This window comes from Daucus carota, chromosome 8 (genome assembly GCF_001625215.2).
Source record: "Daucus carota subsp. sativus chromosome 8, DH1 v3.0, whole genome shotgun sequence".
In the NCBI taxonomy this organism is placed as follows: domain Eukaryota; kingdom Viridiplantae; phylum Streptophyta; class Magnoliopsida; order Apiales; family Apiaceae; genus Daucus; species Daucus carota.
This window is the reverse complement of record NC_030388.2, coordinates 32,721,444-32,857,516: the sequence shown is the minus strand read 5'-3', so window position 1 is coordinate 32,857,516 and position 136,073 is coordinate 32,721,444. Positions and strand designations below refer to the sequence as shown.

At 36.1% G+C, this 136,073-nt stretch overlaps 21 protein-coding genes, 1 long non-coding RNA gene and 1 other non-coding gene across 56 annotated transcripts; 9 read left to right on the top strand and 14 right to left on the bottom strand.

Moving 5' to 3' along the window:
* Positions 1 to 6,923: 6,923 nt before the first annotated feature.
* On the top strand, positions 6,924 to 12,335 carry LOC108199811 (squamosa promoter-binding-like protein 3). 5 transcript variants are annotated; one of them, XM_017367794.2, is made up of 5 exons: positions 6,924 to 7,224; positions 8,329 to 9,022; positions 9,183 to 9,316; positions 9,513 to 9,761; positions 11,838 to 12,335. In XM_017367794.2, exons 2-5 carry the CDS (start codon positions 8,373 to 8,375, stop codon positions 12,152 to 12,154), a joined length of 1,350 nt encoding a protein of 449 aa, XP_017223283.1. In that variant the 5' UTR covers positions 6,924 to 7,224; positions 8,329 to 8,372; the 3' UTR covers positions 12,155 to 12,335. The 5 variants fall into 5 exon arrangements, with proteins under 5 accessions (XP_017223283.1, XP_017223286.1, XP_017223288.1 ...); XM_017367797.2 differs by lacking the exon at positions 6,924 to 7,224 and adding an exon at positions 7,298 to 7,776; XM_017367799.2 differs by lacking the exons at positions 6,924 to 7,224; positions 11,838 to 12,335 and adding exons at positions 7,802 to 8,101; positions 11,485 to 11,779.
* Positions 12,336 to 12,998: 663 nt separating this feature from the next.
* LOC108197242 (ranBP2-type zinc finger protein At1g67325) lies at positions 12,999 to 17,946 on the bottom strand. 2 transcript variants are annotated; one of them, XM_064083907.1, is made up of 10 exons: positions 17,804 to 17,946; positions 17,598 to 17,643; positions 16,224 to 16,339; positions 15,020 to 15,290; positions 14,474 to 14,544; positions 14,325 to 14,376; positions 14,123 to 14,232; positions 13,953 to 13,977; positions 13,669 to 13,820; positions 12,999 to 13,412 (listed from the first exon to the last, which is right to left on the bottom strand). In XM_064083907.1, exons 1-10 carry the CDS (start codon positions 17,810 to 17,812, stop codon positions 13,410 to 13,412), a joined length of 855 nt encoding a protein of 284 aa, XP_063939977.1. In that variant the 5' UTR covers positions 17,813 to 17,946; the 3' UTR covers positions 12,999 to 13,409. The 2 variants fall into 2 exon arrangements, with proteins under 2 accessions (XP_063939977.1, XP_017220292.1); XM_017364803.2 differs by having other exon boundaries at positions 15,020 to 15,293; positions 17,804 to 17,944.
* Positions 17,947 to 27,501: 9,555 nt separating this feature from the next.
* LOC108197118 (arabinogalactan O-methyltransferase 2) lies at positions 27,502 to 28,695 on the top strand. Its single transcript, XM_017364630.2, has one exon. The coding sequence runs from the start codon at positions 27,667 to 27,669 to the stop codon at positions 28,510 to 28,512; it is 846 nt and encodes a 281-aa protein (XP_017220119.1). The 5' UTR covers positions 27,502 to 27,666; the 3' UTR covers positions 28,513 to 28,695.
* A 2,119-nt stretch (positions 28,696 to 30,814) lies between these two features.
* LOC108199566 (uncharacterized) lies at positions 30,815 to 33,072 on the bottom strand. The gene is made up of 2 exons (XM_064082776.1): positions 32,275 to 33,072; positions 30,815 to 32,182 (listed from the first exon to the last, which is right to left on the bottom strand). Exon 2 carries the CDS (start codon positions 31,906 to 31,908, stop codon positions 31,060 to 31,062), a length of 849 nt encoding a protein of 282 aa, XP_063938846.1. The 5' UTR covers positions 31,909 to 32,182; positions 32,275 to 33,072; the 3' UTR covers positions 30,815 to 31,059.
* A 1,002-nt stretch (positions 33,073 to 34,074) lies between these two features.
* LOC108199568 (uncharacterized) lies at positions 34,075 to 38,910 on the bottom strand. The gene is made up of 5 exons (XM_017367443.2): positions 38,530 to 38,910; positions 37,872 to 37,975; positions 37,498 to 37,611; positions 34,559 to 34,642; positions 34,075 to 34,288 (listed from the first exon to the last, which is right to left on the bottom strand). Exons 1-5 carry the CDS (start codon positions 38,822 to 38,824, stop codon positions 34,232 to 34,234), a joined length of 654 nt encoding a protein of 217 aa, XP_017222932.1. The 5' UTR covers positions 38,825 to 38,910; the 3' UTR covers positions 34,075 to 34,231.
* A 326-nt stretch (positions 38,911 to 39,236) lies between these two features.
* LOC108199565 (4-hydroxybenzoate polyprenyltransferase, mitochondrial) lies at positions 39,237 to 45,506 on the top strand. Of its 3 annotated transcripts, none has more exons than XM_017367441.2 (9): positions 39,237 to 39,715; positions 42,351 to 42,486; positions 42,962 to 43,083; positions 43,605 to 43,674; positions 43,788 to 43,937; positions 44,170 to 44,305; positions 44,399 to 44,495; positions 44,761 to 44,838; positions 45,074 to 45,506. In XM_017367441.2, exons 1-8 carry the CDS (start codon positions 39,288 to 39,290, stop codon positions 44,828 to 44,830), a joined length of 1,209 nt encoding a protein of 402 aa, XP_017222930.1. In that variant the 5' UTR covers positions 39,237 to 39,287; the 3' UTR covers positions 44,831 to 44,838; positions 45,074 to 45,506. The 3 variants fall into 3 exon arrangements, with proteins under 3 accessions (XP_017222930.1, XP_063938845.1, XP_063938844.1); XM_064082775.1 differs by having other exon boundaries at positions 39,571 to 39,708; positions 42,346 to 42,486; XM_064082774.1 differs by having other exon boundaries at positions 39,575 to 39,715; positions 42,346 to 42,486.
* Positions 45,507 to 56,903: 11,397 nt separating this feature from the next.
* Positions 56,904 to 58,559, top strand: LOC108197399 (F-box protein At1g67340). Its single transcript, XM_017365006.2, has 3 exons — positions 56,904 to 57,260; positions 57,344 to 57,506; positions 57,598 to 58,559. Exons 1-3 carry the CDS (start codon positions 57,055 to 57,057, stop codon positions 58,327 to 58,329), a joined length of 1,101 nt encoding a protein of 366 aa, XP_017220495.1. The 5' UTR covers positions 56,904 to 57,054; the 3' UTR covers positions 58,330 to 58,559.
* Positions 58,560 to 60,694: 2,135 nt separating this feature from the next.
* Positions 60,695 to 66,964, bottom strand: LOC108197809 (meiosis-specific protein ASY1). Of its 2 annotated transcripts, none has more exons than XR_010286104.1 (22): positions 66,828 to 66,964; positions 66,650 to 66,706; positions 65,205 to 65,301; positions 65,038 to 65,106; positions 64,860 to 64,952; positions 64,525 to 64,651; positions 64,355 to 64,424; positions 64,224 to 64,265; positions 63,836 to 63,967; positions 63,641 to 63,751; positions 63,504 to 63,540; positions 63,383 to 63,424; positions 63,157 to 63,281; positions 63,023 to 63,035; positions 62,838 to 62,914; positions 62,634 to 62,741; positions 62,157 to 62,307; positions 61,995 to 62,071; positions 61,854 to 61,905; positions 61,578 to 61,776; positions 61,359 to 61,499; positions 60,695 to 61,001 (listed from the first exon to the last, which is right to left on the bottom strand). XR_010286104.1 is itself a non-coding variant. In XM_017365515.2 (22 exons), exons 1-22 carry the CDS (start codon positions 66,828 to 66,830, stop codon positions 60,948 to 60,950), a joined length of 1,842 nt encoding a protein of 613 aa, XP_017221004.2. In that variant the 5' UTR covers positions 66,831 to 66,961; the 3' UTR covers positions 60,695 to 60,947. The 2 variants fall into 2 exon arrangements, 1 of the variants encoding a protein (XP_017221004.2); XM_017365515.2 differs by having other exon boundaries at positions 61,613 to 61,776; positions 66,828 to 66,961.
* Positions 66,965 to 69,195: 2,231 nt separating this feature from the next.
* Positions 69,196 to 71,920, bottom strand: LOC108197340 (cytochrome P450 78A5). The gene is made up of 2 exons (XM_017364925.2): positions 70,904 to 71,920; positions 69,196 to 70,055 (listed from the first exon to the last, which is right to left on the bottom strand). The coding sequence occupies exons 1-2, from the start codon at positions 71,858 to 71,860 to the stop codon at positions 69,432 to 69,434; spliced, it is 1,581 nt and encodes a 526-aa protein (XP_017220414.1). The 5' UTR covers positions 71,861 to 71,920; the 3' UTR covers positions 69,196 to 69,431.
* Positions 71,921 to 75,624: 3,704 nt separating this feature from the next.
* Positions 75,625 to 77,029, bottom strand: LOC108199089 (uncharacterized). Its single transcript, XR_001802270.2, has 2 exons — positions 76,254 to 77,029; positions 75,625 to 75,935 (listed from the first exon to the last, which is right to left on the bottom strand). It is a non-coding gene; the product is annotated as an uncharacterized LOC108199089 (long non-coding RNA).
* Positions 77,030 to 78,903: 1,874 nt separating this feature from the next.
* LOC108198605 (alpha-glucosidase 2) lies at positions 78,904 to 87,870 on the bottom strand. The gene is made up of 22 exons (XM_064083858.1): positions 87,556 to 87,870; positions 87,384 to 87,457; positions 86,382 to 86,633; positions 85,797 to 85,956; positions 85,409 to 85,495; positions 85,168 to 85,236; positions 84,921 to 85,017; positions 84,039 to 84,121; positions 83,827 to 83,934; positions 83,111 to 83,232; positions 82,850 to 82,957; positions 82,654 to 82,727; positions 81,995 to 82,120; positions 81,747 to 81,814; positions 81,302 to 81,451; positions 81,161 to 81,211; positions 80,943 to 80,999; positions 80,213 to 80,362; positions 79,903 to 79,994; positions 79,716 to 79,825; positions 79,549 to 79,612; positions 78,904 to 79,406 (listed from the first exon to the last, which is right to left on the bottom strand). The coding sequence occupies exons 1-22, from the start codon at positions 87,814 to 87,816 to the stop codon at positions 79,262 to 79,264; spliced, it is 2,508 nt and encodes an 835-aa protein (XP_063939928.1). The 5' UTR covers positions 87,817 to 87,870; the 3' UTR covers positions 78,904 to 79,261.
* An 833-nt stretch (positions 87,871 to 88,703) lies between these two features.
* LOC108198612 (BRASSINOSTEROID INSENSITIVE 1-associated receptor kinase 1-like) lies at positions 88,704 to 93,054 on the bottom strand. 2 transcript variants are annotated; one of them, XM_017366366.2, is made up of 11 exons: positions 92,838 to 93,054; positions 92,211 to 92,343; positions 92,027 to 92,098; positions 91,711 to 91,854; positions 91,406 to 91,477; positions 91,216 to 91,287; positions 91,062 to 91,135; positions 90,351 to 90,476; positions 89,930 to 90,271; positions 89,336 to 89,730; positions 88,704 to 89,241 (listed from the first exon to the last, which is right to left on the bottom strand). In XM_017366366.2, exons 1-11 carry the CDS (start codon positions 92,929 to 92,931, stop codon positions 88,927 to 88,929), a joined length of 1,839 nt encoding a protein of 612 aa, XP_017221855.1. In that variant the 5' UTR covers positions 92,932 to 93,054; the 3' UTR covers positions 88,704 to 88,926. The 2 variants fall into 2 exon arrangements, with proteins under 2 accessions (XP_017221855.1, XP_063939930.1); XM_064083860.1 differs by lacking the exons at positions 92,211 to 92,343; positions 92,838 to 93,054 and having other exon boundaries at positions 91,711 to 91,909.
* A 160-nt stretch (positions 93,055 to 93,214) lies between these two features.
* LOC108198615 (pentatricopeptide repeat-containing protein At3g26630, chloroplastic) lies at positions 93,215 to 94,630 on the top strand. The gene has a single exon (XM_017366371.2). The coding sequence runs from the start codon at positions 93,395 to 93,397 to the stop codon at positions 94,628 to 94,630; it is 1,236 nt and encodes a 411-aa protein (XP_017221860.1). The 5' UTR covers positions 93,215 to 93,394.
* Positions 94,631 to 94,853: 223 nt separating this feature from the next.
* Positions 94,854 to 97,832, top strand: LOC108198616 (8-hydroxygeraniol dehydrogenase). Of its 9 annotated transcripts, XM_064083862.1 has the most exons (3): positions 95,029 to 96,116; positions 96,291 to 96,353; positions 96,490 to 97,832. In XM_064083862.1, exon 3 carries the CDS (start codon positions 96,496 to 96,498, stop codon positions 97,711 to 97,713), a length of 1,218 nt encoding a protein of 405 aa, XP_063939932.1. In that variant the 5' UTR covers positions 95,029 to 96,116; positions 96,291 to 96,353; positions 96,490 to 96,495; the 3' UTR covers positions 97,714 to 97,832. The 9 variants fall into 9 exon arrangements, with proteins under 9 accessions (XP_017221866.1, XP_017221865.1, XP_017221863.1 ...); XM_017366377.2 differs by lacking the exons at positions 95,029 to 96,116; positions 96,291 to 96,353 and adding an exon at positions 94,854 to 94,994 and having other exon boundaries at positions 96,493 to 97,832; XM_017366376.2 differs by lacking the exons at positions 95,029 to 96,116; positions 96,291 to 96,353 and adding an exon at positions 94,856 to 94,994.
* A 68-nt stretch (positions 97,833 to 97,900) lies between these two features.
* Positions 97,901 to 100,575, bottom strand: LOC108198610 (receptor protein kinase-like protein ZAR1). Its single transcript, XM_017366363.2, has 2 exons — positions 98,822 to 100,575; positions 97,901 to 98,735 (listed from the first exon to the last, which is right to left on the bottom strand). The coding sequence occupies exons 1-2, from the start codon at positions 100,347 to 100,349 to the stop codon at positions 98,101 to 98,103; spliced, it is 2,163 nt and encodes a 720-aa protein (XP_017221852.2). The 5' UTR covers positions 100,350 to 100,575; the 3' UTR covers positions 97,901 to 98,100.
* Positions 100,576 to 101,446: 871 nt separating this feature from the next.
* Positions 101,447 to 104,759, bottom strand: LOC108198617 (proteasome subunit beta type-5). Its single transcript, XM_017366378.2, has 8 exons — positions 104,603 to 104,759; positions 103,928 to 104,052; positions 103,717 to 103,846; positions 103,422 to 103,528; positions 102,509 to 102,643; positions 102,322 to 102,425; positions 101,840 to 101,940; positions 101,447 to 101,737 (listed from the first exon to the last, which is right to left on the bottom strand). Exons 2-8 carry the CDS (start codon positions 104,042 to 104,044, stop codon positions 101,610 to 101,612), a joined length of 822 nt encoding a protein of 273 aa, XP_017221867.1. The 5' UTR covers positions 104,045 to 104,052; positions 104,603 to 104,759; the 3' UTR covers positions 101,447 to 101,609.
* Positions 104,760 to 105,538: 779 nt separating this feature from the next.
* Positions 105,539 to 112,037, bottom strand: LOC108198614 (ALBINO3-like protein 2, chloroplastic). 3 transcript variants are annotated; one of them, XM_064083861.1, is made up of 4 exons: positions 110,126 to 112,025; positions 108,772 to 108,903; positions 105,925 to 107,774; positions 105,539 to 105,820 (listed from the first exon to the last, which is right to left on the bottom strand). In XM_064083861.1, exons 3-4 carry the CDS (start codon positions 106,018 to 106,020, stop codon positions 105,704 to 105,706), a joined length of 213 nt encoding a protein of 70 aa, XP_063939931.1. In that variant the 5' UTR covers positions 106,021 to 107,774; positions 108,772 to 108,903; positions 110,126 to 112,025; the 3' UTR covers positions 105,539 to 105,703. The 3 variants fall into 3 exon arrangements, with proteins under 3 accessions (XP_063939931.1, XP_017221856.1, XP_017221857.1); XM_017366367.2 differs by lacking the exon at positions 105,539 to 105,820 and having other exon boundaries at positions 106,827 to 107,774; positions 110,126 to 112,037; XM_017366368.2 differs by lacking the exons at positions 105,539 to 105,820; positions 108,772 to 108,903 and having other exon boundaries at positions 106,827 to 107,774; positions 110,126 to 112,037.
* A 646-nt stretch (positions 112,038 to 112,683) lies between these two features.
* Positions 112,684 to 117,728, top strand: LOC108198607 (U-box domain-containing protein 6). Of its 3 annotated transcripts, none has more exons than XM_017366355.2 (6): positions 112,684 to 112,882; positions 113,437 to 113,530; positions 113,845 to 114,030; positions 114,469 to 114,576; positions 114,690 to 115,879; positions 116,675 to 117,728. In XM_017366355.2, exons 2-6 carry the CDS (start codon positions 113,471 to 113,473, stop codon positions 117,459 to 117,461), a joined length of 2,331 nt encoding a protein of 776 aa, XP_017221844.1. In that variant the 5' UTR covers positions 112,684 to 112,882; positions 113,437 to 113,470; the 3' UTR covers positions 117,462 to 117,728. The 3 variants fall into 3 exon arrangements, with proteins under 3 accessions (XP_017221844.1, XP_017221846.1, XP_017221845.1); XM_017366357.2 differs by having other exon boundaries at positions 112,687 to 112,897; XM_017366356.2 differs by lacking the exon at positions 112,684 to 112,882 and adding an exon at positions 112,960 to 113,348.
* Positions 117,729 to 117,769: 41 nt separating this feature from the next.
* TRNAK-CUU (transfer RNA lysine (anticodon CUU)) lies at positions 117,770 to 117,842 on the top strand. Its single transcript has one exon. It is a non-coding gene; the product is annotated as a tRNA-Lys (tRNA).
* A 122-nt stretch (positions 117,843 to 117,964) lies between these two features.
* Positions 117,965 to 125,664, bottom strand: LOC108198611 (pentatricopeptide repeat-containing protein At1g62260, mitochondrial). 2 transcript variants are annotated; one of them, XM_017366364.2, is made up of 3 exons: positions 122,296 to 125,664; positions 120,394 to 120,473; positions 117,965 to 118,717 (listed from the first exon to the last, which is right to left on the bottom strand). In XM_017366364.2, the coding sequence occupies exon 1, from the start codon at positions 125,282 to 125,284 to the stop codon at positions 123,350 to 123,352; it is 1,935 nt and encodes a 644-aa protein (XP_017221853.1). In that variant the 5' UTR covers positions 125,285 to 125,664; the 3' UTR covers positions 117,965 to 118,717; positions 120,394 to 120,473; positions 122,296 to 123,349. The 2 variants fall into 2 exon arrangements, with proteins under 2 accessions (XP_017221853.1, XP_017221854.1); XM_017366365.2 differs by having other exon boundaries at positions 117,965 to 118,713.
* Positions 118,972 to 122,181, top strand: LOC108198620 (OVARIAN TUMOR DOMAIN-containing deubiquitinating enzyme 4). Of its 7 annotated transcripts, none has more exons than XM_017366386.2 (7): positions 118,978 to 119,394; positions 120,055 to 120,114; positions 120,388 to 120,509; positions 120,694 to 120,734; positions 120,934 to 121,032; positions 121,325 to 121,490; positions 121,762 to 122,181. In XM_017366386.2, the coding sequence occupies exons 2-6, from the start codon at positions 120,093 to 120,095 to the stop codon at positions 121,485 to 121,487; spliced, it is 447 nt and encodes a 148-aa protein (XP_017221875.1). In that variant the 5' UTR covers positions 118,978 to 119,394; positions 120,055 to 120,092; the 3' UTR covers positions 121,488 to 121,490; positions 121,762 to 122,181. The 7 variants fall into 7 exon arrangements, with proteins under 7 accessions (XP_017221877.1, XP_017221875.1, XP_017221874.1 ...); XM_017366385.2 differs by having other exon boundaries at positions 118,978 to 119,403; XM_017366382.2 differs by lacking the exon at positions 118,978 to 119,394 and adding an exon at positions 119,414 to 119,694.
* Positions 125,665 to 125,872: 208 nt separating the features above from the next.
* On the bottom strand, positions 125,873 to 129,755 carry LOC108198608 (cyclin-dependent kinase G-2). 5 transcript variants are annotated; one of them, XM_064083859.1, is made up of 7 exons: positions 129,614 to 129,748; positions 127,612 to 129,310; positions 127,109 to 127,244; positions 126,911 to 126,999; positions 126,605 to 126,716; positions 126,415 to 126,521; positions 125,873 to 126,315 (listed from the first exon to the last, which is right to left on the bottom strand). In XM_064083859.1, the coding sequence occupies exons 2-7, from the start codon at positions 129,204 to 129,206 to the stop codon at positions 126,216 to 126,218; spliced, it is 2,139 nt and encodes a 712-aa protein (XP_063939929.1). In that variant the 5' UTR covers positions 129,207 to 129,310; positions 129,614 to 129,748; the 3' UTR covers positions 125,873 to 126,215. The 5 variants fall into 5 exon arrangements, 3 of the variants coding, with proteins under 3 accessions (XP_063939929.1, XP_017221848.1, XP_017221849.1); XM_017366359.2 differs by having other exon boundaries at positions 127,612 to 129,755; XR_010286614.1 differs by lacking the exons at positions 125,873 to 126,315; positions 126,415 to 126,521 and adding an exon at positions 126,805 to 126,829 and having other exon boundaries at positions 127,083 to 127,244; positions 127,612 to 129,755.
* Positions 129,756 to 131,314: 1,559 nt separating this feature from the next.
* LOC108198609 (cyclin-dependent kinase G-2) lies at positions 131,315 to 135,308 on the bottom strand. 2 transcript variants are annotated; one of them, XM_017366361.2, is made up of 6 exons: positions 133,130 to 135,303; positions 132,609 to 132,744; positions 132,412 to 132,500; positions 132,106 to 132,217; positions 131,917 to 132,023; positions 131,315 to 131,817 (listed from the first exon to the last, which is right to left on the bottom strand). In XM_017366361.2, exons 1-6 carry the CDS (start codon positions 134,845 to 134,847, stop codon positions 131,718 to 131,720), a joined length of 2,262 nt encoding a protein of 753 aa, XP_017221850.1. In that variant the 5' UTR covers positions 134,848 to 135,303; the 3' UTR covers positions 131,315 to 131,717. The 2 variants fall into 2 exon arrangements, 1 of the variants encoding a protein (XP_017221850.1); XR_010286613.1 differs by lacking the exon at positions 131,315 to 131,817 and adding an exon at positions 132,306 to 132,330 and having other exon boundaries at positions 133,130 to 135,308.
* Between the last annotated feature and the right edge of the window lie 765 nt (positions 135,309 to 136,073).

Sequence of the window (136,073 nt, the reverse complement as noted above, 5' to 3'; positions counted from 1 at the left end):
GGCGGCGGCGGCGGCGTGCGCGTGGGCTCGTGAGAACACCACGCACCATAACACACCTTAGTAGTTATGCACTACCCATGTGTGTTATACTATATAAAGCCAACACCCCCCTTTATTTCTTTCAATGTGGGACAAACAACATTCTCTTTCAAGCTCTTTCAAGCCACTAACTTCAACTTCATTTCTCTTATGGATTTCCTTAAGAAAATTCTTAAACCCATACATGAAAGTTTAAGTTCTAATATCTAGAAACAACTTCCAATCATTAGATTATGGAATTAACAACAAGAACATAATAAAATTATGAACTTAAAACACCATTTTCTAACAATCCCCCACAAATCCATACAGAAATGCGTTTCAGGTTTCTTATCATGACTTGTTTTTCAGAGTCGGTACCCTTCCGGGTTTGAACCCTCCTAAGTTCTCTACTTCAATGGCTACCGGATTCAGATGGAATGTTTCACCTTGAATCTTAATCCGTTGGGTGTAACCACTTTCCATAGACAACGACAAATCAACGGCTATGGAGCCAATCTACGGCTTTGAGACATTAATGGTCATGTCTCGATCCTGTTCGTCGAATGCTTCAAGGAATAACCCTTTCCTCTAATTGCGACCACACAATTACATTCGCTTAGCTGGGCATCTCTAGAGATATACTGCTAATATCTCGTCTAACGACTTGATCCCATTCAGAGTTTGTAACACTCTTACTATCTTAGCAGTCACAGTACCTTCTAGGTTTACAGGGGATAGACTCAGATACATAAGTATCATCTATGTAGCAAAGGTACTACCAATTCACCCTTACAGCTTGTTATTACCACATTGAATACACTTCGAGGGATCTCCTCTCATGTGTATTGGGTTCCCACTGTTGATGAATTATGATGGGTTGACAGTCCCATCCCCAACCTTGACTTAAGGACTACTGCAGGTTCCAGTCCTTTAGTCAAAGGATCAGCTATATTATTCTGAGTTCCTATGAACTCTATAGCTATAATCCTGTCAGACACTAACCCCCTTATAGACTTAAGTCTAACTTGGATGTGTCTCTTTGTTTTAGCATTATGCTTTTTACTGCTAATCTTGTCAATAGTTGTTCGACTATCACAATGAATAGCAATCGCAGGAAGCGGTCTGCTTACTACTGGTAACGTGGACATAAGCCCATGTAGCCATTCAGCCTCCGTCCCAGTGGCATCAAGTGCACACAACTCAGCCTCAAACGTCGACCGAGTCACAATAGTCTGTCTAGTCGACTTCCAGGATACTGCTCCACCCGCAAGGGTAAACACATATCCAGTCACTCCATTGGAACCAGACTTCTTAGCTATCCAACTTGCATCACTGTACCCTTCAAGTACACCAGGAAACCTCCTGTAGTGTAAACTAAGGTACATTGTGCCTTTCAGATATCTAAGTACTCTATCAAGAGCATCCCAATGAGTTCTGTTTGGACAGCTTGTATATCTAGCCAACTTAGACACAGAATATGAGATATCTGGTCTAGTACAGTTAGCAAGATACTGCAAGCTCCCAATAATCTGAGAATATCTTAACTGAGACACAGGAACTCCAGAAGTATTCTTGACAAGGGCAACTTTAGGATCATAGGGTGTACTAGCGATTCTACACTGTGAATAACCATATTTCTCAAGTATAGATTTCTCTATATAATGAGATTGAGTCAAGGTTATTCCTTCAGTTGACTGAATCAGTTTGATTCCAAGAATCACACTAGCCTCCCCCATATCCTTCATTTCAAAGTGCCTTTTTAAGAATGCTTTTGTCTCGTTAATAATCTCAATATTGGTTCCAAACAATAAGATGTCATCCACATATAGGCATAAGATGACATACTCACTGCCTTTAACTTTGATGTAGACACACTTATCGCTTTCATTAACTTTAAAACTGAATGGCAATACAGTATCATCAAACTTTTTATGCCAATCCCTGGGAGCTTGTTTCAAGCCATAGATGGACTTGATTAACTTACATACTTTCCTTTCATTGCCAGATGCAACAAATCCCTCAGGCTGATCCATATAAATCTCCTCTTCAAGATCACCATGAAGAAAAGCCGTCTTTACATCCATCTGATGGATGATAAGACCATGGACCGAAGCCAATGCTATAAGCATACGGATTGTTACCATCCTAGCAACCGGAGAGTATGTGTCAAAGTAATCAATTCCTTCCTTTTGCTTAAACCCTTTTGCCACCAGTCTAGCTTTGTACTTATCTATTGAGCCGTCAGGGTTTAACTTCCTCTTGAAGACCCACTTGCACCCAATAGTAGAGCACCCAGGAGGGAGATCAACCAACTCCCATGTTCCATTAGAAACAATAGAGTCAATTTCACTCTTTACAGCACCCTTCCAATGTCTAGACTCCGAAGAGTCCATAGCCTGTCGGAAAGTTAAAGGTTCGTCCTCGACATTGTAAGTGATAAAATCACTTCCAAAATCCTTAACTACCTTTGCACGCTTACTTCTCCTTGGTTCCTCTACTTCATTAGGAGTAGAACTACTACCAGGTTCCGCCCCCACATTTGTCATCTTTTCCACATGATCGGGAATAGAACTTGATGTGTGAGTGGGATCCTTATCATAGGTCTCTTGAGGTATACCAGTCTTCATAGGGTAGACATCCTCAAAGAATGTAGCATCACGAAATTCAACTATCGTGTTAGCCACTATACCATCTATGTCAGATTTTATTACTAAAAATCTCATAGCTGTAGTGGTCTCAGGATAGCCCAGAAAGATACAATCAACAGTCTTTGGTCCTAGTTTCTTTCTCTTGTGTTCAGGGACAAGTACCTTAGCAAGGCACCCCCACACACGAAGATACTTAAGACTAGTCATCCTGCCTTTCCATAACTCTAAAGGTGTCTTATCCATGTGTTTCAGAGGAACTCTATTCAAAATATGGCAAGCCGTATTTAGAGCCTCTCCCCACATGTATTTAGGCAACCCAGAGTTAATTAGCATACTATTAATCATATCTTTAAATGTTCTGTTCTTTCGCTCAGCGACCCCATTAGACTCAGGTGTGTATGGTGGAGTAACTTCATGAACTATACCATTGTTTTCACAAAATTCATTAAAGGAGTTACTTGTATACTCACCACCTCTGTCAGATCTCAAACGTTTAAGTACCTTACTAGTTTGTTTTTCTACTTCAGTTTTATATATAATGAATTTACTAAGTGCTTCATCCTTATGTTTAAGTAAATAAACATAACAATATCTACTACTATCATCTATAAAGGTAATGAAGTATCTAAACTGGTCCTTAGTCAACACACCACCAAATTCACAAATATCAGTGTGTACTAAATCTAACAAGTCTGAATCCCTAACAATGTTATGAAAAGGTTTCCTTATTTGTTTAGCTGACACACATACTTGACATTTAGAATTCTTTTCTATGGTATGTTTTGGAATCAACTCTAAGTTCATCATATTCTTAAGAGCACCAAAGTTTAAGTGACCTAGTCTAGCATGCCATAAACTTGAGGATTCAACACAATTCACAGAAGGAAGAATAACATTATTTAATGTACCCAAAACGGGTTCAGCATTAATTACAAATAAACCATTTGACAAGTAACCCTTGCCAAAAAATGTACCAGTGTGAATAAGAACTACTTTATTACATTTAAAGGAAATTTCAAAGCCATTGGAAACTAAACAGCTTCCACTTATTATATTTCTACGCATGTCGGGAACATAATGCACTCTAGTTAGGGATAGAATACGTCCAGAAGGGAACTTCAGATCCACGTTTCCTATTCCATGTACTTGAGCAGCACTAGCATTCCCCATCGTCACTGTCAAGCTATGACTCTGTTGATAAGATACAAATAAACTAATATCAGCACAAATATGCACATTAGCTCCAGTATCTATCAACCATTCATTTGACAGATAGGTAGAAAATAATACAGGGTTGTAGGAAACATACCGGTCTGCGTTGGTTTCAGAAGCCGTGGCCTCACCAACAACCATGTTCACTACAGGCCCACTTGTAGTTGCAAGCACAGCATTCGCTTGTGCTACCACCTCAGCCTTCTTCGCCTTCTTTGTAGGGCAGTCCTTACTCCAGTGCCCAACCTGCCCACAAGACCAACACGGTTTGTTTGCCTTGGGTTTCTTGGCCTTGTCCTTGTCACTCTTAGGTTTATTAGCGCTAACTTTCTTAGCCACACCCTTCCTTTTCTGTCCTACAGTAGCTACATTTACCTTCGAGCTCCCGGCCTCAGTTGGCATCACATGTCCTTGTTTGGACTTGTGTTGTTCTTGAACCGAGATGTCCAGCATAAGGTTGGTCCAGGTGATCTCTCCTTTCTGTCTTTTCAGGGAGAGAGAGAACTCCTCCCAAGACTTCGGAAGCTTTTCAATCACACTCATAACCTTGAACTTTTCAGGGAGGTCCATTCCGGACTCCTTCAAAGCATGCACTATCATCTCGAATTCATGCACTTGCTCAGTCATGGACTTGTTGTCCACCAGCTTGAATTCAAGGAACTTAGCCACAGAATACTTCTCAAGACCCTGAGAGTCAGTATTATGTGTCTGGTCCAGCTTCTCCCATAAGAGTTTTGCAGAATAGGCATCAGAGGAATACACATCAAACAATGTGTTAGTGAGAGCAGCCAGAATGGCCGCCCTGGCCACACCATCCTTCTCAGCCCACTTCGCAAAGCCCTTTACAGTTTCAGCTTTCTCTTGATCCACCACTGGTTTCTCATACTCCACAACAGGCCACAGACCCTTTACAGTCAACCACAATTTCATTCTTTTCTGCCAGCGAGAAAAGCCTACACCACCATTGAACTTCTCTGGCAAGCCAGTTAATTCAACGGCTTGTGGAAAACTGTAAGTGGTCCAATCAATGGCCACCACAGATGCACCAGAACCACTACCACCACCAACAACGGGAACCTCAGTTTCACTCGACATTATGCTAAATAATATATAACAAATATTCTCTTCAAGAATGTTGGAAATTCTGATTATTATAACAACATAGAGGCAGTTATATATCATATTAAACAAGCCAAGGCCAAGCAAGTTTAAACAAAACGCGAAGGTAAAACACATGCATATCAGTGACTGTAAGACAAGAGGAAGGAGAGAAATTGTACCAGTAGCCATAGCCTGAGGCAACGACATGTACAACACGAAAATGACAAGAACAGCTGAGTCGTCAGGCCTTATACGAAGACCTGACTGCTCTTGAAGAGAATATTGCCCCCACCTGCTGCACTGGGGATGCTTGCAACACCTCCTCCAGGATAAAACAGCTCAGAGCTTTGAACTACAGCACCTTCGAAGCTCAACAACGACTAACTCCTCACTCGCCAGAAAACCAACTTCTGAACTGACTGTGTTTGGGAGAGAAAGTAGAGAGGAAGAAGAGAATGTAGGTGTGGTGTGTAAAACTCAGCAACTTAGTCCTCTATTTATACTAGAGGCTAAGTGTAACTGACCACCCAAATTTAATATAAGAATTTAAGCTGCACATTAAAAATAAATCGTAACAGCTGATTTATTATAATGTAACAGCTGATATATATTAATCCACACATTAAACCAGCCGTTTTATATATATATATTTTAATTTCTGAATATATCATCAGTTACAAGTCCAGGTTCATTGTATCTGACTTAGCCCACAATTGTATAATCCGACCCAGTCCAATTGAGCCCAACAGACACAACCCAGCCCAACTGATAAATAAATTCTAATTAAAATATTATATTAAACCAATACGAAATAAAATTCCCCGCCCAGGTCGCCTCGCGTACGCGAGACGCCGAGACATTCGCCCAAATCGCCCTTCGACCCGTCCCGTCCCGTGACGTGACGTGACGTGACGTGACGTGACGTGACGTGACGTGCCGAGCCGAGGCGTGGCGGGGCGGGGCGGCGGCGGCGGCGCGCGCGTGGGCTCGTGAGAACACCACGCACCATAACACACCTTAGTAGTTATGCACTACCCATGTGTGTTATACTATATAAAGCCAACACCCCCCTTTATTTCTTTCAATGTGGGACAAACAACATTCTCTTTCAAGCTCTTTCAAGCCACTAACTTCAACTTCATTTCTCTTATGGATTTCCTTAAGAAAATTCTTAAACCCATACATGAAAGTTTAAGTTCTAATATCTAGAAACAACTTCCAATCATTAGATTATGGAATTAACAACAAGAACATAATAAAATTATGAACTTAAAACACCATTTTCTAACAATTTTTAAGTGAAATGATGATTCTGATCTGCTACCTCTCATTTCTAATCACATGAAAATTCGATTTATTTAAAAAATGGTAATCCGGGAAGATGATTCCAAGTAAAGTTGCATGTGAGGCACACCAAACAAAAAGGAAAATGCAAAACAAATGAGATACGCCAATTTTGGTAGTTCCCAGAAGCAACTCACGTATCCTCCTGGTTATGTGTAAGTAGCATCCTGATTAGATCTCCCTCATTAATCTATTCTTCATGTGCCGACTTGTTTTAAGCTTCTCTGTTCTACTCTTTTTTATATAACCACTAGACCTAATACGAGCAATGCAAGGACATTAAACTATTCTTTTCTCAACATCCGCAAGTGCAGAGCGTGTGTATACGAGGAGCTCTTTTTGTTTTTTTGTTTTATTCATGACGCGATTTATTAATATTTTAAAATACATATTCAATCAAATTTTATCAATTCCTTAAAAATATTTCGAGATACTTGACATTTTCTAGAAATGTAAATTAAAAGATTAGAAGTAAAATGTTTGTTTGAGTATGCTTATGGCCCTAAACTCTTGCCTAATCAAAGCAGCCAAGAGCCACCTCCTCGAATCTGTAAACCCACTGCTCTGTTTTGTTTTGTCGTTTGAATCACAAACTCACCCGCACAACAACCCCATGAGCCTCCCCACACCCAATCCCACTCCCTCAACATATTTCCTCATTTTATTACTATGTACATATGTAATATAATAACATAATAATCCTGTCTGAATTTCTCATATGAAACTAATGTTCTTCACATCATACTGCTAGTATTTCCATCCTTTCCATATACACACACAGATATTGTGTGTATAGCTGCATCCAAATCTAGCTGATCATATTTTTTTGTTACCATTTTTACGCTTTCTTGGAAACTCAAGTGAGTAAAAATGGAAAGCTAGCTTATCCTATTTCCAGGTAACTAAACTGACCCTTTTGTTCTGCTGTCTTTACAAACATACCCTTTTGTTCTTAATGTGTTTAGCCTTAAGATTTCCACTTTGTGATGAACTAACAGCCTCTTTTTTCTGCATAAAACCCATATTTTATATATGTGTATGTATTTGTTTATTATTGTGACCTCCGGGACCAATTGCTTGTAGAGGAGATGGAGGAATAATAATAGTGTTAGCAGTTAAAATCTAGACTGGGGACCAGTACTTTTTTGCTATAGAAAAAAGAAGAAGAAAGAAGAAGGCCCAAGTCTTCTAAAATGTGTAAAATGTTGATCTATTATATTGAGTGTTTCTCAAATATTCTAGCATGAGTCAATTCAAAGTTTGTACAATTATATTGTAAAGAATTGATTGACTATATATGTGAATGTCTCAGCAACTTCTTCTGTTAGTGTTTATTTTCATTCATTATTTTAGCCGGTGTTAATTTAATGGCTGCAATCTATCTTTGAATTATTGTGTTATGGAAGGAGAACAAAGGACACACTGCTATGTGGGGTTTTATATATCAGAGGTGAGGTCTGGTTGGTTGGTTAGTGATGGGTGGCAGTGGTTATTTCCCAAAGATGTTTCAAACATTTTTGTTGCTGTAATATTGGTACATTTACCATTTTGACTGAATAACATAAGTTAGCCTTTGATTTTTGTGGAGTATGTGGCCCCTTTTGCTTATGTTCTTCTAAATAATAGAGCCTCAACCTAGTCAGGCATTTGTTTGGTAATGGATGGAAAAAGTAGGACTCAAGAGTGTGGTAGCAGATTTATCGAGGTTTTGTTGGTTGAGGTTATATCTTCACATATTTGTTTCGTAATCCTAATTTATTTAGTACAGTTTCATGGTATGTGATTCGGTTCTGTAGCCGCCTGTATCTTAAAGTTTTAAACTCAATTCCGGCAATTCCGGTGCCCGAGCTTAGAAAGTGATTTAAAATTTTTTGACAGTTTGATAATTGTTTATTGTGTTATATATGTGTGAGTGTGTGTAATATTTTTTTCCTACACATTTCTGATAATTTTGCTATGTTATAATCCAATTATGCATAGTCACTCGTGTCGATCAATGCAGATCTGAAACAAACAAGGATATATATTCATAATTTTTCTGCGACGATGGAGTGGAATGCAAAGTGGGACTGGGAAAACCTCGACACTTTCTGTTCGAAATACAATGGAGTTCCAAATAAGTTAGAAACGACTGAATGGGGAGTTCAAGAAGGAGATATCGATGTTGGGTCTTTTCATTTGTCTGGTGCCATTGGTGATTCTGCTTCTGATGTCTGTCATGCTTCATCAGCAAAGAGCTCTGTTTCAGCTTCAACTGATTGTTCATCAAAGGGAAGAGTCAAAACATCTAAGTTGAGTTTTGGTCCATTAGGAGAATATTCAGCAGATTTTAGCAAGAAGCAAGAGTCGGAAAGAGCTGAGCTAGTGAGAACTTCACCTTCACTGGACACTTCGGTAGGATCTGCAGAGTTGTCAATTGGCCTCAAACTTGGTAAAAGGACATATTTTGAGAACTGTTCTACTGGAAATAACTCGTCTTCCTCAAATATACCTGTAGCATCGGCTTCAACTGCAAAGAAACTCAGACCACCTTGTCAAAATGCACCTGCACCACGATGCCAGGTTGAAAACTGCAACCTGGATCTTTCATCAGCTAAAGAGTATCACCGGAAACATAGAGTTTGTGAAAGTCATTCCAAATGTTCAAAGGTTGTTGTGGGAGGTCTAGAACGTCGGTTTTGCCAACAGTGTAGCAGGTAAGCATCTTAGGAATCACTATTCTCATTCTTATATCCCTGCTTGGTTTTTTACTCATATAGACTTAACTGTAACTCCAATGATAAGTGTTACTATATCTGGATAGTATGTCAATGTCTGAAATGAAACTTGTCCCTTAATCTTTTTTCTCTAATGAAGGTTCCACAGTTTGTTAGAATTTGATGAAAAAAAGCGAAGCTGTCGCAAGCGACTTTCTGATCACAATGCTCGCCGCCGCAAGCCGCAACACGAGACTATCCACTTCAAAACTACTAGCATGTCATCAGTTTTTGGTATCTTTTTGATGAACTACTAAATCAATTTCAAAATTGTATTAGCTATTAATGTTCTGAGTTTAAATATTCTACAAGGCCGTCTTTTGACATATTTTGCAAGGCAGAGAACATAAAATTTTTATTTTTATTTTTATTTTTATTTTTATTATTACTATTTTATTATTATATGTCTAATACGCTTTTAAATTTCCAGAAGGGAGGCAACAGATGAGTTTTGCTCCTATGTCTCAGAGTCGACCTGCTGAAGATTCTAATTGGGAATACAAGAACACCTACAAATGTGCACTAGCCACGGAGCATTTGCTTAAGCCTGAAATATCTAGTGTTGTCAATATGCAAAGTCACCTACCATGGTCCAGGCTTCCGCATGCCATAAGCATGCCAACTCAGGATTCAGGTAGGCTTTTGCAATTCAAGGGAAGTTCAGAAGGATGCCGACAAGGTCTGTCTACATTCCCTTTTGTGACAGTTTGACTTATATTTTCTTCATTATGTTAAAAATGGATTGGATTTAAGTTTAGTTGTTTTGTTACTTGCTTCCTTGAGTCAAACACTATTATCTTCCTGGCTTGGATCCGATCAAGGCTGTAATCATCACTCAACATTGAAGCACTAAAGCTTTCTTTATTACCTCCGAGCTCTGGCCAAGAGCTTGATTAGTGAAACCACTCCAGATTTCTGGTTATTTTTGTTGTGAACGCCGTTAATCCCAATTGGTGGGCCATACATACTTTGTGGTTCTTGTTGTTAGAATATAAGATCCTGGAAAGGGCCATTCTCTAACACCTTGAGGTTTTAGAGTAACTGGTTCCTTGACATGGTATCAGAGCCAGGTTGGCAGAGGACTCGGGTTCGATCCCTGCCACCCCCCAATGTTCTCACAATTTATCGTGGCACGAATGGCAAATTAATGCTCCAAAGATGAGCGCCCGTGATCCACTCTTCGACCCATAAATGGGCTCCCGAGTGAGGGGGAATGTTAGAATATAAGATCCTGGAAAGGGCCATTCTCTAACACCTTGAGGTTTTAGAGTAACTGGTTCCTTGACACTTGTACCTTTGGTTTGAGTTACAAGGAAAAAGAAGCCGAAGATCGCGTCGGACTTGTTTAAGAATTATCAGAAACTCCATTCAACTTGTTTAGATTGTTCAGTTCGATGAAAGCCGGTACTAACCAAACACAGTTCAGCCCTATGATTTGTTTTGTGAAAGCTGAATTCCCTCTTCCAGTAGCTATGACTAGAAAATCCTTCAAGTTAAAGTTGAACCTTTAGAAGTGCAAAGTTATTATGATTGCAGCTACAGTTTCTGTCTTCTGAGATTTAGCTCCTGGCTTTCTTTCCAAGTGTAGAACTCCAATCAAAAGTGAAACCTCTCCTTGTTCCACTTTTTCTTTTTTGGCTTCACTCTGCTAACAAACATCTGAAAGCAAGAAGTGTAATCTAAAATGTGTGGGTTAAGCAAATAGATTTTATTGATGTGTCTCTGCATTCGCTTTAGTGAGCTCAACTGGCTCTAAGACCCTGTTAAACATGAAAAGGATTGTTAGATAAATGTTTAGCTGTAAGTTATCTCAATGCAATGCAGGAGCAAGATTAAGAAATCACCAGAAATTATTGAATTCCTTAACTATATGTAGAGAACAGAAGCAAGCCTAAGATAGAAGAGAACTAAAGAAGGCATCTTAAAACATATTGATGATAACAACTTTGTGTTATCATTACCCATGGAGTATTGTACAGTTTAAGGCTTAAATCATGCTTCTATTGGCTGATATAAAACTATCTGATACAAACACAAAGGAATGGGATGGAGAAGATCAAAAGACCAAAATTAAAGAATCTGAGGTGTAGAAGTCAAGCGCTGGAGAATAGTATATCCAATGTTTATTGACAATGCATACCCATGAAGCAATAAATACGAAATATGACTTGAAAAGTGATTTTGAAAGTTAATTTATTGTAATGTGTATTTTCTCGCCTGGAAGTTTCTGTATGTTCGCTTTCCTTTTGTAATGCATGTTTATGATACTAACGCATTGTAGTGGCCAAGCGATGTTACATTGAACATAAAGCATCTTAACCACCATGAAATGCTTATTTAAGTGCCACCCTGTGAGAAACTGATATGACTAATTATTCGATTTTGTCTCATATTTTTTGCAGTAGCTTTACTTGTACTATGATCAACTAAATGTATTAGAGTTTCTGCGTGTGCCATGTGGTTTTTATCTTCTGCTGCTTAATGTTGGACATGAAATCATTTGCTTCTATCCTACAAGGGGAGGAACAACATGCATACGTCTGAAACTCATTAGACTGGAGGATGGGGGTTTTGAAGTTCTAGTATTATGAAGCTTTATTTTATTTAAAATCTCAAGCTGAAATGCTTTGTATGCTAAGTTTTGGGATAACCTTTTGTTAAAAATTTGCCGTGGCATTTTGTAATAGTTTAACACCCTGTGCTCAAAGCATGCAAGTTAATCTGGTTACTGACTGGATGGCTTTCTGAGTTGCAGGCATCCCAGAGTCAGTGTTCTCATCCAACTTGGACGCAGCGACAGATCTTCATTGTGCTCTCTCTCTTCTGTCAACTAATTCCTTGGGTTCGTGTGACCAAGGGTCTGCTAATCATAACTACTCTGTGAATGCAACTTATAAGAATATTTCCCCTCAAATGATGCATGCAATACCCCAAAACTTGCCCTCTGCTTCATCGGAGTGCTGGCAGAGTGAGGATACACACATATTGGCTTCAAACATTACATGTGGAAGCAACTATCAAGAAAATCAGTTTTTCTCAGCACCGTATGGCAATGGTTTCTATTCCAGCTAGCCGATTAGGTGCTTTAAAGCTTTTATCACCAATGTTAATACTTGCGCATTCTGAATCATACAATTAAGCAACTTAGTATATGTAAACAAGTAATGGACCTGTGCATGGAGCTTATGCTTTTTAGGGCTCCTCACGACCTTCAAGCTTCTTTATTTTGGAATTCTTTTATGATTTTCTGAGATACTGTTACTTTCATTAAGATTATGCGCGGCAAGTACAAGGAATAACAACTAGAATATATCTGTTCTCGAGTACACGCTGCTTTACAAAAGTATCTTTGTTTTAAGATATCTACTTTATTTCAGTTTCAATGTATAATTGAAGCTACATTATCAACCTAGGAGTATTTATATTATGGCGTCCCACCTTTCGCAAATCTGGGTCGTCACCGTATCATCTTTTAAAAACATAACTTATATAACAGTAATATATTACAAGTCCATATAGTGGACACCATTATAATTTGGAAACAATCATATTTGGCACAAAAAAGAGATTATTTTAGTATCAATCAAAAACACAAAACCCTAAATTTCTCTCACCTTGAAATAACCGCCGTCTCTTTTATCTTAGGGGCTTCCATCGGTTTTCACTGGTGGAAAGCTCCAATCTTCTCTTCTTTTCTTATTATTAGTTAATCTCTTGTTTTCTTCAATAAGTTCTCAATTTATTTGGGTTTTGTTTAATCTCTCCTTCTGTGAGAGTTTGGTTTTTGTTTGGATTTGCCGGAAACGGAGTTTTCGACAAATTCTCTGAGGGGTCAATAAACACTTTCAACTCTTGGTTTGACCCACTCAAGATCCTGAATAGAAATTCAACATAAGTTTTGAGGGAAAGCTTCTACTTAAGTTCCGGAAGCAGTACAACGAAACTGCATTGACACATTTCAAATTCTTTTAGACGACAATAGGCATGCCTTCATAGAGTTGTTTTTGACACCAGTAGCATTAGAGAAATGTATTTCTAGCACCTACTAAATCAGATGATCTGCCAAAGTACAAACTACAAAGTCCTACAGTAACATGACGAAACCCTGGACTCACCAGGACAAACTGAGAAGACACAAATGTTGCTGATAGAAGGATCCATAAACACCACATAAACTCAGCTAATACAATAACTTGACACAAATCAGAAGGCATGGTAACTGACAACGGCTGCAACAGGAAGATGACACAACTGACGTTCAGAACCCATACTGAGCAATGCTGAACGACAACTCTGGACCTTCTCAACCCTCAAACATGCCTAGTACTCACTGGAACAGTAGACAACTTTAAATCAATTAATGAATGTAGAACCATATAAACTGGAAAGAAAGAAATTCTTAGCAAGATCATAGTTGAGTTTAATTTGAAAAAATAAACTGAATAAACAGTGAACAGATTTGGCAAGAGATAATACTTTACACAATACTTGCAAACTTGAGATGTTTTCAATTTTCCAATACGTACACAGATCGACAAAGAATAGCTACAAGTGTACATAGAACATATATACATCATCAAACAGACCTGATCATTATCATCTACAGGTTCTGAAGGGGACTTCTTGGAGTCTGACGGCTTATCAGCCCCACAATTCTGTCTATTGCACTTTGTCCTAAAAGGATAATTGATATTGTTGCATTTCTCACACTTCCAGCTCCCCTCGGGCATCTCAGGTTCTGTAAGATAATAGATGTTTACAAGTAATAGTGGAAACATAAAATATATCATGATTCTTCCTAGAGGGGATACAAAAAATAATTATATTATTAGGTTAAACAGAGGCTGGCAGTTGTAGAGTAAAGACTTACTAGAATTCTTCCCTGATTTGACAGCCTGCATAAACAAGCAAATTTTACAAGTCAAAAAATATGAAAAAACTTTCATACTCTAATATGAAAGTCTGCATATTAAACATTTCAGCCCCAACGACATATAACTAGACATATGACTGGACAAGGAAATCAAAGGCTATTTAAACCTGAGATCCGGGCTTTTCGGTGTTGCATTTCCTCATGTTACAAACTGTTCTGAATGAGAAGTTGACATTTCCACACTTAGGACATGTCCAATCATTGCCACGTGTGCCCTCTATGGTTGGTACAACAAAAGATAATTTCATAGACCATTAATATTAGGTTCTTAAAATGAATGAAGTTTCAGATCTTGAAATTAATATATACCTTGATTTTTATCTGGAAGTCTATCTTCTGAAAAAAATCCAGGTCTTGGCCCCTGTACCGCATGGGTTTCAATTTTAGACTTAGGCACCAAGGAGCAAAGGAGAAATCTCACTAAAATTAATACAGTATGGGCCCAATTTCGTACATACCATAGCAGTGTGACCTGCAGGCAAACCCATGCCATATCGGTTCATCATGGGAGGCACACTGTACATTCCACCTGTAAGTGAACAGAACAAAAGAACTGAAGCTCAGTAGCAGAATTCTTAAAAAACAATAACGGTAACTGCTTTGCATTTATAGTGCAACATGTTTAAAAGGATAGACAGGGACGGAGGTAGGGGGTGGTCGGCGGATGCGGCCGCCACCCCAAACTCCGGATTTAAAATAAAATTAGATATAAAATATATAATTTTACTATAAATTTAGTGATACAAGGATAAATTTAATCAAATACTTTAACTTAAAAGCTGGCTCAACCCCTGTGGCCTGTGGGTAGATATGTGAAGATCAATTTTTTTAGTAGAGAACACGGTTGTGATCAGAATTTTCATATATAGACCACACAGTCTTAGTAAGTTGAACAAACTTTTAGTTGCTAAATGCATAATCCCAACTTATATGGAATGATTCGTAAGGTCAAAAAGAACATTAAGGAAACTGAAAAGGCTGAGTGCCATGTTTAGCATGTATACCATTTCCCACCATAGCTCCACTGGAATAGGGTGTTGGACCAGATAAATGAAGCTGACGAAATGGGCTGCCTCCAGACATGCGGTTCTCGTAGTTGTAGTGATAATTAGAGCTCCCCGGAAAGGGAGCATCATATGGAGGCATACCTGTCTGATTGAATAGAGAAGAACCATAAGGTGGAACGCGGATATACATTGAAGAAGGCGCCCCTGCACTTCCATAGGGAGCTGAGGATGAATAACCCTGCAAAGTTTGCATTGGCCTTGGAGCAAACTTCTGAAATAGAAGTACTTCTTTTTAGTTCCTAAATTTGACTAATATATCAAAAAGGAAAAGAAAAAAAAACCCTTGCGACTGATGGTCGCATTCTCAATGACCAATATTTTTTTTATTTTGCTTTTTGTCTTGTTCTTAGGTTTCCCAAAATGTGCCGATTAGTTTAAACTTATAAAGTGCATGCACAAAATTAAAAGGATGTGTATGACAAAAGTTTGAGCAATAAAGTATTAAGTGACAGTAAGCGGGCAACTAGACATCAAATGTGTGTAATTGCAAAGAAAGAAGTCAATTCAGATTTAACTTAAAGAATATGTCGTCTATTATAATATTTTAAATCAGAATGGAGTGTAAGAAACAAATGGTCACAATCAACAGTCCGATGCCCTACATAGGATTACATATTTACATCACTCTAAAATTCTAATATAATTCCGGAATAAGTAGAGTACCAAAATAAGCTACTAAATGTTACTACTATTTTTTAAATTAATTTTGAGAAAACCTAAACTAGCCTACTACATTAAACAATAAAAATATCAGTCCCTTTCACGTTAAACAGAAATAATTCCAAATACATATATGATACATTATTTCCATATAGCTTCTACATGTTCTTAAGTCTCAACTAATTACACAGTATAAGGATATATGTAATAGACAATACCGGCATAATCCTGTAATGGACTACACAAAGAAACAGATAGAGATTTTGTAATCATTTACATGTGAGAAACCATGTCTTATAAATATTAAAAAGGAACAGTTAGTTACACCATATATCCAAGAGCAATACACGAGGTTCAATATATGTTACACCAAGTGAGAAAAATCTTGAAGAATGCATGTTATAGTGTAATGCTTACTCTTTATATAAATGCATGACTAATAATTAACAAATCACAAGTTCACAAGTTAAAGCAACATTACTGAGTTATGATCAGCTGGTCTAGGCTGGGTACAGTTGCGCATATTGCAAGTAGTTCTAAATGAGAAATTAACATTGCCACAGGTAGGACAAGTCCAGTCATCTTCCCTTCGTCCCCCTATACCAACAAACAACACCAACATTGCTATAAAAACAACAAACAAGCACATACAGCATAGAATAATGAACTATATCACCTGAAAGTCATATCAAAAACTGACATTGTTATCCAGTTATAGTAACTTACACAGAAACTATGCTTCATCTGTAAGAGCTAAACAAGAATCATTAAATCATAATGTGCCTTTAAGAAGGAAACACTTTCCCTGTGTTAAAGTGTCTGGATCCAACTTTTTAAAAAGTCAATTTGTGACCTTTCCTAGTTTATTGTTTATATGAGATATGAACGAAGTTTGTAATCCATGTAAGAACTAGAATGCGCCTTTATATCCAATATTTATCACCATAACAGAACCATTTCATATCACATTTTTTAATATTTTAGAATTACACATATTCACTTCACTTATTGTTAAGTACTTACCGTCAATCGACTAAAGTAATGAATTCACTAAATACATAATAAAACTAGAATATTGAGTCATAAATAGTCTAACAAACTTATAAACATATAAATTTGTCACCGCTGGATTTTATAGAGGATATGTATATCGATAGAGAGATAAACTATCTTTTTCTCTTCTCATTGTAACATTGTGAAAACATTAAAAGTTAAACAAACTTTGTAATGCGTTCCCAGAATCTACCTTCTATGAAGAATTCCAAGCATATTCGTTTGACTTAAATGCAAGTTTCAACAATATAAAATTATCCTTCTCCGTATCCAAAATAAAATTCAATTAGCATTTTTCATTTGACAGATACAAAATTCGCATATTCATATCACAAAGCTCCCTCAAATTATTTATTCTTTCATCAATGCATAACTAATCTCACTCAATTCACATTATAAGCCCCTTATATCGCATGCCAGAACGTATATTGCTCTGATTCAAAAAGTCACATCAATTACGAATATCAAAGCCATCACTCGTTTTGTTCAGATATTTCATATTAGTCGCCCATTTAATAATTGATTCTCTTTGGTGACAAATTTGAAATTTTGTATCAACTTAACCATTAAAAAGTTAAAATTTTCTATCAGTTGAAGTCATTCACAAATGGTTTACTTGATACAAAATTTTAAGTTAATGAGTAAATTGAGTCAACTTTGAAATGAAATAAGTAATTTGATATATTTGGAGCAAATGAGTTACGACTTTGATATTCATCCAGCATAATATTAGAGTTTGAGACACGATAATCCATAAACCTTGAAAGCAATACATAAAAGAGGCAAAGAGAAAGAATTATACCATCAGTTCGAGCTCGCTTAGCTGCAGAAGAGTTTCTGTTATCAACCTAATTATCATCATAAGCCAGATCAATACTACATACAATTAATGAATTATACATACAACATTCAGATTAGGCACAAACATATCAAATTCAATTCATTGAATTAATTAAATCAACGAAACAATAATATTAGGGCGAGAACGAATTAAATAAATATACATACATGGGACATCGCGACAAAGATGGAGGAGATCTGTGTTGCCCGTCGAGTTTTTCCTGACCTCTGTAGCACAGCACAGTACCGAATATAAAATAAGGGTCTGTGATCTTTTTGTTGTGTAATTAGTAATTTTAATAATATTAAACCAAAAAAATATGTTTTACTTGGTAAACAGTTAGATTTATATTATTTGTGACTTTTAGTTTGCAACCTTTTTTTTCGAGGTTATTTTTAGTTTATAAATAAATAAATAAATTTGAAGAAAAGAAAATATACATACATATGATACCTTTTGGCTATTGAAGAGTAATTATTTATTTTGAACTGTAGTTTAAAATATTTTGAATTTTGGATTGATTGTTGCCCAATTTCTTTTAGTAATTAATCTAAATATGTGAAGAAAAATATGGTGTCAATTATTTGAAGGAATACGAATATATATGTTGCATTATAGGAGTCGTCAACAGCTTAAATAGTCGCGGCAGTAAAACATGGTGAAGCTGGGAAGCATGTAGAGTTAACTGCTGAAGAATTGCCATACATAACACTTAGTTTCTTGTCGAAAAACAAAATCGATAGCCTCACTTCCGTTGCAGGGTATATAAAACACAGCTTCATCCATTTTTGCATTTAAATTACACATTATATAGGCTCACTGTCACCACAAAGAAGAAGAAGAGAAATGGAGGTGACCTGCTTACTGGAATCAATATGGACACCCCATTTATAATTATGGAGATAATTTTCTATTCATCTCCCCCAGGAAAAAAAGATCAAGTTAAAATACAAGTCCAAAGCCAACAAAATGATTCTGAGAAACAGGTGGCATATTACACGAACCAAAAGTTGGATATGTATACTAGGCTTCTGCAGTTACTCGATGCAAGTCCATTGTAAATAGCTGCTTCCCCACCCAAAGACCCTTAAAAATATGTAATTTTTTAAAAAAAGATAAGCCCTCAACTATGGGCTTTTCATGCCCCAAACAGGCCCAATATATCCAAGGTTCCAATGTTGTTTTTGTTTAGCGAAAAAAGGATCGCATCTTTTATTATTATTATTTGGACATACTTTTATAGAACATACAAGTCTCACAAATTTGAGTAGAGTGCATAAACTTTGGTCTTGTCACTAGTACAGTTGTAACAGCACAGTGAGAACAACGGAGTTCACACAACACGAATTCATAGTAATAGTATCATCTGTCATGTGGCTGAGCTCTTTGCCGAACAAAAAGATCTTAACAAAATATCAACCCTTTGTTGGGAGCAAATCGGATGGCTGATTTTTATTGGCGTTGGATTTTGGAGGATGCTTCAATTCAATGACAGTGTTGCCATATAGAAACAAATAGGGGACAGCGACGGCTCTGTGGCGACAACAACAATCTCCTCGCCTCATGGCTATGGTTACACTTACAAGGAACGATGATGGTAAAAATACTGAATATTATAAAACCATAATAGGGTGTTAAACCCTTGTATATACAGAATTAGTTCAAAACTAAATTTGAGGATCATAATTTTAATTTATCTTTAAACTAGGTTAAATGTCTCTAATCCACTAAAATTCGAATCAGCCTCAATTTGTGTCAAATAAGAAGTTATCGAGTCTGTTAACATGTGGCTTGGTAATTTGTTTTTTTTGCCAGAATGGCTTGGTATTTCAAATATGATAACCGGATCAAGTTTCGAGTTTTTTTTAAAATTGGGTCTAGCCATTTTAAAGCTGAAAATAAATCAAAATATGTTGTCCAATCGAAAATGAAGCTTTTCATGAAAATTTATAGAGTTAACGACATCTTTTTAATTGATCGTCTCTTATATTACTTCTGTGATGAGTTTCTTGCATCTACCTCCCATGTGCATTGTAGACTAAAAAAAGCAAAAATACGAGTCGGGGATATGGACAAAATTTCCCCGGTAATCCGTCCTTTGTAACATGCCTAATTCCCAATTTGAGAGTTTCAAATAAGTACAAATAAGTACATGTTCTGTATCAAACACTAGCATTTCTCTCTCAGTTTGAGAGTTTCTTCTGTCTTGTTCATGTGACAAGTTTCTTTACTTTAGTTCATTTTGTTTATTAATGGAGCACTCAAAGAAAAGTTTAGAGGATCTATATGCGAAGCTGTCGATAGACGACGAAGAAGAAGAAGGGGGTATTATTGTTAAAGAAACAGCTATCCAAGGGAATAAAGAAAGTTTTGTACTTGTTGGGAGGTTCCTTACGGATAAAAATATTAATTTTAATGCAATGCAGAATGTTATGGCTTCACTATGGCGACCAAGAGAGGGGATGGAAGTTCATAATCTGGGAGGGTGTAGATATTCATTTGTGTTCTACCATGTCATGGATTTGAATAAAGTTTTGGAAGGAGGTCCCTGGTCTTTTGAACAAAATACGTTGGTGTATAATCGGCTAGTGGGAGCTGAAAATCCACAGGAGATGCCGCTAAATGATATAGACATTTGGGTTCAGATTTATGATCTGCCGACAGGTTTCATATCCGAGACAATATTAAAAAGTGTGGGTAATTTTATAGGAACGTTTATGAAGGCAGATCCTGCAAATATGGATGGCCTATGGAAGCCATATGTACGTATAAGAGTCAAGATGAGTATATTGAAATCCTTAAAGAGGAGAATGAAGATTAAAAGGGAGGGAGGAAATTGGAGCTGGATTAACTTTAAGTACGAGCGCTTGGGTACATTTTGTTTTGTGTGCGGACGGCTGGGGCATATGGAGAGGGATTGCAGTATTGTCTATGCAAATCCAGATAAAGAGGTCGAACGTGCTTATGGTACATGGCTTCGAGCACCAAGTCGTAATAGTAAAGTGAACACCGGAGCTAGGTGGCTGAGGAATGTGGAAGGAGGACATGGAAATGGTGGGGGAGCCGGCTCGTCGGTAGCCGGAGATGTTAGGGCGGAAAGAACGGAGAATTTTGAGGAAAGGGATGGAACTATGCGCGAAATCACCGGAGGAGATGGAGCCGTTATATTAGTTGCGCGTAATCAGGGATATGGTGTTGGGGATAAGGATAAGACAGAATCAAAAATTGCGGAAGCAATAGTTGAGCGGGAAACTTATGTTGCGGATCCGAAACGTAGACGGGTTGAACAAGAGTTGGTTGATAAAGAAAATGGGCCAGTTAGAATGCAAACGGATGGGCCTGGCATACCGGTAACTCAAGATAATGTTGATCCAAAAAACTTGCTAGGGGCGGGCTCTGGAGACCAGGCCCGCCGAGAATTATGAGTCTTATTGGGTGGAATTGTCGTGGGCTGGCCAAACCACAGACAATTAGATTTCTTAAAGAAATCGTTAATAAGTTTAGGCCAAGTTTAATTTTTTTGTCTGAAACGTTAATAAAAAAGGAAAAAGTAGAAAGTGTGTGTAAATCAATAAATTTTGCTGGATGTTTTGTGGTGGATGCTCAAGGCCATGGTGGCGGGCTTGCTCTTATGTGGAAGAATGAAGGAGCTGTTGATATAAAGGGAAGTTGTAACCATTTCATTGATTTTGAAGTATGCTGTGAGCAAGTGGGTCGATGGAGGTATACCGGTTTTTATGGTTGTCCAGAACGAACGAGGCGAAGAGAATCATGGAATATAATTCGAGATTTGGCGTCGAGATCCTCTATTCCTTGGTGTATCCTTGGAGATTTTAATGATATGATGTTTGAGCATGAGAAAGTTGGAGGGAGAAGGCAGCCGAGAGGGCTGTTAGAGGGTTTTACAGAGACTATAAATGAGTGTGGTTTGTTGGACTTGGGGTATGTAGGGAGTAAATTTACTTGGGAAAAATCGAGAGGAAGTAACATGTGGTTACAAGAGAGACTAGACAGGGGTTTTTCAAATCAAGGGTGGAAAGACTTGTTTCCGTCGGCTGAAGTATTGGTATTGGATGTTTCTTCTTCAGACCACTTCCCTTTATTTATCCAGTTAAATAAACAGATGTACGTTCCTAAGAAAAAGCGGTTCCGTTTTGAAAATGTTTGGATTCGAGAAGCAGAATGTTTCAATCTGATTCAGAATAGTTGGGGGAATAGGGAGGCTAGAAATATTCTGGAGAAAATCAATTATTGCGGATTGAAGTTGGAGGAGTGGGGTGGAGGAAAGACCAAAGAAATGCGTATGCAGATAAATCAGTGTAGATGGGAGTTGAGTAAATATAGATCAAGGCGAGATAGAGATGGAGTGCAGAAGTATAATAAAGCAAGAGAGGAATTCATGAGGTTATTAGAGAAGCAGGAGGTGTACTGGAAACAGCGGGCAAAACAGTTTTGGTTGAGTGAAGGTGACCGAAATACCAGATTTTTTCATAAGTTTGCTTCAGGACGAAAACGAAATAACCAAGTGAAGGGTCTGATGGATAAACATGATGAATGGAAAGATACTGATGAGGATATACAGGGGATTGTGGTAGACTATTTTTCTGACTTATTTAAGTCACAAACAGAGAATATTGGTCTAACAGAGCAAGAAAGGGTTCGAGTTCTCACAGAGGAGCAGAATAGAAAACTTGAGGCACCGATTACAAGTGAAGAAGTGAAAGTAGCAGTTTTCTCTATGCATCCTGAGAAGGCTCCAGGTGTTGATGGGTTGAATCCGGCTTTTTTTCAAACTTACTGGAGCATTGTTGGGTTGGATGTGACTTTGTTTTGTCAGGAATTTTTTAGTACAGGAGAGCTTATGGATGATGTTAACCGTACGCTAGTGTGCCTGCTCCCAAAGGTAAAAGAGCCTAAAAGAATGACAGATTTGAGACCAATTTCTTTGTGTAATGTATTAATGAGGATCCTATCTAAAGTTATGGCCAATAGATTACGAGGATGTTTGCCACACCTGATTTCCGATACACAAAGTGCGTTTGTGGAAGGCAGGTTACTCACGGATAATGCTTTAATTGCTTTTGAGATAAATCATTATATTAAAAGGCGTAGACAGGGCAAGGATGGTGTTGCAGGGCTGAAAATTGATGTTTCCAAGGCTTATGATAGGTTGGAGTGGGGCTTTATTGAGCAAATGATGTACAAGTTTGGATTCAGTGCAGTGTGGGTTAATAGAATAATGGCTTGTGTTCGAACGGTGACATACACTTTTCTGCAGAATGGAGTTGAGTTTGGGGATGTTCGTCCGGAACGTGGAATCCGACAAGGGGATCCTATATCCCCTTATCTATATATTCTATGTGCAGAAGGGCTAAGTTCAATTATTCGCCGTCATGAAGAGATGGGGCTTATACATGGCTGTAAAATTGCTCGAGGCGCGCCAGCTGTGTCTCACCTGCTATTTGCAGACGACTGTTACTTATTTTTTCGAGCAACGGAAGTAGAGGCAGCAAACATGAGGCACATTATTCAAAGGTATGAACACCTATCTGGTCAGGCTATTAATTTCCACAAATCAAGTATAATTTTTAGTCCTAGTACTACTGATGCTACTAGAGTGCAAGTGTGTGAAATTCTTGGTGTTAAAGAGGTGTTTGATCCTGGAAAGTATTTAGGTATGCCAATGCGAGTGGGGAGGAATAAAAATGGGGTTTTTAACTTCTTAAAAGATAGAGTAAGCCAAAAGCTGCAGGGGTGGAGAAATAAGCCTATATCGAAAGCTGGTAAAGTTACTTTATTGAAGACGGCAGCCCAATCAATTCCAAATTTTTGGATGAATCTTTTGTTGTTACCAGTGGATATAAGTGACAGTATTCAAAGCCTAATGAACGGGTTCTGGTGGGGAAATGGTGGTGGTACAAAAGGGATTCGGTGGATGAGGTGGGAGAAAATGTGTACGAGTAAAGAAGGTGGAGGGCTGGGGTTTAGAGAGCTTAATAATTTTAACTTGGCGATGCTAGCGAAACAAGGATGGCGTTTATTGAAAAATGAGAATCCTCTTGTGACTAGTTTAATGAAAGCCCGTTATTTCCCTAAGGGTGATTTTCTTAGTGCGGAGTTGGGGGCTAATCCTAGTTATATGTGGAGAAGTATTCATGCAGCTCAGGGCCTGGTGAGACAAGGATGTAGAAGGAAGATTGGGAATGGAGAAAGTACGATGGTGTGGAAGGTGCCGTGGCTTCCGTGTCTTGAGAATGGGTTACTAACGACAGATATGCCAGTAGAACTTGCAGATGTTACGGTTAAAGGTCTGATGGTGCCAGGAGAGAACAAATGGGATGAGGAGGTTGTAAATGATATATGCAATGAGAGAGATAAGGGTCTTATTCTGAAAATTCCATTACCAGCCAAGGATACGGTGGATTCCTGGTTCTGGATCTTAGATGACAAGGGGATTTTCACAGTTAAGAGTTGTTATCGAAGGCTTCAGGGAGAACATAGTAAGCCGCATGCCAGTTTTTGGAAGAAACTATGGTCACTGAAATTGCCGGGGAAAGTTATTAATTTTTTATGGCGAGCCTGTAGTTCTTGTCTTCCAACAGCGGTTGCTTTAACGACAAAGAAAGTGCCGATGGATATTAAATGTCCCTGGTGTCATATTGAGAATGAAGATGCAGTTCATGTGTTGTTTAAATGTTCATTTGCAAGATCAGTGTGGGTGGCGAGTAACTTTCATGACGTGCTGCAAATCTGTCCGAATGATACAGCTTTGGAAGTATTTCAGCGAGTTTTTACTATTGGCACTACAGAACAAATAGTGTTAATATCATTGTTGTGTTGGAGCATTTGGAACCGCAGGAATAAATGGGTTTGGGACAGGAATAATATGTCGGTTTTTGGTGTGAAAGAAGGGGCGATGAATATGTTATCGGATTGGAGCAAGGCGCAGCAAGAGGTGGAAAGAAAGAGAGTAGCGGTGCACACAAGCTCCAGGTACTGGTGCAAACCACCTCAGGGGTGGTTTAAAGTAAATATTGATGCGGCCAGGTTTGAGGATAGTAATTGCATAGGGGTGGGAGCAGTCATCCGAAATGATCAGGGTGCTTTCGTGGGAGCTCGGTGTCAAAGGATCGGAGTGTTGCTGCAACCCAGAGAAGCAGAAGCAGTAAGCTTAAAGGAGGCACTGTCTTGGGTTAAAAAGATGGGCATTAAGAAGTGTGTCTTCGCAACAGACGCAAAGCAATTGTCAGATGCTTGTCAACAATCCCAGGGAGAGTCATATTTTCATACAATTGTCTTGGATTGTGTCGATTATTGTAAGCACTTTGATAGCGTGCTAATTGAGTTTACTCATAGGTCTGCGAATGGCGTAGCTCATGTCTTAGCAAGAGCAACGCGTTCTATGTCAGATGTGCAGGAATGGATTACTAATCCTCCTGAATTTGTGGTTGAGAGTCTTGTTTATGATTCTATTTAAGTAATGCAAGTGCTTTAATTTCAAAAAAAAAATATTACTTCTGTGATTTTAATATTTTATTTATACACTATCGATGGGACTTGTTCTACTAACTATCCCACCACATAAAATAAGGAGTCTTCCTCAATTATTATGGTCTTTGATAGGGCCATATCGTCGTCGAAGGTCAAGTTTTTCCAAAATTGAAACAACAATATATAAATAAAATTAAAAAGTTACCGATTTCAACTCTGAAAGCGTTTGTTTGCTTACCAAGGACACAAACAAAGAATTACGGGCAAAGGCCGCCTTCATATTTTGTGTTTAAAACGTTCATTTGTATATATTCGATTTAAGAACTACAGTATAATTTTTGTATTTAATTAAAATTGGTGGTTGAAATAGTCTAGTTATTTTCAAAATACTCCACTATATTATGATTGCTTTGACCAATTTACGACAGAAATAAGAATGTGCTTTGAATAAAAATATGCATATAATATATACTATTATTAATTTATTCTAAATATCAAATAATTTTAAGTGGTGTGATGTTTGCTGCCGAAATCTTGGGGAAGAAATATTTAGAAGTTCATAAATTATATTTTTTATATTAATGGGGGTGTTTGGATTGAGAGCTTAATGGATTTTTATCATTCATGAAATGTCAGAAGTATTCAATTGGAATTTTAAATTATACTACGAAATCGTGTGGTATTCAATTAAAATTTTAAATTATACTTTAAAATCTGATGGTATTCAGTTGAGATTGTTTAAAATTCATTAAAACATGATGGTATTAAAATGTTAGATAGATTTTTTGGATTTTATAAAATGATGGATTTTAATGTATAGTATAGATTAACATCAACTAGAATTTTTAACATATAGGCGAACTCTAGTCATATTAAATATTCTAAAATTTTTATTGTATGTCTTTATTTGTTCAATATACTAACTCAACATCACAACATGACTCATTCATTATGTTTTTCATCAAATTTTGGAATGAATTTAAGACACTAACATATTTGATAATCATTTTATTGATTCATTATAGTGAGACGAATAAGAATTGTTGATTTATTTCATTGATCACCGATCTACTTGATATTATTAGACACTGATAATAAATTTGATAAGTAATCTGTTTGATAAATATGACAAATGATTGTTTAGCTCATCTTATTTTTAGAAGTTAGGATCTATTTTTTTTAAAATAGATGAATACATAGTTTATTTAAGAAATAATTACTCATTTTTATTTTTGACAGACAATAGATGTTATTTTAATATTAATTCAAAATATTACAAAAATACGATATTTTTGACAAAGATATGTCAGTCAATAACAACCCACAAAAACATAGTAGCATGAATAAGGTGTGATAAGAGTTTATCCCATCAAAATAGTTGTCATTCTGGTTATGAAATTAACAAGAAGAGAAACAATAATGTTTCAGTTAGAATTTTGATTTGAACAAGATTACTGTATCTGCCAACCCCATTTTAGTTCATCTCCGTGGAGAATCAGGACATTTGTACGACTACACTTACTACTTTATTATTTTCCTCACTCCGCACACCTCTCAAGAAATGCTAACAAAATGCGGTGGGACACCTTTTTTTCAGTAAACAATATTGCTCCTCTCATACGTGTTCATATCCTATTGCTGTTGTGTACAATGCTATCAAACTATCCATCAATCACCATCCACTTATCTTTCTATTTAATAAATACCATCACTTATCTTCATATGTCTAATAAATAGATTAAAAGTTTATTCCTCTTAAAAACCTTTATTAACTCATATCATATAGTAATATTTAATAACTAAATTAACTAGTACTCTCTCCGTCCCCCTAGGAGTATATATTGACGGACGGAAACGCGGCACGGACTTTAAAGCTCCTGCAAACTGTAATTGTGCAATCTATTTTTAAAATTTTTCTTTTCTGAATTAAAGTTTGAATGTTATATTTTTATACAGAAAAAGAAAATCTCAAAAATAAGTTACGGAACTATATTTTATAAGAGCATTGAAATGCGTGTCGAGCAGTTAAAAAGAAACGTATAGAATTAAATGGGACAGAGGGAGTATCACATATGACTGCTAAAATATATTTTATAATTAATATAATAATTATACAATAAATTAAATTTTAATTTCACCAGTTTTTCTTTATCATAAAAGAGAAGTAAAATTTATAATCCCACTAAATAAGACTAAATAAGACAAATTTACAAATTTCGTAATCCCAAAAATTTTCTTTTCCAAATATAATTAATAAATGAATTTTTATAATTAATCATATTATAATCGTTGGTCTGGCAGACGGCACACGGCAGTAACCAAAGTTATCAACACACATGTAGACATGGGATATAACTATATATAATAGTCAAATACCGACTATCATCTCCTTCGTCAATCTCCATAGAAAAACAACAGACGTGTAGTTAGATCCATAACTCCACTTCACTCTTTAGACTTCTTCAACATTCACATCTCTCTCCCCGTCTCTCTCTCCCCCATATCTCTCTCTTTCTTTTTTCAAATTTATTTGAAAAACATGAAGGAAAATGCTCACACAAGATTAATCTTCAATGACAAATCAAAGTACCTAATCATCGGCGTCGCCGTTCTCATCGCCGGAGGTTTATTCATTTCAACCCTTCTCTTAAACATCAACACTCCTTTCCTCTGCACTTTCGCCGGAGCCAAATACGAGCCCACAACCACGCAGCTCGAGACAATCCTCCACTACGCCACCTCGCGCGTGACCCCCCAACAGTCACAAGCCGAGATTAGGCTATCATTCGACGTGTTACGCGCACGCGCGCCATGCAACTTCCTCGTATTCGGTCTAGGTCACGACTCACAAATGTGGCACGCGTTTAATCCCGGTGGCACGACGCTGTTCCTCGAAGAGGATCCTAAGTGGGTCGATACCGTGTTGCATGACGCGCCGTTCTTACGCGCCAAGTACGTCAAGTACCGAACACAACTGCAAGAAGCCGACCAGTTACTACAATCGTACCGGTCCGAACCGGACTGCGATCCAACCAAAAAAATCCCGTTAAAACAAAACGAAAAGTGCAAGTTAGCGCTGAACATGTTGCCTGATGAGGTGTACGACAAGGAGTGGGACCTGATAATGATCGACGCGCCACGTGGATACTTCGCGGAGGCGCCGGGGAGAATGGCGGCGATATATTCGGCGGCCGTGATGGCGCGGAACAGGAAGGGATCGGGTGTGACGCATGTGTATTTACACGACGTGGACCGGAGAGTGGAGAAAATATATGCGGAGGAGTTTTTGTGTAGGAAAAATCTGGTGAAAGGTGAAGGGAGACTGTGGCATTTTGAAATACCGTCGGTGGTGAATTCGTCTGTGAAATCTAATCTTTTTTGTTAGATTTGATTTGCTTTTTGGGATTCCACTGTCTCTGTGTGTGTTTTTCACCTAGTATTTTTAACCTGCCACGTTCACACTCTCTGTACTTTCCATATATTCGAAATTTGAAAACCCTGTCTAGTGTCTGTCTCCGGGTTTAGCAATTTCTTACAATAAGAATCATACTGAGACTCTTTAAACAGAGGGATTGTTTTCGTAGAAATATGACATATATATTATCGGTTGGAACTTCTGCACCTAATTGTTTTGGACTTTTTTGGGGCACACTGAAGGAGAGTTTCTGTTCGCCACATTTAAGTGTAGAATAAAAAAGGAGCCCAATTATTGGTGAGACTAACTAATAAAATCAGGTATTCAATTTGTTTTTTAAATAGGCTGAAACGATAAAAGCTTAGGTGGATATTAATTGAAAATACAGTGTCAGGGGCTTGTAAAAGAAGTTGGTTGGCTTTGATTATTATGGTCGGCATGTCGCAACTGTATGGCTGTTCCTGGATTAGGTTTGGGGCAGGCACGAGATCTTTGGGCCTGTTTAGTATTTTTGCAGCCTTGGCATTGATTAGTTTCAAAATTGAAATGACTCCTACATGATCTACAAAATGAATGGTCCATTCTGAACCTCAAAGTGTTACGAAATGGCCATTCCTGCAAAAATTTATAAGCCGAAAAATATACATAAGACGCACTACTTTAAATTTTTCTTTAGACAAGGCATTACCTTTATTGATTGTAGATTCGTCATATTAAATTTATATAATAATTAGAGATAGGTGAGTCATAATTATTTAGTTCAATCATACATGTATAGTATATTTGTTTAGAGTTATATGCAATTCGCACCCCTTATGTTTGGACATAATGCACATTGCACCTAATAGTTTTGGAAAATACACTTTGCAGCCCCAGACTTTTAACTCGTAGACACTTTGCACCCTTTTCTTTAATTTTTGCTGTTACCGTTAACTTTTGCAGGGGCATTTTGGGAAATTTAATTATATTTAATTAAAATCAGACCTTTATTTAAATTTTCTGACCATCTAAACGATATTTTTCGGAAAAACTTAAAGAACGAAAGTTGTAGAGAATAAAAAGATCTTTTTAGAACAATAAGGTTCAGAATTTAAATAATTATTTAAAAACGATTGTTCATTTTTACAAGATTTCTAATTTTTGAATTTTTTTAGAATAATTATAAAAAGAATTACAAAAATTTTGAATCTTATAGTTTTAAGAAGATTTTTTTATTCTCTGCAACTTTCGTTCTTTAAGTTTTTCCGAAAAATATCGTTTAGATGGTCAGAAAATTTAAATAAAGGTCTGATTTTAATTAAATATAATTAAATTTCCCAAAATGCCCCTGCAAAAGTTAACGGTAACGGCAGAAATTAACGGAAAGGGTGCAAAGTGTCTACGGGTTAAAAGTCTGGGGCTGCAAAGTGTATTTTCCAAAACTATTAGGTGCAATGTGCATTATGTCCAAACATAAGGGGTGCAAATTGCATATAACTCATTTGTTTATCCAAATATATATATATACTTTTCCAGTTATAACTGCTCTTAAAAATAATTATCAACTAATTAAAATCTTTTGATTTCAACGATCATCAAGATCATTGTCCTTTACTGTTGAACGTATTCTCCGACGATTTATATTTATAAAAGTGATTGTCTATTACTCCCTCCGTCCCCCTGAGTCGTATACATTGGGGGACGGAGACGCGGCACGGACTTTAATGCTCCTGTAAAGTGTAGTTGTGTAATTTATTTTTAAAATTTTCTTTTTCTGAATTAAATTTTGGATGTTATATTTTTATTCAGAAAAAGAAAATCTCAAAAATAAGTTACGGAACTATATTTTATAAGAGCATTGAAATGCGTGTCGAGCAGTTGAAAAGAAACGTATACAATTAAATGGGACAGAGGGAGTATTTGATTACAACAATTATATCACCGAACATAATCTTGTCGGATATTTACAAATATTATAAAACAAAAGAATTAAAATCAAAACGACTAGATTATATTTTTTCCAATTTTTGACTTTAATCCAACATTTTGTGAACTTCATAGAACTTGGACCAGCATAATTATATATTTTTATCATTATGGCTTGAGGTCCCTTCAGATTCGAACTGTTTCGATTTGAAATATGACATAACAGAAAAGTGAACTTTTGAAAAATTTCTTTACTGCAGAAACTTAATGTTTGTGTCCTGAACTAGTTGCTACTGACCCGAGTATGAGCAGCAGCATTCATGAATCTGGGATTCATGAGATAGATGTATTACAATCAGCAACAAAATAATTATAACAGCGTCTAATTAAATCAACAATCTTTACAATAATCACAATTCTTAGACAAAAAAAAGGATGATAAGATTTTGTTAAGCACAAGCTTACATTCTGAAGTAACAAAAGAGGAAACACTGCATACTTCAAACAAAGCCGGACTGTTTTATTCTTATTGTGGTACTCGAATTTAGTTCCCAGGCTCTACTTACTCGTAATCACGATGACTTGAAAGATTATTTCTCAGCCTTATATCAGTTAAGATGAAGGCGATGTTGTATCGAATGATCTCCTCCTGACCAAAAGACAGGTAATTTTAGAAGGCTGAGCATGCGTATTATCAACTGTGCACATCACGAAATCTGGCCTGTGGAGTGCTAAGTTGAGACGTTCCTTCCCGACATCCAGTCCAGTTGCATCAAGTAAAACATGCCAAGAGTTCCTGTGAGCTTCCGAGATCCAATGCATGGAATAACGCGTTCCATTCACATCAGCAGGATACGCGAACAAGCCCTTTGGACAAATCTTACTCTTTCTTCTGAAGTACTGACTGAGTTGTGATCCTTTAATTCTCAAATCCAGCCATGTTTCTGGTGCAGCAATTACCTTGGAGTCTTTATACGTCACGAATTCTCTTATGCAATCGTTTTCTTCACCAATAATTGTTAAATAGTAGTTCCCTCGATAGAAGGGGTATGATTCACCAACCATCATCATAGCTTCTCTAAAACTAGTCGCAAAAAGGACTAAATAATCATCTTCAATCAACCCACAATGCTGCAGAGCTCTGTTTCTGACCTGTATCTCCGGAATTGAAATGAAATTACCAAGAAACGACGTCTTTTCCTTCAGAATCTCAAGCAACTTGGAAGGCTCCAGCTGAGTTCTGTCCAAATCAGAAGTTGAATTACTTGTGAAAGAAGGGGAAGTTGACTCTTTAGTCCCACTGCCTCTGGGAGTAATTCGCTTATCATCAGACGTGGAATCAGATGATTCGTCGTTGATACAAAGACTAGAAAGATCAATCCTGTTGTCTCCATGATCGTCTACAAGACCATTGCAATACTCTGGATACTTGGCAAATATATATTGTTGTACATATTGCATTTCATTAGGTGTGATCGGTCCAGACCATCTCAAATCAAGGTTGTGCAGAGTTGAAATCGCTTCAGCTATCAAGTGAGCTGGAAACACAGTGTGTGCTTTCTGTTACAGGAAACACACCAAATATTTATCAGAAAACAGCGAAAAATTAGTATCGACTAACTTCAGATATCGCAACTTAACTTGCCTTCATAACCATGCTGGTAGGTCTGCTATGGTTTGGTGATTTCGGAATCGAAGCAAGTAATTGTTCTCCAAGGTCAGCTTCTATCACATCCTGAGTAAATCCGAAAAAAAGAAGTTAAAACTTCGAAAATTAATAAAAAGTGTATCAAGGATTTTACATTCGATGTGCAGAAAACATTTTACCTGGGATTCTCCATCAAGAACTATCTCTTCTTCTGTACTTCTTCCCATAATGCTTAACCAATATTTGTTACAGAAAGAAAATAAGTTCAACAAACGTAACAAACAAATTCTTAAGAGCAAGAGGAGCTGAGTAACATTTTATAATCTTGCACCAGATGAGTGATTAGCATTTAAAAGCATTAAACAAGTCGAAAAATGCTGACATAGACTCTCACGGCTTTGAACCATGAAACAATAATTGTCCCAGGTATGATCTAGCAAAGTTATTCGATATATCATATAAACTGTGTCATTTAGATAAGAAGCTACGACAAGTTAGAGATAAAATCTGCGTACATTTCACTCTTTAACGAGTTTAATTAGAGTCGGACATGTTAAATATGTTCGGCTTTAAAGTTTTTTATTCGAAAATCGTGGCAGGGAGGCGTGGTAAATAGTTAGTATTAGTGGACTTCCATTAACGATTAGCTCCGTGATAATGACCAAATGCCTAATTATATGAATTTGGGTTGCTGATAAAGGGAACAATATTTATAAATGAATCAGGATGCTTAGTCGCCTACATAATATAAAATTTTGAGAGAAAGTGACTGTTTGAGCATCTAAGGCCGTTAAGAAGGCATCAAAACTAAGCATTCCCCATTTGATTCTTAGTCGTGGCTTCAACTTAATTAATATTACTGGTGATGATTAGAGATATAATACTAATTAAAGAGATGATTAACATGTAAACATTCACAAGAAATCAAAATGTTCACACCTGTCTTGAAAGCGATTTAGCTATTGCTTATTATTTTCAATCCCTTTGTTAGGTACACACTATATAGTCTGTAATAAACGCACACAAATCTTGGTTGACGCACAGCTCCGGTTAAAAAACCCAGGGTATGAAAAACTCATATATCGTTTTTAACCCATTGGGTATGAAAAACTGAATTTGAGGTAGGAGTTTTAAAATATTTTTTTCTCAAGCAAACACCGGAATGAGTTTGAAACAGCCAAAATCCATACATAAAACTCATACCTAATACCCGGAGAGCACAAACCAAACGATCCCTAAAGGCGTTTACCGCCCTCCTCTTTGGTAACTTGCATTTCCCTGTTGTGCAAGTGCAAATTCCCACATGACAACTAGTCGTGTTTATTCAACTATCCAAATACTATGCGAAAACAAACCCCAACTTCTAAAATTATAAAAGACATAACAGTCTCGCAAAACTACCCAGAAACGATGTTCAAACAAACCGCAACTTCTAAAATAAACAGGCATAACAGTCTCGTAAAACAAACATTTCCCAATTATATCGAATTCACTTCTTCTATTCCAGTCATATGGCATATCTCACTGTATTTCTCAATGACAAAATCTGCAAAAAGAACAGATCTCACTATAAAGAGTCGCGATAATTGGCTATGGATTAGAACAGTCAAACTCTCAAATAATCCACACAATACCAGTCAGTTCAGGCGTGCTGACAAATTTTACTGGCTCTTTGGTTTTATGCTCTCAGCAGCATCTTAAAATTGTTTTACAATACACTAAGCTTTCCTCCAAGTTTGAACATGAAGTCACGAGATAGATGCATAAATATTAAATACACATACAGATACAGCACAATAAATTAATCCAAGCTCTTTGGATTAACTGCTAACAGCCACTTGACAATAAGCCTGTATGAGTGGTTGATCATTATACTGTTTTGTATTAGCTGTGACAAGGAAGCATCTTAGTTTTATACGTAAAGAAGTCACAACAGTTTAAAACTTCACTTTTTCCCCAATAATGTAGCATATAAAATATCACCGAAACATAGAAGGGAGACTAGATTTGAATAAGTCAATCTGAAAATAATTAATTACAACCTACTGTATAAAACACATTCACTAAAATAAGAAAAGGAGAAAAAAAATAGAGCTAGATTACTGTCATTTATACAAAACAGGGAGGAAAATTGAACTACAAAAAATATTTCATCCGATCATCTCTTCTCATAGCATTATATACAGCTTGGACCTGGAAACACGGTGAAGCTCGGATATATTAGTTCAGATGTTGAGAATAGCTACATATAACTCTATGATTCTTCTTAAAAGTGTCTGTATATGCATAATTTTATATAATCCAGTTTAGCAGAATGCATAGACTGCCGTGTGCTGCAGGTTGTATAGATATTAAAATACAGATTGTTATTTTTTTCAGTTATATTATTTATTTTAGGCCCATTAGAATGAGCAGAATAGGCATATAAACTTAACACAAAGGAGAGAGGGAGAGAAAGATGACCTGCTCACTGGAATCAACATGAACCGGTCCAATATTAACAGAGATATATTTTCCCCCCGATGATAATTTTTGCTTTACTTGTCCCTGAGGAGAGAAAGTAAAGATGAATATAGGTTCAAAACCAGTAAAATGGTGCTAAAAACAAGTGGTACATTGCACAAATTACAGCTTTCTTCCAAGTCCTAAATCAACCAGAGGTTGGACATAGGTGCTTGGCTTCTATCATTACTTGATGCAAGCTCCTTGTTAAATTACTTTTTATTACCTAAACAAAGTGATTAAGCAGAAGGACTATAAGCCTGTGGAAGAATGTACACAACATGTTGTTACTCACCAGGGTAATTTTATGTTTCTGAGATACCAATTTTTTTACTAGAATGCCAACATCCAACTGCATCTACGAGAATCTTATATGTAAGTCGTGAGCCAGCAATCACATATTCAGTAACCAACTAACCATAACGCATCAAGTCAGCTATAATAAAAAAAGCCCCATTGCATCTGGCAAGAACATCTATGGCCCTCTCACTACTACTCTGTATATTAGTGGTTGGACTGTTGACCCATATGTTAAGGCATCAACGTATAATTGTATAAATATATATTTGATAATTTTGTAGCAAGAATTCAGTATCTTCTGTTTTTGATAACTTAGGATATAAAGTTTCATTCGATATTAAAAAAAATACAAAAAAAATATAACCGTTAGTAAAATATATATGTTTTTTACACCTTAATATCTTTGTCAAACATCAAAGTGACTATTATTTAGGAGCGAAGCGCTGTGTTGCCTTATTTTAGTCAAGGGCAGATACTCATAAAAGCATAAGAATCAATTTCCAAGCATAACTCATGAAGCACAATTAAGCACACTTTTGTTTTGCATACAAGTGAAACTAGTGAAAACAATTCTTGTGTATATACTTAATGGAATAATTTATTGTTGGCTCAGCTAGTTAATAATATGATAGCACATAGCTAGTCTTGAAGGAGAAGATGTACAGATCGCTAGACATCAATCAACCAAGTTCAACAAGTCATCTTTGGTTTTATATAAGGCTCACGTCTAGAAAAAGAAACTGAGTTTGGTAAATAGGGTAGCAAGAAGACTCATTAATGGGCAATCCCAATGGAAAACAACTTGATTTGGAGAAAGGCAGAAGCTGCAATTATACATTTTTGTGTGGAAGCGACACAGATGCAATTGTTCAAATGAGGTTCGCCATTCCAGAATCTGGGAATGGAACCACCAAGATTCGACGCATATGTATTAAGTTTACACGAAATATACTAAGATTCAACTCCTGTATAGTTGATTGATCTCAAGTTTCTCATTTCATTTGGTTTTTACTTCCATAAATATAATACTAATATTTGGTCAAGGCAAAATGACTCTTCACACCTACCTCCTCTAATCTTGCAGTTGGAGTAGCACTTCATCCCTACAAATGCTATCATGAATCAACATCATCTCACAATGAAAACAGCACCACTAATTAGCAGGCCAACAGAATTGACTTTAGCATATTTGATGAAGCACCGAATCTTGATTTATTCGCTACTTGAGACTTGTGGTGCATGCGCCTAGGTTTCTGTACTCTATGTATTTGTTGATTACTAATTACTAAACATTCTCTCCTAATTGCAGTGAGCATAAAAAACTAAAAATAGGATTTCAACCAAAAGCAACTCTATTTTTGTTTTTAAGCTTAATGATAGTGAGTGGCGCAAAAATCATACAAGCAGCTGGAAGCAGAAATAGCTGGTGAACTACAGGTCAATTATAGTGAATAAAAGTTTTACTCCTTTGAACAGGTATAGACCCTTTAAGATCCAAAACGTTTATCGATTCTAGGGAAACTCGGCCCAATCTTCTACTAAAAGGATTGAGCTCCTAAGTGATAAAGATATAAAGAAGAACTTGGAATTTGTAGTGGATTGTGTATCATTATACCTGATTTAATTATGTGAAGTGAATACATTTAAAATTTCCTAGATCTAAGATGCGAACTCTCAATATACTTCTAATGTACTAGTTCAGCCTTCTAATTTACTTTCATGTTCTTAGGCCAGGCATGGTGAGATAAGAGTATCCAGTCGGCAATATTTTTTTCTTGACCTAGAATTCTTGTGCCCTCCAAGTCCTCTAGAGGGTTCAACTGAAAAGAGTTCTTGTGCGATTCATGTCTTCCCCTTCTTATGACCCATATTTGTTTCTTACTTCCAAATTGTTCGCTGGTCTTTTCATTATGCAGAAACAATGGTTTTACCACTACAATCTCGAAAACATATCCAAAGGTGTTTGGCCATTGTACTACTATAATTTGATTGCTTATAAATCTTTACACAGTAACAGTTTCTTGTACATAATTCAGATTAGAATAAGAAATAAGCTATAAATGAGTTTCTTTACTTCTGAGACCCAATAGGCAGCTGAACAACACACAAAAAAGTCTAGTATAAAAGCCTTCAATCCTCAACTCAAGGTACCCAGACAACGATATCCAAATAATTGTTGAGGGGTGACTGATGCTTTAATTGGTCTCCCTATGTACTTATAGAAGTGTCAAGATTAGATACTTGGGTCAATCTGACTATTATTCATAGATGAGTTTGACCTTGGTTTACATAACTTCTCTACTAGAGGTTGAACTTTAAAAATATATTATCTGGGCACCGGCCATTCCAAAATTTCCAACTCTTGCTGCGTTTTTTAGTTGGCTTTTAGCTAAATGAAATTTTAATAGAGACACAATAAAATATACCTAGACTAGTAACAGTGTGACACTGTGCTCATGATGAGTGTAGACTGATGATGTAAATAGAGAATACAAATAGACAACCAACTACACAGCCTGATATTATTCCCATTTTTACAATTTAATGACTGAACCACTAAAGCATCAACTATCAAAAATAGTTTTGCATAAAAAGATTACCTCTGGAATTGGCTGCTTAAGAACTGTTTCAACGGCAACAACCATAGCTTGCACAAAATCATTGCCTCCAGTTCCTATTGCTGTAAACCCTCTAACCGTTGGGTAGATATTTACCTGTAAAAGGATTTGCATTAAGCCATCAGCAAAGTTCGTCATATATCGAGCAGCATCCTAAATTGTAAACCTTGATATTAGCCCCATAATAACCTTTTGTAAGCTATTTGAGGGTACTAACCTATTCATTTTACACAAGCAGGTCCCAACTGACATTCACTATCTTAAATTTGGTACTACTGTATGTGCGGACTTGCTAAAGAATGTACTAAACAAGACATGTGCAAACGAGCATCTGATGATATTAGCGTTTTTTATACCTTCTGATCAAGGGTGAGCCACTCATTAGTTGCATCGTCTGTCACTGTACCCCCAATAACCACATTTGTAGTTTGCCCAATTCTCCCTTCAGTCTTTGACAACTCTGCGACAATATCATCACTTAGGTCTTTCTGTAGAGCTTGCACTCTCTAGAAATGCATAATACATTATATAAATCCAGAACCAATCATAAGCATTATATCTAACAGTTTCTACTCAATTGTATAGAACACCACAGATAATTGAGCTAACATTCATACTTTGAGAAAACACACCAAATCTATCACACAAAAAAAACAATACAGTTAACAAATAATTGTGACTGTGGCTATGTGCACTTGAAAATGTTCAATTAATGTTACCTAATACATGGGAAACCTTGCCCATATGTTCAAGAAAATAGCACAATGAGTAAACCCAGTTTATTACTTGAAAAGGTTATAACTTTGTATTGGCAATTCTAGAAACCAGAACAGAAAAGTTTCTAGATTCTACAAACAACGGTAACATGCATATTCTTTACATAATGAACTACATACAATGCACAATTGAGGAACCAATCAAGAATCGCATAAAGCAAACTATCATAATAACATACACACATATACATACAAAAGTATCTAGAAATTATGATCAGTATTGGAAGAAAAGATGAACCTGATATGGCCTTAAGAACAGCTTCTTGAGGAGGGCCTTGGTCCTGGTCAGGGTCAAATTCATCATCTGAAGAAGGGTTTTGAGTATGAGTGCATTTCAAATCATGGGTCTTTCTTGAAAACTCATATAAATTTCTAGTCTTGAAGATTCTACAGCCAAAGCACCTCAAACTAGTAGTATCTGATGTTGTGGGTAAGCTCAAAATAGATGGCACAAAGTTTGAGATGGAATTGCAAGGCAAACTTGGCCATGGCTCTGTTAAGAAGATTGGTCTCAACCCAGTTCCACATGCCATCTTTCTTGATCTTTCTGATTATATTTTTTGTTCTGAATTGTATTCCTCTTGGTTGTGTGTTTATCTTGTACTACTCCTTGCCCACTGTGATAATTTGAGGATTTTCATTTTTTTCGCTGCTTTTCATTTTCTTTACAAAAATAAAAAAATGCAATTATATAAGTGAAGAAAAGAATAAAAAATACAATTGACTTATCATATGTAATAAATAATTCAACTTTATATCAAAATTATATGTTTTTTGAAAAATTATTCCTGAAATAAATATGTTTATAATATGATTTCAATATTAAATCATTTATAATATTTATGTAAACATGTAAATATATTTTTGGTACTACTTATTAGCAATATCTATTATCCATATAATCCATATAAATAAATATATTTGTATCTTTTTTGAAAACAATAAATATATTTGTATTAAAAGTTAAACTACACGAAGGCTCTGAGCTCGACTCCAATGGCTCTGTTCCGCCTTTGTAAAGCTACACGCAGGCTCCGAGCCTCCACCCTCTCTCTTCAATTGACCCGACCCGTATTATCTCCCCCAATTCCAAACCCTAAAACCCCATCTCACTCTTCTTCACAATCATTCACTACCAATCTCTTCAATGCACTCCCCACACACACTTGTTGCCTCCCTAATTGCATATATATACAAGAAAATCACAACTTCAGGGCTTTTAATTCGACCCAATTGGTGAAGAATGCTGGCATATCAACATTGGGTTATGAGAAAAAAGACGAGAATGAGAAAAAGGAGGAGAGTAAAATAAAGGGGTGTTCTTGGATTGATTTGTATTTGCCGAAAAATTTGGCGGGTTATGCTCATTTAGCTAGGTTGGATAAGCCTATTGGGACTTGGTTACTTGCTTGGCCATGTATGTGGTATGCCCTTCTCTTTCTTCTCTTTCTTGCTTTAGTTTGTGTTAATTTATAGGAAAGATTGCAACTTTGTTATGTACAATGTGTTATTTATGCGAAAAGATTGCACTTTGTTATGTACATTGTATCAAAAAGATTGCGAGTTTATTGGGTGCAATGTGTTGTATATGTTATGTACATTGCACAGTGTGTTACATGTACAATATGTAATGTATGTGAAAATTTTGTGATTTTACTCTGTACAATGCGTCGTGTGTATCGGAATTACTGCAACTCTGCATACAATGTGTGTATTTTTTGGTACGGTATATAAGACCTTTATACCCTTTGTGTGTTGTACTTTGTGAAATAGGAAGGTATATCAGGAAGATTGCTGCTTAGGCTTAGGCTGATTTATGGTATTTATAAGCTTAGGTTGATCTCTAACTAGGCTCTAGTCATGCAGTTAAAAATTTTGGTGGTTTCCAATTCAAGTCTGTAATTGTTTGGTATTTAATAATAGTGTTGACTGGGGAGTTACTCTTGTTGATTTGACCTCTCTATCCATAGGTTACAGTTAGGATCCTCATCGAATAAACAACAATGTTTGAGACCAATAACTGAATAATGTTTAGTAAATACACGAGTTGGGGTCATTTTTTTTTGTATTGAAAGATATGCCACTTTCCGGACTGTTAGTGTTATGGATCTCTTTTCTCCTCTTGTTTACCTTTTGGTTCGGGAATGGTATGGAAAGCCTGGCTTAGAGAATGTTGTGCTTCTTCTACGAAGAGAAGAATTTGGATCTCATCAACCCATTTTTCTTCTTAGAACTTGCTTTTGCACATGAATTCTGGAAGGCTTTTTGCAGTTTTAACTTCGAAACAAGCTTTATTTTCCTTTATCTATATGGCCTTGCAGTATACTCATCAAAAATTCCATAGACAACCTGTAATCAGCAGCAATTAGGTTGAAAATAATGTTTACAAATGCAAATCTATGTGCATCTTAGATTCCAGCTTTGAAATTCTGTAGGGAGAACTGAATGCCTACATTTGTTTTATTTTTGGAAAAAGCTCCTCCACGGCTCCGAAGTGTTTGCTTTTGAGCTTGATTGTCACCTGCAAGTACATATGAGAAACACTGAAACAGTACCATATGTTGAAAAGATCATATAACCTGCTAGCTAATGTTTTTTTGTAAACCTGAGATTTCTTATTTACGTCGATCAACACATGTAATCATGCAAGGGAAAAATTTTAATTGAACCAAACACTTTAGTTCCAACCTATAGAATAATAACAAGAGGTGCATTAGCTTTTTGGTGTTTCTGTTTATGTATTTTGCAACCTGATTTGATCCCTCAATTGGAGAAATCATGGAACAGGCTGTGCATATTTTGCCGACTTATAGCCTGAATGTAGGACTTGCCTTTATAAGTATGTTGCAGCAAATCACTTACCCAAAGCCATGTATTTATTATATAGGCCTGATCTTCTTTCCTTCTTTCTAAGCTGTTGGTTCTAATGATGCTTTTCCTCATAAAGCTAATCTACATGGTAAACGTTAGTATAGAATTTTTTAGAGAAGTCAAAAGAGTGTGTTGAATTTTATAAAATATTGTCCGTTATATAGCAAACTATTTGACCAAAAGGATCATTTATAGTGATGGTTTCAGGGACCACCTATATTGCTGACCTAAAACAATATGTATACCAGTTGCAGCAGCAGCTGTTCGACTAAGTAGATCACTTGGACTCGTAATTATGTAGTTGATGCTCAGGACATATTAGTTTGTTTGTCATTCTAATTATAGGCTTGACCGGTGAGTTACTGCCTCCAATTCAACCTTTTTAGCACAAGATTGTAGGTAGGGTACTAAGAGGTTGCATCTAATTAGTAAATTAGTAGATTATATTATGGATTTTGTGTGATTTTAGATCTCCCTCAAACTTATTTGAGCCTCATTTTTGTTAATTATCCTTCAAATCGTAGTTAGAGACTAAGGAATTACTGGCCATCAGGCCCACTCAGCTATTGACTTCAAAGAAAATAATGTTAACTCATAAGCAGAGACATGAGTTTTTCTCATCGAAAATTTCATGCACATTATAGCATGAGCATTTTAATGAACCGGAAGCTAATAAGCTGTAACATTTAAAACCTTCTTAAAACCTTAACACTTTACACAAATCCCTCTAGGGATTGGATTTTGCCTACATCCCACAACTGAAATTATCTGATGCAGCTTAAACTAATACTAGCATCAGAATTTTTTATTACTCGAAACCAAATATAGAAACGTAGTAATATAATAGATATGGATATAAATAAAGAAAAGAAGTCTCCTTTGATTGCCATTTATCGTCATACTTGGACTCCTAACAAAATTTAGGGAGAGTTACCATAAATCTAAACTGTTAACATAATAAGCATATTCATATCTATTACATATCCTGTCATATGAATAACCAGGTTCAACAATGAAAGGAAGAGAGCTGATTCAAGTCATATATGCAGTAGACGAGTCTCTATGTCTTTATGTCTCATGAAATAGGAAATCTGTAGTATAACTTCATACTTTTACATCACTGTAAGCCTGCAACTAGATGTTTTGAATATAATTGATTTCGATTTGTTTACTCATTTGCTAGTTTAGGTCCATAAATTTGGCAGCATCGCCTGGGAGCTTTCCTGATTTTAAAATGATGGCCCTATTTGGTTGTGGGGCTTTTCTGCTAAGAGGTGCAGGATGCACAATAAATGATCTCCTTGACCGTGATATTGATACAAAGGTAATTAATAATTAAGTTTGGCAGACTAAATACATAATTTATCATAAAGGTTGTATGTAACTATACATGAACAAAATTGTGCATGCACTTTTGATAGAAAAACGAAACAAATCTCTTTTTGTTGTACAAAAGCAGTATGTCTATTTATATTCTCAAATTTTGTCGAAGGGCTATAATTCTAGATGACTTCTTGCAAATAGGAACACATATACTTGGGCTGATGGTAGTATATCTGTATGCATTTTTCAAGTCCTTTTCTGTACCATGAAAACCACAGGAGTACTGAAGTTCATGTATTGTCTAGATGATTTGCTTGTTAATTTTTCTCTATTGAGTTATTCATAGCTTGTCATTGAAGGTCACTGTAGATGCTGAAATAAAGATTTTATTCTCCGGTCATGCATAGATCCATTAGCCTTTTTAGTTGTCTGTAGACGTGTCTGTTTTTCTCAATTTACAATTTTACATATTGCAGGTAGAACGCACAAGGTTGAGACCAATTGCAAGTGGTGCTTTGACAAGGTTTCAAGGGCTTTGTTTTCTTGGAATCCAACTGTTTTTGGGTCTTGGCATCCTCCTTCAATTGAATTCTTATAGGTTTACCTTTTGAATTTTTTGATTGGTTTGTTCCATTAATTCTATTTTTACTATAGCTATTATCATAAGAAAGTTATTTCAGTTTTGATAGAAACTTAAGGAAACCAGTGATGCTTCAGTATTGTAGCTCAGAATGATGGGAATTTCTTCATGTTATAGAGGCATTATTAAGTTATCTAAAATACTTATGCTTGCGTCCCAAATTAACAAATTCATTTACACTTTTTTGGTGTTTAAAATCATGCATGCTTTCATGTTCGAGTGTCCAGTGTATAGCATGGGTTGGGTACGGAGATATTTTTGGCAAGTCAGGGTGACAGAGATTGAAAGAACAGATGTCTACTTTTATTATACTGTGTTGAGTAGTGATACTGCGATAGTAATATCACCATCACTATTAAAAAAACAGCAAAATCTAAACCAGCGTTTTCGCTTAACTTTGCTGCTGTTAAGATATCTTTACATTCCTTTATGTCCATACCCACATAACTAAAGTGTGTAATTTGTCTTCATTATGACAGTCAAATGTTAGGAGCTTCATCCTTGCTTCTGGTCTTTACTTATCCTCTCATGAAGCGGTTTACATTTTGGGTAACATCTCTAATCTATATCCTCCATTATATACTCTTTTTTTTTTGCCTAAACAGTACTATAAGTTTCATGCATCTCACGGATTGTATTTATCAATTATAATGATGGTGCAGCCTCAAGCCTATCTTGGTTTAACTTTTAATTGGGGTGCTTTGTTGGGATGGGCTGCTATTAGAGGAAGTCTTGATCCTACCATAGTGTTCCCACTTTACCTTTCTGGAGTGTGTTGGACACTTGTCTATGATACCATATATGCGCATCAGGTATTCATATATGTGTCTCTGACTTTGTGAGTTTATTTTATTTGTGGTCACTTTAGAGCAAGGAACGAGTGGGAATAAAATAAAGGGGCGTCTGCAGCAACCATGCATCACCTAGTTCTTGTAAACACCGCTCACAAGCTAGTATAGCCAAATATCTTGATCTGTAAATATGCGCTAAATCATGCACCGGCACAAAAAAATTAAATAGCTATTCCTATTGCAATTTCTCTAGGATAAAGAAGACGATATGAAAGTAGGTGTTAAATCCACTGCTCTCCGGTTTGGGGATACCACGAAAGAATGGATTAGCGGGTTTGGAACAGCTTGCATTGGTGGCCTGACTCTTAGTGGATTTAATGCTAATATTGGTAAGATTTTCCATATGTTGCATACTTAGCACTAGCAACTTAGTATACTGACAGTGAGAACTCTATCCTCTTTTTGTATTTTGTACGGGGCAGGATGGCCATACTTCATATTTCTAACGGCTGCCTCCGGCCAATTAGCATGGCAGATTTGGACGGTTGACCTATCATCCCGAGCTGACTGTAATCGAAAGTGAGTATAGTTACATAAACGTACAATAAGTTTGCACGCACATGAGTTGTAGATCCTCAAAAACAGCTTGTTAAATCTCTTCAATAGTATTACAGACCAAGAATAGGGAAATGACAGAACCTCAAGGTTGATGGTTCAAGATCCTCGATTCCTCTTACTTTGGCACATTATAAATTTGTATTTGGGTGCTTGACATTATTTTAATTATGGCAGATACTCATTCTGAGCCAATTGGCAATAAAATTCCTCTTATTTTTCTTATCAGGTTTGTATCCAATAAGTGGTTTGGCGCAATGATATTCAGCGGAATATTATTTGGACGACTGATGCCATAAATTATAAGGTAATTTCAAGCTAAATCATAAGGTAATGCCATATATACAGATTTGTATATATTGAATTATAATGTACAGATCTGTATATATTGATTGGGGAGTTTACTAAATAGTGAAAATCAAAGTCAGGATATTTTGTAAAAATCTTCACATCATATTACTAAAGTTGAATGAATTCTCAATTATGTTGGTCTATATAATGCGTTGTTAACTACTTTTTTCATTTGTTTTTTTCCATTTCAGATATCGGCCTTTAAATTATCGTCAGGCACTTGGCTATGTGTTATCTTTTAATCAGATTTCAATTGGTAATTGGTGTCCATGCTGCACACATCCCAAATCTCCAAGCTGCCATATCATGTTGCAAAACTGATCTGCATTTGCTTGTAAGGCCCGAGAGTGGAACAGAACTTTATGAAAGTGCTTCCAATGATCATATCATTATACTGAAAATTGATAGGTTTAATTACAAAAGCATATATATATATGTGCTATAGTAATCTCAGAAACATTTTTTGTCAACCACTTCAGGCCCCTTATCTGAGTGGACTAATATACTAATTCTTTATGAGCTCATTGATCTGTTTTCTAGGTGATTGTAACATTCATTGGTTTTTGTTAAGAATATAAATGTAGAGGAAGGTACAAGCTTGATGAAATTATTGTTCACTCGGCAGAGCTCTCTATTTGTGCTATTCGTGTTCGTGTGCATTGTTCACACGGTTCAGTGCTGTTCTTATGGTAAGCAATTTTCCAAATGATGGCCGGATTATGATGTGATCGGGTTGGAACTAATCTCAGATGTTTACAAGTTGTGCTTTCTACTTTCTAGTTTGCTGCTCTAACCTAGTTTCTTAGATTGCCAGTCTTATGAGTGTAACTAAAGGTTAAGCTAATCGTAAAGTTAGAGAGTATTGGTAATACTAGCTGTCAAAAACAGAAATAGGGCGTGGGGAAGTAAGTATCTCCCTCACAGTGAAGTGGCATTTGGCATATAAATCTAGTAGTAAGAGATTTGATGTAATGAATTATGGAACAAAGTGGTCTGAGGTCCCGTTAGCAACTCAAAACCAATTAATTAGAAGACTAAGACATGTTGATTTGGATGTTTCTGAGGCAGCAATATGAGTCATTACAATCATGGCTAACCTGATTCCCTTGTGCAGGCATGTGGTGGCTATTATGCTTAATACAAATGTAATAATTTGTTAATGTGCATTTACCTAACAACAGAGCCCAGCGTCCATGATCACAATTCTTTTTAAACAAAAATATATGGTAATCAGCCTGTTCATAATAATTTCGTACTTGTTCGTTTCATTTCTTCGCTTAGTTGGGGAGTCAACAAGCGAAGATATATATAATTAAGCAGTCCTTGTGATGAAATAATTACTTCTCAATTGTACTACATAATTAAATTAAAGCATAATTCACGAGATATATGCACAACATAAAGCAGACAAAACATGCGTCTAGCATCCTCTGTTTCGAAAAATCATTAAAATTTTAAAATCTCACGATGTTATTGAAATAACCTGAGAGTTTCAAATAGAAACACCCCTTCAAGCTTCAACCTCCGTTGACTACTTAGACATAACAAAGCGACGACAGAAACAGGAGATGAATTATCTGTGTCTGGAAATACATGTGTAAATAGGCCCCGAATATGATAATTGTGTTTTGGGTGCATGCACTGTGCTTATGCGATCAAGGGAAACACAAATTAGATGTATAGTTATATGTAAGTAGCAAGTAGTAACATGCAGATGAATTATGATGAGGCTGTTGTAGCTTTTGATGATCGCCTTTTAATCCATTCTTATTATTATGAAAGAGTAGATTTCAAGTAAATAAATCTCTGTATCTAGCGACATACAGCTTTCTGGTATGCTAAGCATTATTACATCGACTGCGCTCGTTGATTGTAAGAGCAAGTCCAAGAGATGCCCTATATCATGTCCTAAGTTATAATTTAGGGCAATTGATGAAAAAACTTGATCCAACAATGTCCTAGTGATGCCTTATATCACTAGGACAAACTCCTCAAGCCCTATTTTTAGGGCACATCTCTCCTTGCCCTATCTTATTTTTTATTATAAATTCTCATGAACACTCTCTTTCTCTCTCTACTTTTATGTTATGCTTTAATGATGAAAAAGAGTTTTTAATAATAAAATATTATACATATTGTGAGAATAAGGCACATTGTTGGAGTTCAGTTTGGTAAAACATGTCCTAAATCACTAGGACATAATATTTTATATTATATTTAGGGCTTTCACTAGGACACTCTTGGACTTGCTCTAAATGCACTTGTGCTACCTTATTTCATCGAAAATCGGCCTGCAGTCCGCCGACCCTCTCTTGAGTACTCCTTTGAACTTGCATCACTACTTTATTCAAATGGATTTTCATATGCGGATTTTCTCTTCAAAACCTTCGCAACGGAGGGTACCATTTTCATGTAAATATTGTCCGTAAGTTATAGTTATAAGAAAAATGCTAGAGGCGCAGAATTGGCTACAGAAACATTCACATAATGAGTATGTGTCAACTTTTGATTGCAATAGCCCCTTATATATACATTAATAATACCAATTAAAACTTTCCACCTCAGCTGCCACATCATTGTGTAAAATTCTGTACTCAATTTTGTGCATGTAGCACTACTCTAGTTATAATTATAATTTAATTCATATAATAACATCGATTAATGTTGATAAATGTGTAAATCGGTTATATTTTATGAGACAGAGGAAGTGAATGTGCCGTCTATAGATTAAATATATAATTTTATCTATTCAAAATTTTATAAAATAATTTTTTTTATACATTATTATATACTAATATATTATCTGCAGATTGGATTATCAGAGTTCCATCTTCAAAAAAATTTAGCTATATATTATGTAAATCGACACTAGTGAGAATCAGTTCTGAGATCATCAATATGTTGATCAGTATGAAATTCGGGAATTTGGAGGTCCTGAGGTCAGGTAGTCTAAATGCTAGTCTTATCCAGCGAAATTTACCTCTGCATGGGTCTTAAAAGCCAAAAATACTTTTGCAAAGTCATAATCACTATGTATGTGTGATGCTAATCTTCTTCATAAATTTGGTTAAGATTAGATACCGACCTAACATCACAATGTTTGTCCATTATTAATCTATTTTAATAATCGTATAATAGCTAAATAATTGGCTCCACTTAACTAACCTACCTCTGCATGTCAATATCAGCTCGTCGGTCTTTCGAAACACTCCTCAACCATTCTATGTCATCATCCTTTCCATTTTTACATTTTTTAACAATTATATGTTTTACAAAAAACACTTGTTATAAAATATTATGTTATGAGCGAAAATCGAATTCAGAACAGACAAATCTTTGCTAGCTACTTTGAATCAACCATCGTTCTCCTTCAAAATCAAATGCGTAACCCTAATATTATAGGGCAGTAACTTAAATTTCACACAAGCTCATGAGGGCGGTACGTGCAGATATAGATTTCACGAATGTCCAGGCAGCAATATATTTATATATATATTTACGTATTACCAAAAACGCTAAGCAACATGCATGTTACAGCCCCTCATTCTAGTCTCATTCACGGTTCGTTACGCTAAATTTTCACAAACTTCTATTTAGTTTTCCCCTATAAAGGAGCCTACTCAAGGCAATTTTACGCTATCCTCATTTTGATTCACAGTTCTTCTGCATGCTGCGTGTGATTAAGCCTGCCTCTTAATTAAGCATCGATTTTTCAATAATTAAATATGAACAATGCATACGTATAATGAGCAGGATCTAGTGAGATGAACTTAGTTAGGGTTAGTAACCGACTTTACGTCATGTGCGACGACATCTTAGCTGTCTTTTAGGGTTTCAGTACAAAAAAGTTGATAATTAGTTATCGAGCATGTCATTATATGTTTAGTAGAATATATTGTAAAAAGGGTTTGTCTAGTGATTGTATATATATGGTCCTGTGTTTAAAGAAATTTCAGTCATACATATTATATACGTGGCATGACTATATAAATACGGATAAAGTCGAGCGTAGAAACATATACAAGGAGGAGGATATGAACGATATCAAGTCAAATGTAAATTAATTGGTCGACATTTTTGTGAGCCAGGAGCATCCACAAATCAAAATCTGAGGCATGCATTCTCTACCACAGACGACATCTTATAGAGATAGAGAGATGAAACTTGCTGGCTATAAGCTTCTTTTTCTTCCCACCACTGCCCCACACACGATATATCACCAATTCATTACCATTATTTCAATTTCAACCTTATCCACCTTCAGTTTTTCCTTATATAAGAGTATGGTGGTAAAGATCATATAACAAATTGTTGGTAAATCAATTCAAAATTTACACGAGCTTTTTTTTTTTTTGGATTAATCAGAAAATTTTAATTAAATCAGAGTTCACTATTTAAATCATAAAACATTTCTATAAAAATTAATCAAACACTTTTCAATAAATCTGTAAAATATTACATATAACAGCATTTTATTTAACAAATAATAGTAATAATTAATTAACTAACATTAAATCGAAGAGGAGAAAATGAATTTGAGGGACAAAATGAGTCATGGTCAAATAGGAAGTAACTTACAATGCACGTAAAGAAGACCAAGCATTTGTCCCTGGACCAGGAGGCATAAAGCAACCAGCAAATACATATCCAACTTCGCAAGTTCTTACACGATTCCGTCTTGTCCATTATACCCCCACCATGATTTTATCCACCATCCTGATCGAGGGTAATATGGTCAATTACTCCCATGGAGTAAGTACAAAGGTCTCTTGGTTAAATCCAAGTTCCAAGTGGCGAGGGATAGAGTTTGAATTGAATAAAATGTAAACTAAGGGAGGCGTGCGTTGGCGTGTTAATAAGCTTCGCACTGCCAAAAGGCATGCAATGAGTACTCGTAGTATTACTCCACGACACTGTGATGCTATCTGTGGTCAACTATCTGTCAAAGTCAACGTCATCTATACGTTTGCCAAGTTTGAGAAATTAAGATTGCACCCAACCAAGCTCTCTGCACTAGAATCTCAGCTGCATGCCTTCTAATCGCACGCACAAATATTTTATTTCTGGGATTTTGTTGAGCTGGGAACTGAATAAATTTCTCATTATGAGAATTATAATAACTTATTCGAATCAAATTTAATCGGTGAGAAAAAAGTGAATTTGATATATAGACTCTTCTAAATATTTCAATATTTATTGCCCAAAGAGGTTAAGATCCAATTCTAAAGAAAGCTTAATTTATATTTTATGTAATCATTTTTGATTAGATTTATTCATAATTCACTAATATTAATAAAATTTCTTATATATATAAAGGGTTCGGGTCCTTGGCAGTTATATGTCAGTTTAATTAACCTACAGATTTTGGGCCGTTCGATCAATATCCAACGGCCCAAAACCTATGTGCTATTTAACTGATCCACAGCTATTAGTGGCTGTGGACCACTACCCATATATAAATTCTTTAATTAAAATTAAATATTTTGTTAATCAGATTTTTTTTAGATATTATTTGTAAATACGAAGTATAGCTCTTTCTTACTTTTTTTTAGTTGAAAGAGGATTACATGTGCTTAAAATGGAAAAAATAATAATTAAGCAGAAAGGAGCAGACTTAATAGCAGGTGAAGCTAGCTAGGTAGATCACGTGCGGAGGAGTGTGCGCGTATCTAACTCGAGTTACGAGGTTCCTAACAAATGGAGAATGCGTTAAGCAACATCCTCTGTTGAGTCAGTATTAATCTATCCAGAGTAGTACATTACTTAGGGACTAATTAATATCCTTAATTGCAAATCCCCACACACACGAGAGGAATAAGGAATGAGATTTACAGATACTATCTGTACTGTACATGTTTTGCGTTGACTCGAATTCTGTCTTCATATATCATTACTTTTAAAAAACTCATACTACTGAACTAAGGAAAATAACAAGAGGATGAAATAATTTTAACCACAATATTGCTAGTTTCCTGTTTAAAAACACTAATTAATAAATTCTCAGATACTAAATATAAACGGCACGCAAGAGTCAAGATAGTGAGACAGGAGGAGCTGGCTAAGGAACCCGTCACCGGCAGTAAAGGTGGTCGCAGCCGGCCCTCCACCTTCTCCGCCGTGCCGCATGTTCCTTGTTTCCGTAATCTCATATACGTGACACTTTGTTTTTTACTATCACTTGTTGTTTTATGACAAAATTTAGTCATTTGTTCCCCCGAATAAATTAAATATATGTATACAAAATTTGTATAGTAATAGGGATTTGGTAATAAGATTTTTCGATACTATATCAACTTAATAAAATCTGGGATGATAAAAATTATTTTTCATTTAAATTATTCAGTATGTGATTTTATTGTAAGAATACAACATGATCCTTTCTTCTAACATTTTCAGAATTTGAAAAAACCATACACATAACATATATAACATGATAACACACAGACTTGGATTTGACTCCTTGCATGTCCGTTTAAAGAAAAATGTCAGAATCCTGTAATCCTATAAACCCTTTACTCAGCACTATTAAAATTTTAATTTAAATATTTATCATTAATTCAAAGAAATAAGTAAATAAAGGATAACGACGGATTAAGAATATGAATAGAGCTAGTGTCCGAAACGCATCAAGCAGAAACGTAAACAAGTGTAGTATCCCAGTGGACGTTACCGCTTTTTCTTTTTCTGTACTTGAACGTTTTGCAGCTAATCGTACTCTTTTGTAAGTCCTGCGTGGCACCGCATGCAGATTCCACGTATTTCAATTATGCTCATAAAGCACGATTAATTGCCACGTGGCTGTTTCGCATCAGAGACGTGCATTGGTAATCGGGAACAACCTACCTGTCTCCAAACGTCCCAACAAATCTGCAGGCCCCACTCTCAGTCTGTTCCATACTGAGTCACATTTTAGCAACCTGTCTAACAAACACTCTAAATTTATGTTCAAGTCATGCCATTGAATTTCGATTCATACGAAATCTATCCTCCGAATCAAAATTATCGGTTTATTAAAATGGGTTATTTGAAATCGGAATCTTTATAATTTAATTAAAAATATTCCAAAATTGTGAAAATTTCGAAAACTCTATGAGTACAAAGCAACAATTACGGAGATATCTTATGAGTACACACTCTCATAGTAACAGTTACAAAAATATCATTGAATTAAGAGTCGAGCAACAGTTACGGAGATATCATTGAATCAAGAGTCGAAGTCGAAGAACGGGACTGGACTGTTTGAGGTTTGAATGAGTGAGGAAGCGGCATGGAGCAGGCCATGTGAGTTACTCCACACAAGTACTCCAAGAAAGAGTGTTAAAAGCTGTTAGTAGACAGTTGATGGAGTAAAACTTAATTTACCACGCAAACATATGGAGGGGGAATAGGAATACGATAAGTGATAACTTGTTAAATGTACAAAATTTGCCCCCTCTTAACTCGATTAACTCGGCATCAGTCATGATACAAACACATTATTTCACATGCTTCGCTTGCTTCCAAGCTAACTAGGCCGGGGACTCCTGGAGCTATTGCTTTTGCATGTTATGTACTTGTTTGCTTCTCATTTAACTCATAATCATTCATTCGTCGCTCACATATCTCTCCTTCAATCTTTCATCAACCTATTATGGAGTATATAAAACAATACGTATAATTTGTCGCCCATTTATTTCAATCAAATAGATTTCCACGAACACTCAGTCTTATTTTTGACAATTATTCTAAAAGGTTTATTTAACAGAGCGAGAGTGAGTTTATATTAAGCTATATATACAATTAAAATATTCCCCAAAATTGCAGGAACATTGAGCATCTAAATGAAAACATAAATTAACAATTTTAAATTAAGTTATATTAGAATTTACAGTTGATTATTAACAAATTAAATGAGTTAAAATTCTGCATCTATCATATAATTTACCTAATGTGAAAAAACATAATAAAAATATTAGTGATCAATAATTTGTTCCATCACTAATCCTACACTTCAAAATCGATTATTAGATTAACTTATAATCATCCCGTACGTATTTATTATATTTCGAAAATTCATCCATTAACTTCTATCATCTCACACTTATTATCCGTATGGATTCTATGCTTAAGAAGTGAGTATGGTTTAATCTTCAGTGCAGAAGAAATAGCGAGCACGGGGACCCAATACAGCTAGAAGCTTGAGAGTAGAGAAAGAGTGATGTCTCTTTAGTTGTGTAAAGCAAAATGTTCATTCTTCCACCCTTTTATCCAACACGGACAAGGTATCACGGACATTTAGATTGATTGCTGGGAAATACCACTCCACCCCCAAATTCCATCTTCACTTTCATTTTCACTCCATCGCCACTCTCGCACGCATACATTTACCGTATCTTCTTACTGTTACCTAATTCCGTAACATCTTAAAATTTTAGATACAATATTTATTTATCATAATATCGGAGATATCTAAATATAATTATTTATTTGTCCGTCTAGTTAATTCCGTCTAGCCTTTATGTTAGTTTGTGAGAACTCAAACATGTTAAAAAAATTTTGTGTAGATTTGTAGGAATTGGCTAGACGTGCGTCCATGAGTCCATCCACACAAGCTTTCAACGTATGAGAGGCGTGCTAGTTCCAACCAACAAAAGGTTAGAACATTGAACCCGCCTCGTTAACCCTCAATTAAATTATTCATGCAACTGTTTAATATTATGCATTCCAAACCTAACTACTCCTTGTGATAAACAATATGTAATGCGATAATACAGATATCTATCTGATTATAAAGACAAACATGCTTTCTCTTTCTTGGGAAAAGGATCTCTTATGTGCCCTCTTTATGTTGATTTCTATATGGCCCGATATTGCATACTTAGCGGTTCTAGAACCTGTCTTTTCTCAAGATTTTAAACAAATTATTCAACTACAACACCTTAATATAAAAACAAATGACTCTGCACATAATTGATGCACAATGCTTCGAAAATAAATGATTAAGTGATTCTAGATTAGATTTGCAGACTTTAGTTCAATAAATTATTTGAATATTTTGAGCTCCGATTCATTATTATTGAATTCGAATAATATCCCAAACCAAATTGAAATAGCTCGAACAATACAATTCATTAACACCCTTAGCTGGATATATAGCCGGATATTTAATCATAGAATAATTTAATATTTTTGGAAAATAAATATTATTTTTCGTTTAAACTTGAGCTTGTCTAATATTATCAAGCCCAATTCCCCTACTCTCGATTCGAACAACTTACAAGTTTGTTTTGATTCATTTAGCCGACATCTGATCACTAAATTCAATACCTTTGAGGAAATTTAGTAACAGCTGAACTAATTAATATATATGACTAATGTAACATTTGCTTACACAAGGGTAGGGATGTGAGTGCGATGGGTGGCTTGACGACACATTCTATCAGATCACCATCAATGTCCGATTAAAAATTGGCGTAGCAGGGTTATCTGTTGTTTCCTATGACACTATTATACCACAATCTACTAGTAAATCGTTTGTTTTAAAACAAACTAATAATTATTTTCTTAATTAATAGAGTTTGGTCCGCATCAAACTTGATTATTAAAGCACTGTCTAGTTTTCTCTTTCGCATGCAATTTGTAAATTGCCGACGCATACAACCATGCCGATCCCATATTCTTCATGTTTGGTGGGCAAACTAGCTCATGGAATCGCCTATATCTGGTTCAATTTTTTTATTTTTTATTTTAGAAATAAAATATTGCTCAGATCGATAATTCGATCAGTTCACATAGGTAAAATCCTAAGCGATTATCAAATGTGTTTATAACTTGTAAAGTATTTTCTCTTTTTCTTTTTTGTTGCCGAGAGCTCTCTGTGGATTGATGAAAGTGCCATCATACTATCAACTACTTGACTAATAAATTGACGTGATGGGAAATTTAAATTCAACGGCGACGGGGTCCAAGGCCGGCGGATTTACGTGCCATACGACGTTGATTAGTAAATTCATTTTCATTATCAAAACAACTTCAAGTTTCATGTCGTTTCGAACCTTGCATGTTGCATGCAGTGAGAACTATTCTTTATTCATCAACTAAATATATATACCTATAGGCTCTAAGCAAAAATTCAAGATTTTTTTAACGAAAAATTGGAATCCGATATTAAATATGACATAATATATGTAATTAAATAATATTTATCAAAATCAATCATCAGTTATTGCAAGTATTCGAGTAGTCGGCTCCCTCCTCTCTTACTCCTCCTCCGTTAGGGTTTGCTCTTTTTCAAGTAAATTGAGGGGCTTCCACTGGTTTTCTCCGGTGGAAAGCCCCAACTCTTTCATTATCTATCTTTTATTCTCGTTTAATTTCTTTTCGATAAAACCCAATCTTTTGGGTGTTTGTGTGTCTCTCCTCTTGGAGTGTGTGGTTTGTCTCTCCTTTTGGAGTGTTTGTTATGTTTTTCTTTAGTCTTGATTGGGTTTATTTCGTGTTGGATCTGTTGAAAACGAGTTTCTTGATATTTTTGATGATCCACAAAAACTGTATCGAATCTGGGACGATGGTGATTATTGCAAGAGCTCACCTTTCACAATCAAAGATTGTTCATCATTCACGGGTTTACACTTTCGGCATGTCTATAGCTGGTATCCGGCATGTAGATAGCTGGGGTGCCTTCGGCAAGTCTATAGCTGGTATCCGGCATGTAGATAGCTGTGGTGCCAATTCTCCAATCTCGATTTATGCGATTGGTGTTTCTGAACATTGGGCTAACAATAGTTTTTATGTGATATGGTCAATTGCGATGTTACTGTTTCCAGAGATTTTGGTGCAATTTAGATCGCTTAGGATGTCTTTGATTTCGTTTTTTGCTTCAAGAATTTTTGAATTCTATCTGTTAAACGATCAGGAAATAAATCATCTAATTATTTTTAGCATGTTATTTGTTTTACCACCTGGTTGTATCGACAGTTGGGGGTTTATCCCGACTGTATTATATTCAAGTTAATGAAATTTTCTTGCATTTGTCAAAAAAAATAATATTTATCAAAATCGCTATCTTAACAATCAGGAATAAAAGTACCAATAGCAGAACATAATAAATTATTGGAAAACTGGGTGGGAGTGAGTACATGACTTGGGCTATATTCTTATAATAAATTATAGTAGTATTCAATTTGCAAATGAACAAAATGCCAAACTGCCAATAGCTGAGCAGTCAATACAGACAAAATATAAAGTGCGGCAGAGAGTTACATAAACAGAAATTGCAAGTAAAAACAAACAAAAAGTAACTGAATCATCTGTTACTGCTGACTCACCTCTTTCAACCTCAAGTGCAGTGAGTCATGAACAATGCCCAAAACTCGGTACCTGATTTCCTAACCCTCCCCTACTCGCTCCTCCCGCGCGTGTCACCTACTTTCTCAGTAAATTTCCCCATAACCGTCCAGTATATTATTTTTCGTTCAAATCACCGTATTAAATGAAAGTCGAAATGACCAAAAATAATATAGAAGTTATTTATTATGTCTAACACAAAATTATTTTAATTTTTAGTTTCGACTTTTATTAACGGAGAGTCCGAGACCATTAATAAGTAGTCCTTCCATCTTTTATTACTTTTTCTAGTTTGTCTTTTATCACGTTTGTCAACATATATTTTTAATTATTAATATTTTTAATTTCATTAAAATATTCATGAATACGAATCAAATAAGATCACTCACAACTATATTTAATCTTATAAAATAAATATAAATTAATAATTTATCTTATGTAATGAACAATTCTTGCATATCAAACGAGAATAGTTTATAAAAACGGAGGAAGTAACAAAAAAGAGTTGTATAAGAGGAAAAGAAAAACCGTCGTGAGAGGACGGACGGACAGGAGGATCTGGTCAATGCAGTTTGACCAGGTACAATCAAAACACAAGTACAAGGATATTGTGGTAAATAACAGCATAAACCAGGGCAATATACATGATAAATCAAACACTTTGCTTTATCTCTTTGTTGTTCTAATCTCCTCTTCATGTTCTTTCACCTCTTATTTAAACCCCTCTGGATTTCATTTTTGACTAGGCCTTATCTTCAAGGACACAAACATCCACACACAAATATTACATGTACGTTTAGATAGATAGATTCACAGGATCAAACACATACACACATTTCCTTCACAAATGAGAACCCGGAGAGGAGAGTGTTATATGTCGCCGGAAAAGTTCGTTACGAAGAGACGGCGAGATTTTCCAGGCGAGACTTGCCGGAAACGTCACAAGAAAATCGATTTTCTTGATAATCTACCCGATGATCTCGTGCTTACGATTCTCTCGAAGCTCAGCTCCTCCGCCGCTTGCCCCGCTGATCTCGGCCGTGTTTTAGTCACGTAAGATTTCATTTTCCGATGGCTATTTAAGTTACTTTATTGAAAAGTACTTATATGAATGAGTTGTGTATGTATATTAACAGATGTAAGAGACTCAATGACTTGGGGCTGCGTTCTATGGTGCTGGCTAAAGCTTCTCCGAAAGTGTTCGCCGTGAAAGCTTCCCGGTGGTCGGAATCAACTCACCGGTTTCTTAAGCAATGTGCTGAGGCTGGAAATGTTGAAGCCTGTTACACTCTCGGCATGGTAATATTTAAATAAGTTTAATTCTCGAATTTATTTTATGTTAGAAATTAGTGCAATATTTCTGAATTTAATTTAATTTTTGTTAAAACAGATTCGATTTTATTGTCTGAATAACCGAGGCACGGGAGCGTCACTACTAGCGAAAGCCGCGATTAAGTTACACGCTCCGGCACTCTATGCGCTCGCGGTTATTCAGTTTAATGGTAGCGGTGGTTCGAAAACCGATAAAGATCTCCGAGCCGGCGTGGCGCTGTGCGCTCGAGCCGCTTTTCTAGGCCACGTCGACGCGCTACGCGAGCTAGGCCATTGTCTCCAAGACGGCTACGGCGTGCGCCAAAACATAACAGAAGGGCGCCGCTTCTTGGTCCAAGCCAACGCTCGCGAGCTAGCCGCGGTTTTGAACACGGCTCCACAGGCGCTTACTTCTAGCTCATGGCTCGTGTGGAACCCACTCCCAAGCCACAGGCATGTTCATTTGGCTGGCTGTTCTAATTGTCCTTTGCTCAGTGACTTTGGCTGCAATGTTCCCGAGCCGGCTCCTCAGCCGGCTAATCAGTTTTTGACTGATTGGTTCGGGGGCAAGAGTCCGGGTCCGGGGCTCCGTTTGTGTTCGCATGTGGGGTGCGGTCGACCCGAGTCGAGGAGGCATGAGTTTCGGAGGTGTTCCGTTTGTGGCAAAGTGAATTATTGTTCAAGAGCCTGTCAAGCTCTCGACTGGAGGACACGACATAAATCCGAGTGTACACCTACCGAGAGATGGGAGGATGATCACAATATCGAAGGCGAGGGTGATCTCGAAGGTGAAGCAATGGACGAGAGTTGAATTCGAGATCTTAATTAAGAAAAAACTAAAAGAAAATAGATAGAAATTTTGGAAAAGAGAAAATTTAAGTTATAGTAACAACAATTTTACTTGCTTCAAGTCAGTTACTTGTATGTTCAAGATGGAGATAGCAACTTGTATCAACAGTGTTATCTACATTTCTGTCTTTGTGCCTTGAAATTTTAGTACTGTCAAAATGAATTCAAGTTACCATATTCAAATTCATTGTAGATTTGATTGTACTGTCAATCCTTTTTTCTGTACATTGAAGATAATATTCAACTCAATAGTCAATTGCAAAAGTATGATAGAGACATCACATACCTTATACTATAATCAAAAATATACATATTTTCATTTTTCCTACTTATATAAGAAAAGAAAATGTCATTATTAGGAATATTATAATTCCGATGTCATAGTCCTAGAAGACAAAAGGCATTGGCATAACAAGATTTTAAGTTTCTGACAAATTTTGGAACATTTGGAACAATATTAAACCAAATTTTTAGTGGTCCAACTCAATAATTTAATTTTTCTTTAGTCCTCGATATCTTATAATCCTAATTACGCTACTTAAAGGAAGAAATAAAGGCGCGGAATTTAATCGGCATTTTTTGAACAAATGGTAGTTTAAGTATCAAAGTAAGTAACCATAATCACACTCTTTTCTCATGTAACTTTGTTAGTTATACTAGCTGTAGTGTGCAGGAAAGAAGAAGGTGAAATGAGATTGAGCAAGTTACACTAACCACCTCGTTTATAGTTAAACCAACCACTCTCATTGATGATTAGCTGTAATATTTGCTAACAAAAACTGGATTAAAAAGCGTGATAGTGCATGCAGTACAAGTCTAGCTTTTTTCAAGAAAAGCCAGCTAAGTTGCATTTGAAGTGCTGAGGATAAAGTTGATGAAAAGTAAGGTGTAAGTTCAGTAGCACAGGGGTAAAGACAAGGTATCCAAGGTAATTTTATTATTATATACTTTATTTTTTGTAATTATCATGATTAGTCGATTGAGTGCATTATTAGCATAAGCTTTAGAGTGTTAATTATACAAGCTTAAAGTTTTACTTTAACTGTGTGTTTATCTGCATCAACTCACCAATTAGTTGATTTAAGCTTAGAGTGTTTGTATATACAAGAAAGTAGATTAAAGAAGCATGTAGGGATGAGATAGTGCTTGTAAAGAAAAAGATGGTGAAGTGCAATTTGAAAGTAGAGATTGTGTTTGCCTTAATGCCCCGCCACAAAACCCATTCACATAGATTTTAAATTCGGATTCAGTTCGAGTTCGGCTCGATTTTTGAAAGAAGTACCAATGACTTTGAGTATTTTAATAAGTTTCTAAGAGCATCTCCAAAATACTCTTAAATAAGCTCTTAATTAGCCAGACGAACACGATCCGAAACTCGAAATTGTAAACTTTCGATAATTGAAAGACGACATTGTAATAGTGTATGTCAAAGGGAATTTGGTGGTTGAAGGGCACTTATTCGTTATTTCTTCTTTATCGTATGATCATATCATTATGAAGACTGTTTTTGGCGATGTAGCTGAAACAAGAATGGAAAGTTACGCAGGAAAAATAAAGAGGTGGTCCATATATATAAGGCTATATTACCATTTGATGCTGTTGTTTGTTGGAGGTGCAACCAATGCGGTTGGAAGTGTAAGGTCTAGCCCACCCACTAAACTGAACCACTATCTTGGCAACAAATGTTACTAGTAAAAGTCGAATTAACTTATTCATTGATTCTTTCTAAATAATAAGCTTGCATAAAAGTCGTTTGTGAGTTTATGAAACCGACTTCACAACAGAAATATCATTAGCATCTGCAACTTGTTTGATGTGTAGCCAAATAGATAAGGTCGAGCATCAATTTTACTGGATAATAAACTAAACATAGTTTAAAGAACCAGTAAAATGTATACAAATGATAATGATAATTACCTTACGGTAATTAGTGTACTCAACTATATCGCCGTTACAAGGCCAAATTACATTCTTGTAGCAGAGGCATGAGCAGCTCATCAGGCCTATCAGCTATTCACTATTTCACTCCAAATAAAATGAATGTTAGACTCTCAAGCAGAGACATAAAATTTTTCTTACTGAAACTTTCATTGACATAATATAGCATGAGCATTTTAAAGAACCAGAAGCTAATAAGCTATAATTGAAACCTTAAAATAATACAAACATTAACACTCAACACAAATCCCTCTAAGGATTGAAATTTGCTAACATTCCAAAAACAAAATTATGATATCTGATGCAGCTCAACACTGATACCAGCATCACAATACATAATGATTCTTAGAAACAAATATAGAAACATAATAACATAAAAGATATGGATATAAACGAACAAAACAGGTCTCCTTTGGTTGCCATTTATCATCGTACTTGGACTCCAAACAAAATATGGGGAGTGTTATCACAAGTCTGAAATGTTAACATAATAAGCATAATAATCATATCTATTACATATCCAGTTAAGAATCACCAGGTTCAACAAAGAAAGGAAGAAAGCTGATTCAAGTGCTGTCTGATGAAATAGGAATAAATGGAAAGAAACTCTGGAAATTATCAGGCCATTGAGTCTGATTCTTTTCAGGCGACTTGAGCCTTCTGGCGCTTAGTGTACTGAAGGATAGGATCCTTAACCTGTCACCAATAAATGGAAAATTAAGTCTCTACAAAAGAGTCGTTTAAGACTATTTTTGTTCCAGAAATCAGGTTGATTGGTCATTACTGTAGTATAAAACAACAATATGTGATTTTATTGTTACGTTCCAATTCTGCAACAACAATATGTGATTTTATTGTTTCGTTCCAATTCTGCACCGAAAGGTCTTATCCGGAGGCCTAAGGGTAGATACAAATAATTAACGGAACCGGGGGGGGGGGGGGGGGGGGGGGGTATTGTGTGTACGTGGAGTATTAATCTTATGACATTGGATCTCTTTAATGGCTGATGACAATTAACTAAATATAAAGACACAGCCATGGATGGAAGCTTACAGCGCTTGCTTTTCTGGACCGCTTGCTCTGAGATGAAGACTTGCTGCACATGATTGCATCAAACTCACTGCAATTGTCATGGTTTCCATTGTTTCTGCCAATTTCCATTACTTGTGCAAAACTCTCTCTAGAAGCTGCTGGCTGCATGATTGAAAAAAGTCAGATTACAGTATTTTAAGTCACAAAACATCGAAAGTCAGAAAGCAGAACATCTTTTACTTGGTAAATGTAAGGCAGTTGTTGACCAGACAAACCTGAGCTCTGCTTGTAGGGGTTCCATGCTCTTTCATCTTTACAACAGTATGGTCACTCCTGATGGATCCGTTCTGATAAGCATCAGATTTGCCTATCATGCGAGTTAGATCTGATCCAATGGAGCGAACTCCGCCACAAGTGGACAAGTCCCTTTGTTTGCTTCCTAGTTATCATTACACAGTTAAAGTATTGAATTATTCTGTTCAAATAAGAGGCGAATTTATTTGATCAATTACGTACCAATTGTATTAGGTTCTGAGTGGTTCAGCTTCCTTTGGGGCTCATCCAGCTCCTATCAACATAATTGCATTTAAAAAAAAATTGTTTACAGGAAATTAAAGAAACTTGCATTAATGTGCCTAAAGAACTTTAAACTTCAACCATCTCATTAAGGTTCAAGTTTTTCTTGACTTCATGCAATTTTTTCTCAGTTAAATTGGAATGGATCACACGCTTGCCTGCAGAAATAAAAGGAATATGTAAACATCGACCAACAAATCTGATTCATGCACTGAAAGTAATTTAAATGCTTAATTTTCATACCAAGTCTCCTATTGCTTTGAGCTTCAACAAACCCTTCTTTTGTCATCTTATCAATTAGCTTACGCACTGTGGTCTGGTTGACTTCTCCTTCGAGCTTGTTGTGAAGCTTGGAAACAGTAATGTAGTCCATTGGAAGAGCATGGTAAAGTGCCTGCAAGTGATTGTAAGAGAATTGAGCAATATATCTATTCTATAAGCTAAAGGATAGGTGACAACCCATTATGTTATCATTATCAATTAACTCCCATACAAATATTTGAAAAACTTACAAATACATCATAAACCAGGACTTGTAGGAGCTTTAAAAAAAAAATGGAAGTAAGAGTTTTAGTAGAGAAGACACTAAGCTGAATCATACATAAACAAGAACAGTAGCTAATTAGGTACTGGATCCAGTAGCTGGTTAGCAGAAGACACACACTTCGCCACTGGAAAAAGAAAAGATATACAAGTCAAATATAGTTGGTCTATATTTACCTTCATGTACATATGATCCTCATCCATGTTTGGCTGAACTTTACTGCCATTACGAAATATCTGGCCATCATTTTCTTCTTTCACAGCTTCAAATTCATAGTCAGATTTCTGGAACCATTGTTTTCATGGCAGTGAAGATCACGAAAGGAAATCTTACAAGTTACAAGGGAATACATAGATCACATAAGTTATATATAGAAAAACCTTCAGCTTATTAATAATGTAAGCATTTGTTCCGCTTTTAGTTAAGATGTCCTCCTTCACCAGTTTGTCCATAACTTCTGAAACCAGTCAAAAAGCAAGGAAATGGTTAAATGTGTCCAGGATAAATTTACAGGGTAGGTGCCTGTTTCTTTCAACTTTACATACTAACTGGAACCTCCATGTACCTTCAATAAGCACCTGCAATGATGGAAGGTAAGAATCATACTTAAATTAAGAACTTAGTTTGCCAAGATTTCAGGAGCCAACTAGTTAAAGCAAAACTTATGTTAATCCACATTTAAGAGAAGTGAGTCGATACCACTGATATATCCGAGAAATTTGAGAGAACATCAGTAAGCTCGACAGTGCCAAGGTGGTAAGAACTAATCCATTCCTTTACTCGACGATATTGCTCTTCATCTTCTATTGGATCCTGAGTATCATCTGTATATTGGCAAGCAAAACTTGTTAAATTACTTTATTACATCTGTAAATTCATGCCATTGAAGGTGTTGTACTACAGTGTTCTGCGGAATGTTGTGTACCATCATCAGTTGCTGTTTGATTTCTCTGAAGCCTTTCTTTGTCTACAAGGAAAAGCTTTAGCATTACAATACAAGATCTAAAATCAATATTATAATTCAAAGCTGCTGACAGGCAACCTACCTACTGGTGCAACCACATACTGGTCTTCATCCATGGTCTGCAAGAAACCCAAATTATATTGTGTTACCAAGCTTGATTAAGTTTCTTATAACTACTTATAATCTAAGACTATATTAACCTAATTATATATGCTTTACCTCAGTTTCAGAGTCACTTGCATCTCCTTTGACAGAATCACCCCCCAAGCTGACATCATCATTTTGCATATCATCATTCTCATCCTCACAAGGATCAAGTACACTTTTAACCTGTAAAAAGCACCACGAAAACAATTAATTATTTTATGAGTAGAAATTTAAAGGATTGTGTATTTCTGGATATTTTACATTTACCTTGAGAGCTAATACTAAATGTTTACTGTTGACATTGCCAACCTCCATTTTCAGAGGATTCTTGGTCCATGGATTATTAACTTCTTCTTCTTCTGTGCACCCTCTGAAGAATGGTGGCTCATAGTCCACAGGCTGTAACAAGTATTTGTAATATCGTCTTGAGATGGTATTACAGTGGCTAATTAATATTTTATTGCGGTTAATTCATAGGAAGGACATAATTTCAACAGAAGAGATACTATATCAAGGAAAATGGTCTCAGGAAATGCCTGTTCTTGTTAATAACGTTAAAACTAATGAGCTGCATTATCAAGCTGAAAAACTTTATTGGCAATACAAAAAAACTTAAGACTATGAAGATAAAAGCAAGTCAAATAAAATGGCATACCGTAACATCATCATAATACAGGAGTTTCATCAATATAGTCCGCTGCAAATATATAAAAAAGTTCATAACCAAATATAGAATTGAATGTGTGCATGTTAATTAGCACGACGGTTAGTGGTATGCAGATGTACCTCTTCTGGCATTTTATCCAGAGTTCTCATTAACTGAATCAATGTACGGACCATTTTGCAAGCAGAACTCCTGCAATCCATATATGACATCAAAAGTAATATTTGCATAAACTAGAGTTTAGTTGGAGTAATATGAACGAAGGAACAATGCAATCAGTAGATGAACATACCTCATCTGATTTGGAGTAATTTCTGTACTCGAGTTGCACTTGAATGTTCCCCCTTGCTTTTTATTCCCAATGCGATTTACGTTCATCGAGACCTCTTGACTTTCAGAGTTTGAATAACTGAAAGAAACTGCAGGCAGGGAAGTTGGAAGTTATTAATGCAGCACTAGTTGAATTTAATTTCTTGGCTAACACAAAATCCATAAATAGACCACTAGATTTTCTGCCATAACATCTATGTCCGGTAATTAATGACTATAAGTTAACATGCACGGTAAAAGCACATGAGAAGCAGTTACTCCACTCTACAAATTTATTTGATGGTGAACTTCTCTTACAGGCATATTCCTCAATCATCGGACCATCTATTGTTTCACACACACAGAACAGAAGCGTTTTCAGGTATTTCTTCTGCAGTGCATCATAGACACCTAAACATAAAAAGAAATATCATGAGCAACAAATTAGGAGCAAAGATTTCTTCACTTTGAGCCTCAAGACGAATGATTAACTTGCCTTTCTCCATCCAATCAATCAGTCTTCTCGACTCTGCATCCATTGGCATAAGCTTCTTAATCTTCATCTCTGTTTATGATACCAGCACCAAGAATAAACAGATTAAAAACTGAGATGCAAGAATCTCTATAGCTTACGGATTAGTTTGTTGTAGCATGGTCGCGTACCTAGAGCTGGAACCGATTTGTCATTGAAATAGTTCTCAGGAAAAAGTCCTCTTATATAGCTAATATTGAATATGGCAATGCGTAGCAGGTTTCTTGTCTGGTTCAATTAGATATGAATACCGTTACAAAAAAACAACAGTACTAAACCAAATTTAGGGAACACAATATCCATAATCAAATTGTGAGTCATATATATATTTGCATATTCTGAGGCTGTCACTAAACTGGAAACATAGAAATATATATCAAAACATATACGTGTTAGCTTAAAAACTAGAGTTTAACATTAGGTTATATGGACTTAAATTAAATCTATAACAGAGCAGCATGCGAAAGTCTATAATCTCATCATCTCATAGATAATCGAACTGCACAAGCCTTCATGTATTAACAATTCAAACAAAGCTGATAATATCAGATACTGAACATATTGTGCAGAAAGTAGCTAATTAACTTCTGCAATTTATGTTTGGTTCATCAACACATCAAGCAAATCAATCAATCGATAGACTATTACACCAATAATACTGTTGCACTAATACAGCATTAGAAAAGCAGATCCACCACTTGATGTCCATATATGAGCTGTTGATCGTAAATTGAGACCGTAAATAATTTAGAACATGAATTCTATATAGCAACACAGAGCACTACATGCTGCATGAAAAGACTCGATATCAATTTTCGACACAAACTCGAAACTATAACAAATAAGCATGTAAAGTAAATGATGCCATCAGCTGTTATGATAATCATACTGTATCAGCATTCAAAACATTCACCAACTCAAAGTAAGATAAATCATATCATGAACAAAAAGTCATATCAACAAACAATCCAAAATGTAGTACATCGACAGGTGCAATTAACAGTTGAATAATCGAAACAACGAATGAATCAATCAATAATCTCATGCAGGTGAAGTAAACCTTAAATTCTCTAATACTCTTCGTAATAGAACTGAACTTTCAAATGCAAAATACAGTACGTACGGTAAGATGCTGATCATAATCTTAACTAATTACAATCACTTGTGAAATATACGAGGTAATCATAGCTCAGTGCAAACTCAAACAACAATCAATACCAGCACAAACAGATTACACAATACTTCTAACATCCAAAACTACATTACAAGTAATATTTCCTATAGATTCAGTAAGACAAACATCACAACAACGAGATCACATCTTCACATTTTCATGATATATCATAATTTCAAACACGCAAACTATATGAACGAAACACACACACAAACACGCACAAAAACACACAAACATACACACGCACAAAAACAAACGAACACACGCACACACACACACACACAAACACACAAACACGCACAGAAACACGTAAACACACGTACACACACAAACACGCACAGAAACACATAAACACACGCACACACAAACACACACGCACACATATTTTGAATTAGAGCTTACTAAGAGAAGCGAATCAAGCTCGGTGATCTCCGCTTCCTTGAGTTTCTGTGCAACAACCTGAAAATTCGAGAAAATGATGGAAAACAGTGAGATCGAGAGTACATAATTGCTCGAAATTCAAAAACGAAACTCGTCGAAATATAAACAAATTTCTCTACAGCAAAAAATTCACTCTAACCATTGTTCGTCTCCGAGAAAAGAGATTGAGTATGATTTTGAGAGAGAATGAGAAAGAAAGAGGGAGAGAAGAACTGGCGGGAGGAGATGGAGTGAGCAAAAAGATATGGGACCACCACAATTAATAGGCTAGTACACGCGAAATGTATTTGCTGCTCTCCGTTACAGTACCATTTACCGCCTCGTCACGCCCCTTAAAAAAATAAAAAAATAAGTTATTGGAAATATCATATTAAATATAAAAATAAATATAAAATGACACATATCATAATTTATTAATTTAAGTTAAATAATAATAATAAATATTGCATATATTTTAATTGTTTTGATTTAATCATTTCAAACTGGCATGACATCGTAATATTATTTCATAATAAATTAATATCTAATTTATATATAATATCATTTAAAAGAATATATGAACTTTTATTGAGAAAAGAGAGAATCGATTTTACTTTTTTATACAGATGGAATTTAGTAGTCCGACTTCATTTTCATTTCGAAATTGTTCGATTTTTGAATTCTAAATGATCTCGTTATATACTATTTATGATGTTATTTAAAAAAAGGAACTTACATGTCCACTATTAAGTAGTGACTTTACGAGTGTGATGTGATAATTCAGGTAATAATTTTTTTATAAATTTGGTTATTAAAAGGTCATATAGCTAATCTTTCGAGAGTAATTTAAATAATGAATTTTTTTTAGATAAAAGTGAGTTGGCATAAAAAAATAAAAATTATAATCAATATCTTGAAGGTATCACACTCCAACCATCATTATCCCTTATCTATAATTTTAGTTAACATGGATGATAATATTTGTCAGAATTTCAAAGAAATTTATAGAAACATTACTCATTGTTTATCGTCATATTAAATTGATATATTCTAATCATAAAAATTTTAATAATATGTTATTTCTAAATTACAATCTACCAATATAGTCAATACTATTAAAACACAATATTTTAGATGTTCAGTAAATTTTATCTAATATCTTACTTTAACCTAATGTCTTGAAAGTTAAATTTAATCCAAATTTATAATTACTCTTATTGGAGATGTTATTTATAGCCAAACCAAGTTAATCTTATTGGAGATGTTATCATGGGTGATGTTACGACATGAGCTGGTTTTTGGGCTTGAAAAGATGCAAAGGTTTTGATTAGGCCGGATTTACAGATAAGAGATCAATCTCACACAAGCCCACGTCACCAGAATTGCTACATTTCACTTGGTCTTACCTGGAAAGAACAGTAATTTTTATGAGTGGGACTCCTATAATTTTAGATGAAGCGTGAACTATTGGTGTATATTTGTTAAGAATTGTAATCATATTGCTGTAGTTGATAAATATGTTAACACATGATTCCCTCCAATAACCTTATTCCGTATTCCCTCCGTTTCATAGCACTTTTCCCACTTTCTTTTTAAGGTAGTTCAAAATATTTTTCTCATTTCTACTTTTGGCCACTGAATATAATTATTTTATATATATATACAACCGGTCAATTTTACACGGCTGTTAAAAAAACAAAATACGTACATCATCTCCACCTACCTCATTAATCATTCATCAACTACTCTCGTTTCTCCATTTACTTTGTTTCTTGTTCATTTCTTCGAGCTTTTTTTTTTTGACAAAATCTCTTTGAGCGTTATCTCCTTTTGATCATCAGAAGTATGAGTATTCACTATGGATTTTCAGACTCAGATAATGAATCCGCTAATATAATCAATTATATGTGCTCGATCCCGATCACTGTGACAATGGTACTGTTGATTGCGATGGAGAACACGGGTATAGTCATGAAACTGCTGGATTAAAAGGAGGACAAGCTCATTTTTCTGAATCGGCTGACAAATCGGACGTGATTGTAGATAAAGTTTTCAGTTTAAAGGTGTTCTGTGTCATTCATCTAACAGGAAAAGTATAAAAACACAGTGGGAGTAATACATTCTTTTATTCATATCACTGCAAGTCCGCAGCAAACTTGATTATGGATTACAGTTTATATATATTCAGTCGTTCATGACTCGGTTTTTATAGATGCATGAACCGAACATGCATGCACAAACTAACGAAACCTTGGGCTTTACATGAATAGTTTTATAGATTACTCCCGTATTCGTGCACGTTTGATTTTTCACACAATTTTTAAGAATATTGACTGTATAGTTATAATAATTCTTTTTTAATTATTTTTTATTATAAAGCTATCAAACTTATATTATATACTTTAGTTTCCAAAGATAAAATTTTAAAAGTAAATTTTTTTAGCCATACGTCAATATACTTAAAACTATGTATCAAATAAATACAAGTCAAATATTTAAAAGCAGAAGTACTACAATAAAACAGGTCATTACGACAGAATATTTGCAAATCGGAATTAAGAACTTAAATTGCTTTTTACAAAGTTGACACTTCCAATCCAAACGAGCTAGCTATCAACCAGCACTTACATTCATACATAATGTGAAGTACGTAAAATTATTAAACATTTTAAATTTCATAGTTCACACATTATTTGTATAACTTGCTCTGGAATATTTAGAAGCTAGATGTTGATTTCACAAGCTTATTTAGTCATACGTAGTTTCACGGAGAGCTAAAACTAGCTTGGTTGTCACGACAACTAATTGCATAACAACTCAGAGGTTTCTTTAGTTCGAGTGAGAGCTTCAAACATTCCGAAAGATCAACCGGTTGCGCAGGAAGCCATTTAAATTCTTGAAGCAGCCTAGCAAGCCACAAATGAACTGTTGATAACCCTAGTACCCTACCCGGGCAGATCCTACGACCCGACCCGAATGGTGCAAGTCTCAAGTCTGATCCCATTATAGAAACCTCCTCCTCAATGTAACGTTCTGGCTTGAAAGCCCACGGGTCTTTCCATATTGTCGGGTCATGCGTTATGGCCCACATGTTCACCATTGCCGTGGTTCCAGCTGGGACAAAAAACTTGCCAACGTGGACATCATGGATTGCCAGACGGGCCCACGAGAGTAGTGGGCCCGGTGGGTGTAATCTTAAGACTTCTTTGACTATAGACTGAAGGTAAGGAAGGTTGGCCATGTCACCGTCCCGCACGTGCCGGTCACTCTTGGTGCACGTGTTAATTTCTTGACGGGCCTTTTCTTGAATATCGGGGTACATAACCATCCTAGCCAAGGTCCATTCAAGAACTATGGCCACCGTATCCGTTCCTCTAAATATCATTTCCTGCACACACATGTCGATATTGTCTATCAGAAATTTGGAGGTGAGATAGCTCCGTGATTAAGAATTTATCTCCTGTCGTCTCAAGTCTCAACCGAGAATTTGTTAGAACAGATTGTAGGTCAACAAAATATAATATAAGAAATGAAAATGGTCAACATTAAGATATATCAATAATTGACGGCGTGTGGTAGAAAACGGCTCAAACATCTTAATCCGGAGAAAAAAGAGCAGAGCAGAATCTAAAGAAGTAAAAAAAGATCTTGATTCTTGTATAGTACTAAAAGCCAAGGAGAACATATGGATATGATAACTGTTTAAATTAGGAAATCGATGGAACCAACACAATCCAATTCGGTCATTGGTCTTTTCATTTGAAAGTAGAACAAATATCTGATTCCAGCTGTTATGCGCAAGGCGAAAACAAAACAAATTTGCGTGGACCACTGATTATTTATTATTATAACTTTTGTCAACAAAACAAAATACCTTTAGAAAAGTTTCGAATCTATTATCATGTATTAGTTTATCATAATTTTACCACTTGTGTACAGCACGTACTAATTTTTTTATTAGCATGCAGTCAAAACCTAATTGCTGAGATGCCAGCTGCTATATCCATTGTGATCTACGACGTTCCATAAACTAATTAATTACAGTAATTAAACTAATTATCTACAACGGATTATCACATTTTGTTTCACGAGTCTGCCAAGTCCATTCTGGAATATATTATTTAGATCCGACTGAAAGTTTCCAACATAGACGGTAACGTATTTTGATAAATATTTGATTTGACATGAGTACGGATATACGATTTTAACATACAGGTAAAGGGAAGGATAATTTACCCATAGGACGGCCACCAAATCTGCATCACTAAGCTGATCTTCTTTCGGCAAAGAAAGCAAAACGCTGAGGAAGTCATTTCTGCCGATAAACTCTCCATCACTTCTTCTCTTCTTTATGATCTCGCCCACAAGTGAACTTACCTTAATCCCTAGTGCATGACACCTCCTCTTCACTCCGTAAAAATCCAGAAACCCTAGCGGGAAATAATCGGACCAATTAAATTCCGCGATGAGTTCGTATCCTTCTTTGACCAAAAACCCTAATTCTTCTGCTTCGGAATTTAACCAACTTCCAAATACACTTTCGATCATATTTCTCAGCGCGCCCTTCTGCAGAATCCCCTTCACCTCCACGACATTTTTTAAATTCATCGTTTCCGAAACTCCGTCAATCATTTCGGAAGCGATGCTTTGTCGGAGGCCCTCCAAACCCGCAATCCTCCGCGGAGAGAACATGTGGTTTGCAGCGAGCCTACGGAGGTTACGCCAGTAATCCCCAGAGGGGGAGAAGCCAATGGCACGCTCGAACATTAATAACCGAGCGGACTCCTTTACAGGACGGTCAGAGAAAGAACTCCCTGACAAAATTTCCTTGGCTGTCTCCGGGCGACTACTGATGATCACCCGGGTCGAGCCAAGGCTATACGCCATGAGGCCTTTAGCGCGAAACGCTAAAGCCATGGCAGCCAGTTTTTGATGAGCAAGAGGGCCCATCTGAGGCAAAATACCCAACACTGGCCAACCCATAGGGCCGGAAATATTTTTCCCGCCCTGAAACCCTCTCCATGCAAAACCTCCCGGGATCAACCAAAGCCCCGAAATAAGGGAAACAAAAGAAGAGAACAGAGAACAAACTAACACGAAGTTAGCTAAAAAAGGCCAATGATCATAATACAGAGCAGATCCTAAAGAGAAGAGTAAGCTAGAGAAGATGGTGAGAACACTAGACATCTTCATTTGAAACGTTTGAGAATTGTGTAGATGAAGATGCTTGTGGGTGGTGAGAAGATTGCAAGTGGGGTGTATTGTATTTATAGTACGTGGAAAGTGATCATTTTGGTTAATGATTGTTAGAGCTAACTAACCCTGGTTAGTTAGCAGATTAAGAACCTCTTCAGTATTCACACAATTGAATCCACATACATAATTAACCTTATGGATTCTGTACAACACAAGCTAGAAGTCCAGAACATTAATCAAAATAATATGATCAAGTAATATACGTACACTAGTTGTCGATATTTCCAATTACTAACATGGATATGAAATATTTAATTTCCTATCGATTTTATCAGTACTGTGTTCTTACTATCCATAAATAGTTATTAGCCGCTTTTCGTATAATATCCGTACATGCAGCAGTAAAAATCACTAACTAATTCAGGAGTATGTCCGGTTTTTGAGACGTGCAAGGTGGGCGACGGCACAAGGCCCCAAAACTATAGGGGCCTCAAAATTTAGAAATCAATGTTTTATTTAATAAAAAAAAATTTAGAGAATGAAATTGAAAATTAAAAATTTTATATTTATTTTCATTCTTTTTATTTATAGACAAATAATTACATAATCTAATAGATTAGTTTATTATGTCTATTTGCATTTTAAATTCTTTTGTGTTGTATCTTTACTTTTTTTTTATAATAATTACTCTTTTATTAAATGTTTTCATAATATTTTTTACATATGATATTTTTCCATATGTACTATAAATTTCATTCTTTTCAATGAAATATAGATATATCTCAAATAAATTCATATATAAATTTTGTTTAAAATATTAGAATTACTGATTATTTAATAACATTATTTATTTTATTTTAAGTGATCTGTTTTAATTTTATAAAAAAATAATATTTTTATTATTTATTTACTTTTATAATATACATATTTTTTTTTATTATTTGGGGCCTAATTCATATTTTAGCACAGAGCTCCAAAATTCTCCCGGACGGCCCTGTATGTATCAATTGTTCCTCACTAGGTTGTTTTGTCCTAATCAAAGTTTTCTGATCATCAAGAAATTATACACACATAATTAAGCGTACCTTAGTCTGTGTCTGGATCTGGATCACAGCTGTTAGTACGGCATGTAAATAATTAGTACTACCACACTTAATTGCTTTACCCTAGGTATGTACATAGTGTGACTGTTCTATTTTTATTTACTCTCTACTCATTGTCCTGTACTGTATTCGTTACTCCTTCCTTCCGTCCTGGTAGGTTGTTTAGGTTTTTTGTTTGTCCGTAATTTGAGGTTTTTATAAATTATATTTTTATAACGTTTTCTGAATTTATTTTTTTAATAAAAATATAAACGTCAAATTATTATTCAGATTTCTTTTTTAAAAAAATATTATGAAACTATATTTTATAAAAATCTCAAAATACACGTAGTCCTAACATTCTCCTTTTTGATTTTCTGGTCCAGGTATTAATATTTCTAAGAACATAATTTATTTCATCAATTTCATTTTTTTTTACTAATTTAATTTACATTTTCTGCAAATTCCCCTGGAGACGTAAATGTTAATATTTGGAATAGACGTGATGAGATGAAATTAATGGAACAATGATTTGTACATACCCTAGTAATGCTACTTGATGAAAGTACTCTTCTTCCAAATTATATAACCTGCAAATTGTGGCATGGAGAAGAAGATCTTGAGATGCACGATTTCCATCTGCCATTCATATGCTTCACCACTTACAGTGTAATCGATACCGCACAATCAATTTATCTTATAATGGCCGGAGAGTTCTACTTTTTTCGGTTCCGTTACGTTCATCACCATCATGCCCCGATGGCCAGAGAGTATTCATATCACTACTAGAAAAGCGGGCATTTCCGACCAAAATTTCCGACCGACCACAGTGGTCGGAAAAAAAGCGGACATTTCCGACCGACTTCATCTTATATATATATATATATATGTTAGGTACTTGGATTAACAATGTTTAAAATGAGAATTCAGTCATACTAGATGGATAAATCTTTCTTTATCTAAATCTTGAAATTTTATGTTGTCTTTTATTTTCATATCATTCATCCTCATTTTCGGTTTTTATTTTCATCAACGTACAATCAAGATGATATGTCGTATGATTTCTTTTAAAAAAAAGATTAGGGAGTTGGTTTTCCTAGTCATATGGACCCTGATGCCGGATATTTAAGGATATCCATATGATTAGATGAAATCATGCATGCCTGTATTACTGGCTCCACCATGGATCTCCTCGAGCTCTCTGTTAACATTTATCAACTTTAGGCTTTCTAGCTAGTCCTGCCGACTCGTCCGACAGTACAAAAATCAAAGTGTATATATAAATGCTGGAGTAAAATGCAAGTTGTGTACCTATATTTACACACTTATGCATTTTGTGTATCTCAATTTCTGAATCTAGCAAAGTGTGTACTTCTAGTTTCAAAATCCTTGCATAGTGTGTACTTCCGTTAAAAAAACATTTAACGGAGTTAGTGTAGGAGTTAGAACTGAGGGTAGTATAGCCAATTTCATCACTGTACTCCGATACTTGCTAATGTCAATGGCTTCAAAAACAAAAACACATAGCTGATGAGAGGATCATTTTGGTTGTGTGACGAGAAAGTCTCGAGAAAAGTGCCTTGGAAGGGTTGCTGGTATGGCAATACTAAAAGGAAAATCAAAAGAAAGACCAGGATTTTCTTTTCTTTTTTTGATAAAAGAGACCAAGATTAATATTTAAATCATGTAAATATTGAAAGATCAAGATCTGATTAATTATGAAGTAAGTCCCTTGCCCGTCAAATGTATCGAGTGAGTCACGATTACAAAACTGACTCGAATGACTCACTCATTTGAATTTTTTTATTAAAAGTATTACTTTCGAAATTCTTAAAAATATTATATATTGAGTTTCCCACATTTTTTATGAGTGATATTACATCCAAATGAAAAATTAAATGAGTTCCAGTATTTTAGATAATAGTTTTAGATTTTAAAAAATGTATCTACTATTTATTTTTATTTAATCAAATAAAACAATCAAAAAAATAAAAATGAATAATTGATAAAATTTTAAAAATCTAATAATATTCTCTAAAATAGTAGAACTCGGAACCTTTCATTATCAAATACCGTCCATAAAAAATTATGCAAAACTCAATATATAATATTTCTAAGAATTTCGACTAACGATAGAGTGACATTCTTGTTAACTTAATAAATACTTTACTTGAATCATTAATCTAATAAATACTAGCTTATAATCCGTGTCATACATGGATGATTTATAACATTTTATCATTTATATTTTAAATTTAATGGAAATACAAATCGATCATACTGATCGAATTTTTAACCGTTTTAGCTAAATTGATAATAAAAAAGTTTATTAGGACACGTTATATATTAAGGAGACCCGTAGAATAATACCTATCGGCTGATAAAACTCGACCGACCAATAAAATTATTAATATTTCATTTTTAGTGGAAAAATAATAATAATAATAATAATAATAATAATAATAATAATAATAATAATAATAATAATAATAATAATAATAATATAGTACAGTATAAATAGATAATATAGATTTATAATATTACTTTTAAAGTGATAATATGGAGTAATTACGAATAATTTGATTGGTTTGTAAGAGATGTTTTTAATTATTAATAAAACTTGTCTTCGCCGATGTTCAAGTTTAAAACGTTTGTCAATGCATGAAAATTACAACAATAAAGATAATATAAACATTAGCAAGAGATTAACTTAATAAGCATCACAGGCTCACAGCCATACTGCATTACATATTCTGAGTACAACTAGTTTTGCATATGGGCTTGAAACAGAACAACAAGAACAGATGCAGCACATACACACAGATGTAGCCATTAATCACACAATTACCCCTGCTGCCCCTGAAACTAACGCTGTTAAACGATTTCTAACGGAAATACACAAATATTTTAACCTCTTCACCACCCTCTCGATAAGTCCCAAAAGAGTGGAGTGATTTGGTCCCCTCCCTTGATGCATATATGATTCGATTCTGCAAAATATATAGAGCATCTAGTAATACAAACTGGATATCCATGTCATGAACCTTAATACCATTTCAAAAGCATCCGACCAAGAAAAACAATGCAGTTATTACATCATGAGTAATGCTAGATGCACAGAAATGAATACAGAAATATGTACACAGTGACGTGGAATCTACTAACTTTTGTAATCCTTGTGAACCAAAAATTCGAGGAATTTAAAACAAAACCAGAAGCGTGGACAAAGTATATCCGCACAATCTGAGGCGTCCTCGTCTTTAAAATTAGATATTTGAAAAAAATTACAAAAGCAATAAAAAACATACCTGAAATCGCACTATCTCCAGACTTGTTGAGGTACCTGACAGCCATTGGCGGAAGAGCTGCATAATGGCATGTTAGAATATCAAAAGCTCAGGCAGAACCACCTATCATCAGTAGAGTAACAAGGATCAGTGAAGCAAATTGCATTGTTTTATCTAAAGCAGAATCCAAAAGGCAAGGCCTCTTTGTGAATAAACAATTCTTCACTGGAACTTCTGGGAGCATCTATCAGCATAAAGTGGAATGCATGTTCAAATATATTCTATGCTACAGCTTATCATACCACTGAAAACCATCATCATCATATGAATTCCACCTATAAAGAAATGAAAACTGATCTTCCATTATGCCTATCTAGTAAGATAGCCAATTATACTACTTATTTGTAGCTGTCACTTTCCTGCCGACTGAGATTTCATTCCACTAATAGCAAGCGGTTCTTCAAAAGTCTGCTCTATGCCGCTCATCCATTCCAATAAGAGAAGACAAATATCCGCACTGCTACTGCAATTCTTCTGATTTCATTGGCCGGATTGTTATTATAAAAATGCAAGTATGCGGCATTAGAATCTAATACATTAACAAGTCCACATCCTTACAGGGACCACATTAAGAAAGCTAGAAAATTTCTATGGTAAAACTAGTGAGCAGTGAATACTATGTATTACCAATATAGCACGGAAGAAAGAATATAAATACAAAACTGATGTTCTTGAATCATCAGAGATCTTCTAACATTCCTACTTTTATACAGACTATAGGCCTAAATCGATCTTGATAATAATCCCCCCCCCCCCCCCCCCCCCCCACCTACGGCAGAGAACTAATTCATCATATATAATCTTGTTAATTAATGAAGCTTAAGTACTGAACTAAAAACCTACGGATTTTATTCAGAATTTCAGAACATTGACAATCACTGCCCTCAATTTATTGACAAATAGATTTTACACATTTATGTCATTCTCTGCAAAGAGTAAAACTACAGAAGTATAAACTACAGTGATCATACATTATACTTGAAATATGATTAAGCAAGATCAATCATAGATAACCAATGATTGAGACTCATATAAAAGCACGATCCCAACACGTGTAAATGCTAAAAGGTAAAAGTAACCTAGCTCCTATGATATAAGAATCCACTGGACTAATAGACAGGCCACAATGGCATAAAAATAAAGCAATTGAGATTCTAAAATGTCCACTGCTATAATAAAATAAGGCAATTTAACCAATTCTTTCATAGAAAAAGGTCCTATACGTGGTTGGCAAATGAGCCCCCAATTAAAGATCGAAAAATCAGCTTAGGAGCAGTAAGAAACTTACCCAAAGAACTAATTATCAATGAGACCACTTACAGTGCATTTTTTGGAGTTTTGAATGGAGAGAATAATCCAGTTTTCCAGTTTGCTTAAAGATTTAAAGAGAAAGTGAAACTTGATATTCCCATCATATTATAGAGAATCAAATAATAATAGAAACAGAGTAACCAGAAGATAAAGATGAAGGAGATCTGAAAGAAGCAACAAGAGAGTCTTATCCAAAATTATTTCTATACTCATTGCACGATGCACGAGCCCAAAAGTCATGGCATTTTTCTCATTCAGAACTAAGCAAAATAACAACATAAGAGCAGCTCAACAGAATATTCTACATGGACTGAAGAAATATCTAAATCTGAACAAAAGGCGAGAAAAACATTCGTATTATCGTATATTCTGCTACGGCGGCTAGAAAAGCAACAACGCAACCAACAAGATTTCAGGCAGTGAAGGAAAAGAGTTCCATTGGGCAATTTTTTATTGTTAAATTGGACTTCTGTGTTTAAAATTAAATTTTCATATTGATGAAATTCAGTTTAGCAAGGCCATGAATTCAAAGAAACTGAGGGCATATCTTATGGAATTTACAACCTAAACCCATAAGATCCGGATCCAAATGGAATATATGGTTTTGCCTTTTTACTTGTCCCCATATATTCCATGATTATACTTATCACAGGTCTGAAACTAAAAAACTTCAATGAAAAGGAAACAGAGATAATTTTTTTTAATATTATATAGCAATTAAAAACATACTGCGCAGTGTACTAGAAACAAATGCAAATAGAAACTGAGTAAATAGTTGTCTTAGTTCTTGATGTAAGAAGAGTCACTTCTAGTTACTATTTTGGTTTACCCCATAACACTTGATCCCTAGAAATTGTAAATATACTAACGCTGTAGCTTCAGCCTTCAAATTGCTCCATCAGACCAATTTCAACTTGAAATCTTCAAGTGCTGAATTTGTTGTGATAGTTCAGCTTTTTCGAGTCAGGAATAGAGGCTGCAGAAACAATCAGAGCAAGTTTCATATAATAGTAAACATAGAGACAAGATTGAAACGAAACATGAACTGTCTGTTGATTCATTTCTGGCATTTTATGGATTGTTTTATGTAAATTACATGAACAGCTCTAGTTCAAAGGTTATTTCTTATTTAGTTAGGTAGCTCTACTTAGTGCATGCTTGTTTACATGCAAACACACTTTATAATCTCGTTCTCCAACATAGCTCGCAAATGCAAAGCTGTGGCAACCTGGAGGAAATGATTCCTTTAACGACTTAATATAATGCTTAAAAACTTAATGACTAAATACAATGCTCGTAATTTGAAGAATCACATTATGTATGATAAAAGAGACCATAGTTCATTTATAAAAAGTGTATTACATTGCATGTGACTCACACACACAAAATGTATGATAAAAGAGACCATAGTTCGATAATAAATAAAAGCAGACAACTATTGGCAAATGCCATGGTGAACTCTTCTACTGGAAAGCATTACTAAAAAGTTGAGATTTCAAACTCTTACACATGCACTAGAAATGATATTACAACACCACTGCATTCTCTGAGCTGGAACTACATCTGATGTTTTTGATGTACCGAAAAAGTTGTTCTCAGCAGCCAGTACAATATTCTGATGTAACTAATAGCCCTCGGCATCCAGAAACAAGATTGACTTAACAATTGCCATAAGATTCAGCCATGATTAATAAAACAAGGGATGTCCATCCAGTGAATACTCGCGCACCTTTTCCCTTCCCTGTATCTTGATCATACTGCTCCCAGAAATATCCAGTTTGCTGATAGTTCTTAACAATATTGCTGACAGCAAGAAAATGATAGTATCAGATAAGAAGAATCGGGGAGGAAAAAAATACCCAAAGAGAACATGAAAAGGAGAATTAAAGAGACTATAATATGACACAAAAAGACATTTTTTGCAGGAAGATCATTCCAGCAGTACCTTATTAAATTGTTTCTCAAGTCATTGTAGATCATCTCGGCTCTCTCTCTGTATGGTCCATTCTCTACAATTATTAACAGGAAGAGTTTTAGATGCTGAGAGACACAAAACTAAGATATAAAGTTACAATCCTTCAAGAAAATGTTCTTTTCAATCATGGCTTCTACCTTTGGAGTAGTGGTGCAGTGAGGAAAGAATCAAGTAGTTCATATTTATCCAAATTGAACCTCTCCAATAAGGTGCATCATGCTCTGTATTGTATTTCATGTACAATGAGCTGTGGCAAAAGCAGATATATTATTATCATGTCTTATGAAGTTCCACTTTGAGTTTATTGGCGGAAGATATCATTACCTTGTTTTTGCTAGTGAGCGAATTCCGAAGTCACTCCACAAGATTGTTTTGTCTGAGATGAGGTTGAGCTGTTTCTCTAAGATCCATGATTGCTGTGCACATATATGAAGACATAAAAATTGTGATATGGTTAGTAAATATCAACATATTCCCTCTGTTTCATGCCAGGTAGATGAAACACAAGAAGATAGAGAAAAGGCGATCTGCAGCTTCATGCCACAAAATTGGCTTTTTCCCTTCAGAACATGCGAGAAAATAAAGGCACGCGTAACTATGATATATTGATTAGATTTTATTTTATACAACTTACCGGAGGAATAATTTTCCAAATAAATGGAAAGAGGCTAACATAACCAATATGAGGAACAAATCTTAGTACTGGCTCCTCTAGAACCTCTCGAATAAGCTGTCTGCTCAAGATATTATTTGGTCCTTCCACTAGTTTCCAAGCCAAACGAACCTGAAAGATGTACACATAGAATTTGAAATGTGTCCCCAAGGAAGATATAATATTACTTTTGAGTAGTCTAATAAAGCTATACAATTACTTAATCATTGGAAGCATATTATAAATTTGCCATTTTTGTCCATAATTTCCTACAATTTTATTATGAGAATTCTCTTTGTAGTTTGAACTGGTTTTATGTAATGTTGAGCTTTCTCTGTTTTATTGTCTCTTTTTTTTATAATGCTAATAGAATTTCTCATTTACAGAACTTAAAGGTTGGTTGTTGTTAGATGGATAGTAAGAAGTGTTTATAATCTTTTGTCTCATGCTATTTTACTTTAGTTAATGCATGATTCCTTTATTAGGTTCTGGATATATTTTCACCTATAGCTTTGGATGTATGGAGTGAAATATGATGTCACCCTCAGGTTCCTAGCCAGTATAAAAGAAAGGACTTTCTTTTGCTGAGCCAAGTAAAAGCATGCCTGATGCATGGTCATTTTTATTTTTTTTTATCTTAAAGAAAGAAGAACTTTAGTTTACTTAAAGGTGAGAAAAAGTATAGGCAAACAGAACAAAATACACAGCAGACCTTTTCTGTATGATTCCCGAAATCGAAATAAGCTCCATATGCATTGTCAAAGTGCATCTGAAAAAAATATTAAAAAATGTCATTATTGCTAGATTAGTGTAATTAATATGGTGCAATACCAAATGGGTTTGTACTTTGTACTGCTCGCTGTCTATAAATCGAACAAGTTTGAGTTAATTAACTAAAGTTGCTTCTTCTGATAAAAAGCATTAACAAACCTGATTAAGAAGTTCAATGTCTGAGAAAACCTTAGACATTAACTTGTACTCCTGCAATTAGCATAAGAAATATCTTATTACTCCAAATTCCAATAGATGCCCAATTAAGTACACAGTCTACATTTTGTATATATATCATACCTTGCCGCGAAGGCTTTCCATCTCAAGAAACTCTGAGATAGAGTACATAGACTCTGCTGCAAGAAACATCCAACATCGAAGATCCACATGACGTTCCTTATCATTTGGGTGTGAAGCACGTGGATAATCATCAAAGCCGGAGGTCAATGTCTGAAATGGCATACCAATTTCCCGGTGTATTTGACGGGGGTCAGACAATGATACTTAACTTGGTGCAAGAACAATGAAAAATTGCTACAGGTAGAGTTGATTAACTATGAACATTATCCAGTATAAAAGATCAATTAATTATAATATTTTGTTTACACAAATGGTGCAGTCAATGGATTTCAATTGTCACTAAGATTAACCCTTGACTACTTGCGGACATATGGTAGCACTATTGACCAGAAAAAAGAAGGAAGAAACCAAGGATTCTACAAATACAAAGGCTATTAAGTAGGACCTGTGGGTTCAGTTGACGGATGGTTATGTTATCTCTTCCATGCCAATAGTAGCTACTTTCAGCCTTCCCTGCAAAAGAAACATTCTATTGTAATAACTGATACTCATGCAAAGGCTGAAATTTAACAATATAACAACATTGTCGTCGAAATTCTTTGTAAAATAATAGGAAACAATAGACCAATTTTATCCACAAGAAAAGTGAGTGATTAAGAAGAAATAGGAATAAGGAGGGAGATTTGCAAATACCAGACTGTGTGGTATTAAACCACTGAAACCATGCGTCAAGGCGAACAAAAGCTCTCTCCAAGAAAGATGAGACCTGTTTCTCTTCGGACTCACTAAACTTCTTCTTTTTCATGCTGCAAACCAGATCTGGACGTTACAAAAGTTGCATGTCAAATTATATACCAAAAGTAGAGAATTTCTGGTAAGCTTAACAAATATAGCAAAACGCATTTTAGTGTTGTCAAAACTAGATGGATGTACTAGTGCAAAAGGTAGGCATGTCGATAGTATATTTAAACTACAATGATTGCTCTTGTATGAACAACACTGGGATCGTTCGCTTTCATGGATTTTATATGTTAAATAATACTGAAATTAAATTCTTCAACTCTGTGTTTCTCATCTTGCAGTATGGATATTAGCAAGAAATCTCCCATTTTCAATTAATATTAACAAGTATCATCTTTTAAATACTGTCTGTAGCTTCATTTGTCTTATGAATAAGAAGAGCAATTGAAAATCTAATTTACTAAGAAGCTCTAGCTACTATAAATTTAACTTCTCATATAGATACATGTAAACGACTTGCACATTAATAATTCTATATAATGCAATTTTATACCACCAATAGTATACAAGGATATCACCGAGAAGGAATATCATTATAATAGTTAATTTACCTTGCAAAACCATAAATAGAGCTGGTGGATTTCCATTATCTGGATGCTGAACTACAGCTTCTGCTGGTACCTTACTGTAGTTAGACTGGAGCAAATTATTGCAATTCATCAAGTGGCTTATCAAAGCCATCAAACATGAGGAGCCATAATCTTTAAATGAAAAGGAAAAGAAAATAAAAACGAGACCTGTCATTACCTCAGAGCTTCAGCACCTAAAATCTGCTCTCGCGGAATCCATCCATCAATGTTCATGAGATCTAACCAATGGCCAACAATATCCAAGCAGATGGGGATATCCCATTGCCTATATATGTAAATGAAGCAAACAGTAACCTAAAAGTAAAAAACTATAGCCATATTATGCAAAAATTTAAATCACCCCCCCCCCCCCCCCCCCCCCCCCCCTTTTCCCCTTGACAAGCCTATTATAAAAGTTGAATTGCAGAAGCCTACTAACCGAATTACAAGTTGATGAAAACCTTCATCCCATAAAAATCCTCTAGGAAAGAAAGGACGACTAGGAACAGCTGTATATAACTCAGCTGGCCAATATAAGAGTACATCATCATCAAGCTTGTGCTGCATGATATAGCAGCAAACTGTATGAATTTTTTGGATATCCAAAGAGATGAGAACTACTAACAAGAGCAGTTGCAATAAGTACTAATGGAAGGTTGAAAATATAAATGAATAATTAGAAGACGAGGTTTTACTGATTCTGATTAGTGGTGGACAAGAATTTAAATTTTATCGGCACTGGACATATTTTTCATGTGGTCTTAATTTGATTCCATCATCATCTGTCTGTACTATACTCTACAATGGTTCCCTCCCGATGCCCTTTTCTTTTTTGGAAATTTGTAGTAAATGAGAATCTAAATGAAGTGAATAGATGCAGACAGGACTATTACTAGATTAGGTGGAAAAATGAATGACTTGGCATACAAATGAAATTTTATCCATTAGATGAAGTATGATCCACAACTACAATTTGCTAAAAAGAAGAATTAGAAGCATTTTTGAGAGCATGATGTATTGTTCCCATACTTGCATGCATGGATCTGTAAGAAGGGAAAGGGATTTGAGATTTGAGAAACAATAGATCCGGTATGACAATGTAGAATCAGGAGACACGAGTACTATATAAACGGGGTACATATATTAGAGACTTACGTTAGTGTTGGTTGGCAAGGAAATTTTTGACTGGCCGTAAAAGTAGCCGATACCCCCTATCAAATTTCCGATTGCAGCCTTACCCACTTCCATTGATTCATCCTTAAGCTGAAAAATCCACATTCGGGTTACATAGCCTCACAACTTATGCACCGTGAATAATCATGTTATAATTTATATTAGTCAATTAGAATACAAATTTGATATATTACCTTTTTAGATGTGCTAAAGAACTTTTCAAATTTGCCATCCAACTCATCTTGCTTTGCATTTAGTTGAGATGTCAATGAAGTACCTTCAAGTAAAACAAAATTTGGCAACTATGAGTATGAAAATACATTGTTATAAGCTGTAATAAGGAAAATTTGTATTTCTCAGAATAAACGATGCATAGGCAGCATCTCAATTAGAAGCAATGAGTTCCGCACTGCTAAATCTAACTGATATTTTAAACTTCCCCTTCCCGTCAAACAAATGAAAATTTATGAAAGAATAGAATTGATGTAGTCACTGAATATTCTGTATGTAGGCACTCTACTCCTAAAACACCTATAACTTTAACATTTCAATGATTCTATCTGAGATCAGATACTGTCAAGCCCCATTAGAAAGAGCTTATTATCCTTGCAATTGCAAAAACTTGCGGTAAACATTCCGACATGATGTAGCCCAGGTCTTAATGATAGAGTGAAGAAATTAATCTCTTCACAGCAACTGCCACGATCAAGATCAAAATAAGTGAAACCTATCTTCCAGCCTTTATTAGTTCTTACAAACTGAGACAAAGATTTTCTCTATTTATAAAAGATATCTGCATCATGCCCAAGTCAGCAGTCTCAAATTTAACAATCTACGATCATGATCTTCATCATTAAGCATTAGACACCAACAATCATACCCTTAAAGAATGTTGCCCATAAGCCCTCACTTGTGTGAATGCTAACTATGTCAGTTACTTCATGTAACAGTAAGTTCTTTCTTCAGTTAAAAACAGTTATACAGGTTTTACATGTGTTTTGAATTGTCTTCCATTGGGTAAAATATTATACTAAACCCCATAAGTAAAAAACCAAGATTAACTGGATTTTAAACACCTGTGAGGCTGCTGACACGTTCTTTGACTCTTGAATTGTCAGAACCAGTTCCAGATACAAAAGCAATGTCAGCTATGAATGAACTTTTTGAGGACATCTGCATATACACATGGAAGAGCTCATAAGAAAGGTTGAAAATTAGTGGAGACCTCTGACTAACATTGATATATATATATAACACACATATACACCTCTTTCTAATGTAGTATCGACTATTGGAGAAAATAATATATGTTTTATCACTTACCTGAAAAACTAGTATATTTGGAGAAGCTTCAGATGTGTCTGTAAGCTGCAGATTATCATCCTCTTTTGCCTGTCGTGCAAATGTAGATTAAAAGATAAAAGCATCATTGAGAAGATGTCTTCTGAATCGAAGATGAAAAGTGTGTGATGGGATTATGACAACGCTGAATTATATATTCTTGCTGAATTAATGAGGTGCAAATTGATAGATGAGACTAATTGTTAACAAAAAGTTTACACACGTGGGCTGCAAGATTTTCCTGAACCAGATCAGACAGCTTATAAATGTCAGGTGTCTTGAAACCAGCATAATGAACTTCTAGATCATCCTGCAAAATTATTCAAAAGTGAGCAACCTAAATTAAAATATGTATTTAACTATATATCATGAATCTCAGGTTATTCTCTGTCCTCTTTTAAAGCATGTAGATTTTTTTTATCTGTCTGTTTGAGAAAAATTTAAGCATTTTAGCATCTGAACCTACCCAAATTCAGTGTCCATAGAAATCCACAAAGCCCTAGGAACTACCGATTCAGCCTCTAATTAAATTACAAACCTTGGAGCCAAACGGATTAAAATTAACAAAAGAAATTAATAAAACTAGATACTATTCCTGTATGATAACATACCTTTGATTTCAAGTGAAGCTCCCAGCTTCCAACATCTGATCGTGAGCCTGTTGCTAGAACAGAAATATATTGATTGCCCATGACTCCTCTACCCAAACTTAGAGCATTTCCCCCTTCATCAGCTATATAAAAAAATAGGTGCGCTTTTTCCTCTTTAAAACTGGGAATGTACAGTTAATTCAGTAGTGCAATTTGAGATAGGCGGTATATCAGTAAGGAACCATGCAAGTCATTCTGTAAAGAGAAAATCCGTGATGTATCTTGGTTGCATATACATATGTTATTTTTTTTTTAGTAATTTTTCGAATTCAAAACTTGAAATATAAATAAAAAATTTGATAGTAATTTGATGAATTACACTTCAGTATCATCATATGCAGATTAATTTGGCGAGATTTTACAGTGGTCAACAGTTTTAACACAAACTCTGTGATTTTCATTGCATTGACATTTGACAAGTTAGCTTTAGATTCTATTTTCATTAAGCAACGACAAGCTCTAAATGTAGGGCATTGCTAGAACCAAAAAGTAGTTTGCTCGCAGTAAATCACGAAAAATAAAAAATAAAGGCAAGAAGATGTTTACTTCTCCAGTTGTACATCACCTCGAACTACCCAGTCTCCTCCATAACCACTGTAGTCCCCCTTAGATTTTAAGAAACTTACTCCCAAGGTCATATCTTGATCGACCAGATCTTGATGTCCGTAATCACGACCATTGTGATATGTCCAACCATATTTTTTGAGCTCATCAGAATCTTGGCATACATGTCGAATAAAGTACCTCCCTTCCTTATAAATGACCCACATCATCCCAGCAACCAAAGATTGTGGAACCCTAACAGACAATGTACATACATATATGTATGGTTCACGTGTTAGTGGCATATGAATGCTCGAGTAATTTTAAGTTAACATTATATGGTAAACAAACACCGTATTCCCTCCTTGGGGAGTGAAGTCTATGATAGAGTTGCCATATACTTCACATAAAAGTTATTCCAAACAAAATATATCTCACTAAAACTCTTAAATAGACTCATTGTATAATGATAATACTGCATAAAGAAGATTCGAAGATAATGCAATTGCATTATAGAAGATGAACCCTTTCACTCAGCTTCTATATACATAATTGTATGAATGTGAAATTTCACATAATCCCCAGTGCTTATAACAAATTTGCTTCTAAAGTGGAAAAAAAGATGCAAGCAAAAAAAGCCTTTAAACTCTAGCTAAAGAGCGGATAAATATCAAGTAAGGTCATATGTTGAGCTCCTAATGCTTCTGGTGAGAAACATAGAGAATGAAGTAGACACTCAACCAATTGCAGAATAAAAACAAGGAATACTATTGAATGCCACATAATCCCATCCAATATTTGATACAAAACCTAATCAAAATTATTTGCGCTAAACATACACATTTCCAAAATTACTTGAAAATAACAAAATTAAAATGTTAAGTAAACAAAACCAGTAGACTGATACAGAAATCATCCTAGTAGATACTAGACAATAAGATAAACCCACAAATAAATATCAATGCACACTTAATTCCGCGGAACACAAGCAGAAGTAATTAGTACCTAGCTCGAATGCCGAGATAGACCTGTGGGCGATAAGTCCCCCAGTACAAACTCTCCTTATGCTCCCCTTGAAACTACACAAACAAATAGCAATAAGCAACACATTCATATCATAACTAACTCAGTCAACGCTAATTTCAAAAGTCAAACACAATTACAAGGAGTGAATTACCATAGGAAGATCCATGAGTCTCGGAGAAGGGAACGGCGTGACAACTCTCTCCATCGGATCGTCTGCTGAGGACTCGAGAATTCGATAAATCAAAATTATCGAAATAATTACAAGTACTAGGAAAGCTCGGCGATTATTATTTAATCTGCTGATTAAATTATTATCGTTCGAATTGATTTTATTTATGTTTCGAATAGCTCGAGCTTCGCTGCTGCGGCTGCCTGAGGAGTGGACTCTGCTTCGCGCCGTTGTTCGCCGCATTTTTCAAAAAAGCTTTTAATGGAGATCGAGTTGCCAAATTGTATTATTGGGCCGGGCATTTTTAGGACGTTGGTTGATGATGAGTATAAGCCCATACTTTTGGGCTCAACTGTTTTTTCTTGGTATCTTTTGAATTGTTGACATTTGTTATCGCTTAGTTTGCCAGTTTGCCTTGGCCGTTGGTATACATGCATAAGATACGTTGTTTAATACTCCACGCAAACATGAAACTAACCTTTTCTCACGCATGCAGCGTCAGCGTAACAACCCCGCCTGTAATGTAAACACAATTAGATTTAGACCACTCTCGAAAACACTACAATAATGCATTTCTTACATGTATAAAAATCCTACCATTCTTTGCTTGTTAAAGCTACCTTATTGATAACATGGGGTCGGCATTGTTCGGGGAGAAGGATCCAAGAGAAAGGAGCTTTCGCAACGAAGATTACAGCGTTAGAAGGGTGTTCTTGAGGAGCTATCCTCTTCAGTGGCGCGGAGACGAAGAAGAAGAAGAAGAAATAAATGAGAAGATTAAAGGAGAAAGGCGCGTGCGAATGAGCAGAGGAGGTAGAGTAAAGAAGATGATTATGGCCGTTGTTAACTGCGGAGACGATAGGAATTTGGTGTTCAGTAGGTTTAAGGACAAGATTAACTTTTATCTTGTGGCTTGTTTTCATGTCAGTTTTAAGACCTCTACTCCTCTCATTTCTCGTTGATACCAGAACCAGGGGCGGATTTAGTATGTTTTATTCGGAGGGGTAAAAGAAGATGTTTCCCGTGCCTCTTTCCAAATCAGCCCCTGACCAGAGCAACTCTGCTCCAGATGCTCCACGCATCATTCATGTACTCTGTTAATATGTATTTGCATCATATTGGAATTAACATAAGAAAAAAAAGAAGAGAGGAGAATTTGTATATAAAACATTTTACTTACCAGTTACCCCTCAATGTCAGGAATGATGTTTAATATTAAAGACTGAATAAAAATTAAAATGGTTGATTCTAACTACACAGTCAAAGCACATTGAGCTACGTGGGCTCGTAGACAGATAAATTTGTCTAACAATAGGTCCTCAAAATCTATATGTGATAAGTGACATGATGGGATTATCTTGGTTCAGACAATTCATCAGCTCGAAGGTTGTAGGTGGAATCAGCAATGGTCCAACGAGTAAACGGATTGTTTGTGTTATTCAATTCTTGACGAAACATCTCCTCCTTCCATTTTTCCCACCTCTCAGCCAAGCCATCACCTTCAAGCATTCTAACAACTTCGGACATTTTAGGACGTTCAGATGGTGAATCTTGTGTGCAGAGCAAAGCTACCTGAATTAACTCTTCCACCTGTTCAACTACATAGTTATCCTGCATATCAGCATCAACCAATGATTGCAGCTTCTTTTCCATCACAAGCCCTTTCACCTGAGATTTGAGGGAGAATTAAGAGGAAGTAATTCATTAGATTTGTTGATTGTAAACTGAAATAACACAAAAGGGTTCATCGGTTAGTGCCTACCCAATCAAGCAACATCACATCATCATCATTGGCAAGACGAGCAAGATCAAAAGCCCTTCGTCCAGTAATGAGTTCAAGAAGCAGGATACCATAGCCAAAACAATCAGTCTTCTCTGAAGACTTTCCTGTGGATAGATACTCAGGTGCTATGTGTCCAATAGTTCCGCGTACAGCAGTAGTAACATGAGTATCCTTGTAGTCCATGAGTTTTGCCAGCCCAAAGTCCCCGACCACTGCTTCATACTCTTCATCTAATAATATATTTGCAGCTTTGACATCACGGTGAATGATCTTAGGATTACAATGACCATGCAGATATGCAAGTCCTCTTGCAGATCCAAGTGCGATGCTCCTCCTTTTTGGCCAATCTATTGGAGGCTGTGCCTCACTTCTCTCTGTTGTAATGCATTAATTAGCTCATTAGAATGCCACTTTGAAACATGTCATTAGGTTCTTTTTTATATTCCTAATTTGCAACTTAAAACTTGGAAACTAACAAAAACATCGCAGTTTGATGAACCAGCATCCTTAACATATAAAAAACAAGGTTCTTAAATTCCAAAAATCCTAAATTTGCCAGTGAAGAAGTGATACCTCTTAAACATGATGCAACACTTCCCTTAGACATATATGGATAAACAAGCAAGCGTTCGGTTGGTGTCATACAAAAGCCTCGCAGCTGAAGTAGATTTCTGTGAACCGCCATGCTAATCATCTCAATTTCTGTTTGAAACTGCAGTTCCCCTCCTTGGGTCCGTTCTTCTTTGAGTCTTTTTACAGCCACTAGCGTTCCATCAACCAAGCGGCCTTTGTAAACTTTTCCAAAACCCCCTCTGCCCAAAATATTTTTGTTGCTAAAATTATCTGTTGCAACTTGCAATTCACGCAGAGGAAATCGCTTGAGTTGCCCTAGATGAATTTCTGTGTCTTCTTCAGCTGCAACAGCAAAAAAATCGTGGAATATTATGCTCTAAAACACTATAGATCAACTTCTGCTAATTTCAGATGCACAAACCTGGTACATTAAAAAAAATATCGTTTCTCTTCTTTTTTGACCACCAAGAAAGCACAATTAGAGAACCAGCAAACAGCAGCACAGCACCGACAGCCACTCCACCAGCAATAGCTCCAGTTCTGACAGCTGAAATGACATTGCCAATCAAAAACGTTGAAATGAAACATAAAAGAGTAGTTTTAATTGTATTTCTCAACTCATGTCAAGGCTTGACATTGGTACACGAAAATTGGCTTAATTTTGGTTCCACTGAACTCAAAGAACAATTGAGTTAAAACTTAATAGTATGTGATATTGTAGCAGTAGGCGACAACTAACCCTAATGAGGCCTTTGCAATTGGAAAAGATATAAAAGTGTTACTTTCTAGAGACCAGGATTCTATTAGGGCAAAGAATGTAGACCAATGGATTATGGATTTTCTTCCCTTGTAAGAATATGTAAGGTTTTGATTACTCAAATCAGAATCCAATTCTGAAACTGACTTGGACTCCACAAACCCAACATAAATAACAATTTAGCATGCTGTGCAGGGGATTAAACCTCAAACCGCGGGATAAGTGGCAGAACATTAAAAAAATTCCTAAAGATTGATTCGTTATGCATCTGTGATTTTAAAGCACTACAGCATCACAATTAAAGGAAGAAAATAATAAAACACAACATATCACTTTCTGCTCAAGGTCAGTAATGATAAAAGAAGATACACAAACTTTTAGAAGATGCAGGTGCTGGTGGAACTAAAGACGGTGGAGAAACAAGATTGTCAAGTTTGTTGCCATCAAAACTGAAAGCAAATAGGCGCCGTCAGCACAATATTTAGATATTTTGAACTGCAATACCAACAGAAAGTATAAGTAGATGTGCCTAATGGGAGTAAAAAGGCTGAAGGATCCTTCGACTGGAATTCGTCCTGTTAACTGATTGTGCGAAAGATCACTGCATTTCACATGATATGATGTTAGCATATCTTTGAGCATGACAGGATGAAAATAATAATGAGAAAGAGGAGGGTAGTTCAAAAAACATGAGAAACAAAAGATCAATTGGTACTTACAGGACTTCCAGCGACGAGATTGTAGTCAAAGAATAAGGTATAGTGCCAGTAAAAGTGTTGTTGTTTAGCCTCCTATATTTGCAAATTCAGAAAATTTATCAGCCACAACTTTGCATCATACACTTGCAATAGTAATCTATCCATACTCTCTCAGAACAAACTATGGCTCTTCTCTTTACTATCTAGTTTTTAACTAAGAAAAGAAAAGGTAATTGAAGTTTCTTGTAGGTAACCCTGGACAATAACATCAGATATGTAAGATGATCACAAAAAGGCCGAGATCTAGTAAGATGTTCGAAGTGTACAGGAATCTTAATTTCTGGAGCTTTTTTAACGCGTCTGGAATAGGACCGATCAATTTGTTTTGGTAAAGATCCAAGCTGATCAAGCTTGTTAAGTTCCCAAGCTCATCAGGAACTCTGCCGCTTATGTTGTTACCATAAAGTTCCCTGTCGCAGAAGAAGCCACCCAAAAACATGTCAAGAATATTAATCAGACTGCAAGCTGTAAAAGAAGGATTTTCCTTATAAATAGAGGGAACTACCAGAAACTAAAATATTCACTTCAGAAATTTACCCTAGATGGCACACATATAAATTGCATCCAAAAAGTATGACTTACAAGTACTGCAAATTTGGAAGCTGGTCAAGCTGTGAAATCAATTGACCCGATAGGTTTGCATTTCCAAGATCACTGCAGTAGTTAAAAGCAAAACATATTTTATCGTCATAATGTTCAGCAGCCAGCAGATAACAAAAAGAATGCAAAAACACGATAGCAGGTTACTCTAAAGAGCGGTGTTTACACTCTTATAACGTGTTTCTCCTCGTCGCAAGTGACATGAAACCAAGTACAAGGATCTGCATTTGAATCCCAACTTTGCAGAAAATTGTTAGGATCACCAATCAAACTGTTCTTCAGTGCATACAAAGCATCGCCTGTCTTACAGAAAACAATCAATGCATTAGAACAGAACAAAAAAATTTCAACCACACAAAAAATTTCAAGCTGCTTATGTGATATTGTTTCCTAATAATATACACCACAATATTATTAGAACATAACAAAAAACAACTGATTATGCTTGTATACTAAGTCAATTCACCTTATTTGTCTGTAACCAAGAGAAAAAATACTGCAGAAAGTTTCTCCCAGACAATAAGCATAGAACTCGCAGATTATTAGTAGTTGCTTCTTAAACGCTAAAATTATTCCTTAAAATTATTCCTAGTTAGGGGAATGTGCTATTCCTAGTTAGGAAATGTGCATAGTCTTCGATTTGATATGCAGCAACATAATACGAGGCGATAAAAGAAAAAGAAACTGAGCATGCAAGCAAGCAATCAAAGAACTGAAATTGCAGCAAGAAACACTGAAATTAGCATTCAGAAGTTATGAACAAAAGGGTACTGCTAATATGCAGCTCACACACCTTCAGCAGTTCCAGAAACATTTGCAAAGTGATCAAGCAACTGAATGAAGCAGAAAACAAAAGAAACCCACAATACAAACTTATCACCCACCATTCAAGAAAGCTTAGATTATAATATACAAATCATCTGCTCATATTCTCAATATGATATTTTTTACATAAATATCATCAGATTGCAGGTCGTTGCAGCCTGTAGTCAACGGCCCTTCCTCTTATTGACTAATAATTTCTCCCAATTATTACTACTTATTCGGTTATTCCTATTATTTATAATTTTTTTCGCAATTTTATCCAAATTATTTTGATTGTATGAAATTTTGTATTTGATTGTAAAGCTGTAATTTTTAATCCCAAAATTTAAAATTTTGTGTTTTTAAAATTGAAAGAAATATTTTCATGATAGGAAAAAGGAAATAAACAAGAACACAGCGAACCAGGACCAGTCAAACTCACCAACGTTGTGATGATAAGCCAAGAAGACGAGAACACAATCAACAAGCACCTAGAATCTCAACGCGATTTAATCGGAACCCAAGTGAACAAGTGTTGTAATAATAATGGTGGCATGTCTTACATGCTTCCCAGAATCACTGCCAAGACAAACAAATTTGACCAACTCTCCCACAATCTTTACTTCTGAAGAAGCCATTTCATTACTACACAAATGTCAGCACTTCAAGCACTTGAAACAGATTCATGGGAAGATCATATGCACTGGTCTTGAGAGAGACCAGGGAGTGGTGACCAATTTGCTTCGTGTTTGTTCGTCGTATGGGAAGATGGAGTATGCACGACATGTGTTTGACAAAATGTCTAGCAGACCCACGACGTTTATGTGGAATGTGATGATTAAAGGGTTTTCTGCAAATGGTGAAGGGAGTGAGGCTGTGGGGTTTTATAATCGAATGGTGAGGGAAGGGGTGGAGTTGGATAAGTTCACGTTTCCGTTTGTTGTGAAGGCGTGTGGGAGTGTGGCGAAAGGGAAGGAGGTGCATATGATGGCGGTGAAAACTGGGTTTGGTGGAGATTTGTATTTTCAGAATTGTTTGATGGATTTTTATTTTAAGTGTGGCGAGGTTTTATGTGGGCGGAAGGTTTTTGATAAGATGAGAGTGAGGAATGTGGTGTCGTGGACGACTGTGATTGCCGGGTATGTGTTATGTAATGAGTTGGATGTTGCTAGGGTTTTGTTTGAGGACATGCCGGTGAGGAATGTGGTTTCCTGGACGGCGATTATTGATGGGTATGCGAGGAATGGGAGGCCACAAGAGGCGTTTGATTTGTTTTGGAGAATGCAGCTTGAGAATGTGAAGCCCAATGAGTTTACTTTGGTTAGTTTGTTGATAGCATGTACGGAGTTAGGGAGCTTGAAGTTGGGTGCTTGGGTTCATGACTTTGCTCTGAAATGTGGTTTTAAACTTGGGATTTACCTCGGTACTGCTCTTATAGACATGTACAGTAAATGTGGTAGTTTGGAGGATGCTAAAAAGGTATTTCATGAAATGGAAAAGAGGAGCTTAGCAACATGGAACTCGATGATTACTAGTTTGGGTGTCCATGGATGTGGAGAGGAAGCCCTTTCCCTGTTTACAGATATGGAGATGGCTAATGTACAGCCGGATGCAATTACTTTTGTAGGTGTTTTAAGTGCATGTATACATTTAAATAATGTAGAACTTGGTGTTAAATTATTCGATTATATGAAGGAACGTTATGGTATACAACCCATTCAAGAACATTACTCTTGCATGCTTGAGTTACATAGCCGTGAAAGCATGATGGAAGAAGCTTAATTAAATTAGTAACGTCGTTAATACTTTGATTTAGCGATGAATATCTGATGGGATTGAGCTCCATGGAGGTGTGTGTCTTGAGATTTATCATATGGTGTGAGGTTGGCCGATAAGCTGCTTTTAGATCAAACAAAATGTTACTACTCGTTGAGCGGGATGTAGGGTTTTATCATGTCACTGGTGGATGGTTTGAATGGCCGCTCCCACAAGAATAACCAGCTTTTTTGTGAAGTGAAAATCAAGAGGTTTGGCACTGTCGAATGGCCTTTCCCACAAGTGAAAAGATACTACTATCTTATTAGATGTGAATATCAAGAGGTTTGGTACCTCATAAAAACAATCAGCTTAGGAAGCACATGATGAGGTGAACAATCTATTACTTGAGCAGGTATCTTATAGCTGATATTCTTTGGGGCTTGTAAATCTGTGGCAAATTATAAAAATTACAAAAGATCCTTTTTTATATATACAATATACTTTCATGTATCTTATGTAGTTGTGTGTTTAATTAAAGTGCACCTATAGTAAATATTGAATCTGCTTGTGTTGTAGCCCGCAGTCCATTGTTTTGGTTGTAGTAACACTTAGTATAATCCATGAGTTTAAGGGGTTTGCAATTTTTTATGTCGTAAATGTGGAGATGTCTTCGGCTATTCTCTTCTTTTTCCTTGTCTAGATATAGATCCCTAATGAGAATTTGAATTGTGAATTAAGACTTTACCATCTAATGAGAAAAGATAAAACTTAATAGATAAAGTTATACTTCGTGAACCTGGATCAGACTTTTTTCAAAAGTGATACATCAATTTGTCAGCTTCGTGTCATGCGTATTTTGTAACTAGTGGATCACCCCTACTAGATCATGTGCATATGGAGGTTGGCATCTTGTCAAGCAATGTTTTTAAAGTTTAAAAACTACACTGCAATTTAAAATGTGTCACTCTGTATAGGTCTTTTTATTTCTGATTCGCAAATTTGTTGATTTTAAAATAAATATGCAGAAGGTAATGCTGTGAAGCTACAATGCATAAGGAAAGATATAATTAATACCTTATACTTATTGTACAGTTTATATGGACACAAGAAAAGAATATTTTTTTTTGCCTTGGCTCTTTGAACTTGCATCTAACTTTAGTCGCTCGTTTGAGTTTGCTATATGCTTAATCTTCACAGTTGGCACAATATTTACCGTATCCAGAAAATGTACTTTTTCCCCTCATAAGATGTCATATGAGGTATTAGAAATATATACGATTGTACATCATAGACAAACAATCTTTCTTCTCTCTTTACTTTGTTTATTTTTCACATAAACAAGAAAAGAATCTGGGTAACATTCTCAGATGGTTGTCTCCCATAATGTCTTTCTCCCACCAATATAAATCTTGGATGTTGGTCTTTTTAGTTCATGCTCATATGCTCATAGTTGCAACAATATATTAAACAGTTCAGCTTTCTAATTGATCATAATTGTGCGACGATCCAGGTAAAATTTTGATTTATGCATGTTGGCACATTTGTAGCTAGAAATTAGTTAGGTAGGTTTCTTGAGTCAAGTACTGAGATTGTGCAAACAACATATGTTAAATTTGGTTGAATCAATTAAATATCTAAAATGTAACTGCATCTCCTCCTTTATCAATCGATCCTTCTGTTTCAGCCACTGATATATTATCTGCTTCTGGTGATAAGTTAAAGTTCTTGAATTAAAAAACTGAAAAGGGTGAGTTTCACCAGTTACATTGTTTTAACTTTCAGTGTCTTCAATATGATCATGATTTTTAAAAGGAGAAAGTAATTTTCTCGACTTTTTCCGGGTTTTTCATAGGCGGTAGATAATGTGTCTTTAATATGTACAGCAGCAAATGGCGATGGAGTACATTAAACGATTTCTTCAACTACTTAAATGCATATGGAAACAAAGAGGCATTGGTTTCAGAAGAATAGGAAATAGTGCAGAGCTTAATGCAGTAAATGAACATCCAATGAAGGCTTTTGGATGGGCAAGCAGAGAACAATCTGGGACACTTTCTCCATTCAAGTTCTCCAGAAGGGCTACTGGCATTAAAGATGTGACTTTCAAGGTGTTGTTTTGCGGAATCTGTCATACAGATCTTCATATGGTTAAAAATGAGTGGGGATCATCTAAATATCCTCTTGTTCCAGGCCATGAGATTGTGGGTATAGTAACAAAAGTTGGTAAAAAGGTTCAGAAATGCAAAGTTGGGGACAAAGTAGGTGTTGGATGTATGGTTGGATCATGCCGTACATGTGCTGATTGTAAGAACAATCTTGAGAATTACTGCCCTAAAATGATTCTCACTTATGGTTCAACTTATTTGGATGGATCCACCACTTATGGAGGTTACTCTGATACTATGGTTGTCGACGAGCACTTTGTAATTCGCTGGCCTGAAAATTTGCCTCTTGATTGTGGTGCTCCTCTTCTATGTGCGGGTATCACAACTTACAGCCCCCTGAAACATTTTGGACTCAATAAGCCTGGAATGCATATTGGTGTTGTTGGTTTAGGTGGTTTAGGCCATGTAGCTGTGAAATTTGCAAAGGCTTTTGGCGCTAAAGTGACAGTGATCAGTACCTCCCCTAGCAAACAGAAAGAAGCCATTGAGAATCTGGGTGCTGATTCATTTTTAGTTAGTCGTGATACAGAAGAGATGAAGGCCGCAAAGGGGACAATGGATGGGATTCTTGATACTGTTTCTGCTGTACATCCATTGTTGCCATTGCTTGAGCTGTTGAAAAGTCATGGGAAGCTTATATTAGTTGGTGTACCTGCCACACCTCTTGAGTTACCAGCATATCCTCTGATTTCAGGAAGGAAGATAGTGGCTGGAAGCAGTATTGGAGGCTTGAAAGAGACGCAGGAAATGATTGACTTTGCAGCAAAGCACAAGATAACCGCGAAAGTTGAGGTCATTCCTATGGATTATGTAAACACAGCAATGGAGCGGCTGGCAAAAGGCGACGTTAACTATCGTTTTGTAATTGATGTCGGGAACACTTTGAAAGCAAACAGTCCACCTGATATTATCGTTAATCGGGCTCCAAGTGATCCTATGTAGTCTTATAAATATTCCACTTCTGATGGTCTGCTATTCATGTCTACATTGTAATAAATTGAACTATTATAGCAAGTACATCAATAAATTTATTAAGCCACACTACTTCATGGTTTACTACAGACTCGTGCTCATGGTTCTGTTTCTGGTGGGGTGTGATTTGTGTCTATGCTGTAGTAACCTTGAACTATTTCTACAGGATAACAAGAATCTGATATGTTAACAATTCTATTACAAAACCAATACTACAATGACAGGAACAAAAATCATGAACTATGAGATTTAGCCAAGTGCAATGACTGCAAGAAACTGATATATAATCCGACCTTAATTAGGTTTGAAGGGAATGCTAGAAGCTTTGATGGCTAGTCTTGTTACAAACCAGAAGTCTTATGGTCTGACCTTCTCCAGGGTTTCAGACACTGTCTTCATCCTTGGTCGAATTTCAGGATCCTCGTCAGTACAAGCAAGAGCTAAGTGAAAGACTGACAGTACTTCCTTCTTGGCATGCACTTCTTTCAGCAATAATGGATCTACCATATCTGTGAGGGGGTTTTCGTCTTCAGACCCTTTCTTTGCCCATCTCACTAGATTAAGAGCCTCGGCAGAAGTGGATGCAGCTGCAGATGAAAGTTCTGAGGACTTTCCTGTCAGAAGTTCAAGCAAGACAACTCCAAAAGAGTAGACATCCCATTTCTGTGTGGCTTTGGTGCTCATCCGAGCCTCTGGAGCTCGATAGTTGTTAGCCTGCTCTGAATTAAGTGACTTCATGTAGGGAAAAGCTCCACCAATTAAGCCACCGGTGGAGGGGTTGTTTCCAGTGATCTCAATCAGCCGGTTGAGGCCAAAATCGGAGATGTAAGGCTGGAATTCATTGTCAAGGAGGATGTTGGATGGCTTGATGTTCCCATGGACAAATTTTCTTGGACTACATTCATGGAGGTAGGCCAAACCCCTGGCAACGCCTTTCGCGATCCTTAGCCTGGTTGCCCAAGAGAGGCTTAACGATGGCTGACCATATCGCCCTGTGGATCGGAAAAACTATAGTTAGGCATTTGTTGCTGCAAAATGCAATGACATTCAAATGATTCACACAACAGAAGGAACATACCATGCAGAGCAGCAACCAAGTTGCCATTGCAGATAAAATCACTAATCACAAGTTTCTCATCAGTAGCCCAATAATATGCTCTCAGCTTCACAACATTCGGATGCTTCACCCTCCCAATAGCCTGAATCTCCGCCACAAACTCCTTGTGCCTCTCTTCACCGCCCTCTCCCAACCTCCTGACAGCCACAGGCACGCCACTTCCAAGCACAACCTTATACACAATTCCCAATCTACTCTTCCCCAACACATAAGCTGATGCTCTCAAAAGCTCATCCAATTCTATACGAAACCCTTTATCAATAGCCACAAGATCTCCTTCTCCTCCTCCTCCACCGCCTTTTTCTGACTCACCTTCTGAATCACTACCACTCGAAAACCCCCCAAAAATACAAGGAAAACTGCACAAAGAACCTCTCTCATTACCACCAAGCTTCCCATTCCTAGTGCAGCTACAACCATGACAACTCTGCTTCCTCCAGTACACAAGAACAATAACGGATCCAATAAACGCCACTCCAACCACATCAGCCACCGAAATCAACACAATCAAACCAAAGCTCACTCCTTTTTCCGCATTCTCATCATCACTCCATGGCGAAAAACTCTGATCTCCCGATGAACTTTCAGCACTAACACTAACATCATCACATGATTTCCGCAATGGAAAGCCACATAAAAGCGGATTATTCAAAAACGCCTTCTGACCTTGACTCGAAAATGATCCAATTTTCGGTATTTCACCACTCAGTTTATTACTCCTAAGATCAAAATCCACTGTTAACGGTAAATCACCCAAAGATCTTGGAATATTTCCTGACAAATTATTAAAAGACATATTTAAAGTTCCTGACAGCGATTTCAACTCGCCTATATCTTCTGGAATTTTTCCAGTAAAAGAATTCCGCGAGAGGTCTAACTGAACTAAGCTCACCATCTCCGCGAATATCCCAGCTGGAATCTCTCCAGAAAACTCATTTCCGCAGAGATTCAGCTGCTGTAATTTCCCACATTTTCTCAATTCCTTCGGAAGTGAACCCAAAAGCCTATTATTCGAAAGATCAAGCCTCTGAAGCATCGGAAGACTACAAATTCCCGGAGGTAAATTTCCAGATAAATTGTTTCCATGTAAAACAATACTGTGCAGGGACGTTGCATTAAAGAGCTGATCAGGAACAGGGCCATGAAAATTATTCCCGCCAAAATTGATTCGTCGTAGATAAGCTAATGATCCGAGCTCTGACGGAATGTAGCCAGAAATATTCATGTCAGAGACAGAAATTCCAACTACATGCGATTCACCAGAAACGTTGGAGCAGGCAATGCCAGTCCAGTTACACGCGTCAGAGTCTTTCTCATTCCAATCGGAGAAGATAGTGCTGCCATTGTCGATAGCGGATTTCAGAGACAGCAGAGTAAGGCCATCAGGGGAAAGAGAATTTCCGTAGTAAAAAAAATTCTGCAGATCACTTGAGAAAATGATCAAGAGAAAAACTAAGTGTCTGATCATTGTGCTAATAATTTTCAACATTGAATTTGTTCTTAACAGAAGCTTTTAGGTTTATGCATTCGAGATTTCGAGTAATGTGTGTGTGGTGGAGGAAGGTGGTGCTGGAGATCTTTGTAGGTGGAGGAGGATAGTTAGTTGGAGTGGGTGTTGGTTATTTATGAGAGAAAGACAGAGTCTTGATATGGTGGTTAAGTTTTGAATTATTTACCTCCATTTTTTTTTAATTTTCGAATTAATCGAAGATAATTAGCAATTTAAGACAATTATGATGTGCTTCATGTGTTATAGGAGAGAAGTGTGTGTTGATGTACAATACAGCAACATGGTTTTGCCAGAGTTCAGAATGATGGACTCTTGAAAGTATTGTAATTGCTTCTAATACACTTTTAATTTATACTAAATTAGGTTTAATTGTCGTGTAGGATAATGATGTAGATTAAGAGCTATAACAATGATGTGAATACAATGGTGATTTCTTAATTCATACGGCTTTTATCTTTGCATAATCAACTTGAATTCCTTGTTAGCTGGTTTCATACAACCTTGTCCTTGTGTTATAATGAAGATTTTATCATTATTAAACGTTAATTAATCATGATGATTACTACAAATAAGCATCAATCATGAAAACAAGCTTACAAGCGAAATATACCAAAAGGAGAAAGGACAGTAATATTATCATTTGTTCATCCAACATGCACTTTGTACCATGACATTTTAACTCTGATAAACCTGCCAATTTTTCAAGCTTTTGTACCAATCGAATCTGGGAGCTGCCTTCAAACGGATATTGCGTATAATGCTCTATTCGAAAACATTAGAAGATACATTCTAAACAGCTCTCTAAGATACTGCTCTATAATACTTTCAGATGATAAATCAGAGACAAGGGATCTAAAATAATGCTCTACAATACTTTCAAATGAGAATTGGACACTAGACCTCCACAATTCTTCAATTCAGTAAGAAATACTGTAAAGATGGAAAAATTGTCATGTAAACATCTGTTCCGTATTATAGAACACAGGAGTAAAGAATACTCTGTAAACTTGAAACATTAATTTCTGCCATTGAAATCATAACATATGCAAAGACATATCAAATAAGATCCACAACAATTGCAAAGACGTGTCGAATAAGATTGATACTAATTCAAGTTGCACGCAGCAGGGGCATAAAGATTCAATGTTACATTGTTTAGAACTAGTGCATAGCAACTCAGTTACATCAAAGATCTAATAATCATTCAACATGGAAGCCAAATTACATTAATGCAATCTCTTAAGCAATGGAAATTTCAGCCATTTCCTGTTCAACAACAGCTGGTCCGACAGGATAGTACTTGTAGTGCAATTCTCCAACATCATCACCAGACAGTTTCTTCCATCCATCAGGACCAACATAATAAACTGATAAATAGCACCAAAAATTAGACAAATACTTGTGTTCCAGTAATAAGAACAAAAACATCAGAAACAACCTAAGGCCGAGGGCGGAAGGTGAGAGCTTACCGCTAGCAGTACCACCACTGGCTCCATCACGAAATGTTGCATGATAAATGGATCGTCGAGCCAATTCTGCAGCCTCTTCTATTGACATATCATAGCGGTACCTACAAAGAAACAACACAGAACATTACATATATTGTAAAATAACAGAAAATTGCTCTGTTTAGAACAACTTGCAATTCAGGGAATGATCACCCGGAAAAAGTGAAGACAGCGAAGTAAATCGTAATTATGTCAGTTCAGCTACTAGGAAAATTGAGGATAACTGGAAATGCATCCCCATCATCATCCATACAAAACAACAAGTCTAACGACTAAGGTAGCATATCATATTTGGTCAGGTAAACTGGGCACAAGATTCAGGAGTAAGACAACTAAAAAGGTGGAAACAAGATAACAATTAAAAAGTAATCGTTTTTGCTCCTCAATCCGTAACAGCAGCTACAAACCATAAATGAAATTACAAGTTGCAGTAGGATGCATACCCGCTGTCCAGTACACCATAAGCATATGGTGATCCAGATCCAACAGAGAATCTGTTTCCCTTTAGCCGTCCTCCTTCACTGTCCACGTAATAAAGACCAGGGCCCTGTAAACCAACAAATGAAAAGCAATAAGTTACCTGCTACATCATAATTATCAACCAGGGTTAAAACAATTAATAATCATTACCTTTTCATCCCAACCTGCAATCATTGTTCCAACTGACAACCCCATACCACGATAGGAATATAGAATATTTGCCAGCAATTTTGAAGCACCAGTAACCGAAATTCTTCGTTTATTTGCCAATTCATGCAACCGGCACTGGATATACAATTAACCAAACATTAGCACTGCTTGTCCGAATACCTTAAAAGCAATAAAAAAATTAACAGATCCAGGTTCCTGAAAAATGTCAATTAAAACACACGGGTCTTACCTACTACATTCTTTAACTCTCAATAGAATTCCTAACGAAATATTGGGGGCTTAGTCATTGACATTATGGCAGTAGACAACCCAATTGTTCACAATAAAACTAAGGTAAATTTTCTCTTTACATATGTGTGTTGTGTGCATGATTATACGACCACTAGGACAGCTATATTAACACATGATTCAAACTTGTTGCATAATATGTTAAATGTGAAAATCACTTTTCATCTAAGCTAAGGCCTAAGTTGAAACATCTCACATATATAGAGAGAAATTAGCATCTAGCTAGAGTAAAATACACAATTGAAATTTCGCATCACCACAGATTGCATTCAGAGAAGTCAAAAGTTTTTTGGTTTCCTGACAAAAAAAATAGTTTTTTGGTTTAGTGGAGTAAGGATAAAGTTTTGGTTGATATATTATGTATATCTTGATCAGAGCCTCTCTTCCTCATATCACACAGACAATGTCTGTGGTCCCCCCTTGCGAATATTTTATTTCTCAGTGCGTTTGTGTACTTTTAGCAGTTGTGACAAAATGTGTGTGTACAAATTTAGGTAGGTTTGACGATGTTAGATGTGGACTCAAAGTCAAAGTTCCCCAAACTTCAACATCGTCACAAATCCTTCTGGCATAGAAAGCTAAGTACATTTCAAGCATATATTACCTTAATACCCAAATTTCTGTGCCAAAATTGGCAATCAGCAGCACCTCCAGCCATAGTACCAAGCATGTGGGGATTAATTTCAATGATTTTCTTCACTGATTGTGATGCTGTTAAAAGAGAAAGGTATAATATGAATGCCACAAGCTGTGTTTTAATAATATCAGACGTGCATTAACCCCTATAGAATAAAGTTTACAATGAAACTCGTTAAAGCTATATTGATTTACACACCAACTAAAAATTGTATATGTACAAAAATTACAATTACTATCCAATCCAGTAGAAAAATACATACAGATATAGCCTCCCATGCTAGCACGAGAATCAGCTGCCACAATAACACCCTCCTTAAAGATAAAAGCAAGAGTAGTTGTTCCCTTTGCTGGTTTCACCATCTGGATAGCCTCCTTCTGAAACCCATCGAACTGAAACAAACACAACAACAATATAAGTCACGATTCTATAATGACAATTTCCAAAATGAACATCAAGATAATCGAACCCACATCAAGCGTATCAGGAAGCTGGAAAGACGGAGTTTTTAAAAAGCTCTCGCACAAGTCAGAGTCAGCTCCGCAAAACGAGGCGGGAGATTCAAGTCCACTAAAATCAATTCTCTTCATTGCTTAATCTGCAATTACACAGATAAATCGTAGTTGTTATCCATCCACTAAGTCAAAAAATATCAAACAGAAAAGCCATACATTATTCCCAACACCTAAATTCATAACATATCCACCTCATAATCCGCAATCATCTACAACATACATCGAAACCTCTAACCTAAACCTTATGTCTGACTCCCAGCTCACTCATAATCCGCAATCACTCTCGAAAGCATTTCCCAAATCACGGCTCACCGAGCATCTCTTCGTATATAATTACTCCAAAACAACCAATAATCCAGTATATTACTCAAAACAACGACCAAATCCTACTTAAAACACGCACAAACCTCAAGTTCTGAGCACACAAACCTTAAGTTCTGAGCATTATTTGCAACCCTAATTAGAGCACTATAAATCAAATCAAAAGCTACTAGAATCATATAAAACAGCTATTTCTTCATTATTAATCGCAAAAAATACAAATCAAATAGATCCAATAGAGTAAAACAATCGATAAAAAAGTTTCAACAAATTTAAATTCAAAAATTACAAGAGTTTAGTTAGAGATTGTACCTTTCAGATGAATCGATTTGGTTTAATTTGATGTATGTATAGATGTATGAGTGTATTTGATGAATTTGTAACACGATGTCTTGAGCAACAATATACTTTGCACTCTCGACCCGGTAAACTACTTGGACTGGACTATTTGTCGAGCTGTTATGGGCTTTCGTCATTTTAATGGGCTTTGTAGTAGATTAATCATTCAGCCCAATTATTTGCTTACTTTTCACATGCAGGCAGGCTGTATTTATAATAAAAACCTTGGTTGATTCCTGATATATGTATAATTTGACTGGGGAAGCCGGGAAGTGTTTTAAAAATGAGCGATTAACTGATATTAATTTTCGATTAATCGAGTATGGTTTATATATTGATTAATCGTTAAGTGGGTTAGAAATAAATGTTTATCTTAAAACGGGTTAAAAATCAAAATGATTGGTCAAAAATCGTTCAAAAAAGTCGGTTGATTAAAAGAAAATTAAGTGGGTGTTTGGGAGCTAGTACTTCTCGGCTTAAAGGCCAAGAAGCCAGCTTCCTCTTCTTTGATGCGTGTTTGGCAAAATTTTTGAAGCACTTAATTAAAGAGAAGAAAGCTCAGCAAAAAAACTATAAAACGTAGCTTTTATTTGGACTTGCCTTCTTTTTATCAGCTCCTTTCTAACAGAAAATAATATATGTTTTTTTTTTTTTTGACGGATAAATAATATATGTTATTCAGCTCCTTTCTAACGTAGTAACCACTATCTTTTAACAACTATTTCTCTTCCGTCTATAAACCTCCATCTTATTTATCTTATTTCTATTAAGACAAAAAATTAATATTATTTTCAGGTCCATATGTATTTCATTTTTTGTCATAATAGAAATAATATTATTTTTTAAATTTATGTATTCCATCAAATTCAGATAGAACTAGGTGATGTAAATTTGCAAAAAAGAGAGGAAAAGAAGATATATTTGTCTATATAAAGCCAGAGCTTCCCATTCTCTATTTAAATCATCACAAAATTCACCATACCAATGACAAAAACAATCACTTAAACACTAATATTCCATGCTAAGTGAAGAAACTCAAAAAAAAATAAAAAAATGCAATCTTTAAGTAACTAATTATGGTTTGTTTTGTTTGTCGGCCTTTCGTTTGGCTCTCCTTCCTCTGGACCTCATATAAGGCTTAAACCCGCCATTTTCATCATCTTCGGCATCATCCAGATCTCTAAAAGATTTCTGCACAATCAACATTACAAGAACACATCAGATTCACCTATCAACAACAATCTGCATATTACCAACACACATGCATATACATAGAGAGCGGGGGGGAAAGAGACCTCTCTAAGCTCATTAAAGCTGACCACGTAAAAAGTAACAGCTGCAGCAGCTACAACTCCAAGCAAGGGGAGACCTAGTTGCTGAATTCCATCCATTGCTTCTATATGCTGCACCTTCACACCCTGAGACGATCTAAAAGAGGGGATGGTCTTCAGTCTCTCAAGAAAATAGTATCTGATGATGCTACACCACTAGATAAAAGAGTTAGATATATAAGGATAACCTTACATGCCTTGTTATTAAGGCCTGGGTGGAAACTAGGCCAATCAGTCTCACATGGGAGGAATTGATGCCAGACATGTTGGGCCTACAGCCTACTATATACTTTGGTCCAGCCCAAATTACCAATACCAAAAAGGCAGAAGTATACAAAACTCTTCTCCCTCCAACAACCTTAATTACAAACTATCTGTACAATATAGTCTAGCAAAAGACTTGACACAAAATACAAAAGAAATATTGTGCAGCATTCAATTAGGTATAAGAAAAAAGTTTCAACCTTATATTGTGTATTCTATAACAGGATATAATTACAGTTTTGAAAAGAAATAGTGAAACAACAAGCTTAACATAACATACAGCAGGAATTTTTGCAGCACTCAGTTCTTAAGGAGCATAAGTTTCTGCCTCTTTCTGTTCACTCATGGAAACATAAAATTTCTGCTGTATTTTGTCTTCAGCTTCTTGTTTCACCATATTTTTTAAGACTGTAATTATATGTATATGAACAAAGGATTTCGTTAAATATCTGACGACTGCATGCCTTATAATGTAGGTATATCTAGCATGCAGCTATGGCCGTCTTGCTGGGATTAACTATCGGCAAAAAGAGACAGGCACATGGAAAACACCCCTCAAATTCACAATGCCTACAAGAAAAATGCTGATCACACATGTCACGCATAGGAACAGTGTTCCAATTCAAAACCAAACAAGTATGCATCAGTCACCCAAATGTAGAGAAGCAAACTTTCTATTCTCCGTACAACATCTATATTCTGCATGAAGCAACTCTTTGGTCCTTGCTTTTGTTGATCAGATTTCAGATCACTAATTAAACGAAGCTTTTCAATTTGCAATGGTTCCAAGTAAGCATTAGAAGCAAAGCTGTACACAACGGCCTTGTGCAGATACTTTTCGGCCTCAGGCTTACGACCTTCTTTACTAAAGCACCAGCGAGCTTTGGTAACCCATCAGGATAACGAGCTTTTCTTGTTGCATCAGTCTTCCAACCTTCATTCAGTGAAGCACTTGCCAGTCTTGGTAGTGGAAGAGCTTTCTGTTGATGACACTTCTGACAACATTTGAATTGTAAGGTTAACCACTCTCTAGGACTTAAATCTATCGCATAAATTTTCTTCGGATGCTTCACTGATGTATGCACTATATTTACATCTCTTCTTAAGGCCTATTGGACGTCCGATCCCGAAAAGCTTTGTTCTTTCTTAAAAAGGTAGGTTAATGCAGGAATGCTTCTTTCAACCGATAATCCAGATCAAGGGCTATTGAGGTATCAGGTATAGCTTGTTTTGCTCACTCACAAGAGTTTTGAGTAGGAGGAACCATTCTGATTCCAATGCAATTTATACTTTTGGAGATGAACTTAAAGCTTCTAATAAATAAGCTCCTACATATTTTATTACAACCCTCTTTTTTGATCGCAGAGACCAGTATCATACCCTGTGGAATACGAAACGCAACGTCGGGTTTCTCCCATGACCTTCATCGCATCATCTACTTGGGCATTTTCATTCTTAGCCAACATCTTTCTGGGACCATCCTTCGCCAGCAGATCAAAAGACCAAAATAATTACGAACAGTTGCATTACCAATAAACAAACTGACCCTCCTGCAGAATAAAAACCCAGAAAAAATTATAGGTAACACCAAACCATCCAAAAAAAAAACTTCTGCAAACTAATCAATAACCTTCTATCAAGCCACTCACTAATCGACAATTTGCCAAACGTAAGTGCCACGTTAGTCACATGCAAACTAGCAACTAATGAAAGAAACACAGCACCAGAAACCCTACGTGGCATTAGAGTGAAATCTTAAATAAGCAAAATAACCCCGATGTCAAAACCTGCTTGATGATTTAAAGCCATTATCTGAATGATAGCAAAATCCAAAACAAAAAAAAAAGGATTTAAATCACCACAGCCGCAAAGTGCCATGCCACAAACGGACAAACAAGAGCTTTTCTTTGTCCCGTAAAGTACTTAAACTCTACATAACTTTTACCCAAAAATTAGCATGAGAAGCGGAAACAGTGGGACAATCTAGGAAAAATTATAGATATATGTTTAAGCACAGTGCTAGGAAAGTTGGAAATAAAATTTGTTAGCTGGACATGCCTGGTGCACGCGTAAGGGCATGATAAGTTCCACAAAACTGAGTTAATATATAAGTAAAGGAAATGTATATCTAAGCACTGTGAGTGATAAATAAGGGAAAGCTAAAACATTCCAGGAGTGAGATATTGCTACTATCCAAACCTGAGAGAAACCTTGCTGTCTATCCAAACCTGAATGAAACACTGTTCCTTATTCACATCTGTGTAATCGCTAAAATTCATTGTATTTTTCAGAAATGGGCACAACAGAAATATCGAGTGTCATAAAGTGCACAAGTCTTTCTGGATGTTTTAACTTAATGCCAGGAAGAAGGTCCTTTTTGCATGCTAGATATGACTACTTATAGAGCAGAATGTATCCAGAAAAAAATGAGTAGCCTGAATACAAAAGGACATGATTTCACTCTCAACAAGGTTTAAGGAAACAACTTAAAATAAAATACAGCTAAAATTTGTATGGCACTCAATAATATAAAATAAAACTTTCTACCTCTTTGCTGTGTATATGACCTTGCTTCAACAACAAAATTCAGAAAGTGTTCGTCAGTGACCTAGATATCAAAAAGCAACCTTCTTTTGCTGAGTATATCACAAACCTTTTCCCAACACCTTGGAGAAATATCTAAAAGATAAGCACGATGAAGTGATTAAGACCTTACATCCATGTGGTATCAAACATGTTGTACATGTTGGGTATAACAGAATCAACACTTTGCTGTCACCTTTATCTATGGTGGTATACAGAAGTAACTGATTTTAAATTTTTATTAAATTATATTCGGTATCAAGTGCAGCCAGGTTGAGAATGATGATAGCACATCACAGAACAGATGAAATTTAATCAGTTGAAAAATGAACATTTAGGCCTCATGGTATCTACCAATCCTTAAACGTGTAATTTGACTTATTTAGCGGGGAAAAAAAGTAATTTGACTAGAATATTTACAACAAATTCTTAAGTTTCTACATATAGTTGTGTATTTTTTTTTCTAATTATCAGACATTATTAATAGTACATCAATGCTACATCAGTATTCATATATATTATACATTCATTCCTCAATTTCCTATGTATATATATTAGGGACTTATCTACACTCATTTAAGATGCTACGTAAAGTAAGAACGGCAACTGCTACAACTCCCAGTGAAGGTAAAGCTTGCTAAACACCCTCCATCCCTTCTATGTTGTAATGTCAATCTGTGGGGCAGTGTTATAGGGCTCTCTCGAGCTAAAATTTGTCTTACGGAACTATATGTGCAAAATAATCAATCCCATGCATAGCTATGCCTAAATTGAAAATAAGACAAATGAATAATTATTACCAAAGTTAGCTACAACTATCCTTACCACATCAACTTATATAGAAGAAAAAACTAAAGAGGGAATGCTTTTTTATATGAGTTTTAACTAAAATGTAACAAAATCTATAGCTACTTAAGCTTAGCATAGGAGTAAAAGTTCTATTTTAGCACCAAAAAACACTCTTTAGTGCCAAAATGTAGTAAAAGTTATAGCTGTTTCAAAATTAGCATTGGACTTGCATTCTTAAGTTACAATGAAGGCCTTTGGCCCAATTCCTTCCTCATAAACCCTTAAACAATAGTACTACCTAGTATTATTATATTCTCTTGCTTCTTTAATGAAAACACTTTTTCTTTTGCTAATACTTAATTAGCAAAAAATTAAAAAAGAACAAAAAAACAAAACACTGATGATGCCAGTTTGACATATATCCACACGAGAAACGTTGACGTATTTCTGTATGAGCGATAGTTTCTTCCTCTTTATTGTTTTCAGGAACTTGATTCCAAAACAAAATTAAAAAATATGTATATGTCACCTGGATATCTAACGGCAAACTTTTGGTCTTCGTATATCATTCATACTGTGCATGGAGTAACTCATTGTCCCTTCCTTTTGTTATTGACCATGTCACTTACTATATGATCATCTTCCTTGTGCAAGTGTTCCAGGTACACATTATAAGCGGAGCTGTACGCGACAGCCTTGTTCAAATACTTTTCAGCCTCAGGTTTACGACCTTCATTAACTAAAGCACTTGCAAGCATTAGTAACCCATCGTAATAATGAGCTTTGCTCTTCGCATCAGCCGGCTCATTCATGTGGCCGATTCTTTCCAAATGTGGAATGCCTTCTGCACTCCTCCCATTCCTTATGTAGGCAACACCACACCACATGGAAGCGAGAATCAGTTGATCAATTTCTTCAACCTTGCTTGGAGGACCTGCAAGAAGTATATTTGAAACTGCATGGTCCAAGTTCTCAACAGCCTCGGCCAGCATTCCATCTTGCAATAGTGTCTGTCCCAAGACAATCAACGACCTTATGTGTTCGGGGTCCTTCTTCAGTGCCAGTCTTAATAATGGAACAGCTTTCTGTTTATCCCCCTTTGCTAACATTTGAATTGAGAGGTTAACCAATTCTTTCGGACTTAAATCTTTCGCAGAAACTTTCTTGGGATGCTTCACTGATGTATCCACTAAAGTTACACCTAGCGCCTCATCTACTTGGGTATTCTCATTCTTAGCCAACCCCTTTCCAGGACCATCCTTCACTGGCAGACCAAAATAACTACGAACACTTGCATTCCCAATAAACAAATGCTGGATCAAAGTTGAAACACTATTTGCAACCCAATAAACCGAACCCCCCTGCGGAATAAAAAAACCAACAATAAACATAGGCAACACCAAACCATCCAAAATAAACTTGTACCCCCTAAGCATTAACCTCATTCTATCAGGCCACTCATTAATTGACATTTTACCAAACGTAAGTGCCACATTTGTCACATGCAACCCTGCAACCAACAAAGGAAACACAGCACCCCAAACCCCATATGGCATTTGCGTCAGATCTTGAAACCACAAAACACCCCCATTCTCAAACCCCGGGTGATGATTCAAAGCCATCCTCCGAATCGTAGTAACACCCAAAATAAAACAAGGCATTTGTATCACAGCCGGCACTATGTGCCACACCAACGACGGACAACCAACAGCTTTCCTCTCCTTCGTAAAATACTTAAACTGCTCTACATAACTTTTACCCGAAAAAGGCCTTGGAAACGGAGGGGGCAACTTAGGCAAAAGCATAGATATCTGTTTAAGCATACTTAACTGATATATAATTACAGGAAACATAGCAATTCGAAAAGCAAATACAGAGGAAGATATAATTACCCACCACGAAAAACCCGAAAAATCATGATAACCATCAAGAACTGAAATCAAAGCACGAATTGGAAAAATCGAATCTTGCTCAGTAACAACACCAGCCATAGTACTACCAATTTCAGAATCAAACCCTTGATCAGAAAAATCGGGTCGGATCGTAACCGAGTCCGGGTCGGGTTTGAAATCGGATTGCTCATCAACAGCATCAGGTACAGTATTAAAAAGTCCATAATCAAACCCATGATCAGAAAATTCGGGTCGGGTTGAAACCTGTTCGGGTTTAAAATCGGGCGGATGATTAGAAGAAAAAGAGTGGCGACGCAGAAATGGTGATGACGGGGAGGTTAAGATTGTGGTGGAGTGTAAAAAGATTGGATTTTTATAAGCGAGTTGCCGGCGGTGACGAGTGAGCTTGGAGAGTAGTGAAAATGATGTCCGGAATGTCATTTCAGGTGCCCGGAGAAACAATGAGTGGCCGGCTGATAGGGTTAAAAATGTTGACTTGGATTCTTGGCTTAAACCCTACTTAACTCAGCTTGGTACTGTGTACTGTAATAATCATTTCATAGCCCTTGCAAACTTGAAACTTTTTTCTTAAAATTCTAAAAATATAATATACTTGCTCAAAGAAGAAATTATAGTATTTATTATTTTAAATACATTTTAATATTTATTTTTTGTCAAGATAAGATATATGTATATGCTTAATTAAATATTTGAATATATTTTAATTATAGTTAAAATAATTGTTGTTGGGCTGTTACAATAAACAACCAAAATTATTTGTTTTTAAGATCATTTACTTTTGAAAATATTAAAACAAAAATATAATCAAATATCTATAGAAACCTTTTTTTTCCCCGAAAAGGAACTATAGAAATATTTAAGTATATATAAACTCATTGGTTGAAAACTAGTTTGTGTGATGCTTCTATTTAATGAAATGGCTCTTTTGACTTTAAAAAAAACCTTTTAGTGTATTTAAGAAAAAACACACTAAAGAAAAACACTTGCTAATATTTATAGAATAATATTTCTTTTTGAAAAGCTATTAATTTATTTGTCATAACTTGCAACCTTAGATAATGCTTTAAATACATGATGGTGACATGGGCAAAATGACAAATGAATGAAGAAATTCATTAATGGCAGAGGTTGGAACCAATGTGTCAACGACATTTAACAACTTTAATTAATTAAAGCCACCCCCTCTTCCCCTTTGTATCCTTTCATCACCTTTATTTATTTTTTATACAAATTATCTTTTTATTAATATATACTATTTCAAAAATTCCTTCCCTTTTCTAAAAAACATCCCTCTCCTTCTTCCCATGTCTAAACCTCACATTTCTCTATCAACATTATGATGGTGATAATACAAATAAAGTTGTAGATTCATGGCAAGTTTAATTCTTGCAAGTTTTGATTAAAAATCCAATCTTTAATTTTATTTCAATGTAATTCTTGAAATGTGATGTATGTATGTATTTTTGTCTGTTGATTTGGCTATAGATTCTTGGGTTCTTTTGTTTCTTGGAATATGAATTATGTGTAGAATAAGATTTGCATTTTGTTTCTGTTTAGATTTTGTTTTATTTAATTTACTCCAAAGTAAATTATAAATAAATTTCTTAAATTTACTCCAGGAATTGTTTTTGATGTAGTTAGATTTATGACTGGATTTTCTTTACATTTTGTATAGTTGTTTCTGTTGCTTTGTTCTTGTTATCATTGTTATTAAAGCTTAAAAGGTGTTATTGTGTTTGGAATTTTGATGACATTGTTCATATGTGATGGTTTGATACAAGTTGTAGGCTTTGTAATGAATTAGATCTGCAATGAAGAATTGTAAATTGCGGTTACAAGGTTCCTAATTGCATAAGCTCCCTGTCAATTTTTGAAGAAGTTTGTGCTTGTCGAGAGTTAATAATGTCTAACATTGTTTAAATTCCAGGGGACGGAGAATTGTGGCATTGTTTAGCAATATTATGCTAGTAATGGACACCTCTGAAGTCGAAGAGCACTTATCCTCAATTGGGGAGCCGAAGGTATACTGAAACTTTTGTAGCTGCTTCTTATTGTGGCATACCTTTAGAACAATCGCGGATGATTAAGTTTTAAGTTTGTTATGTTATAGCATGAGAGCGAGCTCTTGATAATATGTTTCCCTGATATCTCTATGAGTTTTGAGTAGCAAATGAAAAAAGGACGTCCTTACAAACCAGACATAGTAGTGTCATTCATTCTTGCTTTTGCTTTTGCTTGCAAAATATTTCTTTCACAGATCTAATAGTTTTTGTTGATCTTTTGAAAATGCATAGGATTAGAGAATGACTGATGAATTGCTTTATGACTACTGCAGTTACATGGAGGGATGTGCAGTATTCTCTCTGCAATCCATTGCAGAGTGATAGAAATTTTTCCAGAACTGGAAGCAGCCAGGCCCAGGAGCACATCTGGTATTCAGGCTCTATGTTCTTTGCACATTGCACTTGAGAAGACCAAGATCATTCTTCAACATTGTGCGGAATGTAGTAAATTGTACTTGGTACTTCTTCTTCTTGTTAAAGACATAATGTCTGCATGATGTGTTGAGGCATATGTGCAGTAGTTATGACTCAAATAATGGCATCACACATTAAGGGTTATAAGTTATATCCTCATATTTTCCTCCAGCTGCAGAATTTATACTCTGTGCCTTGTTTAGCAGTGTTTAGCATCCTTCTTAGGCTCAACTACAATGTACTAATGAGCAAACATGTACACATAATTAGTTGTGTTTGTGAGAAGAACGTTACTAATTGTCAAAGTATTTTAAAGCTTCAGTGTATTTAAGTAATCTAATATGATTTCTTAGGAATTTAATATCTTAGCATCTAATTATTAATTTCTTATCTATAATTTATTTGATAGACTTTGACCTTTGCACACATCGAATTTTAATATTGAGGGGGTTTCTTACAAGTAGAACAATATAATCATGCAGGCTATTACTGGGGACTCAGTTGTTACGAAAATTGAGAGAGCTAGATCTGCTCTGATAGATAGTCTTAGGAGGCTAGAAGAAATTGTCCCACAGGAAATTGCTTATCAGGTACTATTGTCTATTGATGTATCTTTCATGTACTCTTACGAATATTACATGCTTAATACTGTTTCGCATTTTATTAGAGACTTTTAATGGTAATTTTATATTTTATTGTTCAGATCTCAGAAATTGTAGGTGAATTTGAGGCGATTGAGTTCTCCGTTGATCCGTTGGAGAAGCAAGTGGGTGATGATTTAATTGCATTGCTACAGCAAGGAAGGCAATTCAACAGAAACGGTGATGACATGAATGAGCTTCAGTCCTTTCACCAAGTTGCATTCCGACTTGGAATAACCTCCTCGGGAGCCGCTCTTAAAGAGAGAACAGCTTTAAAGAAACTTATAGAAAGAGCTAGAGTTGAAGAAGATAAGCGAAAGGAGTCGATTGTGGCTTATCTTTCTCATCTAATGAGAAAATATTCAAAATCATTTAAGGCGGATGTTTTAGATAATAACTCACAATGTTCTACACCTTGTTCCCCTAATGTTCAAGGGTCTTTCGAAGGCTATGGTGGGCTAGATGGCAACGGGCACACATTTGACCAGAAGCTCTCCAAACACAGTTCCTTCAATTTCAAACCAAATGTCAGGAGATTGGGGCAAATTACAGTCCCTCCTGAAGAGTTAAAGTGTCCGATATCGTTGCAACTCATGTATGAGTATGACCCAGTCATCATTGCTTCTGGACAAACATACGAAAGGATTTGCATTGAGAAGTGGTTCCATGATGGACACAATACCTGCCCAAAGACTCAGCAGGAGCTCTCTCATCTCTGCTTGATCCCTAATTACTGTGTTAAAGGTCTTGTTACTAGTTGGTGTGAACAAAATGGATTTGCCGTTCCAGATGGTCCTCCAGAGTCCCTTGATCTCAATTACTGGAGGCTAGCTATGTCAGAGGGTGAACATGAAGATGCAAAATTAATGGATACTACTGGCTCCTGCAAGCTCAATGGGTTAAATATAGATTCTATAGAGAAGAGTGCTATTTCGGAAGAGGTTGAAGGAAATGAAGTTGAGAGTGTATATACACCTGATGATGAACCTAATGGTGAGGTTGATACATTTAAAAGATACGATGAGTTCTTGACCGTCTTGAACAAAGAACAAGACCTGAGCAAAAAGTGCAAAGTAGTAGAAGAGGTAAGGCACTTGCTGAGGGATGGTGAAGAAGCAAGAATTTACATGGGTAGAAATGGTTTTATAGAAGCTCTCATCAGTTTCTTAAGATCTGCTGTGCGTGATAAGGATGAAATGGCTCAGGATATGGGTGCTATGGCTCTATTCAACCTAGCGGTTAATAACAACAGGCAAGTACTCTTTACTATCCCATGAATGGGAGAATGTTTCTTTACATAGGAAATTGAGGACTTGGTATGCATCTGCATAATAAGTTTCAAACATTCAATTTGATTCTACTCCCTTTGGAATTTCTTATAGTCGAACAGATTTCTTTTTGTTCTATTATGATTTGTGGCTTCTGCAAGTCTGGCTTGCAGGTTGTTGCTGAACAATTTATACATTTAATATGGTTAATTATCTAGTTGGTCATTGAAGTGGGCTTAATGTATCAACTTGGTCACTGAACTGAAAACGGTATCAATATTGATACCGTTTTCAGTTCAGTGACCAACTTGGTACATTAAGCCCACTTCAGTGACCAACTAGATAATTAACCGTAATATGGTTTATCCCTGTCAGATCAATTACTTGTTTTTACTTTGCTCGCATTTTGAACTTAAATTGAACCAAATCTATTACTTATCTGCTCCCAAATCATTATTTTAGCACCGTTAGGGCAGAATCTATACAATCATCTTTCAAATGGAATGTCAGTGCACTAGTTTGCTTACATTAAATAGAACTTTTAATTGCTTTATGATTACACATTGAATATCTACTTGTTCTGAAAAAAACCAATAAAATGTGGAATTACAGATGCTTTTCTGGTGCCATTTGAACTTTTCCGAGGAAGACATAGATCCTCAGTTATGTGGCTTATAAATATAGTTGTTTTACACTTTTACTATTTATTAATTAAGTACTACAACATTAATAGCATTGGTGAAGTCAACTAAGCATCATCTCTTTCCTTTCCCTTTCAGAAACAAAGAAGTGATGTTAGCCGCTGGAGTACTTCCATTGCTTGGGAAGATGATTGCTGATAGCAGAACTCATGCATCAGCAGTAGCCCTTTACCTCAATCTTTCATGCCTCGAAGAAGCCAAGCCTATTATTGCCTCGAGTCAGGCCGTCAAATTTCTTATTAAGATCCTTGAACAAGAAACTAATACACAATGCAAGTGTGATGCGCTCCATGCACTTTATAATCTATCAAGCCTGCCCTCCAATACTCCTCACCTTCTCTCTGGTGGGATCATCAATAGTCTTCTAGCTTTGATGAAGAATTCTGAAGACTCTACATGGACAGAAAGATCTATAGCAGTCTTGACCAATTTAATTTTGAACAAGTCATCAAGAAATGATATCATATCCTCCCCCGGTCTTATCAGCGAGCTAGCATCTATACTTGACATTGGCGAACCTCTTGAACAGGAACAAGCTGCAGCATGTCTTCTGATGCTATGTGATGGAAATGACAAGTGCATTCAAATGGTTCTTCAAGAGGGTGTCATACCTTCATTGGTATCAATCGCAGTAAATGGAACTATGAGAGCAAAGTCAAAGTGTCAAAAACTCTTAACATTGTTCCGTGAGCAACGACAAAAGGAACCTGCTCAACATCTACCTCGTGAACAATCCGATGAAAATGAGATGTCACTGTCCCCTGAAGAACCACCAAAGCCATTATCTAAGTCGATATCTAGAAGAGTTCTGGGGAGGAACTTGAGTTTTTGGTGGAAAAATAAGAGTTTCACGGTTTACCGTTGAGCTTCTCATTGCTGTTACATGCCATCTGGTAAATTTCTTGTTGTTATGCCACTTGTCTCGGTGGAATCACCTTTCCTTGTATACTAAAAGCAGAACATGCAAAGGCTCTGCAAGCTCTAAATTTGGTTGCTACCTTTCTCTAGTATACATAGTACATATGTTTACATCTTATAGTAATATTGTAGTTGAATCTAGTTGCATATAAGTTCAAACCAGTGCTATTGTACAAAGCAGCAAGCTTTTGTTATATTTCACAGTAATTTTTCAGTCTGGTGTTGTTTTGTGTAGATTAGGTATTTCACCATCAAGCCCGTCTAGCTCAGTTGGTAGAGCGCAAGGCTCTTAACCTTGTGGTCGTGGGTTCGAGCCCCACGGTGGGCGCTTCATTTTGTTTTTAAAATAAAGAAAGCAAGGAGGACAAGATATAAAGTTACTTTAACTATCAACCTTAATGCATGAGGCGCCTATTTCATCCTTCATTGCAAATAAACCATCGTATATGCTTTTGGCTGGACTTGAAAAACTGCTTCTCACTCAAAAAATACACATATTTTTCAACTTACAAACTGCTTATAAGCTGGACCAAATGGACAATCATCTTTCGACTTCTATGCTTATTAGTACACCGTAACACCAAATAGACAAGCATCTTTCGACTTCTATGCTTATTACTACACCGTAAGGCTGTTGGGGACTTGAGTTCCATAAACAATAACCGCGATTCCATGCCCTTCCCAACTTTAATAAACCTAGTTACCTCTTCAACATGTCCAAGGCATCTGTCAGTTCCTCCTTGGGTGTTGGATCTGATGCTAAAGTGTTGCAACTGAAAGAATGTGGTTTTCTGTCTTGATGTCCATAAAAGTGCCCAAGTAGTAAAGTGTTTAAACTTGGTTGCATTATTTTATGGTTCGCTGCTTTTGCCCTTTCCATAAAGAAGGCAAGACTTTCTCCGTTGAATATATGCTCAAATGATACTATTATACTGCATTGTGCTTTACATGTTCAGCAGGAAAGAGGTTGCCATAATAGAAGCCTATCTTCTTCCGCGTGACTTAAACTCCAGACATTAATAATCTTTACATTTAGAGTGACATGACAGTTCTTCGGATTTCAGTGCGCACGTGTGTGACTTAAATACTCGGATATGATTCAGCAGAAATATGTCATATTCGTCATTTGGAGTGTGCGATGTCTGTATTAGCCTCCAAGTGTTAAATAACATCTTCTGCTGTAGTCCTCTGGGTAAAATCTGGCTGCCAGAGATTTCGAACATCATCAGGAAATTATACAAGAATAAGCTATTTATAAAAAGTTATTCATCAATAATTATTATGGTTAAAAGAACTTTACACTTGCAAAATTTTAATACTACATATTCTAATTTTAGAATTTCACATGTACCAGCACCAAATAATTTTGAAGGTTCAAAACTGAGGAAACAAATAAAAGACAAAAATTACAAGTACCAAGACTACCAACCAAGTAAAGTTTGTGCAGAATATCAACTCCATGCAAGAATAATAAACCAGGGGACTGAGCACAGAATCTGAAACTTTATGCTGACAGGTAAACTCTCCAGAGTTTCCACAAAAAACGATCTCACAACGGAGACAGAGTGGATTCCAAGTTTAGAACATCCAAAAATTGCAGAAGATGGAATTAGATACCCTCTTTGTCATATCACCCTCATCTTTCTTTTGTCAGACAAATTAGCAATAAAAAGGTTCCATAATTCCATTCCATGACTTTATTATCTTAAATGCAGAATCCTCTTCCTCAAAATCAAATTTTACGGGTAATATTTTAACACAGTATTGCATCCATCATCTGATTATAGACATATCAAGCAGGGTAGGATTTAGGACTATCAAGCTGAGCAGTGCTTCTGTTGTTATGCGAAGTGCACAACTTCTGCCAGTTAACAATTTGAGTATGATCAGTATGTCCTTTTTCTATGTTCTTAAGTTTCTTCTGTTTGATTGTTAAACACATAAAGTATATTCATATGTACTTATATTGTGCTGTAAATAAATATATCGAAGCTGTGTGTAAAGTTTTTTCCTTTTTGTAAGCAATTGGTCTTTCATATGACTGTTTTTCAGGTTTCTTTTCTTGTTAGACTTTGTTTGAATTTCTTTTCCTATTAGTGTTTCTCTAGGTCTCTGTTCTTTGTTTAGCTGAAGATAACTGATTTTTCATTTCCGGCGATTGGGCATGAATTTCGGCTTAGGTTTGTGCTTTAAATTTAAGAAAGCAAAAAAAAAACTTCTCTCGGTCTTCAAAGTTCATTTTGATGCTGATATACCAATTTTTCAGTTAGCTACTCTAGATGTTTTGAGTGGAACTTTTTAAAATATGTTATATCTATGAATTTGTGTCTGCTTATTTCAAAATATAACGAGAAAATATTCTATTATCCAAAGAGGTTATAAATGGTCTACTTTCTGATGGAAAATTTATGAATTTATAGCAAGTTTTCTGGAATCTAACCTGAGTTTCCCATTTTTTGGTTTATTATCTCTTTGGAAGTTTTTGTACCTTCTCTGCTATATGAGAACAGTAAATACCAATTTAAGTTCTTAAGATGCAGGTTTGAAGTGCACCTTTATGTGATACTACTGCTACAGCATGGAAGATCTTAAACGAAGCTGTAATTTAAAAGCTCTTTTTTTTTCTTTTCTTTTTTTAGAATTACACGGTTTTAAATTTCAGTCTTTAGTTTTGATATGAAGCATTACAATCGCAGAATAAGTGCATCTATTTTAACCACGCCATAACATATCTGTGAAAATATACTAATAATTGTGATAGAGATACAATTTACTCGGCAAAATAGAGTAAGTTCATAACAGAGCAGTAAAGTTCTACTTTATGAAGCAGTCTTAACAATGTTGGTAATTTTGCAAAATAAATAAATTATCAGGCATACCTGGAGATGGAAGGTGCTTGTTTCGATCGGTTGTTCATGGTGCTTGTTTAAGAACTGGAAAGCCATCTCCAACCAAGAGCCTTGAGAAAGAACTCGCTGATGAGCTTAGAGCCAATGTATACATAAATCTTCTTGTTTAACTTTTTAATATCTAATATAAGAAGACCTTGAATTAACATTTAGTACTTGTTTCTTGATTATCCTACTTTCTTTTGCTCTTATACATGCCAGTTGGATTATGATATTCAGGGATTCTGTATATTTTCCATTTCGGCTGCCTAATTCAGTCTGGTGTGACAGGTTGTAAATGAATTCATCAAACGACGAGCAGACAGTGAGTGGTAAGATACCAAGTCATGGCTTATGATAATTCTATGATTTATGAATACTATTATAGCTGTGTATTCATCAAATTTGATAGACTTAAATTCAGAAAACCTATAGTAGGAAAACTTAAAATGTTACAAGTTAGGACAGTATAGGAATAGGATCGAGTGGTCAACATGGTCAGTACTTGATGGATGAATCCATTTACTGCAGGTACCTTGATGGTGATTTTGACACGTATATTACACATATGCGACAACCCCATGTTTGGGGAGGAGAACCAGAGTTGCTCATGGCTTCCCATGTTCTAAAGTAGGTTCTTTAAAACATATTTTCAGAATTCTAGTAAAGAAAGATAAATTGTATGCCTCCTTGGTACTTATCAGAGCATTTTCATCTCAAAACTCGTACAATGATATGGATGTGTAGTTTTAAACTTTAAAAATAAAGCAAACTGAAGGCTGTAATTACTTTCTGATAGAAACATCAAGTTAAACAGTAGAACTTCTCTAATTAGATCCATTTTGTTTTATGTCGTTCCTTCCTATCTACAAGGTGTGTATAACATTAACATATACAGTAAAATGATTTCATTTGTTTACAGGATGCCTATTAGTGTGTATATGCTTGATAAGAAGTCCAACACTCTGAAGACTATAGCAGAATATGGCCAGGGATACGGGAAGGAAAACCCGATTCATGTTTTATATGATGGCTATGGACATTACGATGTATTAAAGAATCAATCAGGAAGGTTCCAAGACTAATAGGTATAATCTTCCCAACCATATTTAGTTATACCGATACAAAGTGCTTAAAACTTGCATAAGAACAAAAGTGCTTTTAAGATTCATTTTCTTACAATCACTGCATCAAATCTAAGGTTGACGATTATTATTTTAACAATGTGAATTATACATATTAAGAAATTAGTATTTCAGCAAATAATTATGGAAATTTTTGTGTATTGGTTATTTAAGTTATGTACAGTAAATTTGACGCATTTAGATGAATATGTAACGGTTATTGGCATCCTGGCAGGTAAATGGAAAGGTGAAGAGGAACCGCTTAACCAGATTATTTGGCATGTAGTACAAACCACTTCTATTATCCTTCACTTCTGTCTGAAAAACAATGATGAATTTTAGTTACTTGGTAGCTCTCACCTTTAATATAAATTGCTCAACCCCCAACACTACCAGAAAAAAAAAGAAGCAGAATAAACTTGTACGAAGGTGGTTGACTGGTTCTAGCAAAAGAAATAAACCATTTATTAGTGTTTCAACTAATTATACAAGTACTTGTAAATCATTTGTATTAAAGCGCTGTAAATAAATGCATCTGGAGGTGTGAATAATAGAGCATGCCATTAGGAAGAATATGATTTCCTGGTGTAATATTTACTCATAAAATTGTATCAAGCAGATTAAAGTTATATAAAAGAAAACTACCATCTTGCAAGTTGACTGTCAGGGTTCTATCTATACTGTTAAGGTCAGAATATCGTAAAATAAGGACTAAAACTATATAGAAAGACAATTCTTTAAGAATTATGAGTTCCAATCCCAAAGGTACCTGCCTCATTGATAATATGGCATTTTGGTGGCAGGACGGCAGCAGCCTGCTGTAACTCTTTATATCCCCACTTTTGAGCAGGACAGGCAGCATAGTAACAGCACAAAAGATGTGTCATTATCTGTCCTTTAATTCTCTTTGTAACCTTCTATGTCCTGTCACTCTCTGGCACTCTGGCTTCCATACGCAGTTTTATTCTTACATGATCAACTAAAGCATCCTCTTTCGCTACCTCCTGGGTTACGGCCTGCAAATTTTATGCTGTGAAGTAAAAAAAAACTTGCAAGTGCATACACACATCCACATCATCAATCAACTCAAAATAACAGCTGCAGTCGTAGTCCCATGCTACACAGCTTTTAAGTGCATCAATATATCAGTGAATGAGTGTAACAGAAGACTACCACCTGGTATTGCAAGTTATTTCATCCACTTCTTACACAGCCACGGTCCTCATCAGCTCCTTCCGTGCAATTGGCATCTCCTCTTCAGGTGTGACTTGACGTGAAACATAGACCTGGACCTGGAATCATTTTTATATCCAGAGCTATTATAGCACTCCGGCCCTCACCTTTGAAGTAGGTAGTTGAATATACCTGGATTAGCAGGAACACAATGCTATGATATGGATTTTACTTGTTTTCCCTTAAAAGATTCAAGACTAGGTATTCCATTCCCCTTTCTTCCTATTATAGGAACTTGCTTTTTTCTTACCATCTGTCCCAAGAAGATCCATTAGGCATACCCTCAAAACTCTTTTATATGCTATTTCCGACTTTTGGTAACTCATAATGGGTTTCACAAAGATAGATACAAAAGGCTTGACTGAATCATTAGCGCAACAAACATCACAGTACCAAAATGCTGGAAAACATTATTATGTAGTTTCCAAGGATTGAGAAACCTTCAAATTTTGAGCGAGAAATTAGAAAAAATAGGGTAATGACGTGAGTCCACCAGGTATAATCAACTGAAACTAAAACCAAGAACTGATCTGTAATCATTGCTGCTGATCATTAGTGTGTAGCAAGCCAAAATTGTTGAACAAAAGGTGTCAGTAAATCGACTTCACCATGCTATATGCGGGTTCTTTCTGAATGCAATTACTCTCCATCAGAGTTCTAACTTCATTCGCATCATCCCATTGATCACTTTCAACATACATGTTGTACAGCATTAAATATGGGGCAGAGCTCTCTGGTTCAAGCCTCATTAATGCTTCTGCTGCAACTCGAGCTAGCTTTACACTGTTATGTACCCTACATGCACCTAACAATGCACCCCACACAGCTTTATCAGGTTCAACTGGCATTCTACTAATTATATCCATAGCCTCTTCAATTTGCCCATGACGACCCACAACATCTACCAAGGCAGCAAAGTGTTCTACCCTTGGTTGAATGCCAAATTCATTAACCATCGCCTGGAAATGTTTCTTGGCTTGATCAACTAAGCCGACATGAGCACAAGCATTCAGCACTGAAATAAAGGTTATATAAGTTGGCTGCACTCTCACTTTCCTCATTGCACCAAAAACTTCCAAAGCCTCTTCTGCAAATCCATGAGATGCATATGCCCCAATCATAGCATTCCACGTAATCACTTCTTTCACTTTCATCTCATCAAATATGACCCTTGCCTCAAGTATCGCTCCACATCTGGCATACATAGTAATAATGGAATTATATAAAGGCACATCAGGAATGAAAACCTTTATGACCTGCTGGTGAATCTGCATACCCAAACGTGGAGCCACCAACTCAGCACAGACACTCAAAAGTGAAGACATTGTATGTCGATCGGGTTTCATACCAGTCAATTGCATTTGAGTAAAAAGCTTAATTGCTCCTTCATAATCCCGATTTCTCTCAGACCCTGATATAATAGAATTCCACGATACCAGATTTTTCTGGGGCATTTTCGAAAAGAAATCATGAGCGAGTTTCAGGTTACCCATCTGGGCATATCCAGAGATCATTAAATTCCACGATAGCATGTCACGGTTTGGCATTCTACTAAACAAATTCAAAGCTCCCTGCATATCAGACTTGCTAGTATAGCCACTTATCATTGTGTTCCATGAAAAATCATCTCTCTCCAGCATCCGATCAAATAGATCTCTAGCAGGGACGACGAGTCCAGCTTTCACATAACACATGATCATAGTATTCCATGAAACCAAATTTTTTCTTAGCCTCTCACCATCTCCCGTAAGCATTTGGTCAAAAAGAGCTCGAGCGTCATCTACCCTTCCTTCCAGACCACACCCAGCAATCAAAGTATTATAAGCATGAACTAAATCAATATCATTATCACCTTCAAGCCGTAAATCAAGCAATATTTTAAAAGCTTCATCTAATTCTCCATTTTTTATCAGACCTGATATAAGTGCACTAACAGACGCTCCGTCCCTCTCAGGCATCTTCTTAAACATATCAACAGCTCTTCTAACATCCCCATTCTGCAAAAATGCAGTAATCATAGCATTCCACGACACAGCATTCCGCTCAGGCATCTTATTAAAAAGACTAAAAGCCTCATCCAGTTTCCTATTTCTCGCGTACCCACTAATCATCGTATTCCAAGTAACAGAATCCCTCTCAGGCATCACATCAAACAACAACCTACTCTCCTCCAAATACCTCCTCCCACAAGATATATACCCCGATATCATAATATTCCACGAAACCAAGTCTCTGTGAGGCATTTCATCGAACAGCTTCCGCGCTTTCACAATCTCTCTTCCCCGCACATACCCACTTAACATCGAATTCCACGTCACATTATTCTTATCAGTTGTACTATCAAACAATGCTCTTGCATCCTCTAATCGACTATTTATAACTAAAAATGTGATCTTTTTGTTCAAATTATAGAGCCGTGAAGTGTAAACAAAGCGAACTTGATTATCTATCTGAGAAGCTGGCCTAAAGGCACACAAACAGTACTCAACTTCTCCAACATTTGAAAATAATCTAAAGCGTCTCATACTCTCATCCCCAGGCTAATGTTACAAAGATTCAGAGCTGTGTGCGCATTATACAGCGTCTCGTTTTTTTTGGGATTTCTTTGGTGTGAATTTACGTGTGTTCTGCCGTGATATGTTCGATTTCGATTTGATTCGATGTGTTTTTTGCCCTGTCTGATTTCAGTTTAACTTGGTTTTGACATAGAAATTTGAAACTCATTCTCAACTCAACTCCACAGATTGTGTTTGTTAAAAGAATTTGAAATAAGAAATCATTTTCAACTGACTTTTGTCACTTAAAAGTTGAAACAAGAACTGAAATAAGAACTCATTTCCAACTCAACTCAAAAGTTGTGTTTAATGAGGAAGAATGGAATAACTCATTTGAGACAAAGAGAAGTTTTGAAAAAAAAAATTAAATGAGTGTAAAATACTTGTTATGACAAGACTTGAAAATAAATTGGGTATAAAATATAATGGCCAAAATAGATATGTGAAATGTAAATGATGAAATGAAAGATGAATGGAATTTAAAAACGTATTCTTATCTAATACTAAACGACTCGGGCAAAAATAATTCAACTTATTAAACATTGAAAATGACAAAACTTTGGGAAAAAGACCTTGTTTTCCAGTGACCAAAACCAAATTGTATATAACAGAATTGCTTACAAATGTCACTAAAATATGTTACATACTGTTGCCGTTTGTTAACATTAAACTGACAGAGACCATTATGTCAGACATTGCTATGCTAGCAGTGTCACGGAGCCTAATGATATATCAATGGACAGCCAAGCTGGCCCTGCTACGCCCAAATCAAGGGGGTGCCTGCTAAAAAACAGCACCGCTGATCACAAAAATAATTTTGTACCACCTTCAGCGTGTACATCTGTGGATATTATACATTTAAGATCAAAGCATTTAAGCACTCCAGATATACTAAATTTGCTCAGCCAAACAGACCGCCTGTCCCCAGTTCCCTTTGCTTCAATTCTTTCCGCCGCTGCTCTTCAAGAGGATCTGGACTCTTCAATAATCTTCGAGTACGTCTGGAAAAACATCATCACCTCGATTACATCACCAATACTACGAACAAGTGATCAGAATTATGGATCTGCATCAACCAAGCTAAGTTGCCTAGAACGTACCTGTCCTGTGCATGCTGAGCAGGAAACGTGGGCATAAAATCTTTGGATTTAGGAAGAGGAACTTCACGGAACCACTCATGGTTAAGAGCAGCATCAGCTGTTATTCTCTGCGCATACTATCAAGGATCAGTAGCTAGAATATAACGTTATCAATGATAATCTTGAACAGGAATGTGTAACATATACATACCTTCTCCGGATCATAAGTTAAAAGCTTGTTCAGCAAGTCAAATCCAGCATCTGAGAGAACTGGAGATCCTGTGAAAGATGTAGCTGGGAACTTCTTACGCAGCAGATTGTACCTGAAACATATACACCTCTAGTTAATAGACAAATGATATACTTGTCTTCTAATTGAAACTTTCACCAATCGAGGCCAGTAAACCAGACCAGAATACCACCCAAAGCTGGAAGCCTGGGAAAACAAGTGGCGAGAATAAGATAGGGTGAACTAAGACTTAGACAAGTACTGTTATTCAGGCAAATAAACACTTACGGCTGCTCGACGTTTTTCACTTTCACTCCAGGGAGTTTAGAGAAACCAGGCCATATAGTCTCATTTGGTACGCCAAGCATTTTAAATATCTGCACAAATCAAGTTGATGTAGCTAAGAAACCTATAATTTCTTGCAATAACAAGAAACTCATAATTATCAAACTTCACTTACCAAGATATCACTGAAATAGAAAATACCTTGTCTATCTGATCAAATTCTGTCTTCCCGTTAAATAGTGGTTCCTTGGTCAGGAGCTCAGCCATAATGCAACCCAGGGACCACATGTCAATTGCAGTTGAATACTGTTTCGTTCCCAATAAAAGTTCAGGTGCCCTGTACCAAAAATTTATTTTAATACCTGTTATAAGATTATAAAAATACAAGCATGTTGAAAAAAGCAACATATATACCCAAGATAAAATGATATATAAGTAGTTCACACACTAAATCCATATTATAAACAATTCAACAAATAAATGAACCTGCATACAACAATAAACAGAGTAAAAGCAACAACAATGTGCCAATAACAAAGTTGAATATTTTATGGACAATTAGGATTGAAACCGGAAGGTCACATAATTATGGATCTACAATGCACTTTAGAAAGGGTAAGGACAGAGGAAAACATAACAACATATAATACATGATAGCAAAATCAGCTCAGGAGAAAGCAATTGATTCTGAATTTATAACTTACCTGTACCACAGAGTTACAACCAAATGAGTGTATGGTTTTAATGGGCTTCCATATTGACGAGCCAACCCAAAATCGCATATCTTCAACTCACCACGGTTATTTAAAAGCAAATTTGAGGTCTTTAAATCTCTATGGAGAACCCAATTATCATGAAGATACTTCACACCTTCGAGTAACTGGAGCATGAGGCACTTGACCTCACTCTGACTAAATGGCTGTTTCTTCGTCTCCATCAGTGCCTTCAGATCATGCTCCATGTACTCCATTACCATGAAGATGCTGTCAAGACTGCTCCCCACAACTACTTCTTTCACATCTACAATTGAAGGGTGATCAAAGGAAAGGAGGATATTTATCTCTCGTAGAGAAGTCAATGGAAAACCTTCCCTCTCTTTTTCCATCTTGACTTTCTTTAATGCAACAACTTCTCCAGTTTTCTTATCTTTTGCTCTATATACTACCCCATACGTACCTTCATCTATTTTGTTAAGCCTCTCAAACTCGTCCACACTTCTACAACCCTGAAGCATGTTCACACTCCTCTGCGGGGGAGCAGCAGGTTCGGGTGTATCACGAGAATAACATTCATCCTCTGAATCTGTATCTTTACGGCCAATTTTACTACCATTATTATGTTCTATATCCATCTCCATATAATCAGCATTGTCCAGGTCCTTGTCTGCATAAAAATCTCCGCTCGAAGACCTACCGTGAGCACCTTCATCAGATTCAGATGATCTAGCCCTCACACCTTCAGAACCTTCTCTCTTGAGCTCCACCAACTCCGGACTAATCAATTTATTCCGCACCTTCATCTCCTTTTGTGCAGCCAAGGGCATTTTCTTCCTCCTTTTCAGCATTCTAACATCAGGAGAGTCAGAAATTTCCCCTTCATCAGCTGGGGAATTGGCATCATTTGCCCATCTAGAGGATCTTATATTCAAGGTTGGTGCATAATCCTCATTGTATTCTGCGTGCTGTTCCTGAAGAGCAGAAGAAGATAAACCACCAAGAGACTCTGCTACAACAGAAACCTGCGACTCGATTTCCACAACAGGCTCAACCGGCAGCTCCAACTCTGAGGGTTGAAGCTTAGTATCCTCAATTGGAGAAATTTCAACTGCACCAGCAACAATAGTGTTAGGCGACTCTCTATAAGACTTGGGCGGTGGAGGTGGAGGGAGAACACTAGGTGTCAATGCAACACTTTGTTTAGATACAATACTCACTTCATCGCTGTCCCAAACAATCGGCGAGTACTTTCTCTTCTTATATTGAGCTGGTAAACTCGTCCCATTCTCCTGCTTCATGACACTTTCAATATTATCAGCCCGAGACGAATCAGTAGCTTCCTCCGATCCACTCTCACTTGATAGCTCCCCAGGCTCACGATCAACCGAACCAACCAACAATCCCCTCAACCTACCACCTCCACTACTGCCACTACTCCCAGACCCACTCCTCGAAACAGACCGATACAAACCCCCATTACCGAATTCCCTCTCTTTAACATCCTTCTGTCTCACCCTCCCCCTATCCCTTCTGCCCCCACCCCGACCTTGAATTTTTTCATAATCCCTATAACCATTCTTCATTCTATCACTCTCCCCCTTAGAATACCCAATATCCCTACTCGACACATCGAGATCTGATTCACGATCCCTCAGTTCCTTATCACGATAACCCCCGTTTCTTCCAGCTGACATATGTTTCGGCATAAATAAGACAACAAAAAACTTCAAAAACCCAAACACAAAATCACAAAAACCCTAACCCTAAATCTCCAATTCAACAATTATTATCCCTTTCCAAATATACTAATCAAAACCGCTAAAAATCAAAACTTTAATCAATTCAAGACCCGTACACACCACAACTCAATCAAAAACAACCAACACAAAGCATCATCAAACAGAAAAAGCAATCTTTATCACTACAAATCAAATTGGGGATAAAAACAACACAATTGCAACAATAAAACCCTAACTGAATCGACTAGTACCCGTTGAGTGACTCCTCGTGTTCAATTGAATTGCAACAACAATACAAAACGGCTGCGACGTCGCTTCAAGAGAGACGGGAATCGCTGCGAGAGAGAGAGAGGGGCGTAATCGAGACCTCAAAGAGACTGATTTGATATTTGATAAAAGGTATTTATATTTTCGATCGAATATTGTATTATTTTTATTCGGATGATAAAATATCACATGTGGAGCCGTGTGTTTATCGGTTTTATAATGCGTCTTGCACCGCCACTATCGGCCTAAAAGCAGTACAGAAATCGGGAATCGGACATAATCGGTTGAGCTACCGATTTAGGGATTAATCGGAAATCGGGGATTAATCGGAAAGATTAATCGGTGTGAAAATCGGATTTATTTTAATATTAAAATATTATTTAATATTTAATTATTATTATATTAGCTATTTAGTAACTAATATATTTACTATATTCATAAACTTTAGTATTTTAATTCTAATGATTTATCATATATACTTCAATTAAGAAATATATATAAGGATTAATCGGATTTCAAAAATCGGATCGGTGACCGATCTTGCAGGGGATTAATCGGTTAAATCGAGGATTTTCAGAACACTGTTTAAAAGGGTAAAAAAAAATTAGCTGTGCAAAGAGGGAATTTCAAACAGTAGAAAGGGGCGATGGGGCGAAGAGGGGCTGGAGCCCCATCAAGGAAAAAAAAACCAGTAGAAATTTAATTTTTTTTAGCCCTGATGTTCTCTAAAAATGATATAAAAGAAAAATTTCAACCCCGAGTAAATTTCAAAAATCTTTGTATTAACTGATATTTTTCCTCAATCAAATGTTGTTAAATATTTGAGTCTCGAATATTTTTTGAGCCCCGGATGAGTTTGTCTCCTGGTTCCGCCACTGCTAATAAGTACCAGACAAATTCGAGTTTTTGTTAATTAGCTCCAGAGTTCTCTTGTTATGGTAGGCAGCCCCGAAGTTATGTTATCAGTTTTTGTGTTAAATGCTTCTCTTATTATCTTCTCCTCCACAAAATTAGTTCTGAAAAATTTCTTAGCTGAGTTGATCCAACAATCCTCGTCGAGATACTTCAAGTGCAGCATTCAGTACGTGTGCAAACCAGGTAAGTAACTAGTTTACTTAATTGCTGCATAATTATCTAGATGGTAAAAACTCGTGTTTTTTGCAATGTGCTAAAATTAATAATTTGGAAGGAATAGGAGAATTCTACTTTGTGCTGATTATTTAAGAGCCGTGTGACAAAAGAATTTGAAATGAGGTCTCATTCTTTATAAAAGAACTTGACTCAACTTAAAAGTTGGATTTGCTCAGGAAAATAGAAAAACCGGGAAGAATGGAATGATAAAAGATAAACTAACATAATGGATATAAAAGAATAAAAGAATAAGTGAATAAGTGCAAGATACCTTGAAAATAAATTTAGTATAAAAGATAATTAAGTATCTCTTCCCAAAATGAAGATATGATATCTAATAGAGAATGTAAGAAATTAAAGAAAGAATGAAATTTATATAAAATTACTCACATCATAATATAAATTTCATTCAAATTCATTCCCCCGACTAAACACAACATAATCCAAATTCATTCACCCCACCAAAACATAAATCCAAATCCATTCACCCCCAACAAAACATAAATCTAGCAAGGTACAAGCAGTTCTGCTCTATACTAACCGACTCGCGCAAATAAAAAAATAATCCAATTATTAAACATTGAAAATGACACTTAGGGAATAAAGACCTTGTTTTTCAGTGACCAAAACCAATTGTACAAGAGAATTGCTTACAAATTCAGTAAAATATATTACATACTGTTCCAAGAGAGACTATTCTAACATTAAACTGATAGAGACCATTATCGACATTGCTATGCTAGCAGTGTCACAGAACCTAATGATATATCAATGGACAGCCAAGCTGCTACTCTCTGATTTTGAAGAACATCTTTCCGCCCAAATCAAGGGGGTGCCTGCTAAAAAACAGCACCGCTGATCACAAAAATAATTTTGTGCCACCTTCAGCGCGTACATCAGTGGATATTATACATTTAAGATCAGAGCTTTTAAGCACTCCACATATACTAAATTTGCTCATCCAAACAGACCGCCTGTCCCCAGTTCCCTTTGCTTTAACTCTTTCCGCCGCTGCTCTTCAAGAGGATCTGGACTCTTCAATAATCTTCGAGTACGTCTGGAAAAACATCATCACCTCGATTACATCACCAATACTACGAACAAGTGATCAGAATTATGGATCTGCATCAACCAAGCTAAGTTGCCTAGAACGTACCTGTCCTGCGCATGCTGAGCAGGAAATGTAGGCATAAAATCTTTGGATTTAGGAAGAGGAACTTCACGGAACCACTCATGGTTAAGAGCAGCATCAGCTGTTATTCTCTGCGCATACAATCAAGGATAAGTAGCTAGAATATAACGTATCAATAATAATCTTGAACAGGAATGTGTAACATATACATACCTTCTCCGGATCATAAGTTAAAAGCTTGTTCAGCAAGTCAAATCCAGCATCTGAGAGAACTGGAGATCCTGTGAAAGATGTAGCTGGGAACTTCTTACGCAGCAGATTGTACCTGAAACATATACACCTCTAGTTAATAGACAAATGATATACTTGTCTTCTAATTGAAACTTTCACCAATCGAGGCCAGTAAACCAGACCAGAATACCACCCAAAGCTGGAAGCCTGGGAAAACAAGTGGCGAGAATAAGATAGGGTGAACTAAGACTTAGACAAGTACTGTTATTCAGGCAAATAAACACTTACGGCTGCTTGACGTTTTTCACCTTCACTCCAGGGAGTTTAGAGAAACCAGGCCATATAGTCTCATTTGGTACGCCGAGCATTTTAAATATCTGCACAAATCAAGTTGATGTAGCTAAGGAACACATAAAGAAATGCAATAACAAGAATTTCATAATTATCAAACTTCCTTACCAAGAGATCACTGAAATAGAAAATACCTTGTCTATCTGATCAAATTCTGTCTTCCCGTTAAATAGTGGTTCCTTGGACAGGAGCTCAGCCATAATGCAACCCAGGGACCACATGTCAATTGCAGTTGAATACTGTTTCGTTCCCAATAAAAGTTCAGGTGCCCTGTACCAAAATTTTATTTTAATACCTATTATAAGATTATAAAAATACAAGCATGTTACAAAAAGAAACATATATACCCAAGATAAAATGATATACAAGTAGTACACACACTAAATCCAAATTAGAAACAAATAAAGGAACCTGCAAAAATAATAAACAGAGTAAAAGCAACAACAATGTGCCAATAACAAAGCTGAATATTAAAGAATGGACGGTTAAAATTGAAAACGAAAGATCACATAATTATGGATCTACAACGCACTTTAGAAAGGTTAAGGACAGAACAAGACATAATAACATCCAACACCGTGAAGAAATTTAAAACTAATACATGATAGCAAAATCAGCTCAGGAGAAAGCAATTGATTCTGGATTTATAATTTACCTGTACCACAAAGTTACAACCAAATGAGTGTATGGTTTTAAGGGGCTTCCATATTGACGAGCCAACCCAAAATCGCATATCTTCAACTCACCACGGTTATTTAAAAGCAAATTTGAGGTCTTTAAATCTCTATGGAGAACCCAATTATCATGAAGATACTTCACACCTTCGAGTAACTGGAGCATGAGGCACTTGACCTCACTCTGACTAAATGGCTGTTTCTTCGTCTCCATCAGTGCCTTCAGATCATGCTCCATGTATTCCATTACCATGAAGATGCTGTCAAGACTGCTCCCCACAACTACTTCTTTCACATCAACAATTGAAGGATGATCAAAGGAAAGGAGGATATTTATCTCTCGTAGAGAAGTCAATGGAAAACCTTCCCTCTCTTTTTCCATCTTGACTTTCTTTAATGCAACAACTTCTCCAGTTTTCTTATCTTTTGCTCTATATACTACCCCATACGTACCTTCATCTATTTTGTTAAGCCTCTCAAACTCGTCCACACTTCTACAACCCTGAAGCATGTTCACACTCCTCTGCGGGGGAGCAGCAGGTTCGGGCGTATCACGAGAATAACATTCATCCTCTGAATCTGTATCTTTACGGCCAATTTTACTACCATTATTATGTTCTATATCCATCTCCATATAATCAGCATTGTCCTGGTCCTTGTCTGCATAAAAATCTCCGCTCGAAGACCTACAGCGAGCACCTTCATCAGATTCAGATGATCTAGCCCTCTGACCTTCAGAACCTTCTCTCTTGAGCTCCACTAACTCCGGACTAATCAATTTATTCCGCACTTTCATCTCCTGTTGAGCAGCCAAGGGCATTTTCTTCATCTTTTTCAGCATTCTAACATCAGGAGAGTCAGAAATTTCCCCTTCATCCGCTGGGGAATTGGCATCATTTGCCCATCTAGAGGATCTAATATTCAAGGTTGGTGCATAATCCTCATTGTATTCTGTGTGCTGTTCCTGAGGAGCAGAAGATAAAACACCAAGAGACTCTGCTACAACAGAAACATGTGACACGATTTCTACAACAGGCTCAACCGGCAGCTCCGACTCTGAGGGTTGAAGCTTAGTATACTCAATCGGACAAATTTCAACTGCACCAGCAACAATAGTGTTAGGAGACTCTCTATAAGACTTGGGCGGTGGAGGTGGGGGAGGGAGAACACTAGGTGTCAATGCAACACTTTGTTGAGACACAATACTCACTTCATCTCTGTCCCACACAATCGGCGAGAACTTTCTCTTCTTACTTTGAGCTGGTAAACTCATCCCACTCTCCTGCTTCAAGTCACTTCTATTATTATCAGCCCGAGACGAATCTGTAGCTTCCTCGGATCCACTCTCACTTGATAGCTCCCCTGGCTCACGATCAACCGAACCAACCAACAATCCCCTCAACCTACCACCTCCACTACTGCCACTACTCCCCGACCCACTCCTCGAAACAGACCGATACAAACCCCCATTACTCGATTCCCTCTCTTTAACATCCTTCTGTCTCACCGTCCCCCTATCCCTACTACCCCCACCCCGACCTTGAATTTTTTCATAATCCCTATACCCATTCTTCATTCTATCATTCTCCCCCTTAGAATACCCAATATCCCTCCTCGACACATCAAGATCCGATTCACGATCCCTCACTTCGTTATCACGATAACCCCCATTTCTTCCAGCTGCCATATATTTCGGCATAGATACCACCAAAAAATTCAAAAACCCAAACACCAAATCACAAAAACCCTAACCCTAAATCCCCAAATCCCAATTCAACAATTATTATCCCTTTCCGAATATACTAATCAAATCCACTAAAAATCAAAACTTTAATCAATTCAAGACCCTTACACACCAGAAATCAATCAAAAACAACCAACACAAAGCATCAAACAGAAAAAGCAATCTTTATCACTACAAATCAAATTGGGGATAAAAACAAACACAATTTGCAACAATAAAACCCTAACTGAATCGGATAGTACCCGTTGAGTGACTCCTCGTGTTCAATTGAATTGAGATTGAGAGGAGATACAACGGCGGCGGCGACGTCGCTTTGAGAGAGACGGGAATCGCTGCGAGAGAGAAAGAGAGGCGTAATCGAGACCTCAAAGAGACTGATTTTATATTGATAAAAGTTATTTATATTTTCGATCGAATATTGTATGGAGTATTTTTATTCGAATGATAAAATATCACATGTCGAGCCGTGTTTGCGTTTATCGGTTTTATAATGCGTCGTGCACCGCGGCTATCGGTTTAAAAGGGTAAATTCTTTTTAGCTGTGCAAAGAGGGTAATTTAAAACAGTCGCGTCTCATGAATTATTTGTTACGGAAATCAAAATCAACCATAAAAATGAAAAACCGCATGTATCCAGTATATTCGGCTTATAGCAGGGTCTGAAAAACGTAAAATGTATATAGACTATGCCTTAATTTGTACAAAATAGAGAGACTGTTTCTGTGAAAATCTCCGACTTTGTGCAACAAAATATTATATGACATATATATATATGTAAATAGTACCTCTGACCCATGATTTTATTACATGGGACGTACCTGTCTTGCGAAATCTTCTGTCAATTGAATGATTTGAATCCTCTCTTCAGACCAGAGTGTCATAGCCAGAAAAACTCATGTTATCAGTATCTCTATCTCTAACTGTTCCTTACAAATACTTCCTGCATATCCACGCAAAATCTACGCCAAATCTCTAAAATAATAGTAAATAGTTAAAAATCTTTTCCTCAACTATGTACATGTAAATCAGTGTATGTGTTAATGAAGAACTCTCAATACGATGGTCTTTATGTTAAAAACGAGCGTATATCCATATTTCTGTTTTGGTGTTTTGATTTGGTTAAAAGTGATGAAAGAAATCAATAACTCTGTTGGTGTAAAAGAAAAGGAATAGATATAAGAA

Excerpts from the sequence above, each read along its gene's own strand:
- LOC108199811 (XM_017367793.2), top strand. The coding sequence starts at position 7,984 with ATGGATGGAAAAAGTAGGACTCAAGAGTGTGGTAGCAGATTTATCGAG. Across the intron at positions 8,102-8,328 it reads TTATTTAGTACAGTTTCATG|ATCTGAAACAAACAAGGATA; the intron begins GTATGTGATTCG and ends CGATCAATGCAG. Across the intron at positions 9,762-11,837 it reads TTCAGAAGGATGCCGACAAG|GCATCCCAGAGTCAGTGTTC; the intron begins GTCTGTCTACAT and ends TCTGAGTTGCAG.
- LOC108197242 (XM_017364803.2), bottom strand. Across the intron at positions 14,545-15,019 it reads TGGAGCTATGGTGGGAAATG|GTGGAATGTACAGTGTGCCT; the intron begins GTATACATGCTA and ends GTTCACTTACAG. Across the intron at positions 13,821-13,952 it reads CAAATCAGGGAAGAATTCTA|AACCTGAGATGCCCGAGGGG; the intron begins GTAAGTCTTTAC and ends ATTATCTTACAG.
- LOC108197118 (XM_017364630.2), top strand. The coding sequence starts at position 27,667 with ATGAAGGAAAATGCTCACACAAGATTAATCTTCAATGACAAATCAAAG.
- LOC108199566 (XM_064082776.1), bottom strand. The coding sequence starts at position 31,908 with ATGCAATATGTACAACAATATATATTTGCCAAGTATCCAGAGTATTGC.
- LOC108199568 (XM_017367443.2), bottom strand. The coding sequence starts at position 38,824 with ATGGCATGTGGAACTGGGTTGAGACCAATCTTCTTAACAGAGCCATGG. Across the intron at positions 37,612-37,871 it reads GGCTCACCCTTGATCAGAAG|GTAAATATCTACCCAACGGT; the intron begins GTATAAAAAACG and ends ATCCTTTTACAG. Across the intron at positions 34,289-34,558 it reads ATGTTGATTCCAGTGAGCAG|GTCCAAGCTGTATATAATGC; the intron begins GTCATCTTTCTC and ends CCGTGTTTCCAG.
- LOC108199565 (XM_017367441.2), top strand. The coding sequence starts at position 39,288 with ATGGCTCTGTTCCGCCTTTGTAAAGCTACACGCAGGCTCCGAGCCTCC. Across the intron at positions 39,716-42,350 it reads CTTGCTTGGCCATGTATGTG|GTCCATAAATTTGGCAGCAT; the intron begins GTATGCCCTTCT and ends TTGCTAGTTTAG. Across the intron at positions 44,496-44,760 it reads CGAGCTGACTGTAATCGAAA|GTTTGTATCCAATAAGTGGT; the intron begins GTGAGTATAGTT and ends TTTTCTTATCAG.
- LOC108197399 (XM_017365006.2), top strand. The coding sequence starts at position 57,055 with ATGAGAACCCGGAGAGGAGAGTGTTATATGTCGCCGGAAAAGTTCGTT. Across the intron at positions 57,261-57,343 it reads CTCGGCCGTGTTTTAGTCAC|ATGTAAGAGACTCAATGACT; the intron begins GTAAGATTTCAT and ends GTATATTAACAG. Across the intron at positions 57,507-57,597 it reads CCTGTTACACTCTCGGCATG|ATTCGATTTTATTGTCTGAA; the intron begins GTAATATTTAAA and ends TTGTTAAAACAG.
- LOC108197809 (XM_017365515.2), bottom strand. Across the intron at positions 62,742-62,837 it reads ACATTATTAATAAGCTGAAG|AAATCTGACTATGAATTTGA; the intron begins GTTTTTCTATAT and ends CAATGGTTCCAG. Across the intron at positions 61,777-61,853 it reads CTCAGAACCTAATACAATTG|GAAGCAAACAAAGGGACTTG; the intron begins GTACGTAATTGA and ends AATGATAACTAG.
- LOC108197340 (XM_017364925.2), bottom strand. The coding sequence starts at position 71,860 with ATGAAGATGTCTAGTGTTCTCACCATCTTCTCTAGCTTACTCTTCTCT. Across the intron at positions 70,056-70,903 it reads ATTTGGTGGCCGTCCTATGG|GAAATGATATTTAGAGGAAC; the intron begins GTAAATTATCCT and ends ATGTGTGTGCAG.
- LOC108198605 (XM_064083858.1), bottom strand. The coding sequence starts at position 87,816 with ATGCGGCGAACAACGGCGCGAAGCAGAGTCCACTCCTCAGGCAGCCGC. Across the intron at positions 85,018-85,167 it reads CAAATATACTAGTTTTTCAG|ATGTCCTCAAAAAGTTCATT; the intron begins GTAAGTGATAAA and ends GTGTATATGCAG. Across the intron at positions 79,826-79,902 it reads CGCTCACTAGCAAAAACAAG|CTCATTGTACATGAAATACA; the intron begins GTAATGATATCT and ends CTTTTGCCACAG.
- LOC108198612 (XM_017366366.2), bottom strand. The coding sequence starts at position 92,931 with ATGGTGGGTGATAAGTTTGTATTGTGGGTTTCTTTTGTTTTCTGCTTC. Across the intron at positions 90,272-90,350 it reads TATTTTTTTTAATGTACCAG|CTGAAGAAGACACAGAAATT; the intron begins GTTTGTGCATCT and ends TTGCTGTTGCAG. Across the intron at positions 89,242-89,335 it reads ATGTGATGTTGCTTGATTGG|GTGAAAGGGCTTGTGATGGA; the intron begins GTAGGCACTAAC and ends CTCAAATCTCAG.
- LOC108198615 (XM_017366371.2), top strand. The coding sequence starts at position 93,395 with ATGGTGGCATGTCTTACATGCTTCCCAGAATCACTGCCAAGACAAACA.
- LOC108198616 (XM_017366377.2), top strand. The coding sequence starts at position 96,496 with ATGGCGATGGAGTACATTAAACGATTTCTTCAACTACTTAAATGCATA.
- LOC108198610 (XM_017366363.2), bottom strand. The coding sequence starts at position 100,349 with ATGTTGAAAATTATTAGCACAATGATCAGACACTTAGTTTTTCTCTTG. Across the intron at positions 98,736-98,821 it reads CTTGGTTGCTGCTCTGCATG|GGCGATATGGTCAGCCATCG; the intron begins GTATGTTCCTTC and ends TCCGATCCACAG.
- LOC108198617 (XM_017366378.2), bottom strand. The coding sequence starts at position 104,044 with ATGAAGAGAATTGATTTTAGTGGACTTGAATCTCCCGCCTCGTTTTGC. Across the intron at positions 102,426-102,508 it reads TTGCAGGTTGGGATGAAAAG|GGCCCTGGTCTTTATTACGT; the intron begins GTAATGATTATT and ends GTTGGTTTACAG. Across the intron at positions 101,941-102,321 it reads TATGGTGTACTGGACAGCGG|GTACCGCTATGATATGTCAA; the intron begins GTATGCATCCTA and ends GTTTCTTTGTAG.
- LOC108198614 (XM_017366367.2), bottom strand. The coding sequence starts at position 111,929 with ATGACATTCCGGACATCATTTTCACTACTCTCCAAGCTCACTCGTCAC.
- LOC108198607 (XM_017366355.2), top strand. The coding sequence starts at position 113,471 with ATGCTAGTAATGGACACCTCTGAAGTCGAAGAGCACTTATCCTCAATT. Across the intron at positions 113,531-113,844 it reads CCTCAATTGGGGAGCCGAAG|TTACATGGAGGGATGTGCAG; the intron begins GTATACTGAAAC and ends TGACTACTGCAG. Across the intron at positions 114,031-114,468 it reads AATGTAGTAAATTGTACTTG|GCTATTACTGGGGACTCAGT; the intron begins GTACTTCTTCTT and ends ATAATCATGCAG.
- LOC108198620 (XM_017366380.2), top strand. The coding sequence starts at position 119,358 with ATGCGAAGTGCACAACTTCTGCCAGTTAACAATTTGAGTATGATCA. Across the intron at positions 120,735-120,933 it reads CGACGAGCAGACAGTGAGTG|GTACCTTGATGGTGATTTTG; the intron begins GTAAGATACCAA and ends CATTTACTGCAG. Across the intron at positions 121,033-121,324 it reads ATGGCTTCCCATGTTCTAAA|GATGCCTATTAGTGTGTATA; the intron begins GTAGGTTCTTTA and ends ATTTGTTTACAG.
- LOC108198611 (XM_017366364.2), bottom strand. The coding sequence starts at position 125,284 with ATGAGACGCTTTAGATTATTTTCAAATGTTGGAGAAGTTGAGTACTGT.
- LOC108198608 (XM_017366359.2), bottom strand. The coding sequence starts at position 129,329 with ATGCCGAAACATATGTCAGCTGGAAGAAACGGGGGTTATCGTGATAAG. Across the intron at positions 127,245-127,611 it reads GTTGTAACTCTGTGGTACAG|GGCACCTGAACTTTTATTGG; the intron begins GTAAGTTATAAA and ends TTTTTGGTACAG. Across the intron at positions 126,316-126,414 it reads GCTCAGCATGCACAGGACAG|ACGTACTCGAAGATTATTGA; the intron begins GTACGTTCTAGG and ends ATGTTTTTCCAG.
- LOC108198609 (XM_017366361.2), bottom strand. The coding sequence starts at position 134,847 with ATGCCGAAATATATGGCAGCTGGAAGAAATGGGGGTTATCGTGATAAC. Across the intron at positions 132,501-132,608 it reads AATTTGATCAGATAGACAAG|ATATTTAAAATGCTCGGCGT; the intron begins GTATTTTCTATT and ends TGATTTGTGCAG. Across the intron at positions 132,218-132,411 it reads GTGAAAAACGTCAAGCAGCC|GTACAATCTGCTGCGTAAGA; the intron begins GTAAGTGTTTAT and ends TATATGTTTCAG.